This window comes from Syzygium oleosum, unplaced genomic scaffold (genome assembly GCF_021117445.2).
Source record: "Syzygium oleosum isolate NSW1041296 unplaced genomic scaffold, Sole_v2.1 Sole_v2.02, whole genome shotgun sequence".
Classification (NCBI taxonomy): Eukaryota; Viridiplantae; Streptophyta; class Magnoliopsida; order Myrtales; family Myrtaceae; genus Syzygium; species Syzygium oleosum.
In genome coordinates, this window is record NW_026607486.1 from 14,198,719 (window position 1) to 14,342,897 (window position 144,179).

Consider the following 144,179-nt stretch of genomic DNA (forward strand, 5'->3'; position numbering starts at 1 on the left):
AGGGGTGGACACACATACATGAAGGGGATAACATTGGCTCTGATACTATGATAGCTATTAGGTTGAATGAGATCACATGAATATAAATAGTATATAATGATTCATTGTCAAGTAATACAGAATAATATTTCAACAAGTTGTTCTTACTATTGTGCATATCATGGTTTTGTACATGCTGGTTGGTAAACCAATCCCGTAGTCATGCCAAGACTAATGCCATCTGTGGCATATCCTAATGAGTGATAGTAACTTGATTCTCACATGTATCACACAATTCATGGAGCTTGTGCAAGAAAACCTTTTTCAGATAGTGGACCTCATAAACTGCTCTCGAGGTCTTTCTCTATACTAATAACAAAATAGCGCACACCATGTGCGTGAAAAAAGAACAAAGCTTCAATCATGTAAAGAAGGTACTATATTTACGGATTTAAGTAAATTGAGAACATAAATTCAAATTATTATCAAATGCATGATGTTAATTAAATTCAAATTCTGGAATGTGAAGAGTATATGGATTGCAGGTAAATTACCTTGATATTTTCAATTCAAGGTTTTGTCGATAATGCAACATTCCTTATTAAAATACATATAGCAAGCACTGGTATTCATGAAATTCTTGTGCAAATATGTATTATTGAAATCCCCCGCTCATTTTGCTGCACATATATAACAGAGATAAGTCGTGTACGCACGTTTTAATTACATTAGTTAAAAGAGTAACTAAATTCCCATTGACCACGTACAAAGAGAATAGCAAGAAAATATATGCTCCGCAAGTAGCAATGGTCTCACACAAGTAGTTGCATGAAGGCGAAATTCCTCAAATATTAGAAAGATATTTGCACCTATTTTTGTTTCTGGACATTTTTGGTTTGAGGTTCAAGTTGGAGGGTCTTGAATCTTTCTTTGATCAATATCACGAAAATTTGGGATAAGATGAGGAGGTCCAACTAGAACAGATATTGGCGATGGCGATGAGTAGCCTTCATAATATGCATAGTGCATACACCAGTCGATTCAATATGACGAGTTTTACCCCCACAGATGGAGATGGCACTCTCATCGAGCAATGCCTAGAAACTTGTATGGTCCTTGTTCCGTAAGAAGAAGAGCACCCCCACAACCTTTTGTTAGGTCTTGGTCTTCATCTGCAAATACATTGATAGAGTTGGTGAAGACTGTGAAGAACTTGAAGAAGAAGAAAGGAAATTCACAATTGAAGAACTCAGAACTACACACTGAATTCCATCTGAGAGCATGATTTCTCTCTCTGTATCTTACTTCTTTATATCACGTTCAGCTCATACACTAGAGAGTACAACTATACAACTGCACTAACAGAAGAAACAAAATTATACATCTGAACTAACAGAATACTAACTACTCTGTTTTTCTCTTATCTCAAGAACAGAGTCAGTTACAGAACATTAACCAATCTTTGATACATATAGAAGACTTGTTCCTTCTTCTTCATCTTTCCACTTCTCCTTCTTTCTTATAGTCTCAACATCCCCCCGCAAATTGGGTGCAGATTTAAACCCCAAGCCCAGTTTGGTTCTGAGAGTGGAGTGATCAAGTCGTGATAAGGCTTTAGTGAAAATGTCAGCAAGCTGGCGATGACTAGGAACATACTGGACAGATAATGATCCCAAGGAAACTTTTTTCTCTGAAGAAATGAAAATCAACTTCGATATGTTTGGTTCGAGCATGTAAAATAGGATTTGCAGTAAGTGAAATGGCAGACTGATTATCGCAAAAAAGGACTGTAGGTGATGTTAAAGAAATGCCAATATCACGCAGAACAAAGCTGATCCAAGTAAGATTAGCAGTAGCAGAAGCAAGTGCACGATTCTCTGCTTCAGTGGAGGATCGAGAAACAGTGGGTTGTTTCTTGGCTGTCCAGGAAATGAGATTGGAACCAAGAAATAGGCAAAAACCAATAGTAGAGCGTCTAGTATCAAGACATCCTGCCCAGTCAGCATCTGAGAAGCCATACAAGTTTAGAGTACTGTTCGAGTGAAGAAAGATACCCAGATGAAGTGTGCCCTTTACATACCGAAGTACTCGCTTTAGTTTAAGAAAATCAGCAATGGTAGGATGCTGCATTTTCTGACATAAAAGATTAGTGGCATATGCAAGATCAGGTCTAGTAATAGTGAGATATTGAAGACCTCCTACCAGACTCCTATATTCAAGGGGATTGTCAAAAGGAATGGTGTCATTTGACGTAGGAAGAGACCTGACACATAGAGGAGTGGAGATGGGCTTGCAATCTTGCATGTGAGCTCGTGTAAGAAGGTCAAAAGCATATTTAGTCTGGCAGAGAAAAAGGTCAGCAGAACTACGTGTGGCTTCAATACCTAGAAAGTAATGAAGAGAACCCAGGTCTTTCATGTGAAAAGTAAGACTCAGAGACTTGATTAAGTCAGCAAGAAGCTGAGGGGAATTGCCAGTCAAGACAATATCATCAACATAAAGTAGCAAGAGAATTGTGTCTGTACCTCTGCAGTACACAAAGAGAGAGGGATCTGTGGTGCTGCAGAAGAAGCTCGATTCAAGTAAAAAATTGCTAAATTTCTCAAACCATGCACGCGGAGCCTGTCGAAGTCCATATAAAGACTTTTGTAGGAAACAAACATGATGAGGTAATGTAGGATCAATGAAACCAGGAGGCTGCTCCATATAAACAGATTCAGTCAATGTGCCATGTAAGAATGCATTTTTGACGTCGAGTTGGTGAATAGGCCAATGCTGCACCATAGCTACTGACAAGACAATACGTATGGTTGCTTGTTTGACAACAGGGCTAAAAGTTTCAAGATAGTCTACTCCTTCTTCTTGATGAAAACCTTTAGCCACCAGACGAGCCTTTAACCTTTCAAGACTCCCATCAGATGCTAACTTGGTCTTAAACACCCATTTACAGCCTATAACATTCATCTGAGCAGTGCGTGGAACTAATACCCAAGTTTGATTTTCATACAAGGCAGCCATTTCTTCTTGCATTGCACGAGTCCAGCCTTCATGAGCTAAGGCTGACTTAATTGATTTTGGTTCAGAAGGGATAGTAGATTAAGCTAAGCAGACATATTTGGGATTTGGTTTCACTATGCCAAACTTAAATCGAGTTTGCATAGGATGAACGGAAATATCACAATGTGGAGAAGAGGAAGACTGATGTTCAGAAGCAACAACAGAAGACTGATGTTCTTGAACAGGCATACTGGTTATTGCAGTAGGCGAAATAGAAGAAGCTGATGGTCCAGGAATAGCAACAGCTTGTGAAGAATTGTATGGTATAGAAATTTGGCCTACCTCCAGAACAGCACTGTCTTGTAGATGGCCAGTGTGAAAAGTGTTAGGTTGTCTAACTGTATTTGCCCTGGTAGAATCCAGAAAAGCAACCTCATCAACCCACTTTCGATACAGAGATGTATAGTGAGGATAATCTGCAGATAATTGCTTGGCAAATGGGAAGAAATTTTCATCAAATGTCACATGTCGACTGATATACACTCTACCATCAGTAGGTACCAGACAGCGATACCCTTTATATTTCTCACTATACCCCAGGAATACACAAGTGAGAGATCGAGGGTCAAATTTATGTTGAGCATATGGTCTGAGACAAGGATAACAAGCACAGCCAAAGACCCTGAGATGATCATACTTGGGCACTTGTTGAAAAAGTTTGCTGTAAGGTGAGTCCATCTGCAGCATAGGAGTTGGAAGCAGATTAATAATATAATTGACAGTTAAGAATGAATCAACCCAGTAGTGTAATGGTGTTCGAGCATGATATAGCATAGTGAGACCCAATTCGACCACATGACGATGTTTCCTTTCAGAAATCCCATTCTGTTCAGGAGTATAAGGACAGGAAATATATTGTTTAATACCACAAGTGTCTAGATGAGCCTGAAACCTTGTACTAGTGAATTCACCACCACCATCACATTGGAAGACTTTGATTTTGCGGTCAAACTGAGTCTGTACATATTGCTGAAACATAATGAAAATATTATAGAACTCATATTTGTATTTCATTGGATAAATCCAACTGTAGCGAGAGAAGTTGTCCACAAAAATGACATAAAATCGGAAACCCTGAATAGAGGTTACTGGTGAAGGACACCAAATGTCACAGTGTATCCTTTCTAGAGGAAGTTCAGTTACAGAATGAGACAAAGAAAATGGTAAATTTGTACTCTTGACAAGTTGACAACTGCCACATACAGAGGAAGCTTTCTTATTATTGCTAATCCACTGCTGTTGTTGAAGATACTTCAAGATCTTTGTGTTAGTATGAGCAAGTCGTTGATGCCATATGTCCTCTCCAACAGCTTTATGTCGTTGTGTAACAGAGCTTTTGTTGCCATCTGATCCACTCGATAAAGTCCCCCAATTTTCAGCCCGAGCTGCACTGTGGAGTTGGTTCGATTGTCCTTAACATAGACACCATATTTATCAAACACAAAGGAGCAGGGAAAGTCATCAGTTAGTTTTGAAACTGAAAGAAGATTTTTCTTGATTTCAGGTACTACCAATACATCATTGAGAGGTAATGCATCAATTGCAGTAAATAACAATGCATCACCAATATGAGTAATAGGAAGACATGACTGAATCTGTTTATATGGAGCAGCCTCATGGTTTCATTGATCCTACATTACCTCATCATGTTTGTTTCCTACAAAAGTCTTTATATGGACTTCGACAGGCTCCGCGTGCATGGTTTGAGAAATTCAGCAATTTTTTACTTAAATCAAGCTTCTTCTGCAACACCACAGATCCCTCTCTCTTTGTGTACCGCAGAGGTACATACACAATTCTCTTGCTACTTTATGTTGATGATATTGTCCTGACTGGCAATTCCCCTCAGCTTCTTGCTGACTTAATCAAGTCTCTGAGTCTTACTTTTCACATGAAAGACCTGGGTTCTCTTCATTACTTTCTAGGTATTGAAGTCACACGTAGTTCTGCTGACCTTTTTCTCTGCCAGACTAAATATGCTTTTGACCTTCTTACACGAGCTCACATGCAAGATTGCAAGCCCATCTCCACTCCTCTATGTGTCAGGTCTCTTCCTACGTCAAATGACACCATTCCTTTTGACAATCCCCTTGAATATAGGAGTCTGGTAGGAGGTCTTCAATATCTCACTATTACTAGACCTGATCTTGCATATGCCATTAATCTTTTATGTCAGAAAATGCAGCATCCTACCATTGCTGATTTTCTTAAACTAAAGCGAGTACTTCGGTATGTAAAGGGCACACTTCATCTGGGTATCTTTCTTCACTCGAACAGTACACTAAACTTGTATGGCTTCTCAGATGCTGACTGGGCAGGATGTCTTGATACTAGACGCTCTACTACTGGTTTTTGCCTATTTCTTGGTTCCAATCTCATTTCCTGGACAGCCAAGAAACAACCCACTGTTTCTCGATCCTCCACTGAAGCAGAGTATCGTGCACTTGCTTCTGCTACTGCTGATCTTACTTGGATCAACTTTGTTCTGCGTGATATTGGCATTTCTTTAACATCACCTACAGTCCTTTTTTGCGATAATCAGTCTGCCATTTCACTTACTGCAAATCCTATTTTACATGCTCGGACCAAACATATCGAAGTTGATTTTCATTTCGTCAGAGAAAAAAGTTTCCTTGGGATCATTATCTGTCCAGTATGTTCCTAGTCATCGCCAGCTTGCTGACATTTTCACTAAAGCCTTGTCACGACTTGATCACTCCACTCTCAGAACCAAACTGGGCTTGGGGTTTAAACCTGCACCCAGTTTGCGGGGGGATGTTGAGACTATAAGAAAGAAGGAGAAGTGGAAAGATGAAGAAGAAGGAACAAGTCTTCGATACGTATCAAAGATTGGTTAATGTTCTGTAACTGACTCTGTTCTTGAGATAAGAGAAAAACATAGTAGTTAGTGTTCTATTAGTTCAGTTGTATAATTTTGTTTCTTCTGTTAGTGCAGTTGTATAGTTGTACTCTCTAGTGTATGAGCTGAACGTGATATAAAGAAGTAAGATACAGAGAGAGAAATCATGCTCTCAGATGGAATTCAGTGTGTAGTTCTGAGTTCTTCAATTGTGAATTTCCTTTCTTCTTCTTCAAGTTCTTCACATGGTATCAGAGCTTTTCTCTGAGAGCAAAGCTGTGAATCTCGATTTTTCACTTGAAGAACACAACAATGGCAGCAAGAATACCAAGATATCCTTTTCCTATCCATGTAAACATTGCCAACTTCGTTACAATCAAACTTGCAGAAGATAATTTTCTTCTCTGGCAGACTCAGTTTCTCAGATTTCTCCGGAGTCAAGAGCTTTTTGGTTTCGTTAGTGGAGAAATTCCACCACCAGGGAAGCTACAACTCGATATTGAAGGGAATGAGACTAAAGCTGTGAATCCTGATTACAATGATTAGGTGAAAACTGATCAACTGTGTGACATCCCGAATTTCGACCCATTTTTGGGATTTATAAAACGCGTAATTTGTCAGTGTGCTTATAGTAAAATCTCGCCCAGGAACTGATCACTCCCGGTTATCATTTTAAATTAGAGATTTCGCTAGAATCGCACTCGATCAAATTTGGCCGTTATTTGGATCCCGAACTTGCGATCGATTTCCGGGAGTTTCGGGACAAAATAAATTGGACGGTGTCAATATTATGGTAGCCAACGTTGAGATTGTCGGAATGATGGAAAAATGGGAGTTTTTGACCACATGCGAATTTGGACTAGTAGACCTCCCTCGTTATGATTTGGTCTAATTAATTTGGCCTTTGTCCCTTTTTATGTGCGAGGCTTATTTTGGACCCGTAGACCACTTTCGGTTTTTAATTTGGGCCATCGGATCGCGATTAATATTTGAATGTTTAAATATTTTCTTTTATCCTCTCTCTCTCTCTCTCTCTCTCTCTCTCTCTCTCTCTCTCTCTCTCTCTCCTCTGCCGCGCATGTCCTCTCCGCGCACGTCTCCCCCTGCCCACGTCCCCTCAGCTCACCCACTCCCACCTGCTCTCTCTCTCTCTTTTCCTTCTTTCTTTTTCTTTTCTTCTTTCTTTCTCTTCTTCTTCTTCCTTCTTCCTTCCCCGAACACGCCTGGTTCTGCTTCGTTCCTGCTCTGCTCACCGGCTGCTGCTCGACCGCCCATCCAGCTCCGCCCGACGCCACCCTACCAGTCGCCGACGCCGCCGTCCTCCTCGCACCGGCGTCGCGCGCCGCGCCGCGTGGCAGCTCCGCTCGACGCCGGCTTCCTCCCTCCCGAGCGCACGAGCTCGGCTCTCGCCAGCTCCACCGCGTCGCCGCCGCCAAGCAAGCTCGGCCGCCGTCGCGCCCTCCGCCGCCCCGCCGCCCGACTGTCGCCTTCTCCTCCCTCGCTGCGCGCAGCCAGCCGAGCTCGCCGTTCTTGCCTTTTGCGCCCGACCGCGCTGTTCGCCGGCTCGCCGGCCGGCCGTCCTTGCCGCCGTCGCCGCCTCCGGTGCTGCCAGTCGCCGCCGTGTTCCACCACAAACAACCGGCAAGCCCCCTTCCCTCCCCTTTCTCTCTCTCTCTCTCGGTTTGGCCGTGAGAGGCCTTGAGCCGGAGGAGCTCCGCCGCCGCCGTCACTGTTCCGGCGCGGATCCGTCGCCTCGCCCGGCCGTCCAGCCGTTCCATTTCCCTCTCTATCTCTGACCGTGCCCCTCTCTCTCCCTCTCTAGGCCGTGGATTAGCTTAGACCGTCGCCGTCGCTCGCACCGTTCGCCGGAGCCGCCGCCGCCGTTACTGTTCCGGCGAAGGACCGCCGCTGTCCAGCCGCCATTACCACGTGTTCAGCTCGGTTTGAAGCTTAGGACATCCGGTGAGTTTGACCCTAAACCCTAATTAGGATAATTTGCATTTCTAAATGGGTTTTAGGGGTTAATTAGGGTATTTTAGGGGTTAAATGATGGAGGCTGTTAGGGGCTGTTATCGTGGCTGTTTTGGTGGTGAATCGTGATGATTTAATTGAGATTTAGAGGCCCGTATTGTGCTGTGAGTCGGCTGGGCATAGGCGCCTTAATTTGGGCGAAAATGTGAATTTGGCGGGTGCAAATTGAGGACCGAGTATAGGCCGCTAGGGGCTGATTTTTGTGGCCCGTTTGGTGACCGAGAATGATGATTTAATTGAGGTTTAGTGGACTATAGTGTGCTGTGATGTGGCGAGGCATAGGTGCCGTGATTTGGACGGGATTGTGGATTTAGCGGGTGAAATCGGGAGACCGAGTGGTGGCTGTCTTGGTGGCTATTTTACGGGCTTAGTGCGACAATTTAGTTGAGATTTAGTGACCCGCGAGGTGCCGTGAGATGGCTGGACAGATTGGTACGGAGCGGTCCAAGTTTGGAGTAAGTTCGGACTTTAAATACGGATTTTAGTGCGCGCCTCATTTGATCTTTCTGGTGGCCGATTAGAATGATGGTTTGGGGAGTTTAATGGGACATTTTGAAGATATTTATTGGCCTAGACATTGCGGTATAGTGGCTGGTCACGACAGGATTTGATTTAGGCGAGGCGTGATCAATTTGAAGTTTAATTGTGCAATTACCAGGAATGATCGCATTGATCAATTGACTGGCTAAATGAGCCTTGTTGTGATTGATTTTAGGATGCCATGTTGCTTGTTTAGCGGGACTAAGAATGGAATAGCTTGGCGGGCCTCGAATGCGAGGGCTCTTGTTATCCCGGTTGTGTGGATCGTGCATGGATTGTGTGTCAAGTTGATGTCATGGCTGATTTGAATTGATTGTCTGATTGGGCATGTTGATTTATGAAATTGAATATGCGTGGTGCAAGTGCGCATGATTGCATCGTGATTTGAGTATGTGGTGCGGTGCAAGTGAATGCCCATATGTGAACGTTATAGCCATGAGTTTGCATCACGAGCATTGGCACGGCATGTGCATTTACAAGTGTGCTCGAGTGACATGTGCATTGTGATCACCTAAAATGCCCTGATGCGTTTAACGCGGGGTTCAGATGAAAATTGGTGCTTGTGAATGTGTGATCACAATAAACCCTGATGCGTTTTACACGGGGTAGTGAACCCGTCCTGAGGCGTTTAACGCGGGACGATGCCCGGATTGCCGGAAGACGGCCAACCTGATGCGTTTACGCGGGTTCGGTCCGTATATGGAGATCGATGTTGCGCCTGATGCGTTTCTGCGGGCTAGAGACACTGGGCCTGATGCGTTTACGCGGGCTAGGAAGTGCTGGATAGTGATAGACCTGATGCGTTTTACGCGGGTCGGACCTGATGCGTTTAACGCGGGTCGGAGGAGAAATTGATAAATGGCAAGTATGCTAGAGTGCAAGCGTGCGAAAATGCATTGATGAGGCGTGAGCACGCGTATGAGCACGAGCATAAGCATGACATGCGTTGTGACCAAATGATGTGTACATGTGCTGCGACTGGATCCTATGTTTTATGCTTGAATTGTAAGTGCCTAACCTGCAGGGCAAGGTGAGTGTTGGATTTGGGCCCGAGGGCCTAAGTCAATTATGATTTGCTTGGAGTGTTGATTTAGTACTCGTCAGGAGGTGCACTTTAGCCTAATTTAGGTTTAGGGAATTACTCGCTGAGATTTATTCTCACTGTTGTTGAAAACCAATTTTTCAGACCCCCGGCCCTGAGGATGGCAGGCGTATTGAAACATTTTGGGAGGAGCCCCGGCTAGATATAGTGTTTGATCGCCGAGCCACGTACCCGCTTTTGATTTTTGAGTGTGGGCTGTATATGAATATTGTATATGTTTCCCGATGTCAAAACAAGTGTATATTTATCCGTGCTGGTTGTTGTATGGCTATCCTTGGTTAGGTGTATTTTAATGTACGGGTGGTTTTAATTACTTCCGCATGTGCTTTAAATCTCTGTGTTGGGTGTTGGGTCGGCGACGCGTCCTGGGACGTCGCACACGAATCGACCTTTGCGAGGGATGTGGCGCGGCGAGGAGTGCGGGGCGTGACAAACTGGTATCATCATGGATCAGTGGTGCAGTTTCTGAGCATATCCTAGGGTTGATCATTGGCCTGGAAACATCTTCTGAGGTATGGCAAACATTACTGAATCGTTTTACACAGAAATCAGTAGCTAGAGAGTTTGAACTGAGGGGGAAACTTCAAGCATGTCAGAAGCGAAATAGAAAGCTTTTTGATTATCTTAGAGAATATAAGCTGATTTGTGATCAGCTAGATGCAATTGGGAAGCCTATTGATGAGATAACTAAAGTCTTTGGTGTCTTGGAGGGCTTAGGCTCAGAGTATGAGAATTTTCGCACAACTATATACCGCTTGAAACCTCAACCTGATTATGATGAGGTGATATCACAACTAGAAAGATTTGAAACGAGACTGCAAAACTATTCTTCGAGCCAGTATAATCCTAACATGGCCTATTATGGAGAAAGAAGCCTAGAAATAGAATCGAATGTGATACTTGACAGATAACTGTATCCACAGAATTTTGCGTTTATAGGTCAAAAAGGGAACAATCGTGGGGGACGTATCTATGGTAGAGGTCGTCCATTTGACAATCGAGTTCGTAGTTTTGGATATCAAGGAAGAAGCCAGAATTATAGACCATTTAATCTGAGCCAAGTTCAGGAGGTTCAATCTTTTAGTCCACGGACTAATTTCTCTGGTTCAAATCATGGCTTTCGACCTTTTGCTAATTCATCACAGCGGTATCAAGACACTAAATCCTATCCATCTCCCAACTCAGTAGTTCACAAGAACTTGCAGGATGAAAAGGCCATAGATGGAGTTCGAGTAACTTGCCAAATCTGCAAACGTCCAGGGCATGATGCTCTTCGTTGCTGGTATAGATTTGATAACTCTTATCAAGGTACATCTATTCCACAAGCTCTAACAGCACTGCATCTTGAGGATTCAACAGGCAATGAATGGTATCCTGATACAGGAGCCACAGCTCACATCACAACCAATACGGGTATAATTCATAACCTCACGTCGGGTTGGTGAATAGGCCAATGCTGCACCATAGCTACTGACAAGACAATACGTATGGTTGCTTGTTTGACAACAGGGCTAAAAGTTTCAAGATAGTCTACTCCTTCTTCTTGATGAAAACCTTTAGCCACCAGACGAGCCTTTAACCTTTCAAGACTCCCATCAGATGCTAACTTGGTCTTAAACACCCATTTACAGCCTATAACATTCATCTGTGCAGTGCGTGGAACTAATACCCAAGTTTGATTTTCATACAAGGCAGCCATTTCTTCTTGCATTGCACGAGTCCAGCCTTCATGAGCTAAGGCTGACTTAATTGATTTTGGTTCAAAAGGGATAGTAGATTAAGCTAAGCAGACATATTTGGGATTTGGTTTCACTATGCCAGACTTAAATCGAGTTTGCATAGGATGAACGGAAATATCACAATGTGGAGAAGAGGAAGACTGATGTTCAAAAGCAACAACAGAAGACTGATGTTCTTGAACAGGCATACTGGTTATTGCAGTAGGCGAAACAGAAGAAGCTGATGGTCCAGGAATAGCAACAGCTTGTGAAGAATTGTATGGTATAGAAATTTGGCCTACCTCCGCAACAAAGACCTTGTCTTGTAGATGGCCGAGTGTGAAAAGTGTTAGGTTGTCTAACGTATTTGCCCTGGTAGAATCCGGAAAAGCAACCTCATCAACCCACTTTCGATACAGAGATGTATAGTGAGGATAATCTGCAGATAATTGCTTGGCAAATGGGAAGAAATTTTCATCAAATGTCACATGTCGACTGATATACACTCTACCATCAGTAGGTAATAGACAGCGATACCCTTTATATTTCTCACTATACCCCAGGAATACACAAGTGAGAGATCGAGGGTCAAATTTATGTTGAGCATATGGTCTGAGACAAGGATAACAAGCACAGCCAAAGACCCTGAGATGATCATACTTGGGCACTTGTTGAAAAAGTTTGCTGTAAGGTGAGTCCATCTGCAGCTTAGGAGTTGGAAGCAGATTAATAATATAATTGACAGTTAAGAATGAATCAACCCAGTAGTGTAATGGTGTTCGAGCATGACATAGCATAGTGAGACCCAATTCGACCACATGACGATGCTTCCTTTTAGAAATCCCATTCTGTTCAGGAGTATAAGGACAGGAAATATATTGTTTAATACCACAAGTGTCTAGATGAGCCTGAAACCTTGTACTAGTGAATTCACCACCACCATCACATTGGAAGACTTTGATTTTGCGGTCAAACTGAGTCTGTACATATTGCTGAAACATAATGAAAATATTATAGAACTCAGATTTGTATTTCATTGGATAAATCCAACTGTAGCGAGAGAAGTTGTCCACAAAAATGACATAAAATCGGAAACCCTGAATAGAGGTTACTGGTGAAGGACACCAAATGTCACAGTGTATCCTTTCTAGAGGAAGTTCAGTTACAGAATGAGACAAAGAAAATGGTAAATTTGTACTCTTGACAAGTTGACAACTGCCACATACAGAGGAAGCTTTCTTATTATTGCTAATCCACTGCTGTTGTTGAAGATACTTCAAGATCTTTGTGTTAGTATGAGCAAGTCGTTGATGCCATATGTCCTCTCCAACAGCTTTATGTCGTTGTGTAACAGAGCTTTTGTTGCCATCTGATCCACTCGATAAAGTCCCCCAATTTTCAGCCCGAGCTGCACTGTGGAGTTGGTTCGATTGTCCTTAACATAGACACCATATTTATCAAACACAAAGGAGCAGGGAAAGTCATCAGTTAGTTTTGAAACTGAAAGAAGATTTTTCATGATTTCAGGTACTACCAATACATCATTGAGCGGTAATGCATCAATTGCAGTAAATAACAATGCATCACCAGTATGAGTAATAGGAAGACATGGACCATTTCCTACCATTACAGAATCAGTTCCAGTGTACTTGGAGGGGTTCTGAATTATACCCGTATTGGCTGTGATGTGACCTGTGGCTCCTGTATCAGGATACCATTCATTGCCTGTTGAATCCTCAAGATGCATTGCTGTTAGAGCTTGTGGAATAGATGTACCTTGATAAGAGTTATCAAATCTATACCAGCAACGAAGAGCATCATGCCCTGGACGTTTGCAGATTTGGCAAGTTACTCGAACTCCATCTATGGCCTTTTCATCCTGCAAGTTCTTGTGAACTACTGAGTTGGGAGATGGATAGGATTTAGTGTCTTGATACCGCTGTGATGAATTAGCAAAAGGTCGAAAGCCATGATTTGAACCAGAGAAATTAGTCCATGGACTAAAAGATTGAACCTCCTGAACTTGGCTCAGATTAAATGGTCTATAATTCTGGCTTCTTCCTTGATATCCATAACTACGAACTCGATTGTCAAATGGACGACCTCTACCATAGATACGTCCCCCACGATTGTTCCCTTTTTGACCTATAAACGCAAAATTATGTGGATACAGTTATCTGTCAAGTATCAGATTCGGTTCTATTTCTAGGCTTCTTTCTCCATAATAGGCCATGTTAGGATTATACTGGCTCGAAGAATAGTTTTGCAGTCTCATTTCAAATCTTTCTAGTTGTGATATCACCTCATCATAATCAGGTTGAGGTTTCAAGCAGTCTATAGTTGTGCGAAAATTCTCATACTCTGAGCCTAAGCCCTCCAAGACACCAAAGACTTTAGTTATCTCATCGATAGGCTTCTCAATTGCATCTAGCTGATCACAAATCAGCTTATATTCTCTAAGATAATCAGAAAGCTTTCTATTTCGCTTCTGACATGCTTGAAGTTTCCCCCTCAGTTCAAACTCTCTAGCTACTGATTTCTGTGTAAAACGATTCAGTAATGTTTGCCATACCTCAGAAGATGTTTCCAGGCCAATGATCAACCCTAGGATATGCTCAGAAACTGCACCACTGATCCATGATGATACCAGTTGATAAGTTTTCACCCAATCATTGTAATCGGGATTCACGCTTCGGCCTCATTCCCTTCAATATCGAGTTGTAGCTTCCCGGTGGTGGAATTTCTCCACTAACGAAACCAAAAAGCTCTTGACTCGGAGAAATCGAGAAACCGAGTCGCGCGAGAAGAAAATTATCTTCCGCAAGTTTGATTGTAACGAAGTTGGCAATGTTTACATGGATAGGAAAAGGATATCTTGGTATTCTTGCTGCCATTGTTGTGTTCTTCAAGTGAAAAATCGAGATTCACAGCTTTGCTCTCAGAGAAAAGCTCTGATACCATGTGAAGAACTTGAAGAAGAAGAAAGGAAATTCACAATTGAAGAACTCAGAACTACACACTGAATTCCATCTGAGAGCATGATTTCTCTCTCTGTATCTTACTTCTTTATATCACGTTCAGCTCATACACTAGAGAGTACAACTATACAACTGCACTAACAGAAGAAACAAAATTATACAACTGAACTAATAGAATACTAACTACTATGTTTTTCTCTTATCTCAAGAACAGAGTCAGTTACAGAACATTAACCAATCTTTGATACGTATCGAAGACTTGTTCCTTCTTCTTCATCTTTCCACTTCTCCTTCTTTCTTATAGTCTCAACATCCCCCCGCAAACTGGGTGCAGGTTTAAACCCCAAGCCCAGTTTGGTTCTGAGAGTGGAGTGATCAAGTCGTGACAAGGCTTTAGTGAAAATGTCAGCAAGCTGGCGATGACTAGGAACATACTGGACAGATAATGATCCCAAGGAAACTTTTTTCTCTGACGAAATGAAAATCAACTTCGATATGTTTGGTCCAAGCATGTAAAATAGTCTTCCTCTTCTCCACATTGTGATATTTCTGTTCATCCTATGCAAACTCGATTTAAGTCTGGCATAGTGAAACCAAATTCCCAAATATGTCTGCTTAGCTTAATCTACTATCCCTTCTGAACCAAAATCAATTAAGTCAGCCTTAGCTCATGAAGGCTGGACTCGTGCAATGCAAGAAGAAATGGCTGCCTTGTATGAAAATCAAACTTGAGTATTAGTTCCACGCACTGCTCAGATGAATGTTATAGGCTGTAAATGGGTGTTTAAGACCAAGTTAGCATCTGATGGGAGTCTTGAAAGGTTAAAGGCTCGTCTGATGGCTAAAGGTTTTCATCAAGAAGAAGGAGTAGACTATCTTGAAACTTTTAGCCCTGTTGTCAAACAAGCAACCATACGTATTGTCTTGTCAGTAGCTATGGTGCAGCATTGGCCTATTCACCAACTCGACGTGGGGTTATGAATTATACCCGTATTGGTTGTGATGTGAGCGGTGGCTCCTGTATCAGGATACCATTCATTGCCTGTTGAATCCTCAAGATGCAGTGCTGTTAGAGCTTGTGGAATAGATGTACCTTGATAAGAGTTATCAAATCTATACCAGCAACGAAGAGCATCATGCCCTGGACGTTTGCAGATTTGGCAAGTTACTCGAACTCCATCTATGGCCTTTTCATCCTGCAAGTTCTTGTGAACTACTGAGTTGGGAGATGGATAGGATTTAGTGTCTTGATACCGCTGTAATGAATTAGCAAAAGGTCGAAAGCCATGATTTGAACCAGAGAAATTAGTCCGTGGACTAAAAGATTGAACCTCCTGAACTTGGCTCAGATTAAATGGTCTATAATTCTGGCTTCTTCCTTGATATCCATAACTACGAACTCGATTGTCAAATGGACGACCTCTACCATAGATACGTCCCCCACGATTGTTCCCTTTTTGACCTATAAACGCAAAATTATATGGATACAGTTATCTGTCAAGTATCACATTCGGTTCTATTTCTAGGCTTCTTTCTCCATAATAGGCCATGTTAGGATTATACTGGCTCGAAGAATAGTTTTGCAGTCTCATTTCAAATCTTTCTAGTTGTGATATCACCTCATCATAATCAGGTTGAGGTTTCAAGCAGTATATAGTTGTGCGAAAATTCTCATACTCTGAGCCTAAGCCCTCCAAGACACCAAAGACTTTAGTTATCTCATCAACAGGCTTCCCAATTGCATCTAGCTGATCACAAATCAGCTTATATTCTCTAAGATAATCAGAAAGCTTTCTATTTCGCTTCTGACATGCTTGAAGTTTCCCCCTCAGTTCAAACTCTCTAGCTACTGATTTCTGTGTAAAACGATTCAGTAATGTTTGCCATACCTCAGAAGATGTTTCCAGGCCAATGATCAACCCTAGGATATGCTCAGAAACTGCACCACTGATCCATGATGATACCAGTTGATAAGTTTTCACCCAATCATTGTAATCAGGATTCACAGCTTCAGTCTCATTCCCTTCAATATCGAGTTGTAGCTTCCCTGGTGGTGGAATTTCTCCACTAACGAAACCAAAAAGCTCTTGACTCCGGAGAAATCTGAGAAACTGAGTCTGCCAGAGAAGAAAATTATCTTCTGCAAGTTTGATTGTAACGAAGTTGGCAATGTTTACGTGGATAGGAAAAGGATATCTTGGTATTCTTGCTGCCATTGTTGTGTTCTTCAAGTGAAAAATCGAGATTCACAGCTTTGCTCTCAGAGAAAAGCTCTGATACCATGTGAAGAACTTGAAGAGGAAGAAAGGAAATTCACAATTGAAGAACTCAGAACTACACACTGAATTCCATCTGAGAGCATGATTTCTCTCTCTGTATCTTACTTCTTTATATCACGTTCAGCTCATACACTAGAGAGTACAACTATACAACTGCACTAACAGAAGAAACAAAATTATACAACTGAACTAACAGAATACTAACTACTCTGTTTTTCTCTTATCTCAAGAACAGAGTCAGTTACAGAACATTAACCAATCTTTGATACATATAGAAGACTTGTTCCTTCTTCTTCATCTTTCCACTTCTCCTTCTTTCTTATAGTCTCAACAAAGACAATGTCAACGTTCTAAAATGATGAAAGAGAAGAGCCACCAATTTTTCAATTTTTTCCACCGTGGCTCTTGATTTACTGATCCCATCAGTGTCTATGGTACCATTGGAGTCCAAGTTTAGTACTAGCCAATGAATCCTTGAAGATCAACAGGTCCGGTAGTCTATGAAAAATTCAGGAATGGCTGTGGCAGGGCGTGATTGCCAGAGGAATGCGCCCAACATGAACAAGAAGACAATGACGACGCTGTATCATCCGAATCATAGTGAAGGACACGACACTGAAGACACCAAATTTATTACACATTCTCTTTTGGTGTAAATTTTGTGTATTCATTGTTAGAGCACCATTATGTGTAATTTTCTTTTTCAAATATCATTTTTAATTATATGAAAAAATATTCTCATTTTGTTGATTTTCTTTTTCATTGAATAATTATAAATTACATTTTTGTAAAACTTGGCTTGAGCTCAGTACGTGGGCTTGTATAACTTAGTGCCCAGCCCTACTGGTGTGTGGATTTCTATCTCCCCCAATTCCCACTATTCATTAATGATTCATAAGTTGGAAGTGCAATTTTTAAACAAATATATAAAGATTAAGCAAAATTTAGAATGTCCAATCATTCATTTTGCACAAAACAAAATGACCCTAAACAAGAACGAACCTTGGCAAAGACCACGATGCCCTTGCCTAGATCTGGCAAGGGTCAACGACCTCCGCCAGACACCGCTGAGGCCGTGGATCGGTGAAAAAAAAAATAAAGAAAAGAAAAGAAAAGAAAAACAGAAAAAAAACATGTAGAAAATTTAAAAAAAATTATAAAAATTGTTCACGTAAGCACTAACCGTGATATATAGGAAGGTCAGCGTCTACATCAGTAATTTCCAGCCAAAATTGGCCGGAGGATTACATTGGCAAATCATCATAAGGTTTAGGACTGAAATAGTCAAATCGAAAGATTTGTGACTGAATTGACACTCATACAATAGGGTTGGTGTTGAGGTAGACAAGGCAGAGGAGGTCGTCGCCGCAGGATTTTGCAAAGATTGAATTTTTATGTCCGATAAACTTCGTGTGTATAGTTCCGAGGTTGGCCTAACTCTGATGATGTCTGAAGCAAATTATAGGAGAGAGTTTATTGTTGAGTTTTCTTTGCCGCTCCCAATTTTTTTTTTCATTTTTTTTAATAAATAATGGCCCGGCGCTTATCAAATATATTTAAATTGAAGATAATTATGATTTTTCAAAATAATTATCGTGACATGATGTCATTAGAAAAAACAAAAAAGAAACCTTAAGAATTGCCCTCGCGATGATTATCTATTGCACTTCGAGCTCTAAAGTTATGACTGCGACACTTATATTCGTTTGAAATTTCTCGAGTTCATCTTTACTTTAGGGAAAAGAGTATTAAGATTCTTGATTTTTCTTCTTCTTTTTTTCCTTTTTTCGGGAACGAGAAAAAAGTACTGGGATTCTTTTCTTGATTTTCTTTTTCCGTTTATGGGAAAGGGGAAAGGAGACGGAGAGGGGAAAAAAGCAATAGGGAGGGATCTGGCTTTGTATCAAACACTAGATTATGCTTTTTCCCTAATTCCCCCTTTATTTTATTTAAAATTATAGATAAAAAGGGCATTTTATTTCGTGATGTGTTATTGTTCATTCCTTTCTCTCTTTACTAGCATCCAAATTTATAACTCAAATCCCTCGTTTCATTTCTTTTGTTTTCTCTTGTAAGTAATCAAATACATTTTCTTATTATATCATACCTACCGAATTCAGCGTTAGGGAGTTTATTCAGAGGACCAAGATTAAGCCATATTACCCTTCAATCTTATCGAGATGCCTTCACATTTAAAAGCGACCGCTTGTATTGCTTATAAAATCGAATCAATGAAAAATATTTTTATTATTAATGAAAATGTTTACGGATAGATTAATTATTGATAGTGAAAATTATTTTTCATTGGCTAATTTCTAAGTGATACAATTAATTATTATAGGAAAATGTCTCCAAATTATCGATTTTCTATGATACAAATGCATTCAATTTCTTTTATCTTATCGATATGGCGCTACGCACCACGTCAACATCACATACAAAATTTTTGTCACATAACCAATACTAAAATAAGATTTTTATGATGATAGTAATAGTAGGTGACAAAACTGACTATATCGCGCGGACTAAAAGAGTCAGAAGACTTAATTATAGAAATTAAAATAGCTGTTTAACGGGATGGTACTAGACAATTGAAGCACTGAACTGCACACTTTTCACAAGAGTTATGGAAACAAGAAGGTGCTTCACTTAAGTTTTCTTTAGTCAATTATACCATCTTTTTCTCTTTATCACGCAATCAATGACGAACTTTATATTTTGACGTGTCTTAAAAAAGTACAAATCTTCATAGCATCTTTCCTTAATGAACTTCGTCTCCTCATGAAATTTGACGTTTTGCAACATTTCTCCAGAGGAGGGTGGAAATGTCTTCTCATGAAATTTGATGAAATTGCCCATTTTCCCCCTTAGAATTGGGAATAATCAAAGTTAACTTTCAATTGTGTTACGTATTTGAATTTATTTAGTTGAATAACAAGCAGCGATTAGATTAGTAGAAGATGGCTAGCAATTTATCTTGGACCTGAGAAGCAAAAAGTGATGAAGATTGGTCTATTCAACTCTTTCACCATTTCCTATTGTTTCATATTTTTCTCCAACTTATTCATTATAATTGTCAAGATGTTTGGGTTTGCCATTTGTGTGAAGTTTGAAAGTAATTCGCAATCAGATTGAGTGATTGTATGAGACAGGATATGTGATCGACTAACTTCTACTTTGAATAGCTAGGTAGGTTTTAGCATTAATTTTGAAGGATTTGATTTTACTTATAGATAGATACTATCACATCCATTGTATACTTGTATATATCGATATGTAGATTGAATGAAAAGCTTAAGCTTTCGCACTAAAATTGGGCTTATTCCAAATTTTCTAAGGCCTTGCAATTAGGTCATTGCACCACATTAATTTGCAAACTCCGTTTCGTCATCCGTCATCAATCCTCGTGGCTTCCGATGAATCAACCTCCTGACTCGGATTGCGCGTCTTGTCCAAATATAAGAAGATCAATTATCGGATATTGTGCATCGATGTGAGAAAGTATCATCTCACAGGGAGGTGAGAGATAATCAACTGTGCCGAGATCATCAACAGAAGCTGAACATAGATGATGATCCCGTGTCAAATGCATGTCGTGAAGTTCAATGGCTAACTTATTTATTCAAAGAATTGGGGATTTACAAGTTTGCCTGCGCCAAAAATGTTTCTGATAATCAGACAACGCTTAAGAGAAAACACACAACAAGGACTTGTGAAGCCAAGCTAAGCGACTACTTTTAGAAAATCCAACCTAAAAACTTAAGTGTATCGGTGAAATGTATATAAAGAGCATATGAATCCCATCCTTTGTCAAGTGATATAAGATATTTCGACACTCCCTTTCACAAGCAAGCTGGATTAGGAGTGGTACGTGGAATTTGACTGACGAAAGTGGACGCACACGCGAAAAGGGCAGAAACCTATCCTTGATACCATGTTAAAAAACCTAACTCAAAAGTTTAAGTTTATAAGTGAAATATTTATAAATAAAAAAAAAAGCATATGAAAGCCATGGTTAAGGGAGAGGACATTTCAACAGCTACAGGATTACAGTTAGCAGACATCTTCGCGAAGGAATTGGGAAAAGAGACTTCTGCAAAGTATTGCAAACAAACCGGGCATAACGGAATTCCAGACGCCTGCTTGAGTGGGAGTCTTAACTCCAAAAACTTGAATATGACTCTACTTTGGATAAAAGTCAGCGCAATTAAAGCTCACATGATTGGATTTTGTATCTCATTAAATAATAAAGTTGTCGTGAAAGGAAAAAAGAAATCCCATTATTGCTTTACTGTCAAATTCTTGCAGCCTTCAAGGAAAGGGTGTTACAATTTGATCTCCATGATACCGATCTTACCAATTTGAAAATCCTAGGAAATTGAGGTGGCAGAGTGCGGCCAATGCTGCCAACACGACATGTAGATTTACTGTCCTTCATTAATTGCTGTATGATATGACAGCCTTATGACAGCACTTATGTACATAACCAGTCAGGGCCAGCTTCGATTGGCCCAGGCCTACATGTTGGGTCCATGCATGTCACTTAAGCACATAGAAATCGAAAATATTAATGTGGGTTCTGCTTATGATCTTGGATTCTGTAAAGTTACGTGGTTAAGTTGTAAGTGCTTGATTTGAATGAGATGGATCTTATATTCAATATTTTATGGTTTTTCATTCTGAATAACATTGGAACCCAAACTCGTCACCGTGATGCATGCTTGATACAGATGAACAATAGCAAATATTTCTGACTTTGTATGTCACATGCTGAATTTTGAAGGGAGTTTGAAGAAAAGATTGCATGTTATAAATATATCAGTGGCACACTTGAGATTGAGACATAATTTTTACATTAGTACTAGTAAGAGAGCACGAGCATATTTGTGTAAGACCAAGCGACGAGAGTTGATTGACTCTCGTGAGGGCCACTCGACACACCATGCAATGGTACTCCATCGCCGGCTCTTGGTGAGGGCTCAACAGCGAAGCTGGGGCGGCCCATACCGCCCTTCTCTGAAAATTGTGCAATATGCATCCTTTTTTTTTTTTCACGTTCTGTCCTTTTTTTCCTCCTGTTTTTGCTTTTATTATTTTTTTCAAGTTTTAATGATGTGGGAAATGGTGCGTGCAGCCGCAGCAGCAAATGCGAGTCACATGCATGGCTGACTTGGGTTGTCGTATCAAATGCCAATCGGATCAATTGTTTGAAGGATTAAATTGATTTCATTAAAAGAGCACAAGGACTAATTTGGCCACAACAAAATTCAACAACCAAATTGAGCATTGAATAAGAGTATAAGAACAATTTTTGACAATGTCCTCAAATTAAACTGATGGAATTAGTTCTAGGAAAAGAGCGAACCCATGTATATATTCGTATAAGAGAAAAAAGAAAAAAAAAAGATTGTTTTAAATACGTGGGGAGGAAATAAATGCATGAACCAGTTTAGGAAATAAATTTAAAATGTAGTAAACTTCCTTGTTTACATATCAGTATCATTTGTCTCAGCATAAGGCGCGGGCTCTAATGAAAGTTTAGATAAAAGCGTGAGCCTTTTAAGGCTAAAATGTTTGCTGTTGTAACTACTAAATAATCTAATAAACGTGGGAAATGGACTCGATTAACAGTTGGTACTTTCCTAGAATAGTTATTAAATTGCACAATTAGGTAAGCTGTGCAAATAAATGTTGGTAAATTATTTGAACAATTGGAGTTTGGAAATAATTAAATGATCCGTAATTATGACTCAAACAAAAGTTGGTAATTTCCTATAAGACTAGTAAAATTAATATCTTCCTAACTTTAACAGATAAACTTTGTAAAGTATTGGAAGTTAGGTAATCGCAAGCAATCAGATAACATTTGTAAAATGATTTAAACAAGGGTTGGTAATTTCCTGGAAGAGTTAATAAATTTAATAGTTCCAATGCTCCAAAAATATATATTGGTAAATTATTAATACCGTTGTCAGTTTTGAAACAATTAACAAATTTTGGTAATTTACTCAAATAAGAGTTAGTAAAGTTAAAATTAGTTGGTAACTTAACCCGCAAAAGCTTGGTACTTCACCCAAATCAAGATGGTACTTTTGGATAATAGTTAGTAATTTGAAACTTCGATGACAAATATTAGTAAAATACTGGAGCAATCAGCAATTTTGAAACAATGTGATAAATGTTGATAAGTGGACTCAAATAAGAGCTGGTAATTTTCTATAAAAAGTTGGTAACGTTCACACATCGGTAAATTATGTAAATAATGTTAGTAAATTATTGAAATAAGCAATTTAAGACAATCTAATAACTGTTGGTACTTTTGTAAAAGTGTTAGTAACTTACTAACATTTTTTCAATTGAACAAGTTGCCGATCAAAATTTTATTGCTAACGTGTTTGGCTAGTTATCATGCTTTTCACATGTTACAGGCATGAAACATTTTTCCAATTTTTACTCTACCAGAACGGTAGACTCATCTGACTTTGGCTTACATAGTCGCGCTCATTTTACATATAACATATACATTTTCTTGGACAAAAGCAAGAGATTTTTTTTTATAACCAAATGGAAAGAAAGAGAGAAATGTTGGAGAATAATGAGCCCAACATCTTTATTACCGGAAACTTCAATAGCAATCTTCCATCGTGAAGAAAGGACCTATTAGTTTCCTAGCAGTTGCAGGGACGCATGTCTCCGGAATTGGATAAGTTCTGTTCTTCATGGAGGGTGTTACCTGCTGCTCACAATGTGAGGAGAAATGCTAGAAACAATTAGCAACATCTATCGACAAATTAAATGAGTATGAGGAAAAGAAAATATAAATCATGAGAGAGGGAGATGATTTTGCTTACTAAATAAGCTCTTATTTGCGTAGTTGGAATTGAAAAGATCTCTTGAACCAAAGAATGGTAATCATCCTCATGATTGACAATTTTTCAATAATCCTATCCACTGTCCGAAAATAGGAAATCCTACAAGATTGCTTGAAAAGTAGTATGCCACAAAATCCCAAGAATGCCACTGCAAATCCCGGTCCCAATCCTGAGTAAAACCAAAGAACAACATAATCTCCTTCATTAGACTTATCTTCACTCGAATTGTGACCATCTCGTCTGTCCTTATCATTTTGCTCATCTCCAGGACAAACTTTCAAAAGAGGAGCTCCGCAAAGCCCAGCGTTGCCGCGATAAACGGATTGATCATCCAGAGTGCTTAGATGATTGCCCGACGGAACACGACCAGATAAATTGTTGAAAGAAAGATCCAAATGACTTAGAAAGTCTAAATTTGATATACCAGGAGGGATTTCACCTGATAGCTTGTTACTGGATAAATCGAGTGATTCTAAATGTCTCCAGTTGCCAATATATGAAGGGATTTTTCCAATCAACATATTTTGAGAGAGGTTCAAATTCTGAAGTTGAGCAAGCCCAGTTAGGGCCTGTTTGGTTCAGCATTTCAAAGCTGCTTTGGAGCTCTAAAGGTCCTTGGGCAAATGCAAAGTTGTTTGGTAATTTTTTTTGCAAGCTTTGAGGAGATGCAATTGCATCTCCAAAGCTCCCCAAGGGCCTTTGGCTGAATGCACCTCCTGAGGTCCCTTGGGGAAATTGCATTTTCGGAATGCAAGTGGCACTGTTCATTTCGCTACTGTTCATCGCGCCCAAGGAGTCACACCGGAGGCCGCCTGAGGGGTCCGGCGACCGCCGCTCGGGGTCGGGCGACCTCGGGCGGTGGTCGCCGGAGGTCGGCCGACCCCAGCGGCGTGTCGGGACCCTCAGCGGCGGCGGGTCGCGCGACCCGGATCCGGGTCGCGCGACTCGAGCACCGCCCGAGGTCGGCGGATCCAGCGGCGGTCGCCGGGTCGCGACCCCCGGCGGCGGTAGCCGGAGGTCGCCCGACCCCAGGTGGCGTCGCCGAGGTCGCTCGACCCGGCGACCACCGCCTGGGTCGCCCGGCCTCAGCGGCGCTGGGTCGCGACCCAGATCTGGATCGCGCGACCCAAGCGCTGCGTGGAGTCCGGGCGACCCCGAGCGGTGGTCGCCGAGAGTCGACGAGCCCCCGGGCGGTGGTCGCCTGGAGGTCGGCCGACCTCAGGCGAGGCTGGCGGCGGCCAGATCTGGCCGCCGGAGGTTGGCCGGCGGCCGTTTTGGCCTGCCGGACAGTCGCCGGACAGTCGCCGGCGGTGCTGGTTCAGGCCAAAAAAATTTTTTAAAAAAATATTAGCAAAAGTCCTTTACAAAATTAAGATTTTACCAAACGGTATTTAGACCAAAGTTATTTTCAGATGTGATTTTAAAAGACACGTTACCAAACACTACTTGCATTTCGGAAAACCCCTTTAACTCAAAGGTATTTGCATTTTGCCAAATGCATTCCCCCAAAGCCGAACCAAACAGGCCCTTAGCCCTTCCGGTATTTGTCCGTCTAACATGTTGCTTGAGAGGTCAATGGAAAATAAGTACGGAAGTGTGTTGGTGAATTCTAGGCTTATTCCTTTTATATTAACCATTAAAGGAAACCCCGACGTGGACATGGTATTCGAAGTGGAATTGGCCCACATCCGCGAGAAGTTGTTGAAGCAACGAGGAATCCCTCCGGAGAGTTTGTTATTCGCTAGGCTTAAATACTGGAGATTAGCAAGATGGCACAGCGGCAAAGGAATGTCCCCGGTGAAGTAATTTCTCTCAAGATCGATTATCACAAATGATTGAGAGTGTCGTCCAAATGGAGGTATTCTACCAGTGAATCGATTATCACTGAGATCGATGATATAAAAATCTAGCTTTAGGAAACATTTCGAAAGCACTCCGTTCAAACCATTTCCATGTAGGCCTAGAAATCCTAATTGTTCCAAATGGCATAAAGAGTCTGGAACCTGACCATTTAACTTGTTGTCTCCCAATGAAACCCATTCCAAATATGCTTGTGACTTCCTCCAACATCGTGGAAGTCTCCCAGAGAGTTGGTTCTTAGAGAGATCAAGAATATACAATTCATCTGACATGCATAATGAACTTGGAATGCTACCGCTGAGGTTATTTGCAGAAAGTGACACTCTCTTTAATTGTGGCATCTTTTTTCCAATAATTCCGGATATGTTGCCTCTGAGCATATTGCGCGAGAGATCCAAATTTTCAATGTTAGATAAAACGTCAGGAAGCCAATGGGGAACTTCATCTGAGATGCTAGCATTTGACATTTTCAACCCCGTAATGTCCCTCTGTGATCGAAGCCAGTTCGGGAATTCCGGTCCCACTTTGCAACTTGACATGTCAACATTTTGAATTTGGAAAGGAGGAACTCAAGATGCGCTAATATTTATTACAAGCTCGTTCAAAGCAATGGACAGTAGAGTCAAGCTTGTGAGATTTGCAAAGTGAAGTTCGCTGACAATTCCATCCAATTGATTATTAGTAATGTCTATCGACTCTAGATTGGATAGTTGCCCAATACTTTTTGGAAGATTCCCGCTCAATTTGTTAGAAGAGAGGTCCAACATTCTCAAAGATGACAGTTGATCGACAGTAGCGGGAATAGAACCTGAAATCGAGTTCAATGAAAGATCGAGGGTTTCGAGATCTTTGAAATTCCCAAATTGATTGGGTAGGTGGCCACTGAAATTGTTACTTGAAGCTGCAATAATCTTCAGGTTACTTTGTCCACACATCAAAGCACCATCTTTGGTGTCGGAAATCTCCCCACTAAATTGGTTATAACTCAAGCTTAGTTCTTGCAAATTGCAGAAAATGCTCAAGTTTTTCAAAAGTTCACCTTCCAGCCCAAAATTTAAATAGACATCAAGGAACCTAAGCCGACTATTTTCAAGGATGACTGTGGGGAATATGCCCTGGAGATTATTATAACTTAAATCAAGATGTTCGAGTTTGCTGAAGTTTCGAAACCAAGGAGGAATAGATGAATTCATGAAGTTGTAACTCAGATCAAGGAATCTAAGAGAAGTGAAATTGACACATACAGAGGTTGAAGCATCTTCCAAACCACATCCACTCAATATTAAAAACTCTAGGGAGGAAAGCATGTTGATAGGACTTAACCATTCTTTGGGGTTAAGAAGGCGGACATTAGACAGATCCAAGTACTTCAAGTTAGAGAATGTCGATAGCCATAGGAGGTTCTCTGTTTGTAAAGACAATCCACTCCACTCCTTAAGATCCAAGTACCGTAAGTTGGAAAGGTTACTAAGTTGATTGGAAATATCACCATGGAAGCCCGCGGATGAGAGGTTGAGATACTCAAGTTTTTGAAGAGAAGGTAAGAACCCTGGGATTTTTTGGGTTGAAAAACTGTTGAAGCTGAGATCTAGATACTTCAAATGCTTCAGTTCATTTAGAGCGAGATGTATCTTACCTCCCAGGCTGCAATTCTCTAAGCCATCACAAGGATTACGAAGATCGAGCTTCGACACGTGACCAGTCTTCTTGCTGCATTCAACTCCTTCCCACTCGCAACAACCCTCACCGGTCCACGACCACAGACGTCTTGAAGGATCCGTGAGATGCTGCTTGATCTTCAAAAGAGCTTCCCTCTCAATGCCAATGCAGCTTCCATTTGTTAAGGCTTTGGAATGACTGAATTCCAAGGCTTGAATGACAAAGAGTGCACACGAGGCTGAGCCTCGCCAGCGGCCGGCGGGGCCGTCCTCGCCGGCCCCCGCCTCTGGCCGGTCGCCGGACCGGCGACCGGCCAGAGGTTGAAGGTGAAACAAAAAAAAAAGAAAAGGAAAGGAAAATGAAAAGAAAAGAAAAAATAAAAAAAATCGAAAAAATAAAAAATAAAATTAAAAAATTGGACGAAAAGTTAATGGGGTAGATTTGGGACAAAAGTGAAAGTTTGTGGTTTTTTATGAGACAAAAAAAAGTTTGAGATATAATTGGGATAAAGGCTAAAGTTGAGGGTTTTTTAGAGAATTAGGTCCAAGATAATTGGGGAAGTTGTCAGAAGGGACTCTGTGAAGCATGTGCAGGCATTCACGTTTTGGAAATTGTAAAAGACTAAAAGCGATAGAATCCAAGATGACTAGTGTTGGACACGCAATGCAAGGAGTTTCATGGATCAAAGTCCTTTTCTCCGATAGCTGGCCCCCCAAAGCGACTCAAAAATTCCAAGTCGTGCCATGCAAGACCCGTCAAAAGGTCAAGGCATCACACGATATGTGGAGCTTGTGCGAGAAAACCTTTTTCAGGTAGGGACCTCATAAATTGCTCTCGAGGTCTTTCTTTATACTAATGACAAAAGAGTGCACACCATGCGCGTGAAAAAAGAACAAAACTTAAATCATGTAAAGAAGGTACTATATTTACGGTTTTGAGTAACTTTAGAACATAAATTCACATTATCATCAAATGCACAACGTTAATTAAATTCAAATTTTGAATGTGGAGACTACGTAGATTGCACGTAAATTACCTTGATATTTTCAATTCAAGGTTTTCGCTGATAATGTAAAATTACTTATTACAATAGTCATCTGTGGAGGATGAAACGAGCTTCGTTTTGATGGGTCCCATGTCCCGAACGGAGATGGTTGCTACAAATGAAGCCCCTTGGAATTTGGGTGTCCTCTGCCGGTCCCGTGGTCGGGAAAAATCCAGACTGTGTATAGCGACATTTTTTAGGGTTTTGAGGTCTTAAGGTTGAAATTTGGAAAAAATCATAAACTACAAAGCTGTAGAGGACTTTCGTAGCTTCAATTTGGTGGGCGATCGTTAAATTCCGGACGTTGTTTGGTTGGTCATTTGGGTCTTGAATATACCGTTTTTCGTATGGGCCCAGTCTCAGGGCCTGAGCGAACTTTTGGGCTAGATTGCCAACTCTGTATTTTTGTGGGCCGAATTGGAAAAAGTCATAAACTACGGAGTTTTGCTAGACTTCCAGGGGCTTTCTAACCACGAGTGTTTCGTCTCGATCGGGGTTCACGAAAAATCACTAACCAAAACACCTGTGACAAACGGAGGGTAAAATCCCAAACTGGTATACCGTGTCATCCATATCAGTAATTTGACGGTAAAATTTAACAGAAACTAATGGTGAGTAAATTTGTCATTATCATCCAGTTTGGGATATTGGGTGGTCAAGAAAATTAATTTGTGGTAAATTTATCACAGTTATATCAGTTTAGGGTTCACCTCAGATTTGGACTCCATTGAAGAAGGGTGTTCTGAAATTAAACATGGACGGATCGATCGAGGAAGGTGCAACGAACGGAGCAGTAGCTTGCTTGTGCCAAGATTATACTGGAAGCGTCGTGGATGGCTGCATGGGATCTACGAAAGTAGCCGCTGCGTCTCTCAAGCTGAAGCCCCTTGCCTCTCAACGAAGCCCCCCGTATTCCTGCTCTAGAGGAGACACGAAGAAATCTTTAGTTGAAACGGACTGTACTGGTCTATTGAGGGCTTTGGTGTGCATAGATCAAGTTCCCTCGGAAGTGCATTCGCTTATCAGAGAAACCTGTGAAGCCAACAAAGCTGCTGACTGGTTTTATCTCCCACGAATGAGATTGGCTTTCTAACCCGCCAGAAGACTCGTGGGCACTTCTTTGTAACGAGGCTCCTTTTAACGGGCCCTTTTGGTATTTCGTCAGTATGTAATGTGGTTTATAAACTTTTAATTTGTTCAATATGGTTCCTGAATTTTAGTCAAATGTGCAATGCCGTGTCTGAACTTTTGATTTGTGTAATGTCGTCCCTAAACTTTTGGTACATATTCAATTTAGCCATTTAACTATACGAAAATGTTAAATGTAGTTCTTGAATTTTGAACATTTTCACGTAATTCAGGAACCACAATAAACAAATTAAAAGTTCATGGACCATAATGAATACTAGGCTAAAATTCAGGGAATGAGGAATCACATTATAAATTGGATCAAAGTTCAATGACTGTTCGTGTCATGATCCCTCCGATAAACCTTTTGATTTATTTTGACGAGTCTTCTTGCTGAGGTCACGATACCTTTGAAGTCCTAAACAACGTGGGCTCGCGCTGGTAGATGCTGTGAATCTTCTTCCAAAAGAAGAATTTCGAGTCACATTGGACAAGTAGGAAGCTTCCTTTAATTTTAAATGCCCCCGCTCTCTTACTAAAAGGAGCTTTTGGAGGGGGTAAAAAAGAAAAGGCTTTACCTAGAAAATCTTGTATTTTCATTTATTTTCAAGTCAAAAAAAAAAAAAAAAACAGAAACAAAGTCCGCATTTAAGTTTGCAACCTTTTGATATAAGTTTTTATCACTTTATTATTTTGTTTTTCTTTTTTCAAATTCCCGGAACTCCGAGTTCCGTGATTACTCTTTTCAAGCAAATCCAAACGGAAGGCCGCGTACTTTGAATTTACGATACAACTCGAAAGTTCCCCGAGATAGGTTTTCGAGGCAATTGTTCTTCGATTTACGCTCGGACATTACAAAAAATCATATAATGAGCGCCCTGTGTAGTAAATGAAGTGATTATACTGAGCAAGTGCGATCCAATTGTAAGCACGATTGCAACCCCTCGTTCAGGCAGGCGCGCGACACAGGGTTCGATTGCAAGTTCCCATTGGGAAATCACTGTTTAGGACATCGGCTCGCGCACGTGGTGTATTCCGAGGTTCACACGCGGCATTGCATGGAAAACATACGACATTGACATGAACCGTACAATGTTGTAAGAGCCGAAAGGGGCCAAAAGGCCAAAGAGTCGTCTCAAAAAAAAAAAAAACACTCTCTCTCGCGTTCACGGGTCGAGTGACGAGAAAGCGAGTGCTGCTAGCTGGGGTGGGCGCGTGCGCGGGCGTGGCGATGCCCCCGAATCGACCGGTCGGGCTGCCCGCGGCGGAGGTGGCGGCGGCGACGGCGGCTCTGTCGGAGATCGTGGTTGATTCCGATCGCAGCAACGGCCGCCGCCACCACCACCATCACCTCCTTCACTCTGGCGACCCGCTGAGTCATCATCGTCTGAACAAGGTACGGTGTGTTTGCACGGACGCTGTTCTTGAACATGGGTGTCCTTGCCCTGTCTTGTCTGCGTGGAAAAATAGAGAAAGCTCGAGTTTTTTCGGATTCTAAGTTGTGACCGCCGTGGAGAAAAGAGGAGGTCTTTGCGATTTTTCCTCGTTCATTGTCGATCGTGAATGCTTTGGTTTCCGCAAGTCTGGTTGTTTGGGTGGGACTGAGTTTCGTTTTGTTCTCATAGTTATCATAATTTCCGAAGACGTGTTCACAAAGAATAATGCATATTAGTTTTTTTTTTGGGTAAAAAATAATGCATATTAGTTGAATGGTTAAAAAAGGGGAAGTTTTTTACTGTTTATCGAGGCAACTGTTTGTTCTGAGAGAATGCATTATATACGCCAAGCATATGTGTTAGCAATTTTCCTCTTGCGAAAGCCGGGCATTGCATGTGGATGTGCACATCAAAGAGACTCCGAGCAGAACCTCATAACCTAAGAAATACAAGCAGAATAACCAGATCAGAGAATGTTGAGAAACCGAAACTCGGACTTCAAGCTCAGATATCATGTTGAAACAACTGTTTGTGCGGAAAATGTCACTTGGTCGTGTATCCATCATGACTTTGTTTGCTATGTAACAGCAAATAAGCATGTAACCATGTCTTTGGCCACGAATGTTGCTGCGATTGAACCTTGTTTACTGGTTTCCTTCCTGATTTTCATCTTTCATACATTTTGGAATTTGTTATTGTACTATTTGAATTATACCTTAACAATTTACGGATCAGTCGGATGTTCTGAGTAAAGAAAGTGTTTGAAACAGGGGAAGGGAAGGAGGGCTACTCTGATACTTGCCTACAAGACACTTGGGGTCGTGTTTGGAGGCCTAGTAACATCTCCCCTATATGTATACCCATCAATGCCACTAAAGTCTCCAACAGAAGAAGACTACTTAGGGATCTACAGTATCATGTTTTGGACGCTCACCCTCATTGGTGTTGTAAAGTACGCCGGAATAGCTCTCAAAGCTGATGATCAGGGCGAAGGTCAATACGAGACCCTAATAAAGTTTTTTATTTAGTTTGGTTTGTATTATATTCATTCCATACAGTTGCTTTGCTAATTCTACTGGTTCCCACATACTCTAGTCCACTCTGTAGCTCCTCCTACACACACCGTTGCACATTATTCTACATTTCTAAAATCAGTCTAGTAAAAAAAAGTGGTATTCAGAGTTCTGCACACAGCTGTTGCCTCAAAATTTTAAAATTGGTGATGTGAACTGCGAAGGCTCGAAAGCTCTTTTGGAGTAGTTCTCTCTCTTGAAGAGCAAGATCTGTACAGTAGTCGCTCTTTGTTTTTTGAGAGAGCCAGGTAAAGTATTTGGAGTCTTCTCTTTCATGGTTCTACTCTAGTTTTTGCTGAAAAGTACACTACCAAAGAGAGAATTACAACTCCAGCTGAATGAACGAGAAAATGGGGGCAGGAGTGACACCTAAAGGAAGGTCTTTTGAAATTGAAAATAGTAAAATAATTTAGAAATTCTATGACCTGCAAAACGGTTATGTCCATTAGAAGTGGACCTTACGGTTTCCTGGAGCATCGTGGTTTAAGTCGTTAACGATGCTGAGTAGTTCAGAGCCACTCCATGAGTCAGACATCTATTGTTTGGGAACATATTGGATCTTTCTCTTGGTGGCACATTAAACAATGGAGATCCTTTTTGATGAAGAGTGTCTATTATTGTCATTTTGAAAGTATTTTATTGCAAATTTATGAAGTTGTCCGACACTTGGGAAACACTGCTGGAATGTCATTTCAAAACTTTTTAATGTTTTAGAAGCAAGTATACTCTAGAGATTAAGTTAACCGTCAACAAGCTAGGAGGGGTCTGATGTTGTTCAGTTCTCCTTCTTCAATTTGGTCTTTTGGCCTTTCTGATGGTTTTTTGGAAATTAAAATTGACTCTCTCATAACATGAGCTGCTATATTTTTGAATGATGAAGACAACTGCTATTGCAGGTGGGACATTTGCATTGTACTCGTTGCTATGTAGGAAAGTGAATGTTGGCATCCTCCATTCCAAACGTGTAGAATCAAACTCTGGTGTTTCACGGCATGGCTTGCCTGAGGGTACTGAAAAGCAAAGTAGGCTTGCAAAATTCTTTGAACAGAGCATAGTTGCGAGGAGGGTACTACTTTTTATTGCTATGTTGGGGATGTGTATGCTAATCGGCGATGGTATTCTTACCCCTGCAATTTCAGGTTAGTCACCATGCCATTTTTCCCCCTTTGCTGGGATTTTTGTTTGGGGTTTCGAGTTTTTGACTTATCATATTTGTTGATAGTGTTATCGGCAATGGATGGAGTGAGAGCACCTTTTCCTTCTGTCACCAAATGTAAGAATCAACAACTATTCATGTTATTTTACTTTTTCAAGGTGGGAAATTGTTAAGCTCATCAGTTCCCCGTTAAGTTTGATGTGAATAAAAAAAGAATCCGGCCTTCGTAGGGTTTACACATGTTCACGTTTTTTTCAGCTTTGGTGGAAGCACTCTCTGCGATAGTTCTTATCGTTCTGTTCCTACTGCAAAAGTTTGGTACATCTAAAGTGAGTTTCCTCTTTTCTCCCATCATGGGAGCATGGACGTTGACCACTCCACTTGTAGGAATTTACAGCATCATAAAGCATTATCCGAGCATATTCAAGGCCTTGTCACCACACTACATTGTCCATTTCTTCTGGAGAAATGGCAAGGAAGGTTGGCTATTACTTGGTGGAACTGTGCTTTGTATTACAGGTGAGCTTGCTGTTATTTCACATTACACGAGCTCCAAGACTGACAGGATCGCATTCTTATGACTTGAATAGAAGTATGGATACTTTTTCATTTGAACTGTTGTACATGGTAAGTATAGGAGTCATTATGGAAATTTAGACTGATTTTTATGGGTACTTCCAGGTTGTCAGGTTTTGTGAAGGCGTTTCTGTAATTCTTATGATTTTGTCAGGTTTTGCTGCTGTATTTTAAATGTCCATTGGTCAGATGTATTACAAACAAATGTGCTTCAAGCTTCACAGAATAATTCCTGAATCATTTGCTTGTTCCTGCAATTTACTTTGAGCTATAAACTTTGATAGGCAAAAGGAGTTTTACCGATACATTGCCCTGATGGATTACTTATCAGTATCTGGAGTATCCTTAGTCTTTACCGTTTAAATTTTGCCACAGTTTTGTATTATGTACAAGGATGAATTATGTCATGACACAATCTGAAATACCTATTCCAGTTTGTGTTCCAGTAGTTAGAGTCCAAATTTGCTCTCTCTCTCTCTCTCTCTCTCTCTCCAGTTAAGCGACTGATTGGACAGGACCATAGTGGATTCAAACCTGCTCTCAGTACTCACTGATGTCTAATGATGAACTAAGCTTGTGTTGCAGATGTGCATTAAAATAAACCTGCTCTTCTGACAATGGTAAACATGGTACATTCATGTGACTCTCTTTTATAATATCAGGTTCAGAAGCTCTGTTTGCTGATCTTGGTCATTTCAATCGGACTTCTATCCAGGTGAACCTTCCTCTCCCAAGCTCTTTGTGTTGATTCCTTTCCAACATATCAGTCTAATGCCACTTTTCCTTGACAGATAGCATTTCTATGTACGATATATCCATCACTGGTACTAACATATGCCGGCCAGACTGCGTACTTAATTCGTCATCCTAATGATCATGATGATGGGTTTTACAAGTTCATTCCAGGATCTATATACTGGCCAATGTTTGTCGTTGCCACACTTGCAGCAATTGTTGCAAGCCAGTCGTTAATATCAGCTACCTTTTCTGTAATTAAGCAATCTGTAGTACTTGATTATTTTCCTCGAGTTAAGGTGGTTCATACTTCCCCCGACAAAGAAGGCGAAGTTTACTCTCCAGAAATTAATTACATCCTCATGATCCTCTGTGTTGCCGTCATTCTTATTTTTGGAGATGGAAAAGATATTGGCAATGCTTTTGGTGGGTATATGATATCCTGAATTCTATATCATAGAGCAACTATTTTAGTATGCCATTGCTGCATTAATTTCATCTTCTTTTCCCCGAAAATCTCTGCATGTGACCACCGGAATAATGAAGATAAATTGTGAGGGTCTGCTTGGAGTTTTGCTTTTCAACTTTTTGCTTTTAGCTTTTGAGATTTGAGATTTATTTCGTACTAAATACCTCAATTGTTTAAACATATATACTTATGGACATTTAAGGTCACCAAAGGTAGTATGCAATTTTTTGAGAATCTGTCAAATAAAAAATAAAAGATTTTAGTTTTGGTGGGAAATTTATATTAGTACTTTCTACTTAAGAAAAGCTCAAAAAAGGTGCCCGGATACTTCTAATCTTTCTATAAAGGTTTTGAAGGCACGACGCCGAATATAAAATATGCTTAAGTGAGTTGCAATAGCGTCCTGAATGAAATCTCTTTACACTGTTAACCGAATCAAGCATTCATGATCTCTTTATTGAAAGTAAGTGTTGGCACTCTGTGAAAAAGTTGATCATAGTTTTAATGATATTGTTTTTCTTTGGGTACATTTGATAATCATATGGAAAGACTTTACTAACAACTAAGCATCTCTTGCAGGTGTTGTTGTCAGTCTAGTCATGCTCATCACCACAATACTCTTAACCCTGGTTATGATCATGATTTGGAGAACTCCCATCGTGCTGGTTGCGCTTTATGTCTGTGTATTCTTTGTGATGGAAGGTGTCTATGTCAGCGCTGTTTTCACAAAAATTCCTGAGGGTGGATGGATTCCTTTTGCCATATCTATTATTCTCGCCTTTATAATGTTTGGTTGGTTCTATGGAAGGCAGAGAAAGATGGAGTATGAGCTGACACATAAGATAAACCTTGACAGGCTTGAGATATTACTGTCTGAGCCTGGTATACAAAGGGTTTCTGGATTATGCTTCTTTTACACCAATATTCAAGACGGGCTTACTCCCATTCTTGGTCATTACATAAAGAACATGAGATCTTTCCACAAAGTCACTGTTTTCACTACTCTTAGATACTTATTGGTTCCAAAAGTCGCTCCGCATGAGAGAATCGTTGTAAATAAACTGGGCCTCAAAGGAGTCTATGGATGTGTGATTCAGTATGGATATGCAGATTCACTTAATCATGAAGGAGACGACTTGGTCACTCAAGTTACCAATGCGCTGATTGCGCACATACGGACCTGCTCGAGTTTCTCATCGCCTGGCTCGCCAGAGGAAGCGCATCAAGAAGTTGCTTATATAGAAGAGGCGAAGCTTGCCGGTGTTGTACACATACGAGGGAAGACTAGGTTTTACATAAGCAATAGTTGTGGCTGGTTCGATAAGATTCTGCTTGGCTTCTATGAAGTCTTGCACAGTAATTGCCGGTCCGCATTTCCTGCTTTAGGGGTGCCATTGCCACAGCGTATTGAGGTTGGAATGCTTTACGAGGCGTGAGAGTTGATGCGTCATTGCTAGTAGTTATGTATCCAACTTGGTCATTGACGTAAAGTTCTGTCAGATATGGACGGCTTCTGGTTCAGGGAACTTCCAATTGGAGGGAGAAGACGTGGTACTTAACGTGGAGTTCTGTTAGATAAAGTTATGACTACTGACGTATAAGTTTTTATCTACTTACATATACAATACGTCTCAAGTCTCTGTCTCCGTGTTCTGCTCTTATGATGATCAAACAGTTTGTGTAGTCTAGTGCTGTACAGTTTGTACGTGGAGGGTCTAATGAAGTTGGAACTTCTTGTTGATGGCATTTTGGTTTTGGAATGGGAAATGGTGGTGACAATAAATGGATATGGAGGAAGTCCTGCATTAATGTACTCAAATCTACGTATTGGCCCTCATCTACATGTTATTTTTCTATGTTGCTGATCTTCTATGATCTACTGATCTCATCACTTTCGATCTTGTTAAGTTGGTGCTTCATTTAGGGGTTGAATCAGCCAAATTAATTGCATAAATTGGAAAAAACAGCTGTCACAAATGGATGTTGAAAGCTTCAATCTTTGTTTTTTCTCAAATAAAGGTTAAACCTCTTTTTCTAATTGAGATGTCACAATCTGGGGATCGTAAATCGTTTGTTCATCAGGATGCTGTTAATATGTTACGTGGTGGAGCATATTACCAATTGGTAGAGTGTACGTGAATTCTACTGGTTAACACTGGCGTTGTTATAAACATGTCGGGCAAGTCTCAAAAGTTACTTTGACTAGAGTTGATCAATAGACGGGTGTATCAGATATCGGGCGTAAAAGTCCGTTTCTAAGCTCCCCTATGACATAAAGAATATCAAATTTTCTTCGTTAAAAAAAAAACGTTTTTAAGGAGCACCAAATCAGGGCTCGGAGCGAAAGAATGAATATATCTGCTCAGACCCACGCGAAAGTGCCTCAGGTTCAACTACTATTGATGATTGAGTACATTCGCTTATAATTATATCACAAACAGAAGCTTAGTATATATGCAGATACTACAGTTGTGTTATCTTCACTCACGACACAGTATCTTGTGCGTCGCCTTGAAGCACCTACAGTTGAATCAACAATGTGATGCTATCCGGTGCCAACCAGGGTTGAGAGATCTTTTGTTGGTAGTTAGCGAAAAGAAGAGTTGTTGAGGTGCTGCTGGCATTGAGAGGTTTTACTCCATCTGCGAGAGGTATGATGAGACAATCGGCCATCTATACCTTGGTCGATCGGAGTTCTTAGGGAAAATTTGGTGCGCCGATATGGTAAAATGAGGAATTGCGATGGGTGTCTCTGTAGACGACGTATGGCCTTCTGTACTTGAATGTGGTCTGTATGTTTGAAAAGGAACAACGTGGATGGACCTCCTGATGAATAGGAGTTAGGAGTTAGGATGTTCAATGTGGAGGAATCTTTGGATGGTAAACCTGCCGGGATCATCCGAATCGGAATGTTACCCGAGATCACAAGGGTGACATCCGGATGCCCAAGTCTTTAGGTTATTCGCGAAGCATTGCCCATCTAATTTTTTCTCTTGTCGATCGTCGATTTTTTGTCTCCACATCGAGTGCGACTCTACCGTGTTTTATAGCTCTCTCTGTTGCTCTTCTCACTAAGCAAACTGCTCGATCCAACGAAAGATGAACCAGGGAAAACGAAGAAACAAGAGTACTAACAAAAGGACAGCTATAGAGACAACAATGCTTTGGCTTTGCCCCTTATTTCTCCTCGAATGTCTTATTTCTTCATTCCCTCAATTTTCTTTTCTTTTTTTATCATTTATTGTGATCTTTCTTACAATGCGAGCATTCGTAAGAGGAGTGTCGGTGCCACAAAAATTTACATGCACTAGACAATGGAAGCAATTGTTTACAAACATCGATTGCGATGTCGAAAAGGAACTTCCTTTCCTCTTTCAAGAAGCCTGGCAAAATGAAAGTCGACTGGGCGAATGGATTATCATGATGACTTCTTCGGCTCCGTATTCATCATCGCTGGAATTGTCCGCATGAGTTTCCAACGTGTCTGTATCCTGCATCTGAGGTGGGGGAGCTGGTCTATTGAACTTCCTCACCTCAAGCCTCTTCCCTGCAGTAGCAGCCCCTTCGGATTTGACTGAGATAAGCGGTCGACTGTGGTTCAAAGGAACCCTTGGATACGACTGGCTATGTGCAGTCTTCGGCTGGCTTGCTCTGAAGAAGCTTTGATTTCGGACGCGAACATCTACCTTGTGAATTCGGACAAGGTATAGTTAGTGCTGACGGCTGAGTGCAGACTCGCTGCTGAGACTTAAGTTAAACAATTCACGATTAACCCAGCATTAGAACTTAATGCAGAGGAAAAAGGGAAATCTTAGCCCCTTCCACACAGACTTCGATATACCATCATCCTAAGAAGCTTTCACTACCAAGAACTTTCCCAGTCAATAGTCTCCAGAACTATGCAACTATAAGCTAGGTGGAAAGAAATCGACCATACCTGTCACGGCCCGAACCTCGAGTGCGCTAACACACCCCACCACGGTCGTTATAAAAGCGACGTCCCAGGACGCGTCACCGACCCAATCAAATCATTGACAATTAAACGCATGCGGAAGCGAACTTAATTCACCCAACAACAATCAATAAACGGGATAGTAAGGAAAACGCACTTCAATTTAAACAACATCATCAGCAATACATCGGATTAATATATTACAAGTTCGCCACGCGGACCTTCCCGATTACAACCACAAAGGTAGGGGGTTAACCTATCTCCTCTACCTACAAGGTGACCTCAAAAGAAGTTTGACCCCTCGAACGAGTACCTAGTCACCTCCTGGTCCCGGTCAACAGGGACCCCAAAATCGCACGTGGCAATTTTTCATCACTTAGGGCATGAAAATGGTTAAACAACATCATGCACCTAAAACATGTAACTCAGCCCAACGTACACAAGCTGTCATCACACAATTGTAGGTAACCTTACCTTGCCTTGGCACACGCCCTGCACGTTATAATATCATATACAATCATAATGCAACAAACATATAATGTAATCAGAATACGCAACAACTTTTCCATGCACAATGCATCAACACGTGTCCCAATTATAAGGTGAAACCGCTTCGGCCCATCCCATACAGTGCCTCACAATTTCATTCCATAATCAAGTGCAATGCCACCACAATCTTTCACGCGTATTCCGATTACCACAGCCACACAGGGCACGGCACAACCCGCTTTATTCGCATCAGGTTGGCGATCTTCCGGCATAACCGGGCATCGTCTCGCCCCATCAGGCATGGCATCGTCTCACCCGACCACAATGACGGCATATCCCATAAATGGGTTCATTCCGAATCCGATTCGCGAATGACTACGTCTCCCCTGCTACCAGCGACGGCTTCTAATTACCAAATTGGGGACACCCGTTAGGGCCACTGCCAAACCCTAGGTTGGCGGTCATCCGGTAAAACCGGGCACGAAAGGAACCTTTAGGTGATCATGCACACATCGCAATCACTCAAGTCCCATTGTTATCTTTCTCAATTAGCCAATGCAGACAGGATCCGTGCTAATACGTCAAAATATTGCAACTTTCACACGTAAAAAGGCACTAAAATAATCACACGTGATTATACACATATCAATAAATTCTCAAACTCGGCATGCTTCTATATTTAAGTATCTACAACATATTTCTTACATAAAACTTAACAAATAAACCCGACACCTCAGGGTTTATTAATTCAATTCCCACAATTCTATAGTTAATAATAATCAGTCAATTCAATTCAACATACAAACCAATATATAAGGCAAAATTCCAACTTAGGCATCACAATTTAAGTGTAAAATAACCACAATTTAATTTCGGAATTTCCACAAAAATATTAATATTTTAAATTTCGAAAAATTAATAAAATATTAATATTTTAATTCCGAAAATTCATTTAATTAATAATTAAATATTTATTATAAAAATAATCCGATAGCTTATCGTTAAAGCCCCGATAGTTTATCACATAATTAACGATAGCTTATCAATAAAACCTCAATAGCCTATCGCGTTTTCTCGATAACTTATCAAATCAACTTATCACTTATCGCGATAGCTTATCAACTAATCCTTAATTAATTAGTACTAAATATAATTAACTTAAACTAACTCATCCTAATCAAGTTTAACATACTAATCAAGGATTAGGGCGACAACTCACCCGGAAACGATTCCGACTACACGGACGCGACGGCGGCGGTGAGGGCTACGCGTTGTATGGTTCGGAATCGACTCGGGACGACGACACACAGCTGGAACGGGGCTGAACAGCAGCCCTCAGAACCGGTTTGGCTTCGGTGAGGCGATTTGGCGACGGAAAACGGCACGAACGGGTTGCGCACGGTGGCGGGGAGTCACGGCGTCGCTGCTGATGGTTCTGGCCAGTAAATCAACAGCCAAAGGGGCTGAATGGTGACTGAATGTGGCTGAGCAAAAAGGGAGGAAGGGGATTGGCGTGAGGAAGGAAGAAGAGGGAGAGAGAGAAATGGACGTGAATGAGGGGGGAAAGGAAAGAGAGAGAGAGAGAGTGGTATGTTGGGGGAAAAGAAGAGAGGCCAAGAGATATTTCTCTCATAAATTCAAAGCCAACAAAGTCTTCTTCATGATCACACAAGACAACAAAGTCTTCTTGCATTAAATCATTTTGTTTTTTTTTTGTAAGGGCATTAAACCATTTTGTTTCTTTGTCATATATGCAAGAAGGGTAATTTGATAATTTCACAAAGTATAAAAAAATACTTATACTCGTATACGAGCTAGAATTTCGTACGGGCTCGTATAAATCAAGTTTGGGCTCAAACGGATAAGGAATGGGCTTGAAAATGCTATCGGGCTCAAACTTGGGCTTGAAAATAGAAAACGGGCTTAGTGGGCTTCATTGGGCCCACTTGGGCTTGTCTTGGGCCCAAATGGCCGAACCACATTGGGCTTGAGGCCCAATGTGCCTTTGTCCGGCCCACTTCCTCATGGGCTCCAAATTCTCGGCCCGTTAATCCTTTTCCGAGAATTCCGAGCAAATCGATAAATCAGAGAATTAACGAGGCGACGTGCAATAGTTTAGTCTTGAAATCCTCGAAAGAACGACACTCAATTTCGGACTCTAATTCATGGTCAAAATTGATCGATTGCAACTTTAGTATATCTCAAATTAACAGGCGGCTTTTAGGAGTTACGCGCATTCGACCTATGGTTGACTTAATATCAATCCACGTTTAAGTTTTCTCAAACCATGGATGATCTCGGTTGTCATGTAATTGCGAGGGGTCAATCGATAGTTTCGAAGTACACGATCATTAGGAATTGATTTAAGGTCGTTCACAATCTACACAATGATCAAGCGGAATCACCCGCTCTCCGATTGTATACTACTGGCGAAACATTCTATAACCGTTCCTTGATCGGTCTATGATGGCTTAAAATTGTCCCTCATCAATCCTTATGGTCGAATTGTCAATCCATGGTCGAGTTCTCTGATCGCGCGTACTTAATTCCTTAATAGCTTTTCCCTAATGATTAGTCTCTCATGAGTGATCAATTCAGAGCGAGATTTAACTAACAGTGCATAGATGAATTCATCACTTCATTATATCCCGAATAGGGTCGAAATTTGAGGATGTCACAATACCATACCGCCATAGACGCTCAGCTGCATTGCTCTTCCAGACATACTGTTTGCTTGGCGATTATTTTCTTCATGGCTCTGTCCATGTTGCCTAGCCTTGTAGAAATGTTTTGGCCAGCTCATAAGACCACCATGTTGCCTACTGTGGGTTCTGGGGGGGTGATCTACCGAATGAGGAACCAATGTAGATGATCTTGGGAGAGCGCTGTCGGCTTCAAATGCAGCAACATAAAAAATAATAACCCTAGCTCTAGTCTCCACGAGATACCAGGATCCTTGATGGGAGAAACTGACCGCCCTAATACCTGTTTCCCATTAGCATAAATAAAAGCTTTAGTAGCAAAACACATCATATTAGTACTTCTCTACGTGATACACTATCCATGTCTTTGGTTTGCAATGGCCTCACTAAATTGACAGTCAATAACATTGTAACACACCATTTACTGAAGCGAAATTAATATACTATTGCCTAAAATCAACGGAAACAAATTCATGACTTGGCTTCTCCTACAAAACGGCTCAGCAAGCTCGGGGGAGCATATCGTTGTTCCTAACTGATATGTGGTTGTAGAAACTAACTGAACCGTTTAATTACAGATTACCTTCTTTACTGTGTCCAGCTAAAATAGAGCATCACTTTCTTGTGAAAAGAAAGATGTTGGCTAGGCTACCACTACCCTCATAGCTAAGGTACTCTATATCTAAGAGTTACAGTACATGAATCTGCAAACAGCAGTAGAAAGTTCGCATCACTGAAGTATTGAAGAAGAAATTGCAAGAGTCAAGGGCTTCAGAGTTCTGCTCAAAAGATACTGGAAGCAAATCAAAATTGAGTATAATGATCTGGTGACACGCTTCCCAACATATAATAGATTAGGTTACCTGATGTACCTGGACTTTGGAAACTTGAATTCCCATGCGACGGCCATAGTGCCGCAGGCAATGTAATCAGTTCTTCCTCAACACCTTGTGTTTTTATAAATCCTTCTAACAAAAATCCAATGGAATGTTGAGGTAGTTCTATAGTTTCTCTTCTAATGTATATCGTCATTTCTGACCTTTCGGCAACAAGAGCTCTCAGTTCTTGCATTGCCATTTTCTCAAATACTTGAGGAAGCAAGAGCTTTGCAAGAATGATAGCACTTTCCTGCAAGTAAATATACTCAGCTATACATCCTTGATCATTTGCTGAAGATTTAAAAACCATTCCTGGATTATTACTAAATAGTAAAATAAGAAAACCATCATCCAGAAAAAAGCGATATCCTTTTGACAATGAAAAGATGTCTGTTACTCGATGACAGAGATCTTGATGCAGACATTGAGTCCCTAAAACAGATATAAGACATACGCTTCTGCAAGCTCGCTAAGGGAAATACATAGTAGTCGTACCTGCCAAAGGAATTCTTCTACTGAAGGATCTAACCGAAGAACCGAAAGTATCTTTTCAGAATCCAGAAAGAAACAAAGAACAACAGAATCTGTAATCATGTCACAGATACATGGTTTCCCACTCAACACCTCATATAGGCCCAGCGTACTCCCATATGTAAAAGTTGGATGCAATGAGTGCTTGTTTCTTATACTCTTACTACTCCACTGCCAAAGATCCGTAAAAAAGCTATTAGAACAAAAGAAATAGGTAAAAAATCTGTGCCATTCTCAAACGAAAACACTTTTTCATGTCTAATAAATGCATTCTCGAAATGAAGAGCACGGATTGCAACACAAGACATCGTTGGCAAACTGTAAGGACATTCAAAGGACATCAATTGGTTTGGCGCTTTTTATCTTACATTTACATGTGTTTCGAATCTGGTTGTCAACAGAAAAGTTCTGGTGCTGCATTCATCACTTGAGACAATCGTTGTTACTTATACAACCATCCTTTTTTTGGTTGTGTTTTTCTTCTTCTTTTTTTTGTCTGCATAGTTGATTAGGTCGGTTGATACGAAGCAACTGATTTCAGGATTTGATCGCTCCCGGCGAGTTATGTTTCTTGCTTGCGTAAGTGTCATAGGTTTGGCATCAGGACGCTGCGTGATTTCAAGGTTTGAAGTTTCCCGTTGTACCTACATTGTTCTCCTGTATGGTTGCATTCGTTTTCGGGTTGGTAATCTAAGCACATGTTGGCAGGAAACAAAACAATCAATGAAGATTTACACTCATTAAATGTACATGTATGTATCATGATATAGTCACACGTCAATACTAAAGAATGCTCGGGAAGTATGATAACCACAAGAGTTAATGTTTGTGATTCGTGAACCGACTCTAGCTGAATTGGCATTTCTTGTTCTTTAAGCGTCGGCAAGCGACCTCGTCATTCATGGGACTTATTTAACGGGTACATCTTGAACCGGACTAAAAAATCGGGTTTAATTTATTGTCCAGGCCTCTTCAGTTTTCACAGTATATATTGGTATGAACATTGACATGTTCGAGCTGGCCCGGGCTCGATTCATAGCTGGGGGCGCGGGCCGCATTATCAAAATCCGCACTTTGATCGGCTTCTCTCCGTATTGTGGACACATGATATGGCTATTATCAAAACGACTTGGGAAGTTTCACTGATCCCCGAGCCTATACAACAACATTTATCCACGAGCCTATGCAACATGAGCTTTTCGCAGGAAAAGTTGAAGTAGGAAAGGGCAATTTGCACGGAAGGTAGAATCTTATTTTGACAAAAAAAAAAAATTTGTTTCTTCTCATGGTTCGAATCGTTATGAATAAGATTAACAATTTGACTTGGCTCAATGTTGTGCATTAGGGACTTTTACAAAAGCAATGAATCTGTCCTGATCCACCGTCCTGCTGGCAGGACCCTCCCAAAGCTTCATATACTTCGATGCAGTAATTGTTGCAGTCAGATATCCCCGAGCACGGCCCTACATCATCCACATATAGAGTCCTGTATTTCTTGATCTCCCTTGCAGCTGATGTTTCTGAGATACAAGAATTCAGGAAATCCCAGTAATCAACATAGTAACATGTAACGAATCGATACCTACTGTGACTAATTAAACAATTCAATGTGGAAAACTTAGGTCAGGAAACTTGTTGAGAATTCCAATTTTGGCTATTAGTCCTCTCACATAGAAAAATTGTACAATGAAGCCATCTCGTCGTGTTTTGGTAATTTCATAGTCTATCTGAAACGGAATGAATACAATGAATGCTTACGAAACTTAAACATGGTCTTTTTATTTCGAGGAAAATTTCATGATAAAAGAAAGTGTTTCCGAGAAATTATTTTCCAGCAATATATATTCTCCTTTCCAAGTTAGGGGATTCATTTTCCAAACTTTGCGCATGCATATTTTTTACCATAAATGATTTTCCGTTGACTAATTATTTTGAGCAAACCAAATGCGTGAAAGTCCAGAAATCTAATTCACCAAAAATCCTTTCACTCAAACAAACACACCCTTACCCGTAAAGCAAAGAGAAATCAGGCAAAGAATGCTTATAAATAAATAAACCCTTTGGGAAGCCATGTTGGTGACCTTCCCTTCTCGCTCTTCTTCAAGCTATAATATGAGGGTGCGATTGGTTGTGAAAAATCACACAAGATTTCTACGTATATATGGGCAATCCGAGCACCCTTACAGCAACCATCTTATATAAAAATTGAGCTCATACCGTATAGAACACTCGCAGATCTTGTATGTATAAACAACTAGAGTCTTCTTATGGCAAAATGTATCCACATGTAATTAATTCCAAATAAAAGCATGGCTTTCTCACTGATCTTGCCCGACTTATGGGCACTTCTAATTGAATTTCAACAGGACTTCACGATTTGCTGCCTTGGAAGGAGTCTTTCAAACCGATGCTACAATTTTGATTCATCATGCAGTGAACAAATTAACTTGTATAGTTGATTTCCATTTTCCAAAGCCAGCACCTTTGGTTCTTCATTTCTGCGTGCTCTAAGAATTAGTGGTGCATCATGGTTCTAGGGTAAAACCTAGAACCTGATAACCGAATCGGTGGGAACCTGTTCGGTTTCAGGTTTTAGGGTATGCAGGGTAGGTTCTAGGTTTTAAAGATTGGATAACCTGTTTCGACAGGTAGGTTCCAGGTTCTAAGTAGGTGGAACCTGGAATCTAGGATAAGTTTTTCTGTTTTTATTGGTCTATGTCATTGCTCGATCTGGCGGTATTCCATGCCGTCCAATGATAAGTGTATAATTTGAAACCACTAATATAAGTTTCCTTTTATGACTGAGACTTTTACTTTGTTAATGATTCATATTATTTATGTGTCTAAATATAAGTTTTGATCAGTGAATTATAGCTGCAAGTGTTGATCATTAAAAGTAATGATTCATTGCAATCGTTCAACAAATAATAAAAAAAGAACATGGGTAGTCCCTGGAATCGACCCTAGAACCTGTGACAAGGTAGGTTCCAAAGTATGTAAGGTAGGTTTCATGTTCCAAAAAATAAGAAACCTGTTCTAGCAAATAGGTTCCAAGTTCTAGATGGAACCTATATGGAACCTGGAAGTGTTCACTCCTACTAAGAATAGGCTTCTTTTTGGAAGATGTGGAAAATGCGAGTGGTTTGTTTAAGAAGGTGGACGTAGGGACAGAAGAATTTTTACCAAACCTAAGAATCGAAGAGCAATTGATGTTGTTGATTTTATCTTGTTAAATTGATTCTTGAACCTAGAGGAGTTCAAACTCATCTAGCACTTTTTTACATCTATAGGAATTGGAAAGCTCTCTTGAACCAAAACATGGTAATCATCCTTGCGATTGCCAATTTTTTTATAATCCTATCCACTGCCCTAAAATAGGAGATCCTCCACGTTTGCTTGAAATATAATATGCCACAAAATCCAAAGAATGACACCATGAAATCCGATCACAATCCTGAATAAAACCAAACAACTACGGAGTCTCCTTCACTAGACTCATTGTCGCTCAAATTATGACCATCTCATATGTCCATATCATCATGCTCATCTCTAGGCCAAACTAAGGAGGACTTGTGCCAAGCCCGTCATTGCCGCGATAAATAGATTAATCATCAAGAGTGCTTAGATGATTGCTCAATTGAACAAGACTAGACAATTGTTAAAGGAAAGATCCATACAACTTAGAACGTCTAAATTGGATATGCTAGGAGGGATTTCGCTCGATAGCTTGTTATTGGATATATCTAGTGATTCAAAATGGCTCAAGTTGCCAATTGAAGGCATTCTTCAGATTAGCTTATTTTGAGAGAGGCTCAAATTCTGAAGTCGAGTAAACCTAGATAGCCCTTCCGATATTTGTCCTGCTAATGTATTGCTTGAAAGGTCAATGAAAAATAAATATGAAATCATGGCGATTCTAGGCTTGTTCTTTTTTATTTACCATAACAAAAAACTCCCACCAGAATCCCAAAAAAGAGCAAAAGTAAATTTGGTCCACATCTTGGAGAAGTTGTTAAAACAATGAGGGATGCCTCTAGGGAGGTTGTTATGTTCTAGGCCTAAAATACTAGACATAAGCAAGATGGCGTAGCTGCAAAGGAATGTCCCCACGAAGTAATTTCTCTCAAGATCGATAATCCCAAATGATCGAGCGTGTCGTCCAAACAGAGTTATTCTACTAGTGAATTGACATGTTTGGTTGGACATTCCCAAGTGCCGTCGCTTTTCAAGTAATCCATTTATACATATAAGTTACGCTTAAAATTGACGGACAATTAAATTATCTTAATGACTGAGTGAGAGATGTTCCTAATTGGATAATTCAGTTCCCATTAGGCATGCTTTGGATTGACATCGGTATGCAAACTAATTAGTTTTTTTGTTCCTTCACCTGAAATCGTTCTGGCATGCACGTCTAGAATGTTTACATGGGTTATCCGGTTCAAAAATCTGTGCCACTCTCAAACGAAAACACTTTTCATGTCTAATAAATGCATTCTCGAAATGAAGAGCACGGATTGCAACACAAGCCATCGTTGGCAAACTGTAAGGACATTCAAAGGACATCAATTGGTTTGCCGCTTTTTGTCTTACATTTACGTGTGTTTCGAATCCGGTTGTCAACGGAAAAGTTACGGTGCTGCAATCATCACATAAGACGGTCGTTGTTACTTATACAACCATCCTTATATTGGTTGTGTTTTTTTCTTCTTCTTTTTTTGTCTACAGAGTTGATTAGGTCGGTTGATGTGAAGCTACTGATTTTAGGATCCGATCGCTCCCGGCGAGTTATGTTTTCTTGCTTGCGGAAGTGTTGTAGGTTTAGCATCAGAATGCTGTGTGATTTCAAGGTTTGAACTTTCCCGTGCTGCCTACATCGTTCTCCTGTATATTTGCATTCGTTTTCAGTTCTATGGCAGGTGATCCAAGCATATGTTGGTAGGTGTCAAAAGGATATCAAATCTGGAATCCGATATTCAGCAGATCTCTAACAACCATTCCCGATATTCAGCAATCGCTCCTGATATTTAGCGAATCTCTTGCAATCACTCCTTGATTTCTTTCTGATTTATTGTTGATTTGTTTATATCCTTAACTTCTTATAAATAGAAGCTGAAAAGAGAGATAAAGATGTACAAAAAAAAAACATTCATAAAAAATTACAATATAGTTTTACGTTTTTAACATGGTATCAGAGCTTTCTTTTATTCTCAAATGGCATCCTCACCTTCTTCAACATCTGCTTCGATCTCAAGTACCATCCCTGGCTTAACAACCCAGGTACTTGGATCCACAGCCACTGGAATTCCGCAAATTCCATCTCTAGTCCAGCAATTGGAGTCAAGCTCATAGGAGACAATTTTGTTATTTGGAGGGCACACCTATTACCGTGTCTTCGAGCAAGCAAACTACTACCAATTGTGAAAGGATCTTCGGTATGTCCACCTAGCCAAATTGTGCAAACAGCAGATGGAACCACCACCACTATTCCAAACCCAGCATATGACAAGTGGGTAACACGCGATCAAATCGCACTTTGGTAAATTCTTAGCACGACATTCGACACCATCATCGGTCAGCTTTCAAATTTCAACACATCCACAAAAGCATGGGAATTCCTTAGTACATCTTATGCTGCTCATAATCTTGCTAGAGCAACTCATCTTAGAATGTAGCTGCAAGCTCTTCAGAAAGGTAACCAAACAGTTACGGAATTTCTTCAACAAGCCACTGTTCTTGTAGACCAACTCGCTTCGATTGGCGAGATTATTTCCGATCATGAGTATCAAACTCACATTTTTCGTGGATTGGGAGCCGAATATCAAAGCCTTGCAGTATCCATATCAGTGCAAAGTCAAAATCAAACAATGATTAGAGATGCCCTTCACGGTCTCATATTGTCCCATGAAGCACGCTTAGACCTCATGGAGTCTACTGTTGCTCCACCGGCTGCATTTGCTGCACATTTTGATGGGCCTACAATGGTTTCCTCACAACCTCAAAGATCACGACAACAACATGTTGTCAGATATTCTCAAGGTAATGGGCGTTCTTTCCAAAATCGGAATCAAGAAGGAAGAGACAGAAATTATCGAGGGGCTGGCCAGCAATATCACAATCGGAATCTCAACACCAATTTCAATTCGTCTTTTGGCAATAATTAGAGTCAGAGACGAAGCAATCTTCGGTGTCAGATTGTAACAAACATGGTCATAGTGCCAATGTTTGCCGTGACAGATATCTTCAGCATCCACCATCCAAATTTTCTCCTCAACTCAACTTGGCTGAAATTCCTCCTCCACCTTCCATCTTCTCCAGTGAATCCTGGTATCCTAATTCTGGTGCTACCCACCATGTGACAAATAATCCTTCCGGTCTGTCTAATGTTCAGCCTCATTTTGGATCCCAACAAGTCACCATAGGTAACGGGTCCCATCTACCCATTACTCACACAGGTAGCTATGTTTCTCCTCATTTTCGTATGTCTAATGTTCTTGTTGTTCCCACAATCAAAAAGAATTTGCTATCTGTACGCCAGTCCTATTCTCATCAAACTCCTTTTCTGTGAAGTGTCATCACACGGGGAGGACTCTACTTCAAGGGGAAACTGATCACGACCTTTATTTCATTCCAGCGTCTTCTTCGCAATTGTCATCTCCGTCCGTGTTCCAAGCCTCTGCAACCAATCTTGTTCGTCTGTGGCACAACAGACTTGGTCATGCCGCCTTCTCAGTTGTTTGTCAAGTTCTTACTAAATCACCGGTGGCACTCTCACCGTGTCCTGCATGTATATCTAGTAAGAGTCATAGTCAATTTCATGCACCCACCCATCATAGGTCTACCTTTCCGTTGCAGTTAATTCACTTTGATGTATGGGGTCCAGCTCCTGTAACCTCTACATCTAATAATCGGTATTATATTTGTTTTGTTGATGACTATTCCAAATTTACATGGCTATACTTGTTGCAATCTCGTGATCAATTCCTCTCCATTTTCTCTGTGTTCCTTAATTTTGTGGAAAATCAATTTTCCATCACAGTCAAAGCCATCCAGTGTGATTGTGCACGCGAATTTCTCTCGGCCTCTTTTCAGCATTTATTATAGGATCGTGGCATTCATCAAAGGACCTCATGTCCTCATCAACATCATCAAAATGGCACATCTGAGAGAAAGTATCGCCATATTGTTGAAATGGGCCTTTCAATGCTTAACCATGCTTCTGTGCCGCCTCGCTTCTAGGATTTTGCATTTGAGACTGCAGTACATATTATCAATTGGCTGCCGACACCAATTCTACAAAACCGAACACCATGGGAGACACTTCATAAAGCTGTTTCCGATATTCAGCACCTCAAGGTTTTCGGGTGTGCGGTTTACCCCAATCTTCGATCTTATACAAAGAACAAGCTCCAATATAGATCTCCTTTATGCATTTTTCTAGGATATCCATCGTGCTACAAGGGCTACCGTTGCTATTCTCTAAGAGATCGTCGCATCTACATCACCAACTATGCAATTTTTGATGAGCAATTATTTCCCTTTACTACCTCTAGTCCAATGAATGCTTGTCAAACCACTGTTGCGGCTCCAAAATGTCTTATGCTCGCTCCATTTTTGAACAAAAACGTGCAACAACCTCAGTCAATGGAGCGCATCTCTACTACCCCCAACTAATTTTCTTTCTCCTGTATAAGTTCAGCAAAATTCTCCAACACCTTTTTCAGAATTGGAGTCATCTTTGCTCCCAAATCCACCCACTACTGATGTTCGAAACGATAGTGACAGCACCTCCAACTCTCCTTCACCGCCAGCTGCCTCGTTTCATCCTATGGTGACAAGGCTGCGGGATGGAACTTTGGCACGGCGTCAACTTCGGGCTGATCACACTTATGCCCTGCAAACTGAAGCTTCCTCAATACCAACACCAACTTCCTTCACTCAAGCAAATAAAGCTCCAACATGGCGAGCGGCTATGAATGAAGAATGCACTGCCTTGATGCACAATCAGACCTAGACCCTTGTATCTCCACCGAAACAATGCAAACCCATTGGTTGTAAGTGGATATTTCGAGTCAAGCTGAAGGCTTACGGATCCCTTGAAAGATACAAGGCTCGGTTAGTCGCCAAAGGCTTCAATCAACAAGAAGGGGTAGATTTCCATGAAACTTTTAGTCTCGTGGTAAAACATGTAACGGTTCACACCGTTATTTCTCTTGCCTTCAGTCAGGGATGGCAGCTTCGACAATTGGACGTGAAGAATGCTTTTCTCCTCTCTTTTCAGCTTCTATTTATAAGAAGTTAAGGATATAAACAAATCAACAATAAATCAGAAAGAAATCAAGGAGTGATTGCAAGAGATTCGTTGAATATCAGGAGCGATTGCTAAATATCGGGAATGGTTGCTAGAGATTTGCTGAATATCAGATTCCATATTTGATATCCTTTGACAATAGGAAACAATCAATGAAGATGTACACTCATTAAACGTACATCTATGATCTATGTATCATGATATCGTCACACAGGAATACTAAAGGGTGCTCGGGAAGCATAATAACTACAAGATTTGATGTTTTGTGATTCGTGAGCCGGCTTTAGCTGAATCGGTGTTTCTTGTTCTTTGAGCGCTGGTGAGTGACCTCGTCATTAATAGGAGTTTAGAATGTTTTGGTTTATGTGATGACTGCAGGAGTAAGTACCCATTAGCAAAAAACAATTATTGTTATTTTAGACTTAGTTTTTGGAAGAATCATATAAATCAGAAGGACAATTTTTTTTTTGGTCAGAAATCAGAAGGACAATTTAGAAAATTGATGATGTACAATAATTTTGAAAGTTCCCTTTATTAATAGTATATATTTATGAATTTACCCACAGTAATTTCAAAATCAGCAATTGCACCTACCAAAGCAACTGTAAGAATAGTGGAAAGGAGTACAAATGGAAGAAAAAAAATCGTCGATAAAAAAGAATATACTTTAAATAGGAAACCATTATAAAGAAAATTATCAAGGTCCTTTTACATGTATAAGTTTTTAAATGTTCCATACATCTCCCAATTTAAAGTAACCACTTACTTTGTGAGATAGTGAGAGTTGCCGAGATTAGCATATAGTAAAAAGTCAATATCTAAAATTACATTAAAATGATTGGAGGTCATCGTTTAGCAGGTTCATCCCGAACGAGACTGAAATATCGAGCTTAATGTGTTGTCTAGGTCTCTCACAGTATATATCGATACGAATATTGACATGTTTGCGTTAAGACGTACGTGTGAGTTGTGTTAAAGAAATCCCACATCGAATAATTCGTATATTGTAGAGCAATTAATATATCATAGTTAGCCCATAACTCATTGGCTTAAGCTTTTAAGTGAAGGTGAGTCCAACTGAATATGTTTACAGGCTCGAACTTAGGCTCCCTCTCGGTGATATTCCCAGGCGAAAGGTATCGGGCTTCTGCTGCGCACTCCTAATAGTTGGAGCCGACCCGAGCTCGAGCCATAGTTGGGGGGCTGGGCCGCATTATTAAAATCCGCACTATGATCGGCGTCTCTCTGTGTTAGGGACACATGATGTGACTATTGCATTTAAGATTCTTCTCTCTTACGAGAGAGAGATGATCAAAATAAATTGGGAAGTTTCCCTAATCCACGAGCTCATCCAACATCATCTATCCACGAGCCTACGCAACATGAGTTTTTCCCAGGAAAAGTTGAAATAAGAAGAATTGGTATGGAAGGTAGAATTTTATTCATAACGATACGAACCATGAGAAGAAACAATTTGACTTCGGCTCGGTGTTATGCATAAGGAACTTTACACCTGCAACGAATTTGTCCTGGTCCACCATCCTGCTTGCAGGACCCTCCCAAAGCTAGAAAGAATTCGATGTAGAAATTGTTGCAGTCAGATATCTCCGAACATGGCCCTACATCGGCCTCGTTTGGTTCAGCTATGGGAATGGGCTTTTGGCCTCGAAAGCCCCTTCTCAAAATGCTGAACCGTTTAGTTCAGCTTTTCAAGTCCAAAAAGCCGAAAGCTAGCATTTGGAATGCTTTGGAATGCTGAAAGCCCAAAGCTGGTCATAAAGCCTATTTTTCCCTTCCCAAATTGCCCTCACTCAAATTTTAATATTCTGATTTTGCCCCTATTACTGTTCATCTTCTTCACCGGCGAGGGTGGCCGGCGAAAGGCCGGCGAGGTCGCCCGACCCAGGTGACGGCCGCCTGGGGTCGGGCGACTGCCGAGGCACCGTCGCCTGGGTCGCACCGCCTGGGTCGCGCGAACCCAGGTGACGGCCGCCTGGGTCGCGCCGCCTGGGTCGCGCGACCCCAGGCGACAGCCGCCTGGGCGGTCGCCTAACCCCAGGCGGTCGTCGCCTGGGTCAGGCGACCTCGCCGGCCAGATCCGCCCTCGCCAGCCCTTCGCCAGCCACCCTCACCGGCCACCCTCGCTAGTGAAGAAGATGAACAGTAATAGGGGCAAAATCGGAATATTAAAAATAAAAATTGCCAAAGCCCTTTGCAAAAAAAAATTTACCAAACACTACTTAGGCCAAAGTAGCTTCACAAATTTTTTTTTACCAAACACCACTTGCATTTTCCTAAGTGACTTTCACCTAAAGGTATTTGCATTCCCCCAAATAGCATTTGAAAAGCCGAACCAAACGGGCCCATCCTCGTACCGAGTCCTATCTTCCTCGATATCCCTTGCAACTGATATTTCTGAGAATGCAAGAGTTCAACAAATTCCAGCAATCAACATTGTTACATATAACCAATCGATACCTACTGTGACTAATTAAACATTTTGATGTGTAATGTTTAGGATGAGAAACTTGCTGAGAATTCCAGGTTTGGCTATTAGTCCTACCACATTGGAAAATTGCACAATGAAACCATTTCGCCATGTTTTGGTAATTTCGTAGCCCAGCTGAAACGAAATGAATTACTTGATGAATGCTTATGGAACTTAAATTTGGAGTGCGTTTGTTTCGCGGAAAATTAATGATTTGGAAATTGGATATGCTATGAGGGATTTCGCCCGATAGCTTGTTATTGGATATATCTAGTGATTCAAAATGTCTCAAGTTGCCAATTGAAGGCATTCTTCTTATTAGCTTATTTTGAGAGAGGCTCAAATTTTGAAGTCTGAGTAAACCTAGATTGCCCTCCCGATATTTGTCCTGCTAATGTATTGCTTGAAAGGTCAATGGAAAATAGATATGAAATCATGCTGGCGAATTCTAGGCTTGTTCCTTTTTTTATTAACCATAACAAAAAAAACTCCCTCCAGAATCCCAAATAAGGAGCAAAAGTGAATTGGTCCACATCTTGGAGAAGTTGAAACAATGAGAAATGCCTTTAGGGAGGTTGTTATGTGCTAGGCTTAAAGTACCGAACATAAGCAAGAAGTAATTTCTCCAAGAAATGTCCTCACGAAGTAATTTCTCCGAAGATCGATAATCTCAAATAACCGAGAGTGTCATCCAAACAGAGGCATTGTACCAGTAAGTAGACCTGTTAAATGGGTCTTAAAACTCATATATGACCCATTTAAGTCATAAATGGGTCATAAATGGGTCAATACAACTTTAAAGAGCCCATCTTAAATGGGTCTTAAAGTTTTAAGCCTATCATAAATGGGTCTTAATGGGTTGAGTGTGGAACCCATTTCCAACCCACTTATTAAGCCCACCCCCTTTTTATAAAAATATATTTTTAAAAAATAGAATTTTTTTATTTTTTCTTTTCTTTTCTTTCTTTTTTCTTTTTTTTGTTTTATTTTTTTTCTCTTTCTCTTTTCGGCCGGTGGCTAGCCACAGCGACGGCCAGAGACCGGCCACCAGCTACAGGGGAGGAACGACCTCGCAATAGGTCGGCGAGGCCTCAGGCTTGCCGGAATTGGGCGAGTTCAACCTCACCGGCCTGTAGCGAGGCTCTGACCTCGCCAATCTGGTGAGACTAGAGGTCGCCGGCCTCGGGCGAGCTCAAGGTCGCCAATCTGGTCGGCCTCAGGTGAGGTCAAGCTCGCCCGAGGCCGGTGAGCTCGAGTCTCGCCACAGGCTGATGAGGCCGAGCTCGCCTGATTCCAGCGAGCTCGAGGCCTCGCCGATCTAGCGAGACTCAAGCTCGCCCGTGTAACGACCTAGGTCCCACTCGTAAGATATTGTCCGCTTTGGACACTAAGTCCTCACGGTTTTATTCCTCCGAGGGCAGCCCATACTACCCCCAGAAAAGGCCTCTTGCAAGTTAAGGCTTCCCAAGCCTTTATAAGTTGTCCAGAACTCCCCCCCTCAAGCGATGTGGGACAGGAGAGACGTGCCCCCTTTGCCATCCTAGAAGCTTGCCAGGAGTCGCTCCTTGTCCAGGTCCTCGGACCCCGGCGACCACTCCCCGCCCTCATCGGACCGGGTTGTCACACTCTCCCCTCCTTCGAGCACAGCGTCCTCACTTTGGCCCCACACGCGGTCGGGAGTCGACTCTGATACTACATGTAACGACCTGAGTCCCACTCGCAAGATATTATCCGCTTTGGACACTAAGTCCTCACGGTTTTGTTCCTCCGAGGGCAGCCCATACTACCCCCAGAAAAGGCCTCTTGCAAGTTAAAGCTTCCCAAGCCTTTATGAGTTGCCCAGGACTCCCCCCCCCCTCAAGCGATGTGGGACAGAAGAGACGTGCCCCCTTCGCCATCCTAGAAGCCTGTCAGGAGTCGCTCCTTGTCCAGGTCCTCAGACCTCGGCGACCACTCTCCGTCCTCATCGGACCGGGTTGTCACAACCCGAGGCTGGCGAGGCTCGGCTTGGCTTGCCGAAATCGGGCGAGCTCGAGGCTCGCTTGAGGCCGGCGAGGCCTCGGCCTCGTCATATCAACGAGCTCGTCCTAGCCCGTGGCCGGTGGTCAGACACCGGCCGTCGTCATGGCCGACCACCAGCCAAAAATAAAGGAAAATTAAAATTAAAATTAATTAAAAATTGGATTTTAAAAAAATAATTAAAAATTGTATTGTCTGAAAATGTTTTAGTAGTATAATTTTTAAAAAAAGTCATAAGAAATAAGTTTTCCTATACTATAAAAGTGTTTTAACAATATGGGTTGAGTTGGATTTGGGTCGGGTTGGGTTTGGGTCGGGTCGGATATGGGTCGGGATATTTACATTATAAATAAATGGGTCATAAATGGGTTAATTTGGGTCGGACCATTTATGACCCAACCCAAACCCAACCTGATCCACCCATTTAACAGGTCTACCAGTAAGTTGATTGTCATTGAGATCAAGGATTTCCAAACCTAGCTTCAATAAACATTTCGGAAGCATTTCGTTCTAGCCACTTTTATTGAGCCTAGAACTTCTAATTGCTCCAAATGGCATAGAAAGTCCAGAATCTGCCCATTTAACTTGTCGTCTCACAAAGAAATCCATTTAAAAAAGGCTAGCGACTTCCACCAATGTTGCGAAAGTCTCCCAAAGACAATTGGTTCTAAGAGAGATCAAGAAAATACAATTTGTTTGACATGCATAATGAATTTGGATCGTCATCACTAAGGTTATTTCTAAAAGAACGACATTCACATGAATAGCGGCATCTTTTTTTCAATAATTCCGAATATGTTGTCTCTGGGCATATGCTGACTACTTAGTATCTGGTAGACAAAAAGAAAGTGGAAGCTCGATTAAGAAAAAAGCAATGGGCATGAAGAAACAAAAAATTAAAAAAACGAGATGACAAGGGGTTGACATGCAATGCATGTAGTAATTTGCCAAAAAGAAGTTGGAGTGCAGTTGAAGCAACCTGGTGGGCATAGGAGAACATGAAAGAGGAAGAGGCAGAGGCTTTGGAAGAAAACAAACATACGTGCACGTTCAGCACTCCACCGACAGTTCATCCATTCAATTTCCTTGTACTTTCAATTCCTTGTGAATTCCTTTCGATGTGTTTTCATTCCAATACCCTTTAATTTCCTCGTAATTTACATTTCATCGCACTTACATTTGTAGATTCATCACTCCATCCAAGCCTCACTCGCGCAGTTTGTGCCCGAGTTTGGAACCGCGGAGCGATCTCAATCGCTCTCCAATTGTCTAGAGTTCGGATCGTCTTGGAGCTCGTCAATTGTCGTAGACATCATTAATTAATGGATTGCTATGTGTTTTACATTAAACAAATATAATTAAATATGAATTGGATATATTTTTCCTATAATTTTTTCGAAAAATTTTTACAATAAAAGCCAATGAAAGAATTGGTACAAATATTTTTTGGGAAATTATCCAGAAAGTCCTAAACCTATTGCACTTTTGTCAATTCAGTCATAAATCTTTTAATTTTGTCAATTGAGTCATAAACCTTTTTACACTCTGCCAATTAAATCCATCCGACTAATTTTGGCTGAAAATTGCTGACGTGGATGCCAGCGTAGTACTTGCACAATGCAGAAACAGCTCAAGTTTTGCAAGAATTCGTCTTCTACCAAATTCCCATAGACATCAAGGAATCAAAGACAGTGATAATGTTCAACGATGACACTAGGGAATGTCACCTCGGAGACGATTGTTACCCGAATCGAGATGTTCGAGTTTGCAACTCATCCGAATATTGGACTCGGAATGAAGAAGTAACCCGCTTCAAAATTACCTAATCATATCAACCAAACTTTTCATTATGGGGAGAAGTAAACTACATGATCAAGACTACCGAGTCCTAAACTCAATTGTCCAAATCGACTTAACCAATAGAATCCTCCGTGGGTTGCTGGTTGCACACTTCTGCGAGCTTATTGTATTGATTTTAGAACGTGTCGAGTTTATCTTTCCTTTCTTGACTTCTTTCGTAAATTGCACCATTTAGATAGAAGACTTGACAGCCGAGTTCTTGGTCTATCTGTAGAAATGGATGAATAATTGATGGTCAAGCCTTCTTGATGCGGATGCCGATTCCGAAGACCTTTTGGGAGAATTGTGATCAAACAGAAATCCGAAGGCGACGCCAGCCTGGACACATGCAACCAGTGATAAAATAGACGATAACTATTGATCTGGCAGGAGTGACGGGCTGTAGTACAAATCCCGGAAGCTCATTCAGAGTGCTACACATAATTTTTCTGTTAGCATATAACCACGGCCCTGTGTAGGAGAAGTAGTATGTCCCACTTGACCAATGATCGACACCCCTCGGCCATTCAGGCAAGAAGTTGTTTATATCAGTGAACAATCCTTCCGGATATGTTGTTCTCTGCAAAGCTTAAGAACTGGAGATAGTTTAGTTGAGGTAATGCATCCAGTCAAACAGTTCTTCCCAAGATTGATAGATAGATTGTAACGATCGTGAGTGTCCGTGATCTGAGATCAGCCGATGCCAAGTTAGAAAGATTTGGCAAGACTTTGTTTGTTGTGATTGCTGCAAATGGCTCTTATTGTACAAACAGTTCTTCCCCAATTACTTGTTTTTAAGTCACCAACAAATGAGGGTTTTACCACTATCAAATTCAATTGTAGAATTATCAACTGCTCTCATTGTACAATGCTTAACTCATTAGTTGTTACTAGAGGTATTCATTAGGCAGGCCCGGTCAGGGCCTTAAAACCATCAAATATTTATACATAAATCTTCAAGTCGGGTTAGGCTGGACTTTCTCACTAAATGCCCTTGTGCACGCTTGCCCAAAAAGGTCTTCAAGCCCTTGTGGCTCAAGCGATCCTGGACGTGGGCGGACCCGTGGGCAGCCAGGCCAATGATCCGGTTTAATTGTTGGCAAGTCATTAACAAAATAATGATTTTACCATTATGAAACTTCACGGTATGGGTAGGTCGATACACAACGATCCCACACCCGTGCGGCCTTAGGATCACTCCCAAGTCAGCCTTACACATACACACTCGATTCACAAGAATGGAGAGAAAGTAGTGTAATAGTATTACTTGTAAATGAGCAGGTACAAATGAAAGGGGAGGGTCCCCTATATATACAAATTGGGGGCTAATATGAACCGTTGACGCTATCATCTCCTTTAAAAATTTTCAAGTGGTATACAACGTTTGCATAGAATTTAGTAACTTATAATTGAAATTTGGAGAATCGTAGATTAAATTACCTACATGCATGGCAGTTTCGGCCATGAAATGTAACTTGACAACTATGCAGCTGGGATGACATGGCTTCCGAGTCAGTCGGACTGGAATTTCGGCTCACGAAGATGGACCACGCAACATTTTCCACTAAACATATGCTTGATCTTGTATGACAATGGCAAGAGAAGGAAACAGTTGAAGAATAGTCAAACTGGTACGCTTGTGATAATTTAAGTTTGAAAAGAAAAAGGTTTTACCTGTTTTTTGCAGAGTTGGGTTAATACTGCGAAAAACCCCAAACTGGTACGCCTGTGATAATTTTATCCTAAACTAATTTTTTGACCATAAAAAACCCAAAACCGGTACACCTACAATAAATTTATCCTCAATTTATTTCCGTTAAATTTTACTGTCAAATTATTTTGTTAAATGACATGCGGCAATTGACAAATGTACCAATTTTATGTTTTACCCTCTGTTTGTTGTAGACGTACCAGCTTATGATTTTTTGTGGTATTAATTCAATTTAATGGAAACTAATGGAGGGGTAAATTTATCACAAATATACCAGTTCGGGATTTTTTGTGGTCAAAAAATTAATTTTGGGTAAATTTGTCACATGTGTATCAGTTTGGAGTTTTTCGTGGTCAAAAATTATTTTGAGGTAAAATTATCACAGATATACTAGTTTTGGGTTTTTTGTGGTATTAACCCTAAATATATAGAAACAAGTCCATATTTAAGTTTGTAACCTTTTCATATAAGTTTCTATCACTTTTTTTTTTTTCGAAATCCCCAGCAACAACTAATAAATCTCTCAACCCAACTCTGCCATTCTCCATTTCGCCGGCCACCATCCCTTTGCCTTGGACCGCACTTTTGCCATCTCTCTCTCTCGGGCCACAGTGGACCTCGGCGAGGGCCTCTGCCACCGCGAACTCCTTGATCGATGTCGCCCCGAGGTCACAGCAGCTATGGGCGACCTCGACCAAGGAGTCCACGGCAATGGCGATGGCGACTACGTCACCATTCGAGAGGGATAGAGTGAGGGTCAGGGCGAGGACAAGCTCTCTACCTTATATGTAATTTCCAAAAATGAAAGATTGCACATCTATCGAAATTGTATCATGTGGTACACTATATGCGAAATGCTATAATTTCTGCAACAACAACATATGACACATTTACAAACACCAAGACAGTTCATTTCTTGGCTGAGATTTTGTTCGCAAGGTCCTCGATCACTTCGGCTTCGGATTTATCCAAACTGTAAGCACCAGAAGGCATGCCCAGTCATTAGCGCTAGTCAACAGGAAGATCATCCGATCCCACACTCGAATCTCAATCGCCTCTTCGCTGATCCGGTATCGCCGCGTGTCCGGTTTCATCTTTTCTATGCCGCACACGATAATAACAGCGCAATCCCTTCATAAAGTATTTCATGAACCTAATACATATACTAAACTAGATCGGAATCCTAGTGGGGTTCACACGCATAAAGCTATACCTACAACTGCTAAACTATATCATGGAGATAGCATATTGCACTGTCTTTGTTATCACAAAAGCTATGGGAAAAGAAAATGTCGACGTGACCAAAATGCAACTACATTCACATTCTACGGTTAGTGTTGCCTTAAATATAGGGATTTAAGGGTGATGTTTAATCGTTTTTAGTAGTCAAATGTTCACATTCAGTGATTGGTAAAGCGATTGGGAGGTTGGGGATGCTAGTATCATAAGTGTGAGAGCAAAAGTCAGAGAGCATGGAGAGTTAAAGATAAGACACGAAAATATATATTTATATTTAGTACAAATTAACGCATCCATCTTCAATCTTTATAATGAGAGTAAGGGACTAATTCCAAAAAAAAACTCCAACTTTACCTTGAGTAATAATTCTGGCCCGAATTTTATTTTGTCTTAATAAAAAGCACTAACTTTTACTCTAATCCCAAATCTGGTCCCCGTGATATGAAATTTTCAAATTGTTCGGGCCAGATTTGAAATTTAAGTGAAAGTTTGTGATTTTTTATAAGATAAAAAAATATTCGGATCTGAATTGTCACTCAAGATAAAATTGACGTTATTTTTTTGGAATTAAGCTTGAGAGTAGGTGGCCATGTCATTAATGTGTCACCTTCCAATCCAGGGAGACCGACCAACCGGCATTGCATTCATTAAAAAGGTAATTAACAGTACTTAATTTAGATCTGCAAATTCTAGCGAAAGCATCTTTTTCTATTTAACAAAAGCACACAAAAGTCAAGGAAGAATATTACCCAAATGACGATGTTCAACTACTGATATCATTTGACCCAAAAAAGGAACCTGATCTAGTCATCAAAGCAAGTGTAGCGGTAACTCGCAATCTTTATCCTTTAGGCACAAATTAGATCTGAAGTTGTAGTTTCCAAATTATAAATTTCTTTACGAGTACTAATGAATGAAATTTAGCTGCCTTGTAGGTTGTCATTTTTGGGCCTGTTTTCACTTCGTGGCTTGAACTGTCCAGTGTGGAGTTATATATAAATCACCTCTCTTAATATGATCTTTAATTTACAACAAAGATTAATTATATTGACAACAATTAATTCATAAATTTTAAAGAACGATATTAGAACACTTCATAAGATTCAATTAGAGCATTTATCGAAATATAAACCTTCCTATTTGATTTAAATGATTTCGACGTTTTCAAAGTTAAAAGTATGTAGGTTAGCTTTCTTATTGAATTTATTTTAGGATTTTTAAGGTTAAATCTACATCTAAAACAGCGTGCTTCGTAATTATTGCGGGCTTCGAATTGGGAATGAAATAAGAATAACTTAATTAATAGGTCCATGAATATGAGCAATTAAATAAACTATGCGTGCACCACTGATATAAAGATGATAGGTCGTACGTTCAGGTGTCGTATGATCGATTTGCATGGAATGTTCACTAAACTATCCAACATATACACGAGGAAAAAATTTGAGTCTAGTCGAATAAGTGTACGTTTTTTAAGGTCAGTGTATAATATTCGCTTGTTTTCGATCACAAACTTATCCCCAATTCCATTCGTGAATTCTAATAGGATTTTGTTCACAATTATCTTTAGAGCGCATATTGAGTAAGTCATACACAGTGATGCGTTTTGAAGATTTGAAAAAGTGTTTTTGCATGTTCATTTTTCACGAGATGTCGGAACATCCGTTACACACTCGATTTTCGGGAATTTTGAAAATGCTATGATGCTGCAACTTGCTCATCAATGATATGAATCACTCTTTGTCTGCCTATTATTACTGATCAAATATTTCAACTTTCTCTATGAAAAGGAAATGCTACAACCAGACCAACATATATTCATGCTTCTGCAAATGTAATTAAGCAATGTCACCTGTGGTTGTCTAAACAAATGAGAAAAGGGGCATATCAAGTAACTCTCCCCACCCAAAGTATTATGCATCTTCCCCAGAACTTACTAACCATCTTCATTAATGGATAGGAATTCCAGCTCATATATTATTTATGGACGACATATATTGTTATCTGTATTCCACCCCCACCACCGGCTTTGCAACTCAACGTTCGAGGGCCGCCCTTGCAGACCTCGCCTGGGCTTTCGAGGGTCGCCTCACCCAACCCTTTCCGAGCATCGTTGCTGGCCGGTCGCTAGTCATCGGCAAACAACAAATCAGAAAAAAAAAAAAGTTAAAAATGAAAAAAATAAATTAAAATTAAAATTGAAATTGTCTTTGGACGAAAATATACTTGATGGGTCGGAATATTTAGCCCGCCAGCAACTGGTGAGATCGGGCCCTAATTTGAAACGGTCATGGCCACTTCGAGCTCTTATTCGAGATTGACATGGTCACTTCAAGTCATTATTTGATACAAGATCCATTTCGAATCCTTATTTGATAAAATAATGGCACTTCAAACCTTTATTTGGAATTTTCAACAGAGGCAGCACGGGTTCGATTGTAATGTCACACGCGCACTTGCATGGAAACGTATGGTTGATTCGGATCACGTAGACTTCTCGTGGACTATCGTTCAAAGCATATATATATATATGGAGATCATATGACATCAAACGGACGCCATTGTAAGAACCGAAGGGCGCATTTAAAGCAAAAGACAGTAAGCCTCAAAAGCTCCCTCTCACGTTCACGAATCGAGTGACGAGAAAGCTGAGTTGCTGTTAGCTGGGCGGGTGCGTGTGGGTGGCGATGCCCACGAATCAACCGATCGGACCGCCCGAGGCGGCGGTGGCTGCATCGGAGATCGAGGTTGGTTCCGGCCGCGGCGACGGCCGCCGCCACCATCACCTCCCCGACTCTCGCGACCCGCCGGGCCGTCACCGTCTGGACAAGGTACTGCATGTGTGTGTGTGTGTGTACAGACGCTTTTCTTGAACATGGGTGTCTTTGTCTTTGTCTTTGTCTTTGTCTTGTCTGTGTGGAAAAATAGAAAGCTCGAGTTTTTCGGATTCTAAGTGGGATTGCCGTGGAGAAAAGACGAGGTCTTTGCGGTTTTTTCATCGTTCACTGTCGATTGTGAATGCTTTGGTTTCTGAAAGTCTGATTAGTTGGGTCGGATTCTAAGTGGGCTTGCCGTGGAGAAAAGACGAGGTCTTTGCGGCTTTTTCATCGTTCACTGTCGATTGTGAATGCTTTGGCTTCGTTTTGTGTTTTTTTTTTTTCATTTTTATTGTGATTTCCAAGTGCGTCTTTACAATGAATAATGCATATCAGTTGAATGGCTAAAAAATTAAAAGCTTTCAAGTGTTTGTTTTAGCAACTGTTTGTTCTGAAAGAAAACATTGTATACGTCAAGCATATTTGGGAGCAATCCACCTCAGATATTGTTAAGAACTGGAAAAACTTGGACTTCAAGCTCAGATATCATGTGGAACAACCGTTTGTGCAGAAAATGTCAATTGTTTGTGCATCAATCATGACACTCTTTGCTGTTTAACGGCTAAAAAGCATGTAACCATGTCTTTGGCCATGAACAATGCTGCGATTGAACCTTGTTTACTGGTTTCCTTCCCAATTTTCGTCTTTTATACATTTTGGAATTTGTTATTGCACTATTTGAATTATACCTTGACAAGTTAAAGATCAGTCAGATGTTCTGAGTAAAGAAAGTGTTTGAAACAGGGGAAGGGAAGAGGGGCTACTCTGATACTTGCCTACCAGACACTTGGGGTCGTGTTTGGAGGCATAGTAACATCTCCCCTGTATGTGTACCCATCAATGCCACTAAAGTCTCCAACAGAAGAAGACTACTTAGGGATCTATTGTATCATGTTTTGGACGCTCACCCTCATTGGTGTTGTAAAGTACGCGGGAATAGCTCTCAAAGCTGATGATCAGGGTGAAGGTCAATACGAGACCCCAATAAATTTTTTGATTTAGTTTGGTTTGTATTATATTCATTTCTTACTGTTGCTTTGCTAATTCTTCTGGTTCCCACATACTCTAGTCCACTCTGTAGCTCCTTCTACACACACCATTGAACATTATTCTACAATTCTAAAACCAGTCTAGTCGAAAAAGTGGTATTTAGAGTTCTGCACGCAGTTGTTGCCTCAAGAATTTAAAATTGGTGACATGAACTGCAAAGGCTCGAAAGCTCTTTTGGAGTAGTTCTCTCTCTTGAAGAGTTAGATTTGTGGAGGAGTCGTTCTTTGTTTTTTGAGAGAGCCAGGTAAAGCATTTTGAGTCATCTGTTTCATGGTTTTCACTTTAGTTTTTGCTGAAAAGTACACTACTAAAGAGAAAATTACAACTCCAGCTGAATGAACGGGAAAATGGCAGCAGGAGTGACACCTGAAGGAAGGTTTTTTGAAATTAACAATTATAAAACAATTTAGAAATTCTATGACCTGCAAAATGGTTATGTCTATTAGAAGTGGACCTTACAGTTTCCTAGAGCATTGTGGTGTAAGCCATTAATGATCCTGAGTAGTTCATAGCCACTCCATGAGTCAGACATTTATTGTTTGGGAACGTATTGGATCTTTCTCTTGGTAGCACATTAAACAATGGAGATCCCATTTGATGAAGAGTGTCTATTATTGTCATGTTGAAAGTATTTTATTGCAAATTCATGAAGTTGTCCAACACTGGGGAAACATTGCTGGAATGTCATTTGAAAACTTTTTAATGTTTTAGAAGCAAGTATGCTCCAGAGATTAAGTTAACCATCAACAAGCTAGGAGGTGTCTGATGATGTTCAGTTCTCCTTCTTCAATTTGGTCTTTTGACCTTTCTGATGGTTTTTTCGAAATTAAAATTTATTTCTCTCTCATAATATGAGCTGTTATGTTTTTGAATGATGAAGACAACTGCTATTGCAGGTGGGACATTTGCATTGTATTCTTTGCTATGTAGGAAAGTGAATGTCGGCATCCTCCGTTCCAAACGTGTAGAATCAAACTCTGGTGTTTCCCGGCATGGCTTGCCTGAGGGCACTGAAAAGCAAAGTAGGCTTGGAAAATTCTTTGAACAGAGCATAGTTGCGAGGAGGGTACTACTTTTTATTGCTATGTTGGGGATGTGTATGCTAATCGGTGATGGTATTCTTACCCCTGCAATTTCAGGTTGGTCACCATACCATTTTTCCCCCTTTGCTGAGATTTCTGCTTGGGGTTTCGAATTTTTGACTTATTATAATTGTTGATAGTTTTATCGGCAATGGATGGAGTAAGAGCACCTTTTCCTTCTGTCAGCAAATGTAAGAATCAACAACTATACATGTTATTTTATTTTTTCAAGGTGGCAAATTGTTAAGACCATCAGTTCCGCGTTAAGTTTGAAGTGAATAAAAAAAGAATCCGGCATTTGTAGGTTTACACATATTCACTTTTTTTCAGCTCTGGTGGAAGCACTCTCTGCGATAGTTCTTATCGTTCTGTTCCTACTGCAAAAGTTTGGAACATCTAAAGTGAGTTTCCTCTTTTCTCCCATCATGGGAGCATGGACGTTGACCACTCCACTTGTAGGAATTTACAGCATCATAAAGCATTATCCAAGTATATTCAAGGCCTTGTCACCACACTACATTGTCCAGTTCTTCTGGAGAAATGGCAAGGAAGGTTGGCTGTCACTTGGTGGAACTGTGCTTTGTATTACGGGTGAGCTTACTGTTATTTCACATTACACGAGCTCCAAGACTGACAGGATCGCATTCTTGAGACTTGAATAGAAGTATGGATCCTTTTTCATTTGAACTGTTGTACATGGTACGTGTAGGAGTCATTATGGAAATTTAGACTATGATTTTTATGGGTACTTCCAGGTTGTCAGGTTATATGAGGGCATTTCTGTAATTCTTAAGATTTTGTCAGGTTTTGCTGCTGTATTTTAAATGTCCATTGATCAAATGTATTACAAACAAATGTGCTGCAAGCTTTACAGAATAATTCCTGAATCATTTGCTTGTTCTTGCAATTCACTTTGAGCTATAAACTTAGATAGGCAAAAGGAGTTTTACTGATACCATGCCCTGATGGATTACTTAACGGTAGCTGGAGTATCCTTAGTCTTTACCGTTTATATTTTGCCGCAGTTTTATATTACGTACAAGGATGAATTATGTCATGACACGATCTGAAATGCCTATTTCAGTTTGTGTTCCAGTAGTTAGAGTTCAAATTGCTCTCTCTCTCTCTCTCTCTCTCTCTCTCTCTCTCTCTCTCTCTCTCTAGTTAAGGGACTGATTGGACTGGGCCATAGTGCATTCAACTTGCTCTCAGTACTCACTGATGCCTAATAAAGCACTAAGCTTGTGTTGCGGATTTGCATTAAAATAAACCTGCTCTTCTGACAATGGGAAACATGGTACATTCATGTGACTCTCTTTTATAATATCAGGTTCAGAAGCTCTGTTTGCTGATCTTGGTCATTTCAATCGGACTTCTATCCAGGTGAACCTTTCTTTTCTTTCCCAAGCTCTTAGTGTTGATTTTTTTCCAAGGTACCAGTCTAATGCCACTTTTCCTCAACAGATAGCATTTCTATGTACGATATATCCATCACTGGTACTAACATATGCCGGCCAGACTGCGTACTTAATTCGTCATCCTAATGATTATGACGATGGGTTTTACAAGTTCATTCCAAGATCTATATACTGGCCAATGTTTGTTGTTGCCACACTTGCAGCAATTGTTGCAAGCCAGTCGTTAATATCAGCTACCTTCTCTGTAATTAAGCAATCTGTAGTACTTGATTATTTTCCTCGAGTAAAGGTGGTCCATACTTCCCCCAACAAAGAAGGCGAAGTTTACTCCCCAGAAATTAATTACATCCTCATGATCCTCTGTGTTGCCGTCATTCTTATTTTTGGAGATGGAAAAGATATTGGCAATGCTTTTGGTGGGTATATGATATCCTGAATTCTATATCATAGAGCAACTATATTAGTATGCCATTGCTGCATTAATGTCATCTTCTATTCCCCCAAAAGATCTGCATGTGACCACCAGAATAATGAAGATAAATTGTGAGGGTCTGCTTGGAGTTTTGCTTTTCAACATTTTGCTTTCGGCATTTGAGATTTATTTTGTACTAAACACCTCAATTGTTTAAACATATATACTTATGGACATTTAAGGTCACCCAAGGTACTATGGAATTTTTTCAGAATATGTCAAACTACAAAATAAAAGTTGAGTTTTGGCGGGAAATTTAGATTAGTAGTTTCTACTTAATAAAAACTCAAAAAAGGTTCCCTGATACTTCTAATCTTTCTATAAAGGTTTTGAAGGCAAGACGCTGAATATAAAATTTGCTTAAGTGAGGTGCAATAGCGTACTGAATAAAATCTTTTTACACTGTTAACCCAATGAAGCATTCATGGTCTCTTTATTGAAAGTGGGTGTTGGCACTCTGTGAAAAAGTTTATCATAGTATCAATGATATTTTTTTTCTTTGGGTACATTTGATAATCATATGGAAAGATTTTACTAACAACTAAGCATCTCTTGCAGGTGTTGTTGTCAGTCTAGTCATGCTCATCACCACTATACTCTTAACCCTGGTTATGATCATGATTTGGAGAACTCCCACGGGGCTGGTTGCCCTATATTTCTGTGTATTCTTTGTGATGGAAGGTGTCTATGTCAGCGCTGTCTTCACAAAAATTCCTGAGGGTGGATGGATTCCTTTTGCCATATCTATTATTCTTGCCTTTATCATGTTTGGTTGGTTCTATGGAAGGCAGAGAAAGGTGGAGTATGAGCTGACACATAAGATCAACCTCAACAGGCTTGAGACATTATTGTCTGAGCCTGGTATGCAAAGGGTTCCTGGATTATGCTTCTTTTACACCAATATTCAAGATGGGCTTACTCCCATTCTTGGTCATTACATAAAGAACATGAGATCTCTTCACAAAGTCACTGTTTTCACTACTCTTAGATACTTATTGGTTCCAAAAGTCGCTCCACGTGAGAGAATCATTGTAAATAAACTGGGCCTGAAAGGCGTTTATGGATGTGTGATTCAGTATGGATATGCAGATTCACTTAATCATGAAGGAGACGACTTAGTCACTCAAGTTACCAATGCACTGATTGCACACATACGGACCTGCTCGAGTTTCTCATCGCCTGGCTCGCCAGAGGAAGTGCATCAAGAAGTTGCTTATATAGAAGAGGCGAAGCTTGCTGGTGTCGTACACATACGAGGCAAGACTAGGTTTTACATAAGCAATAGTTGTGGCTGGTTCGATAAGATTCTGCTTGGCTTCTATGAGGTCTTGCACAGTAATTGCAGGTCCGCACTGCCTGCTTTAGGGGTACCGTTGCCACAGCGTATTGAGGTCGGAATGCTTTACGAGGCGTGAGGTGATATGGATGGCTAGTAGTTATGTGTCCAACTTGGTCAGTAACGTGGAATTCTGTCAGATATGGATGGCTTCTGGTTCAGGGATTGGAGGGAGAAGAAGTGGTACTTAACGTGGAGTTTTGTTAGATAAAGTTATGACTACTGACGTGTAAGTTCTTATCTACTTAGATATACAATACGTCTCAATACACTGTCTCCTAGTTCTGCTCTTAGGATGATCAAACAGTTTGTCCCTATGGAGTCTAGTGCTGTACAGTTTGTACGTGGACGGTCCAATGAAGTTGGAACTTCTTGTAGATGGCATTTTGGTTTTGGAATGGGAAATGGTGGGAGACAATAGATGGATATGGAGGAAGTCCTGCATTAATGTACTCAAATCTATGTATGGGTCCTCATCTATATGTTATTTTTCTCTGTTGCTGATCTTCTTTGATCTACTGATCTCATCACTTTTGATCTTGTTGAGTTGGTACTTCATTTAGGGGTTGAATTAGCCAAATTAATTGCATAAAATGGACAAAAGAGATGTCACAAATGGATGTTCAAAGCAACTTTCTTTGTGTTTTTTTCAAGTGGCAGATAAAGGTTAAACCTCTTTCCCAAGTTGAGATTGAAAGGTGTACAATGGAATTAACTGGATCGACTTCAGAGAGAAATATTGAGCATGACAACTTGAAAAATATCTCTCTTATGACAATCTGAGGATCGTAAATCGTTTGTCCATCAAGTGTGCTGTTGATGTAAAAGCTGTAACGTGGTGGACCATATTTTTACCAATTGGTAGAGTGTACGTGAATTCTACCGGTTAACACTGGCAATGTTATAATCATGTCGGACAAGTCTCAAAAGTTACTTTGACTAGATTTGATCAATAGGCGAGCGTATCAGATATAGGGCGTAAAAGTCCTTTTCTTAGCTCCCCTATGACATACAGAACATCAAATTTTTCTTCGTTAAAAAAAAATGTTTTTTAGGAGCGCCAAATCGGCGCTCGGAGCGAAAGAATGAATACATCTGCTTAGATCCACCCAAAATGTGCCTCAGGTCCAACTACTATTGATAATTGAGTACATTCACTTATAATTATTTCACAAACTCAAGCTTAGTATATATGCAGATACTACAGTTGCGTTATCTTCACTCACGATACAGTATCTTGCGTGTCGCCCGGAAGCACCTCCAGTTGAATCAACAATGTGATGCTATCCTGTGCCGACCAAGGTTGAGATCTTCTGTTGGTAATTAACGAAAGGAAGAGTTGTTAAGGTGCTGCTGGCATCGAGAGGCTTTGCTCCATCTGTGAGGTTATGATGAGACAATCGGCCATCTATACCTTGGTTGATCCGAGTTCTTAGGGAAAATTTGGTGCACCGTTATGGTAAAATGAGGAATGCAACGGGTGTCTTTGTAGATGACGTCGAACAATGGCCTTTTGTACTTGGATGTATCTCCTGATGAAAAGGAGTTAGTGTTGACACCTGATTTTTACTCAATTTTTCAAATTTTCTTAAAAATCACAAAATTAGGATTAGGAACCTTGTCCATGCTTAGGAACCTATTTCTAAACCAAAAATAATTTTTTTAGAATTTTTCTGAATTTTTTCTTATTTTCTTTTGGCCAAAATAAGTGAAAAATCAAGAAAAATACCAAATGGAGTTGAAAAAGATTCCATCAAAATAGTCATTAGCTTTATTTTAATTCCAATTTCATCACTGCAGCTTCAATTTTGAAAAAATTCGATTGGGGATATGTTTTTCCCAAAATTGGGCAAATTCACACTCAAATTGAACCAAAAATTCAATTGAGTCATTTATAGTCATTTTTAATCCATAGTGTCTTAACAAAAAATGATTCAGGGACCTTTAGGTAGCGCATGATAACCATTCTGGTTCTGTCCAGAACTGGTTTTCTGTTCCCAGAAATAGCTTTCGACCAGAAACCCGTTTGGTAACGTAATTTCATTTTTCTATTTCTGGAACAACTTTTTGTTCCAGAATCGATTCTGAACCAGAAATCAGAACAAAAAAAAAAGTAGGTTTTCTCTTTCTAGACCAAAAATTAGAATCATTCCTGAGATAACTCTTTCTTCAAAGCACATGTTCATCTGGAAGTCACGATCTTTAAGGTGGGAAAAAAAAGAAAAAAATAAAAAATTTCAAAACTTCACAGAATGGTTTAGAATCTGTGGCTACCCACTTTGAGCGAAATTTAAATATTTTTAGGTGCCGAAAAAAATCAAAAAATCAAAAAATCAAAAATTTTAAAATTTCACAAAATGGCTTAGAATACCTATGGCTACCCACTTTGAGCGAAATTTAATTTTTTTTAGATGCCAAAAAAATAAAAAATAATTTAAAAATCTAAAATTTAAAAAATTCACAGAATGTCTTAGAATATCTATGGCCACCCAATTTGAGAGAAATTTAATTTTTTTTAGGTGCCGAAAAAAAAAAATAAAAAAATAAAAAAATGTGAAAACTTCACATAATGGCTTAGAATACCTGTGGCCATCCACTTTGAGCGAAATTTAAATTTTTTTAGGTGCCGAAAAATATAAAAAAATAAAAAATTTCAAAACTTCACAGAATGGCTTAGAATACCTGTAGCCACCCACTTTGAGCGAAATTTAATTTTTTTTAGATGCCAAAAATAATAAAAATAAGCAAAAAAGCAAAAATTTCAAAACTTCACATAATGGCTAAAAATACATGTGGCCACCCACTTTGAGCGAAATTATATTTTTTTAGGTGCCTAAAAAAATAAAAAAAAAAAGCAAAAAATCAAAAATTTTAAAACTTCACAGAATGACTTAGAATACCTGTGGCCATCCACTTTGAGTAAAATTTAAATTTTTTTAGGTGCCGAAAAAAATAAAAAATAAAAAACTTCAAAACTTCATAGAATTGCTTAGAATACCTGCGGCCACTCACTTTGAGCGAAATTTAATTTTTTTTAGGTGCCGAAAAAAAATAAAAATAAGCAAAAAAGCAAAAATTTCAAAACTTCGCGGAATGGCTTAGAATACCTGTGACCACCAACTTTGAATGAAATTTTATTTTTTTTAGGTGCCGAAAAAAAGAAAAAAAGTAAAAAATCGAAAATTTCAAAATTTCACAGAATGGCTTAGAATACATGTGGCCATCCACTTTGAGAGAAATTTAATTTTCTTTAGGTGCCGAAAAAAAATTAAAAAATCAAAAAAATCAGAAGTTGAGCACCTAAAAAAAATTAAATTTTACTCAAAGTGAGTGGCTAGAGGCATTCTAAGTCATTCTGTGAAGTTTTAAAATTTTAGATTTTTTTATGTTTTTATTTTTTTTTCGGCACCTAAAAATATTTAAATTTCACTCAAAGTGGGTGGCTACATATATTCTAAGTCATTCTGTGAAGTTTTGAAATTTTTGATTTTTTGCTTTTTTTTTCACCTCAAAAAATTAAAATTTCACTCAAAGTGGGTGGCCACAGGTATTATAAGCTATTCTGTGAAGTTTTGAAATTTTTGAGTTTTTGAATTTTTTTGGGCACCTTAAAAAATTTAAATTTCACTCAAAGTGGGTGGCCACATGTGATCTAAACTATTCTGTGAAGTTTTGAAATTTTTGAGTTTTTGAATTTTTTTGGGCACCTTAAAAAATTTAAATTTCACTCAAAGTGGGTGGCCACATGTGATCTAAACTATTCTGTGAAGTTTTGAAATTTTTGATTTTTTGATTTTTTTTTTGGCAACTAAAAAAATTTAAATTTCATTAAAGGTGGGTGGCCACAGGTATTTTAAGCCATTCTATGAAGTTTTGAAATTTTTGATTTTTGATTTTTTTTTGAAAAAATTCAACAAATTTCCTATTTTCCCGAAATCTGAATTTTTTTATTTTTTGGAAATTGTGATGAATTTTTCTAGAATTTTTCAATTTTTTTTGGATTTTTTGGATTTTTTTGAGATTTTTAGGAGTTTTTTGGATTTTCTAATTATTTTTATTCCATTTCTGAAAAAAAATGGATTTTTGTTCCTGGAAATAGAATTTTGTGTTGCTTATCAAACGGGTTTTTGTTTCAGGAAATAGAAATTTTGTGCTGTTATCAAACGGGTTTCTGTTCCAGAAATAAAAAATTTTGGTCGTTATCAAACGGGTTTCTTTTCTCAGAAACTCATCATGGAACCAGAAATAGAAAAATCTATTTCTGTTTAAGGAACTCATTCTGGAACAGAATGGTTTTCATTCGCTACCTTAATTGCATATTGGCTGGCCCAATTTTACAATTTAACAAAATAATTGAAAAACTCCAAAAATCAATTGAAAATTAGGGATTTTAAGCCCAAATTGGGGATCTTGGTCAATTCGAAATTATTGAACCAAGGCATCACCATTCCTAGGGTTAATCAGTCATGGGTAATCTAATTTTGGTATCAAGTTTTCCCAATCAGATCATCTGGATACTGAATTGAACAAAATCCCTATTGTCCGAATTTAAAATTTGGGGATTTTGGGTTTAATTGTAATAAAAATTGGTACAAATCTCATATTTGAATGAAAAATGTGCTGAGAAATCCAATTTTGAGGTTAAATTTGAAAATTTGTGTCAAAATCGGGCTTAATGTGCAATTTTAGACCAACCGGGGTATTCCGGGTCGGATGGATCGACCCGACCCGACCCGGGTCGGTCATCTTCTTTACCCAGTTCAACCCCACACATGAAAAAATCTGGAAAATATCTTCCCGACCCGCTACTTCGCCGACTTACCCAGACCATTTGGGCACGTGAAAAATAGTTTTACCAGCAGGGGAATCTCCAATTAGCATTGGAGATTCGATGTAATAAACTCGGAGGTCGGTGGGAACAAATTTTTTGCCGGAAATCGAGCTAGAATAAGGAAGAAAAACATTATCCCGCGCAAAGAACATGCTCGATGGAAATTCTGAGAGAGAGAAAGAGAGATTTCTAGAGAGAAAGGGAGTCGAGGCTCCCAAGACCGAGCGATCGACGCTTTTCCGACTGGAAAAGCGCTGGCGAATCAGCCTAGACAATGGGCCTCCTCACATGAGACGATCGGTGCAAGCTTGGTCGCCAGCGCCTGAAAATCGAGCTCGGCCGACGTGTTCAGGAGCTCCCCGACGAATCTGAGGCCATCAGCTTGGATCTCAAGCGTTGAGGAAAATCTCTACTGTGGTTGATTGTCTCGGAAACATCATTTTCACCTTCAACGAAGCAGGTAAAATCAACTCACGATCATAGTTTTACAAGATTCTAGATTCTGTGTTTAAGCTTGGCCATGCTTGTTCGTGCTATTTTCTTCATGATTTTGAGTCTCTTGATGTTTAAAACTTGATTATGACCATAAGTCTCATTGTTTGATTGCAAAACTTGGACTGAAAATGCATTTGACCGAGTCGGCCATCCTTAAACCACTTCGCCGGAGCTCCTGAATCTCGCCGGAGTGCTTCCCGTAGTCCATAGTCACTCAAGTTAGTCGTTCTTGACTATGTTTGATGATTTAATGATCATTTTGATCGACATAAACGGTTAGGGTGTTAGATTAGTGATCTCAAAATTAGAAAAAACAGGATTAGAATAGTTGCAGATTAACATTTTTAGGCTCAATTTTCACCGGCCGGCAGTGGTCCGGCGGCCAGCTGACTAGGCTAGGTTGTTAGAGCTTGATAATTAGTTGGTGTAGAGCTCAAGATTGGCATCGGAAATTCACCGGAAGGTCGTTGGAGATCGGTTCAAACCGGCGGTCTCGAAAACCTTAAAACTTGGTTCACGCCCACCATATGCTCAGTGAAATGTTGAAGAGAAGAGAAGGAAGAAACGGCGGCGTTTGGCATCGTGTCCACCGGAGCGTCGGCCTACGCCGGTGCCGGCAAGTCGGACCGGTCGGAACGGGTTTAGTCCGGTTCGCTTTCTTGGCGAGAAAATTTAAAAATATATATATAAAAATATATAAAAAGATTAAAAAATCATAAAATAAATCATAAAATCTAAAAATCTAAAAAAATTCATAAAATCTAAAAAAAATTGGAAAATCAAATAAAAATTTTTAGAAAATCATAAAAAAAATTAGAAATTCGGAAAATTAGAAATTTCATAGAAAATTAATAAAAATCAGAAAATTTCCGAAATTTCATAAAAAATTCTCAAAATATCCACAAAAACGAGAAAAATCCAGAAAAATCCATAAAAATTATCAGAAAATAAAAAAAATCAGTTTCCGGGAAACAAAATTCTCAGAAAATTTTTCCCAAGAAAAAAAAATTAAAAATCTCAAAAATTCACGGAATGACCCAGAAACCTTGTGGTAAAGAATCGGAACCGGAACTGGACCCAGAACCGGAACCGGAACCGCAAGCCTAAAACAAATCAAAACCCTAACTTTCTTTTTCTTCCCAAATTTCCCCTTGGCTCCTCCATTGCGCTCTCTCTCACTCCCCACACCCACGACTCGACGAGACCCTTTTGCCTCTCCTCACTCCGTTCGGCGTCCGCCTCGGCTCTTCCTCTGCCTTCATCAACCGCGGTCCGGCTCATCCGCGGCGGAGGTGGGCTTTGTTTCAAGGCTTCAAGCGACATCCTCTGTCTTCGTCTTCGTTCGGGCTCACACGTCGCCGCACGCGCACCGTCTTGAAGATATTGGATAAAGAGATATTTGACTTTTGCAGCTCAGAGAGAAGATATTGGATAAAGAGTTGCGGAATCGGGTGTATGTGTTCCCTTTGTAGATGCTCTTTGTATGTCTTGCATTACTAATAAAGGAACATGTTCTATCTATGTCATAAATTATCTATTTATCACTTTAGTCCCTTCCCCCTTTTGTGTTCTTTTTAAGTGTGACACTTTGGGGATTTCATTTCCTAATCTGGTTTATTTGTTGCTTCTTACCCTGTCACACGAAGTCTTCTCCTCTCACTTCAATCGAATCAGAGTTATTACAATCTCGTTATTCATCCTTATAAATTGGTCCATTTTGTGAATGTGTCTGCTCACTTGTAGATCTAAAAAACCCCGAGGTAGAGCTCCCCCCATCTCTCTCTCTCTCTCTCTCATGTTTATTTGACATCTTTTATTGCAGATTTCTGTTCTTGTTGAGCTGCTACACCTTTCGGTTGTTCCGAGTGGGTTGAAGATTAAGATTGAATTGGGTGAATTAGGTTCGTTAGCATTGCCCTTTTCTTCCTTCAACTTCCTATCTTATTTTTAGTGCATAGTTGCGATTTTCATTATGTACGCCGGTCTCTTTGATGTTGCGGATGGTAATTTGTTCTCGCATTGTTTGCTTGACCTGTGTTGTTTGCTTGACTTATTAAGCTAACATGTCAATGGAGGTGGAGTGATGTGAGGAGATGACTCCGATCACAGAATTGGAATTGTCGAGCAATGAAAATGAAGGAGAGCCATCCCATACCATGAGTGCGACAAACAAGGTACTTGGTCTTCCTCTTCCTCCTTGTGATAATAAGTATACATCCGATTGTTAGAATCATTACGAGAGAATCAAAGATAAGGATGGAAAAACATATAAGGTGAAGTGCTTTCATTGTAAGTCTGTGTTAAAGTACCGTGTTGCTAACGGTACTTCCACAATGAGAAAGCACTTGACAACATGCAAGAAATTTCCTCGCAATGTAGATAAGAGGCAGAAATTCTTTGCACCATGTAATGTAGGTGTGGCTGGTAAGACAGAAACAGTGAGAGATTCGAGTACTAGTAGTGTCTTATCGACATGGTCGTTTAATCAAGAACGTTCTAGGGAAATGCTTGCTCGGTTCATCATAATTGATGAACAGCCTTTTTCCTTGGTTGAGCGTGATGGATTTCGTGAGTTTGTCACTGAGTCGCAACCTCTCTTCAAACATTTATCATGCTTTACAGTGGCTAGAGATTGCATGAAGCTGTATTTCTGTGAAATAACTTGTTTGAAGACTTACTTTAGTAAGATTAATTCTAGGATCGCACTCATGACTGATACATGGACTTCCATTCAAAATTTGAATTATTTGTGTCTCACTGCACATTTTATTGATGAAAATTGAAAGTTGCATAAAAGAATCATCAATTTCTGGCTTTAATGGCCAGAAGTGTTCTTTTATAACAATTTGCATTAATGAATTGTTTATTTATCGCCATGCATGTCTTCATGGATCTGCATGCCACTATTTAATCTTTTAGTGATGCTTTTGAGGTTCATCTGCTTTGAGTGTATAAAAGTGACATGTCGAAAACCATAGACTTGCTGGGTCCAATCTATTATTGTAAATGCACATTATTTTCTCACTAGTGCCTTCTGCGCAATTTCTGTATTTGAGTATGGCCCGATGCTTTGAGTATTATCACATGACCTCTGCTTTTTACTTTTCTCTGTGCAAGATGGTATACATACGTCTAGATAGCATTCATTCCATTCATTGTGAGTTACCTGTTCTTTTCCCCTTAAATTTATTGCGCATGTCTATATTCATGGTAGCCATTTATGTAAAAGCGAATATATGGCCGTGATTAATGAACTAAAAATGGAAAATATGAAGCAGGTGCTGGAAAGCTCTTTCTAAATTGTGTTTTCTGCAAGTATGGGTGAAAATTTTAAATAAAAATTTGATGGAGAATCTGACTAAGTTTGTCACTTAAAAGGTCTTATAGTTAGGATTAACTCTCATGTGAGGATGGAATGATAGGCCACATTGAGAATGTGAAGTGTTTTTGATGTTTTAAGATTCATGGATTTAGTTGGTACTTAAGAAAGTGGTTTTAATGTTCAACCAAAAAAACAAAAAAAGAAAGTGGTTTTAATGGATTATGCCCATAACAACAGCTTCTGTAAATGCCGTTCAATTTGGATGAAAGTGATAGGTTTTCCCTGAAGAGTAGCTAGTGTGTTGGACTAATATTGAAAGAAGTCCATGGTTTTATTGGTAACTTTGCTTTAGCCTTTAAGGATGCTTTTTTAACACTTTGTTGATAAGGGATGTGCCGTGAGCCATGTAGGTAGCTGGATTTGCTTCGCCCTTATCATGTTATTATTATTAACATTCCGCTTCCTATTTGACCCAATTATCGACGCTCAGTTTCCGTGTTTCTCCTTTTTCTACCTTGCTTTTGTTGCCAGTGGTTCTCTTGGAGGTTTGATTGCCGCTACACAACTAATTCCTTTCAGTATTGCAGGTGGTGGAGGAGCTTGGAGGAGCAACTTGTTTTGATGACCATAAACAAAAAATTTTCTACTTTGGAGGAGCTTGGAGGGGAGCATGTTTTGTACTTTTTGTTGAGAAAAATGTAGCATCTTGCCATGGAATTAAAGTCATGTGTTGCATCCCAACAATTACTATTTGTACATTCTATCCCCTTTCTATTAAGCGAAATATTGCTTTCCAATAACTAGTCATTGTTGCGTCTATTTTCATTTTGTTTAACTAAAAATGAAATTAAAAAAAGAACCTAGAACCGACCCTGGAACCTGTGACATGGTAGGTTCCAGGTTCCGCGTTTCGAAGGGTAGGTTCTAGGTTCCAAAAAATAAGGAACCTGTACCCGAGGGTAGGTTCTAAGTTCCAGGTGGAACTTGTGAGGAACCTGTAACCACCCACCCCTAGTGGCCACCCATCAAAAGTGAAATTTGAATTTTTTAAAGTATCCAAGTGACATAATTGAGAACTCCTCAGTTTAGGGGTAAAACAGGGATCTCAACCACTAAAAAACCCTAAAACAGCATAATTCATTGAACAAATAAGTCATTAGGGCTTCGTTAGGCATTGAATGTTTTGAATTGCCTTCCTTTTAGAGATAACTTATGATTGCTTTGATTGATTGACATTGATTGTCCAATTATTGATTGATTGATAGCCCACGATTAGAATGGTTAGAATTAGTGAGTAGATCTTGGAAAGTCGTGTGACACGTTAGATGCATTGTATCGTTTTAGATACCGAAAAGGCCTTAGTGATCTCAATTTGAGATTATTAACGTAACCAAGTCCCCTTACTTAGAATCTCTGGTTCGCAGAATCGTGGTATTTCTTACATACCCCGATTAGATTTCTAGTCAACCTACCAATAATGACTAATGGCGACTCCAAATTAAAACTAGACTAAATAGAAAGATAAAAAAAACCACAACCCGCTGTCACGTGAAGTATGGTCTGGGAGAGGCCTCTGTTTGTCTAGTGATGGAATGTTTGTAAGACGTTTGGGCAAAATATCCGTATCGGACTTTAGTAGCCATTCGGAAAGTTTCCCATTCGTAAAAAATGGAAGTACCTCCTTAGCATATGAGAGCACGGCACGACAGTTAGGAGTTAGGATGTTCAATGTGGAGTACTCTTCGGATGGTAAACCTGCCGGGATCATCTTGATCGGAATGTTACCCAAGATCACAAGGGTGATGTCCGAATGCCAAAGCCTTTAAGTTATTCACAACACATTGTCCATCTAATTTTTTCTCTTGTCGATCCTCAATTTTTCGTCTCCAAATCGAGTGCAACTCTACCGTGTTTATAGCTCTCTCTGTTGCTCTTCTCACTAAGCAAACTGCTCGATCAAATGAAAGATGAACAAGGGAAAACAAAGAAACAATAGTACTAACAAAAGGACAGCTATAACCACCCGCCTGGGTGACGCTGCTGGAAAGGGCACTCTTCCTCTCGCAAAAGGTTGAGTATTCGAATCCCGGGCGCCGCAGGGTGACTTAACCGGTACACGTGTGTGATGGCTAGCACGTGTCGCCCCCAAGGTTTACCTCCCGGCTGTCGGCCGTGCGGGGATTCCCTGGATTACCAAAAAAAAAAAAAAAACAAAAGGACAACTATAGAGTGAACAATGCTTCGACTTTGCCACTTATATCTCCTCGAATGTCTTATTTCTTCATTCCCTTAATTTTCTTTTTTTTTTTTTGTTATCATTTATTGTGATCTTTCTTACAATGCAAGCATCTGTAAGAGGAGTGTTGGCGCGACAAAATTTACATGCACTAGACAATGGAAGCAATTGTTTACAAACGTTGATTACGATGTCGAAAAGGAACTTCCTTTCCTCTTTCAAGAAGCTTGGCGGAATGAAAGTCGACTGGGCGAATCGATTCTCACGATGACTTCTTCGGCTCCGTATTCGTCATCGCTGGAGTCATCCGCATGAGTTTCCAACGTGTCTGTGCTCTGCATCTGAGGTTGAGGAGCTGGTCTAGTGAACTTCCTCACCTCGAGGCTCTTCCCTGCAGTAGCGGCCCCTTCAGATTTGACTGAGATAAGCGGTCGATTGTGGTTCAAAGGAATCCTTGGGTACGACTGGCTATGTGAAGTCTTTGGCTGGCTTGGTCTGACGAAGCTTCGATTTCGGACACGAACATCCACCTTGTGAATTCAGACAAGGTATAGTTAGTGCTGACTGCTGAGTGCAGACACGCAGCTGAGACTCAAGTTAAAGAATTCACGATTAACCCAGCATTAGAACTCAATGCAGAGGAAAAAAGGAAATCTAGCCCCTTCCACACAGGCTTCGATATACCATCATCCTAAAAAGCTTTCACTATCAAGAACTTTCCCAGTCAATAGTCTCCAGAACTATGCAACTATAAGCTAGGTGGAAAGAAATCGACCATACCATACTGCCATAGACGCTCAGCTGCATTGCTCTGGCAGACATACTGTTTGCTTGGTGATTATTTTCTTCATGGCTCTGCCCATGTTGCCTAGCCTTGTAGAAATGTTTTGGCCAGCTCATAAGACCGCCATGTTCTCGACTGTGGGTTCTGAGGGGGTGATCTACCGAATGAGGAACCAATGTAGATGATCTTGGAAGAGCACTGTCGGCTTCAAATGCAGCAACATCAAAAATAATAACCCTAGCTCTAGTCTCCACGAGATACGAAGATCCTTGATGGGAGAAACTGACCGTCCTAATTCCTGTTTCCCATTAGCATAAATAAAAGCTTTAGTAGCTAAACACATCAGATTAGTACTTCTCTCCATGATACACTATTTATGTCTTTGGTTTGCAATGGCCTCACCAAATTGGCAGTCAATGACATTGTAACACACCATTTACGGAAGCGAAATTAATATACTATTGCCAAAAATCCATGGAAACAAATTCATGAGTTGGCTTCTCCATCAAAACGGCTCGGTAAGCTCGGGGAAGCATATCGCTGTTCCTAACTGATATGTGGTTGTAGAAACTAACTGAACCTTTTAATTACAGATTACCTTCTTTACTGTGTCCAGCTAAAATAGAGTATCACTTTCTTGTGAAAAGAAAGAAGTTGGCTAGGCTACCACTACCCTCATAGCTAAGGTACGCTATATCTAAGAGTTGCAGTACATGAATCTGCAAACAGCAGTAGAAAGTTCGCATCACTGAAGTATTGAAGAAGAAATTGCAAGAGTCAAGGGCTTCAGAGTTCTGCTCAAAAGATACCGGAATCAATCAAAATTGAGTACAATGATCTGGTGACACACTACCCAACAGATAATAGATTAGGTTACCTGATGTATCTGGACTTCGAAAACTTGAATTCCCATGCGAAGGCCATAGCGCCGCTGGCGATGTAATCAGTTCTTCCTCAACACCTTGTGTTTTTATAAATCCTTCTAACAAAAATCCAATGGAATGTTGAGGTAGTTCTATAGTTTCTCCTCTAATGTATATTGTCATTTCTGACCTTTCGGCAACAAGAGCTCTCAGTTCTTGCATTGCCATTTTCTCAAATACTTGAGGAAGCAAGAGCTTTGCAAGAATGATAGCACTTTCCTGCAAGTAAATATACTAAGCTATATATCCTTGATCATTCGATGAAAAATTAAATACCATTCCTGGATTATTACTAAATAGTAAAATAAGCAAACCATCATCCAGAAAAAAGCGATATCTTATTCACAATGAAAAGATGTCTGTTACTCGATGACAGAGATCTTGATGCAGACATTAAGTCCCTAGAACAGATATCAGACATACGCTTCTGCAAGCTCGCTAAGGGAAATACATAGTAGTCATACCTGCCAGAGGAAATCTTCTACTGAAGGATCTGACCGAAGCACCGAAAGTATCTTTTCAGACTCCAGAAAGAAACAAAGAACAACAGAATCTGTAATCATGTCACAGATACATGGTTTCCCACTCAACACTTCATACAGGCCCAGCGTACTACCATATGTAAAAGTTGGATGCAATGAGTGCTTGTTTCTTATACTCTTACTACTCCACTGCCAAAGATCCGCAAAAAAGCTATTAGAACAAAAGAAATAGATCTTCAACTGAATAAGTCGGAAAATCCATCTTGCCCATGCTCTATAAACTTACCTTGACTACCCCATTAGATATAAGCCAAATACCATTTGGCTTGGAGCCCTCTCTGTATAGCGTCACACCACGTAGTTTTATTGTCTCCTTGGTTGAGCCTTTGAGTGGTTCACTGACTGCAGAAGGAAGGGCACCCAGCAAGGGATGCACGCTAACTAAATCACCTGTTTTGGGCATCTTAACTAAAGGAGGATTTCTCAGAAGTTTCTTCAAGTCGGTCTGTGTTAAAAGTACGTACTCTTGTGAGCTACGGAGTATCAGATGTCACAATTAATGGAAGGCTACTCAAATGTACCTGCACTGCATCATGGAGATGAAGCATCTCTTTCTCTTCCAATAACCCAACCTTCTCAAGATTTTGGACATAATCAATCAAATGATTCAGCACGGAATAAGTAACCTGTCTCGTTTTAACCACACGGAGAACCTGGTACAGTTTCCAATATGAAAATCAATCAGATACATAGACTATCACATCAGCAGTCAATGCATGCACATCCAATAAGTTTGACTAGTAACGGAAAGCTAAAAGACAGAGAAGAGCAAGAGATTCACACTTACTAACCTGAGGAAATGTTACACGGACATCTTCCAGAAAATTTTTGGCTTCTTCTCCTTCTGCCTCGCTTTCACTGATGACAGTAGAAGCCACATCACTATCACCTAATGGACAGAGACCGAAGAAATTAGAACTCTTTCCGAAGAAAAACCCCATAAACAGATCTATTATATATATCTAGGAAGCAGTACCAAACAGAAAGAGTAACACGTTCACTGCCAGGGTTTTAGTATATGTAGAGTAAAGAGAGCATCCGGTATGCTGCATTACGGTCATAAATGCTTTCTGCTGTGTTTTACCTCAACAGTTAGAATCCACTTTTTCTAAATAAATTTCCTTATATGATCAAATTGAAGTATAAGGACAAGTTGAAGAACAAATTCCATGATAAATTATAGAAACAAACCCTGTTTCTACTAGTCACGTTGGCTTTATTGATGCATTTACACCATTGTGCTTTGTTTAATACTATAACTTTTCTGCAAAATCCAATTACTAATGGCCGTTCCAAAGTGTTTGTTCAAGCATTTTTGAGTCTCCACGTACTTCTTTAGCTCGAGTGCCCTTCATGAAGTTTTATATCCTCAATCAGACTCTAAAGGGTCATTGTCACTTGACGGGCTGAGGGGTTACCAAAATACCCCATTTCTCTATCAATCCATAACCAATATACCACGTTTCTCTATCAATACCTACAGATAGAACTTTCTATTTTAATGTTACATCAGAGATTTGGAACACCAAAATGGGTATTGCCCATGTTCCGATATAAAACCATGTTACTTTCAACCGATATGTTCTTTATGATAATTCGTGTTCAAAAATAAATTTCAAAATCTTTATGTGGGCATGCATCTTAACGTCTTATTCATGATTTAAGTGTGTACATTAATTATATTATCTTCAACATAACTTTACTATCTGTTCTTATTCCAACTAGACGACCAAACGAAGCTTGGCACCATCATAACACATTCGTGACAAGGGATGTAGCGAACCATGCACTACGTAGCCTTCCAGACTACCTCAGGCAAGACATCTCATTTAGATTGCGCAAACCAACTTTCTTTGGTGCTTTTCTTTTGTGCACATATTCATTTGGAGCTCTATTTATTCTTTGAAATGCCTATATATCCATCAATTTCCATCATATTTGATACACTCATTTGTGCTCATGTTGGTGCTTACTGCTCTAAAATCTGACATTAAAATACATTTGCCTTCTTTGCACTCCAAGCGCAATTGTCTTTAAGTTTAGGTAGCATCTGGCATGACATACCGTATGAACTTCTCCATTTCATCAGTTCCACTAGTATAATGGAAATGGCATCTCTACCTTTCTCTCCATCTTCTTTATAATCCAGTTGGTATTTCCTAGCCTCGCATTCTCATTATAATCTATTAATGCATCCCACTCCATATACTGTCTTGAACCTACTAAGAGAGCTCTTGAATCCCCAGTTTTTCATACATTATTCAAGTTTACATTCAATCATGCTCATTTTCATCTACTAACACAAATCAGTAGCAAAAAGCACACATCAGCAGAGAAAAGGACCTAGACTGATTGTCCCTTTAGAGAACACAGAAGAAAGAACTTACAGCAAAAGGCTGCATAAGGCCCTTCTCAAAGTTCTTAGTTTTCGCTTTACCATTGCATGGAACATATTTTCTTCTCATAAAAGTTTGAATGTCAAGCATCTAATTGTTTATTTTTTTTATATCCATCTTACTTGAAGTTCTCCCCCCTCACCCAACACACCCCCCCCCCCCCCAACACACCCAATTAAAATAAAATAAAAAACCTTTCTCTCCCCATGTCCTCAATCCTGATATTAATCTGCATGTGCATGTGAAACAGATTGGTATTTGACAATGATGCAGGCACTGCCCTTTCTGTCATACCAATTCTGGATCTTATACCCAGTACAGTAGTCACTACTATATACAATTTTTCATATTTAGTTGAGGTTCCAATCCCCATTCAGTCTTGATAGAATCAAAGGAATACAGATATTTGCCATTTTAATGATTACAATCATTCATAGACTGTCATAGTTTATTATCATGCACAGAGTGCGACTAGTTTATCATTTTTCATTTGGTGGTTGTAGTAGTCAAGTGGTATCTTAGGCCAACTTCCATGCACTACATATAGTAAATACTTGTTTCTGATCATGACTCACTAAAGTAAGTTTTCATTGATATGGTAATCTTGGGTGAACTTATCAAATTTTGAAGACGCACTAGGATGACAACGTTTATCAAAGAATAAAAAAATTATTGCTCTCACAAATTCTCCGAGACTTTAAAGGCTTCTTTAAGAAAAAACAAAAAAGCCATCCATTTCAATATTTCATTAACTAATCAGTTTCACTTCAAAGCCTAAGGACAAATTAAAATTATTAAACTTGTAATTTAGCTAGTCAGCTGTTGAACCAGTGGATAAGAAAATGGGCTGGGCAGTCGTATACGGCCTAAATAAAAGATTACTTGCTATGATGCAGAGACTTTCTACAATATGCAGGAAATGGATGAGAGAAAGAGAAGCATTTCTCAGCTAAAAGTTGAGCATTTCCCATATAGATTATACCTATAAAGTCATGTAGTTGTCGACGCGCAATTCTATGGGCACGAAGAAAGGCCGCACAAATATAACATGCAGACTCCAACCTTTCCACAGTGAAGTATGTAACCAATTTCGGTGGACAGATGCTTTGAAGAAATCTGTAGTAATTTGGGAAATGAACATGGGACTTTAAGCCTTTCCAATCACACAGAGGCTCGTGAGAGACCATATCAATTGCTTCATCCACTGACTGCATCATTATGTTTGCAGTAGTTTGTGTGATCCTTCCTTCATCTAACATACCCCAGTAAGCAGCTTGGACACCTGAAATTAAGAATTGTTTAGCAATACTGGAAACATCAACATCTATGCTCCCAAAAACATCTGTGAAGTGTATTGCATTAGAACAATCTAGGAAATGTGGTAGTGAAAGAAGAGTATTTACTAATTGCTTTTTGTATAGGATGATGTAATCCAAAAACTAGTGCCAAAAAAAAATGGCCGAGCTTAAACAAGCAATATATACTAACCAAAAGAACAAAAGAATTTTCAACTAAGAGTTGAAGCATTCATTAAGGTAGGAGGTCTATGGTTTGAGAAAGTAAATCAAAAGAAAAGTACTCATCAGTGACTATGCTTAGGATGTCAATGGACAACAATCTTTATTATACAAAAGCGCTATTACAAAGATGATATGCCAATTCATTACAAGTTCTCACAAAATTACTTTAACAATCCTATTTTAAAAAAAAGAATACTGTCATAAAATTCGAACAATACAAAGCTTGTAGACAGTTGGATCAGTTAAACCTGCTGGGTCAATATGAGGTAATGTCACCAGGTAAATATTAGTATACATAAACTCATGCAGCCATTAACACGAATCTTGCCCAGCAAAATGGCAAGGACAAAGTCCTTCAATCCTCAAGGTAACATGTTCAGCATTCCTCCCGCATCTTTTATGTTTTATGGATGTGAAGCTTGTTAACTTAGCAATATTAAATACTGACATGTAAAAAGAAATATTGTATTTGGTGCAGTGGTTGAGGCATGTCCAAAGCTTCAAGAAATTGGGCTTCAAATTCATACCAAACAAATCCAAATTTACATTTTTGAAATGGTCAAGATGTGCTCATACTAAATTGACCAATTCATCAGTTTGACCAGCTTCGATCGGAATGCAATTATTAATTTAAGACGAAAACTGGACCACCAACCATTTTCAGGTTCAACCTATTGAACCGGCCAAGCCTGTCCAGTTCTGTTAATACTATATAAACTAAGCATAATGCATACTCCGCCCAGCAATAAAAGTTTACTGATCACTATCTAAGGCATATTAAACAGGGTGTCTATAACAGCTTCACTGGATAAGTATGTCGACCTTTGCAGCATCAAACCCATCTGTCGAAGAGGTGAAAGCTGAAGAAGTCATCAGCAGATATTTTCACAGTAAAGGGTGAACAAACAAAGTGGATCATCTTCTTTTGCTTTGCTCTTGCATTAAAATTATGGGTCAGAACTTTGTCACTGTTAGAAGTTGCGGGCAGCAGGTTCTGTGGGAAAGAACTTTGGCATAAGATGTAAGAGTTACTGAAGGAAGAGAAAGTTTCATATCCAATCCCCTCAACCATTTTTCAGCTGTTGTTGAGTTGAAAAAAGAGGAGAGCCTGTGACGATATAGTACCCAGTTGACTCTAATTTCGGAGATTTGGTGTAGCGAACATTCTGTTTGGCTCCCCTCAATCTCACCAAAGGAAATTTTATTAATGCAGCATGCACCTAGTTCAACCATTAGGATTTTCTATCAGTTTATTTAACGCCAACCAGACAAGCCTCTTCTTTGGTCACCATCCTATCCATGTTTTAATGAAAAAATGGTGTAAAACACAACAAGCTTAACAAGCAACAGTGATTGCTGATACGCATGGTGATTTTGCCTCTCTGAAGTCTAAAATTAATAATGGCATGCAATGGTGAGACTCAGGTGGCTGCAGGAAAAAGCAAATATGTTAAATGAAAAATATACCATTCAAGAGACGAATTCGTATGTCTTTCAAATTCAGAGGGTCAAGATCCGCATCACTTTCAGACGCAGTATGAGGGTGCACTTGTTCCCCTTCCAAGTTACTTAGGCTCGTAATATATCTTTTCACAGTAGGCCAGTCAGCAGGTCCTAGTTCTTCATCGTCTCCAAGATCACCAAAAGCCTCCAAGGCTTTGTTCAGCATTTCATACTTTGTGTACTCCAATATGCGTCTCTGTCATAGATACCAGAGTAAAATAAGTACACCATAACGGAACAACAGACTTTTAAGCTTTGTGGGAATGGAAAGGTCAAATTTACTTATAGAAATGAAAGTTAATAGGAATTCCATGGTCAGCTAAAGCTAAGGTCTACTGCCATCTTTTATGTATGCCGGAGACCTTTTCTTCCACCTTAAAGACAGTATCTTTGTTCGTCAAAGTACACTGAAAGGCTGTCCTTTTTGCTTTAGATGTCACCACTAGGCATTGACTCAAGTAGACTATCAGTTCTAAGAACATCATCTTCCTATTTTTCACCAAAAACCGGGGGAAATCAAAATATATTAGTTGAAAATACATTGAATGAGAAAACCATCAAGAAAAGAACAAGTAGGAGGAATCTCCACCGACCGTCGATACATTATAGTATCATATGCTCGATAAAGTAATCTCAAATTTCAAGCATTAACCATAGTCATTATTGTTTGAAATGATAAAAAAGAGGATAAGATACCATGTTCCTTTTGTTTTTGGCCTCAAGATAATAAACTGTTCAGACTAAATTAAAATTCACCTTAGCCGATGATAGCTTGTCCATGCCAAGAAGATGCAAAACAAACTGTGTTGTTGATCCATTTACAATAAGAGTTAAGAAGACAATTCCACCAGTGAAAAAGACAAACTGCAAGAAGTAAAAAATCACAGTTCATATCCATGTTTTTCAGAATTTATTATTTAATCGCATCATATATCTGATGTAACATACCAGAGTCCCTGTTTTAGTACTGAGAGATGCTGAGCTGCCACTAGAGCCCTATTAAATAATCAGAAAAGAAGAAAAGTTATGAACAGGAGAACGGCATTATAACTTATAAAATAGTCAATGTTGAAGTATTATCCCACATCGATTGACAATGGGTCCTAAATGTTCTTTATATTCATGCGGTCTCCCTCTTCCTAAGAGCTTAAGCTTTTGGATTGGACTTTCTAACATGGTATCAGAGCCAATGCTATCCCTTTCGCGAATGTGCATGGTAAAAATTCCATGTGAATGTGCGATGTCAAAATTTCACATGCTGCTCATAATCCGGCTTGCATATATCGCAAAATTTCACGTGTTGTTCGTAATCCGACTTGCATGTGAGTGGTGGGGTTGTTGAAGTATTATCCCACATCGATTGACAACAGGTCCTAAATGCTCTTTATATTCATGTGGTCTCCCTCCATCTAATAGCTTAAGCTTTTGGGTTGGACTTTCTAACAGTCAAAAATGCAAGGGTCAAGAACAAAATATAAGGAAAAATTGCATGTGGGATAATGGGGCTCTTCCTTGAATTTTACTTGAGACACTACAATTCCAGATGTTAAAGAAGAGACTTGATTGTGATCTAGGCATTGCATACTTATATCCACCATATAACAGCCTACTGTCACATATTTATCTTTTAAAAGATACAAGGCAAGCAATTCAAGCAATCAAGGACCTAATTCAACTTTACACTAAGTTGATTGCATTTTGTGGACCTCAATAAAATTTATCAAGTGGCAACTGCAGGTGCGGTGTTGAGTAATCTTTAGGCCGTTATCCAATTAATTATTTGGAAAACAATCTATGACTCCATATTTATTATTTTCTTGGCAAACTCAAGGTGGCACTTGACCATTTTCTTTTATTGGTAAGATTTATGGAGCAGCATAGGTCTGGTGCTCCTTCCAGGGATTGATCCCTGGTGGTGTCCCTGATACTCAGTTTCACCTTGAGTACAACTTTTATCCTTACCCAAGTGAACCTAGTGCATTCATCCTCATAAAGCTGCCACCCACACACACATAAACTACATTTGTCCCCCTTAATTGGATAACTACCCTGTTACTCCGCCTCCATCAATTATTTGACATCAATAGTAATGTGCATCAGCCAGCATACTACTGTCTCTGAATCAACTTTTTTTTGCCACTATCAACCGTGCTACCTCCTTTACCATCATTGCCTCTCTCATTAGTGCCAGTACTGCAGGTGTCAGTGTGGCCAGAGCAGGTGCTAATAAGGTAATGCAGGAAAAAATGTGCTGTCACCAGGGTAGGAATGGATAGAGGTGCTGTCGGCAAAGCTGAAGATCTTGGAGTTGGGATGGCTGGTATTTGGTGCTTCTGCCTGTGCTGGTGTTCACAGCAGCTGATACACCAGTGAGGCTGAGGCTAATGCAGCAACTGTAGTGCTGATCCTAATTATGATGATGGCAGTTCTGGTGGTTAAGACCCTGGCCTCATTATCCTTTCTGTGGTGGTGGCAGAGTGACAAAGAGAGGGTAGTGATGGGAAATCGATTGCAACAGTAATGCTTGCAATGCTGACCAAAACTTCTCTGGTTGATGATAGTCAGCGCAAGGATTTTAGTTCTTTCAACAGGAGTATGTAGTCATTCATTGAGCAGGATGCTCTGGTCCCTGTACGTTACTCATCTAACTGGTTAGTTAAGTTTAGTTCAGACAGGAGTATGTAGTCATTCATTCAGCAGGATGCTCTGGTCCCTGTACGTTACTCATCTAACTGGTTAGTTAAGTTTAGTTTAGACCCGGTTAAGTAGAAAAGGCCTTCTTACATGACAAAATTAGTGTTAATATTTGGTTAATGAATGATTTAGCTGGACTCTCATCCCCCAAGTCGTGACAGAGGTATTGTGTGATATCGGAAAGAGATGGACGAAGAGAAGTAAAACCAAAAATGATGACTATTTAATCTGAATCATCATGCTACAGCTGTCTGGCAAACTAATTCCACTGATGCTGAAAAGCAACTCAAGAGTTCTTTACAAAGTCAATGAGTCACTCTATGTGATGTTACTTGATTAGTACCTTTTTTACGCGTCCCTATACAATGTAGTGGAGCATGTTCATATCCCCAGTACATCACTTAGTAAACAAAGTTGAGTAAAATGTTTTGGAATACATTGCATCCTACTTCCACATAGGACTGTAGTTAGTTGAGTGTGACATAAGACCAAGATGCCCTAGGTGGTCAGGTTTCCTTTCTAATAGGAAGGGACACATAGAAGTCCTATGAGGTATTGTGCAACATGGGCTACAAATAGAAGTGCTTATACAAGAATGCAATGCTTACAGGTCCAAATAGTGTTTAAGATTTTTATCTGATATTCTTCTTGCGGGTAGTTTATCGAAACTGACATGAGAGCATAATTAGACCAGAAAATCAGATGGAATGTTTTAATTGTCACAGAAGAAGAACCTATGTTGAGAAAAACATGACTACAAACATTCATGTTTTAAGTTCTATGCCATCTATGTATTCGTTAAAGATTGAGCAATGAAGTCTTGCCTTAACTGAAAGGGAGAGAGACAAGGCAACAGCCCCACGCAATCCAGACCAAGTGAGAATAGTGGCTTCTTTCCAGTCCAAACCATAGCCAAAGTAACGCAGAAATGGAAATAAGACTGTGACAACTACAAGACGTGATGCTTGTACAAAAACATAAAGAAGAATGAGGTATGCCCATGAAGTTCCTGAAAGAAAGGAAAGGAAAAAGAATCCAATCAGATCCCTTGACATGGAAAAGGTTCAACCAGAAAAAAAGAGACATTTAATAAAATAATGAGAATATTCTATACATAGGAAAGGAGGCAAAAAGAAGGTCTAATAAAATGGCATCAACAAGATTATTCTTTATATCAAATCAACATCTCTTCCTGAAAGTATTATATTCTGAATTTTACTTAAATCCTAAATTCAAACTGGCTAAGTGATGTGGGCCCAAATAATTTTCCGTATTGGAATTTGATTTAGTTTTCTTCCCTTTTAGATTTATCAGATATCAGGTGATATTAATCGCTTTGTCCTATTAGATTATAATTTCCTACTTAGAACCTATGACTACTCGAGGGTTTTCAGCATACAAGTTCGTTCCCTTCTCTTTTAAGACAGCTTGCCTGTTTGATGTATCAGTAAATTTGAGAAAGGTCTCTATTTCTCATGCCTCCAAGCATGTCTTCAAGTATTAGTGTGATCTCGAATTGTGTTGGAGCATAAAATCGTAGGCAGTACAAGTTCTTTTAACAAGTTTTATAAATGAAGCAGCTGAACCATATATTCTTATAAATCAGTACAGAGAGGAATTTTCTTGTATTGCGTGGAGGAGTGGGTGGCTGAATGCCTGATATTCCTCAGGGCTATCATGACATTACTTGGCAGGTTAAAGGACTTTGTTGATCTAACTGTCAAGCAGAGGTGTGGAGAGTAACGTTCTTCTCAGGACTCATTACTGAATTTTCATCATCTTGAAGGGGATATCATCCATGCTCAGAAACCTTGTGGAAAGGATTCAAGCAACAGGTTCAAGACTGCATGCAGAAGGTGAGCATATGCAACAAGCTGGAGGATTGGTGGTTTCCAGAAGTAGTTTATCATTAGCATGAGGATAGGATCATATTGAGTGATCAGTAAATGGCTCAAGAAGCTTAAAGGCAAGAAAATGAAAAGGAGGGAAGCAAAATAAGTTTTCATTGAAAATGGAGTCATTGAGAATATATGTGGATAGGTTTCATCCAATCTAGGGGACAATGGATGTTTAAAAAATCAGTTCCAGCTAATCTATAGATCAGGTAAGATCTTAACTAGATAATTTAGCCACCTCATAACTTGCCATTAGGGCTAGTGAAAGAAACAGGAGTTGGATCTGAAAACAAAGTCAGTATAAGTCTTTTTAGTGGTACAATGCAGTTACATGCTAGTGAAGAGCTTCTGTGGAGCTACAACTTTTCTTTATCAGCTTCCACGTTATTGTGGGGGTTAACACGATCCATTCGCCTAAATGATAACTCCTTGTCAAGAGAAAATGAAAATGAATAACTACAAAAGTGAAGAGTGGAAGAACTCAAAAAAGTAAGAGACTAAAAGAAAGTAAAGTCGACTCCTACCATTTTATTTTCTACTGATTCAAGAAGACAGAGGATAAACTTCAAGTATAATACTAAATATAACAGGAATAGATGCAACAGTTACCATGTTCAAAAATCTCTCCACCACTGAGAACACCTTCAGCAATTACAACTCCACTGCAGAGCAAAATACAAATAAATAGTTACCAATATTGTCAGCATAATTCAAATGGAAAGCAGGTCATTTGTGCTAAAACTTTAGTGTCTTTAAGATGGCACTTTTTGCATTTTACTTTTTAGCTTATGGCTTTATCGTAGTTTTTGGAGTTCATTTTTTTAAAACTGTAGTAAAGGCCATACCGGATGGTTGACAGGTACACAGTTAACCAGCTAAATAGACTAGTTTGATATTAAGCATGTTCATCCCAGGGCTATGTGGGATGCTTTCTTCATATATTCCTTTAATTAATGCTTGTCTTACAATATACAAGGAAAACTAGCTCGTAGCATTTTTGAAGAGTTCACGACTAGTTACACCTTCAGTTGCAGATCAAAGTGGAAACATCTTATATGTTCTTCTACCATCATTCTTGCTCAGCTTAAGGATGACCTTTTGCGGGGTATGCACAAGGGACGTGCAATAAGAACGTTAATTTCATTTTGTAGTGTCAATATGCAAGAATAGACACTGGCAAGTAAAACAAGGACTCACCTTAAGATAAAAATCAATGTATTGGCAATGTAAGCAACCATCTCCCTGGATGGTAAAGGTAGCACTAATGTCAAAGAAAGCTCAACAAATAAATCACAATACACAATCTGACCATATTTCTCCCGAAAAGACTAGACCTCAGATTAATAAGGTGTTTACTAGTCATATCACTTTTTAAATGCAGCATGACTGAATCTATATAACCTAAATGCGATACCGGTGCATTTTTCCTTTGATAGAATATACACTACGAACAGCTGATAGGCAGGATGCCCTGCTTTTAGGGAAGATAATCTGTGTTCCAAATTTCGCATGGTTGAGTCTAATAGCACAAACTCTAAAAGTAAGTACAGCAGTACTCTCTGTTTTGGAAGCAAATTACTGTACTCTTGAGGCATTCAGCATGATCAGCAAGAGATTAGCCAAACAAAATCGATTATGGCAACAATCAAACTTGCTATCACCAGTTAAGGGAAACTGTAGATACCTTCTAAATACTCCATTACTTGCAATCTTCCAACCTTTTCAATTTTTGCAACTATCTCCTGTTCTTTACGTTCATTGAAAATAGAGGGTAGAAAATTTCAGTAGAAATCTATGGTCTTTGGTTAATTTTGTGCAGGATTGAATACTGAAGATTGAAGTCAATCTAGTCCCACTGCCAATTCCATCCAGTCAAGCTCTCAAATATGCAGTTTCCACAAGAAAGAATCCATGCGTGACTATGCAAGAGTGCACTTGGTATTACATCTGATGCACTCTAACCCAGCGCAATATCTTCTAAAAGAGTAGATACAGTTTCAACTACCACAAGAAAATTCAATTAAGATGAAGCGGCTCAAACAAAACAAAAGGCTCACCAAAAGTGATGTAAACTTTCTTGACCGTCACCCTTAAAGGCTGTTTTAGCAACTGCAGCATAGAACCTGCCAAAGTCGATCATCTGAAGAGATGTTTCACTAAAGTCATAAGAAAGAAACTTTGCCATGGCAATTCGACTTACATTCCTAGAGTCATCACTGTCAAAACACCAGAAACATCGATGCCCTCTTGAGCCTGATAAAAACAACAGATTTTTGTCAGTCTTCTTTGCATAGCATGAAGATCTTGGAAATTTGCTTGACTACTAATTTTCCTATTCATTCATATGGCTTATCAGGACAATGGAGATAATTTGAACTATGGAAAATTAAAAGCTTGATGCACATGAACAAACAAGGAAAACTTCCTTACTGAAAAGATGAAAAAGAAACCCCACCAGAAATTTCTAGCTTTCAGAAAATGTCAACCCCTCAGACCTGATCAGTCTTAAGCTATTACCCACAACAAGGAGCCTTCTTGCAATTGCAAGAGATATTTTTAAAATTTACTCCTACAAAGAGAGTTCTCAAGCTGAGCACCAGGCATTGGTGATTGACGTCACACCTGTGGGGCCATTCAAATAAGACCAATAATGAAAGGAGGAAGGACAGACAGAACTAGTTAACAATGGTCACAGATCCATGAATCATATGAAGGGATGACAACACGGGCTGTACAGCTAATGTAAATGATTCAGCAATCACATGGTACACGAGAAATGCTATCCTCATTGCATCTGGCGTGCAACATAACTCTCTCCCAAGTAGATGCTAGGACTCTCATTTAAACTACAATCATCTACCTGCCCACTGCCATACATCGAAATTACCTGACAAATACGCCTATAGTAAAGCAATTCTATGGAAAATAACCGAAATACATCCTCACATGGCTTTTTAAGTAGACTACAAATCCTAATATCCAGAATTTTGACTTGAAGAATGGTAATTAATTGAAGATGCGTACCAAGAAATACTCATACTGGCAAGACCTGAAGATCCAATTCTTACCAGATGACAATATATTTAGAAGTTTTATAAGACCAGGTGAAATAATTGCCTGAAGTATAGAATATATCTAAAGGGAGATGAGAGGACAACAAACAAACAAACAAACAAAGAATATAGGTCCCAACCTCATGCTAAAGTAACTTATCATCGTTGCAACAGCTTAAGATAAAAATGGATCAATTGACTGGCCAATCCTTGGCATATAGAATTATTTAATCTCCTAACGTTATGAGAACTGATCAAATGGCAGGGCAGGCCTGGCTGGGGCCCAAGGTCAGGCCTAACTTTGATCGCAGTCCAACCATTTCAACAGGTACATCTAAATAATTCTGGCCAGGATTTTCAACATAAAGCACTCTCCCAAGCCCATCCATTTGCATTTCGAGCCCTGCCGAGCACGGCCAACCACAAAGCCTATGATCAGATTTACCAGTCTCAGGCCATTGCTATGCTGATTCTTTGATACAAGACAAGCAACACATACTTATAGCTGAGTATGCAACAATTTGCAGATATCAAGTGTTTATGAAATGCAACAACAAAGCTCTCCATTCAAAAACATTAATCCCTGCTCCCTCCATTTGTGAAGGCTTGTTGACCCAGCTGAATGTAAGGATTATCTCGGTACCTATGCACACATACTCAGAGACACACACCCCAAAAAACAACCTTAAATGTATAGCAAGAGACCCAGGAAGACTGGGTTTAATGGACATAAAGCAGCAAGGAAAGAGGACACTAGTGTCTCAAGCAGTCCAGAAATAGATTAGCCACACATTAGTCGAAGTCCTGATAAAGAGAACCATACAATAGAACCAGCATATATATAGAAAGCCACCACAACTGTTTCGGCAATAGATAGTTGATAAAGTTTGAGAAAATTGTTAAGGGTGTGGTACATACCGTGAAGTAAGCGATGTAGCTCACAGCCAGCGTCAAAGTAATTTCTATCACTGTATCGTTGAAAATAAACCCGAGCCATAACACAGAAATTATTCCAAAGGCAAGACCTATGCATACACTAAATGGGAGAAAGAGTCAGATAACCAAGAAAATTAGAGTTTCAGTAGCCAATGCTAATGAGATACCTACGCGCCAAGTGAGACTTCAGTTAGAAACTTTAGTATGGATGCCCAGTTAAAACTCTTGCCAAGAACCATCTTAAAAAATAGCTGATAAACCACGATCGCTGTCCTGAACATGGATAATGAAAAGTTCAGAACAAAGTGAATTAGCAAAGATGTCATATATCAAAAGAATAAAAAGCTTAGTTCATCTAAAAACATGATTGCTATTCACTAGCACATATCGAAATATATACCCATCATTCATCAAGGACTCTCCCTCAATTATGGTACTTAGTTTTTTGCTAGCACCAAGCTCTTTCAACAGAGCAACTACAGCAACTGGATCAGTAGCACTCAGAAGTCCCCCAAGCAGCAGACAAGTTTTCCAATTCCAGTCGTATGGGAAAGTGAGCTGCATGATCACAGAAAGAGCTAACTAAGTTCTTGAAACAGAAAAGGTGATCACATCCGTTGCAAGTTCTATTTCAGATTTTCAAGAATAGCTTCAAGCAGAATACCTTCAGGGCAGACCCAAGACAGAAAGTTGATATGAGAACACCAGGACCCGCTAGCAAAATCATTTGCATTATACACCTCTGCCCATTTAAAACAAAACTAAAAGAAATGAGAACTGCCTTATTGGATGTCCAAGAAAGTGCAAGAAGGATATGTAAATCACATAAAACCTAGTTCCAACAGAAAGAGTCAGTATCATGCACAAACAAGGAAATTGTTTGAGAAGTGGTTCTTCCACACTGAGGCAATACTATGGGTCAAGGAGCCAACGTTTTAACTCATATTACCTAAATCTTAGATACATTTTTACCAAAAATTAAAAACAGATCAACAGACTATAAAGCTCGGTCTCCTATGAGGCCTATGCGGTTCAAGATTGCCATTCGATCCAAAACGGTGATAGTACTGCAAACTCCATCCCCAGTGGACCACTACTTTCACCAACTCCATCACCACAAACCTTCACTACCACCAATTGGACTCTTATACCATCACCATATCCATCAATGCATCATCGTTGCGACTAGCAGCACCGATTCCACCAACTGAACTGTTATACCACCCCCTCCATCACTCTACTACCCCACAAGTCCACATGCACCCTTCCAATCTCTCCACTACCTTCACCTCTCCATGGTGACACTCTGATACAAATTGAAAGGTGAATATTCAACTAAGATGATATCAAATTCAAGAACTCTTGGGTGAGCCCAATTATCAGCAACCATATAAGTTTATTTACAGCGGTCCTAAGTAGAAAGGACACAGGTTGCCTCATACTTTTCCAGAACTATAAGCCCTGAGAAGTTGTTGTACAGTCACCGCTGTCATAATATGAGGCTAGCCTATGGGTATCAGCCTGATATTTGAATGTGTAAAATGCCCACCTAATTATAACAACTAGATGGAAATCCTCATGCTTTTCACAAGAGTAGGGTAAAGAACAGCGCCATTAGTTTCAAAACAAAGTCCAAAACCACAATGTCATGGGAAAGGAACAAAACCACAATGTTTTTTACAATGCCAAGGTGAACTCAAATAGAACAAGAAGATGCAAAATACGAAGTAAACCTTTATTTGATGTATTTCCATTGAAAATGAACTTTCGAAAAGAAGGGCCGGCAGAAAAACAGCCAAGAGAAGGTCAGGATCAATACCTGCCCCTGCAAGTTCACATATTGACAAAATGTTACTGCTATATCTCAAACAATTTCATACAAATAAACACCAGTTTCTCGGAAGCCTATCTGTAAATGCTTGGGATTTCAATTTGATCCAAAAAATTAATAGCACTCACAAAGACGAATGCCATCCCCTATCTTCCCCAAGTGATGATGCGTACCATACTCTGCATAACAGTAGAAGATGAACATATAACAGTAGCTATATCAGCACTTCCAGCAGTATTAGAAGGATTCGATTAACTAGACAAAGTGTCCATGAAATTCTAGAGAAGATTTTCAGAGCAAAATATTTTGCTCAAAAAAGTTAAGAATAATTATCCATCCTGCATATAAATACGAAATTGGCTGTCCGAGGACTACAAATCAAGCACCGGGCAAACTAATAGTAAAAGCTATCTGAATATAGCAATCAAATCGCGAGGCACCTGCAAGAAGCCCGAGAACACTCTTTCTTACTATTTAAGAAATATTATAATTCCACGCAGAGATTTTCCTTTTAATGCGTAGAGCCTCCCAGGCGTGTGTCATTTTATAGCTAGAAAACAACCGGAGAGAAACACACTCGGCATCGGCGAGCTAATCAGAGTCGACATACAAGCCATGTGCCGGCGCGAGACTAATCCCCTCCCATGTTCATGTGCACTAAGTATGCCAACTTGTTCCTTTCATTATACCATTGATCACTTTCTTCTCGCATCGAAATTTAGTCAAACCAGAGAGAGGAGCGGACAAACATCTAAAAGCTTCATCCATAACATCCATGACAGCGATCACATGTACTGATGTACATAAGTTATTCCAATAGAACCTATTTTTTATCATCGACATTTAGCTTTTCTGGATTCATGTTTCACGAATACACGGTTCAACGAAGTGAAAAAATTCAGCTGACATTAGCAGAAGAGCGTTTACCAGAAAACAAAAGTTTTTACATTGAATAAGAAAACGAATCCCAAACTATAGTCTGCAGCTTCTAATTCTCCAATTTAGCGCTGCAGATGCCAAATCTCCATAAATAAAATAAAAAAACACTTAACAACTGACAAAAACAGTCAATCCAGAGCGGTTTAAATTCACAAAAGCTCGGGAAGGGCGACAACGCTAGGCTCAGCGTTGACTTTTTCTTTTTCTTTTTTCCGCCCTCCAAGCTGCCTAGCGTCGCGACGATCCACTAAACCAGTCCAAAAAAAAGCAGAACCCCCGGAACCAAAGAAGAAAACGAAGCGAAACTCCGATCACCCGGCGGGCGCCCCCTCGAATCGCAAAGCGGGAGGAAAAAGAGAAGAAGAAGGGCAGGGGGGGCGGGAATCGAACCGATGGATCCGAGAGCAATGCCGAGGACGAGGAGAGCGACGGTGTAAGGCACGCGCGTGCCGCGGAGGAGGTGGCGGCAGGCGATCCCGAGCACGAGGCAGACCCCGACGAAGAGGACGGCGTCCGTCGGGTTGGAGGAGGAGGAGGAGGAGCTCTCCGCCGCCTCGGCGTCGGCCAGTATCCGGAAGGGGAGCAGCAGCAGCTCCCCGTCCTCCTCCTCCTCCGGGAGAGCAGCCGCCATCCGCAGGAAGACCCCGAAAGAGAGAGAGAGAGAGAGAGAGAGAGAGAGAGAGAGAGATCCGATCGGTATCTTCTATCTTCCAGCCGGCGATGGCGAATGAGGCGAGGAGGAGGAGCTGCTCCTGCCCTTTGCTCTGGCTCACAGCTCGTGGGGGTAGGGAGAGCGAGGGAGGGGGAGAATCTCGTGGGAGAAAATATGCGCGGGGGGGAGGGGGGGGGGGGTGGTGACGCAAAACAAAAGGGAAGGAAGCGAAAGGGGAGAGAGAGAGAGAGAGAGAGAGAGAGAGACAGCGACGGGTGCTGGTTTTGGACTTTGGGGGAGGGGGAGGAGGAGAGAGAGAGGGAGCGGTGAAAATCTTCCGATGCCGATCTGAATTCTTTTCAAATTTCATCTTTTTGTACCCCCGGCAGGCAGATCCATCGATGGCCATGGCTGGCAGCCGCCTTGCGCTGGCACTTCTCGTAACCATCACTTCCGTTCATTTCGTTATTCTTAACCATTTTTGGTGTGGTCAAATAAATAATAGATATATATATATGTTCGCGCGTTTTAATTTATGCCGTAAACTAAAGCTTCTTGGAAACCCAAATGTTTGCTTACTAAGATCAGTACGCATGTGATAAATTTATCTCGAACTAATTTTTTTACGGCTGAAAACCCCAAACTCCGGTACGCCCATGACAATTTTACTCTCCGTTAGTTTCCTTCAAAATTTACCATCAAATTGCTGAGTTTGATGGCACGTGGTGGATGACGGGTTCACTAGTTTAGGTTTTTCATCCTCCGTTTGTCACGGGTATACCAGTTTATGATTTTTCATGGTATTGATCCAATTTAACGGAAGGTAAATTTGTCACAAATATATCAGTTTAGGATTTTTGGTAGTCAATAAATTTGTCACGGGTGTACCGGTTTGAAACTTTGGTGATCAAAAAATTAGTTTGAGGTAAATTTATCACAGGTGTACCAGTTTGGGGTTTTTCGCGGTATTAACCCTTAAATATTTACCCATCGGCTTCCATTTGATGTCTGTAAACACTCGCCGATCTTCAACCGGCGGCTAGGCCGAGTTCGCTCTATCTCGCTTCGCTCGGAGACGAACAGGACCGGGGAAATCTGGCTCTCCAAGTACTTGCGCCAAACAAGAATCGAGCGAAAAGGGTGAGCGCGATGTCGAGATGGAAGTTGTCGCGAGCGAATTGCCGGCGAAGATACGGGGCTCTCTTCCGGTCCCCGTCGATTCGTGGGAGGGGGAGGGGTTTCCGTTTCGGAAGAAGAGCGATTCAATTGGACCTTGCTTTCGAGCATTGTGGGTGAAGATTAGGTCTTTTGGATTTGCTACACGCGAGTGCTTTGTGATGGATAAAGAAAAACATGCTGGGGGAAGATTTGGGTGATAATTAATAGTTACTGGGATGATACGTAAGTGTAGTTCTAGTGGCATTGATGATAAGTAGGGGTATGCAACCGGATCGGCCCACCCGAAAAATAGGTCCGGGAACCGGTTCTAACAAAAACCAGTCCAGGAACTTGTTCCATTTTTTGGTTACCGGTTATAACCGGTCCGGTTTCTGGTTCCAAGTAAAAATCGACCCGGACCGGTTTTAGAACCGGTATTAAAATAATGTAAAAAAAAGTAAAAACCCTAGATCACGTTATCCTACCCGGCTACCCAGTCTGTCTCTTACGGTTTCTCTCTTCTCTCTTCTCAACTTCCTCTATCTCTCACGGTTTCTCTCTTCGCAAGCAGCTCCTCAGTCGCCGTAAGAACGCAACCCAGCTCATCGCCTGCCTGAGTGTTGAAGAGGGCTAGGGTTCGGTCATCTCGGCGTTCGTATCGTGTGTGTGTTTTTTCCGCCTTTTTGGCTCGCCGATCCGGTAAATCTTTTACTTTGAATCATTTCATTACTACCATTATGATTTTGCTGGAAAAAAATGAAACCAGAAAAAGGAACAAAAAAAAAAATAGGTTCTCGGGTAAACCCTGAAATCGGACCGAAAAAACAGGGTCGGTTCCAAAACAGGGTCCAGGGAAAACATGATAGGTTTCAGGTTCCAAAAATTGAGAACCGGTTATAACAGGGTTGGTTTCTGGTTCCAGGTCTGGACCCAACCCACTCTGGAATCGATCACCCCTAATGATAAGGTCCAAGAAAGCAGCCTCCCCCGGCCGATCGACCTCGGTACGTCAGTGGCAGCCCTTTTGATGTTGATTCCTCGCTGCATCGAGGCCGTCGATGACCGGGCCAGTCAAATTCCCTAGCAAATTGAGATCGTTTGTACACGATCACGTAACACACCCGAAGGGCACAGGGATAGACACGAACTTAATACAGCCGACGATTTCTCATCGTATCAAGGCTGTCGATGACCGGGCCGGTCAACCTCCTGCGCGGATCGACACCGTTTTATGCACGATTAGGGTAACGCATCCGAAGGGCACGAGGATCGGCACGAACCTAATATACGGCGGTTCCCAGTGACACAAGTACATAGCACGATCACGGAACGCGGACGCGCGAGTTGTCGATCTCATCTATCGTCGTGCGCGCCGAATATAGGATCTTCTCCGTGTAAGTGATTATAATTTATAATATATCTATCTTTTCCCACGAAATTTAAAAAAAAAAAATCGAAAAAAAAGGGGAAAAAGCACGAGCACTTTAATAAAAAAATCGACTTAATTTGTTTTCGAAACTTTACACTTTCACTTTTTACACGCAGTCCACGTCAGACGCCCCCCCGCCAGTTGCGTACTCCTCTTTGTAATCAACGCCCCTTCTGTTTTTTGTCGGGTTTAGTCAAACTTTATTAGTTTGACTTCAGTCCATTTCCCTCTTGCTTGTGGGCACCTAATCGTGATTATCTATATAAATACATTATTATAAACTATTTTCTAAATATAATTTAGAAGCTGGACACGTGGACTCTATATATTAAAAAATACATTTTTCCTCGGTCCGAGATTTTTTTTATGTCAATAATTTTTCAGCCGAAAGGGGAATTAATTCCGTAACTCCTGTTATCTTCTGGTTATTTCTCTCCACGACGAGTTATAATGTCTAGGAGCTTTTTAAACGTTATCGAGTGTGTGGTTTGGGAAACTAATTTTAGTTAATATGTTGCGTATTAAGTATGATTTTATTCTTCGCTTTCTTTTAATTTCTGTTTGATTCAAGTGTAAAACCACGACTTGTTTTTGACGTTTCCATCGATTCAATACCAGGACGTGCATTTACGCGCCGACTTTTATTTCAAGTGTTCCCGGCACAATTATATTCAAGAAAACACATCTCAAACATTAAGCTTTCAAATATTATAACGATGTGTAATCTTCTGTCTTATTTCTATTCCGCGAGTTGCCGTCTAGTTTTTATGAGAACCCCACCGAGCTCAACGGTTCTTCTCGAATGTTATCCTAGAGTCTCGCGATGGTTAAGGAATATCAGGGTCGAGCAAATGCATTGCGAATGTTTAGTTTAGATTGCAACTTTCGAGCGCCGCCGGTAATTCAAAAGCCGGAGATTGGCGAGCGGGTCACTAGGTACGACCTCCCCCGGCGCCAAGTCGTGTTCCTCATGAAAATGGAAGACAGATGAGCGCAAGAGGAGTAGAAAAAAGAAAGTAAAGTAAAATAATGATATCATCGGGTGGCCAAAATCAAAGTTAGGTCTATGGCTTTTTATGTTTTGTGGCCGAAAGTTAGGTCTATTGTTTAACTTATCTGTTTTGCGTAATCACCAGAAGCAAGTGTCGAACATGTGCAATGCACGGCTACTTCTTTTTCGCTAATTGAATATTTTGCTTTTTATGTAAAGATGGTTTTGTAAAGTTAGGTCTTTTCGTGAAAAAGGAAATATATATCATGTTAATTCCTATCTCGGTTCTGTATCTTGGACGCATGCACGCACGCACATTTATTATTTGCACATTTAAGTAAGGAGAAAAAAATTCATTTAGTTGAATTTAATTAGTTAAGGGGGCTTATAAAAGTATTGGGTTAATACTACGAAAAACCACAAACTGGTACACCCGGGACAAATTTACCCTCCGTTGGTTTCCGTTAAATTTTACCGTCAAATTGCTGAGTTGGATGACACATGGTAATTGACGGGTGTACCGATTTGGGGTTTTACCCCTCAATTTGTCACAAGTTTACCAATTTGTGATTTTTTTTTGTATTAATCTAATTTAACGAAGAGTAAATTTTTCACAAGTGTACCGGTTTAAGGTTTTTGGTGGTCAAAAAATCAATTTGGGGTAAATTTATAATAAGTGTACCGGTTTGGGTTTTTGATGGTCAAAAAATTAGTTCGGGATAAATTTGTCACATGTGTACCAGTTTGGGATTTTTCGTGGTATTAATCCAAAATTGTTTGGTTCCATCATTTCTAAATTATTAATGCTAAATATTTTCAACTCTAAAGTAACTAGAATTTGCTTGCCTTTTTTCCTTACATTGTCAATTTTTGTAATAGTATATTGTAAATGGTATTTATACGTTTTATCATCTCCCACCTTAATTAAATATTTTTTAGCTTTCTATAAGACCTTAAATATATAGTTTTCCTTTCATGTTTGGACTCTTTAGTGGTTTTTATTCAAGGGAATCCTTATATAAAACAAAACAAAAAAAGAAGAATAAAAAGTCAAAGCTCGCCTAACACCCATCAAATCTGTGGACCATGAGCACTTGGGAGAACGGGCACTTATGATACTGAGTGCCCATTTGGCAAGTTACAAAATAGTGAAAATTTTTATTCTTTTATTTTCAGAATCAGTTTTAAAACAAAAATCCGTTTGGTAAACTTTTTGTTCCCGGGCACAAATTTACAAAAAATTGTTCCTAGAGTCAGTTTTGAAACAAAATCAAGAAGCAAAAAAAAGTAGCTTCTTGATTATAAGAACAAAAATCAGAATTGAAAAAGAAATTTTTTTTCCTTCTTCTTCTTTCCTGTTCTTTACTATTCTTATTCTTCTTCAATTCTTCTTGCTTGGTCGGCCACCGGCGACCGACAACACAGGTGAGGGTCGGTGCGGCCCTCCCCGGCCACCTGCGAGGGTGTTGTGGCCCTCGCCGACCTTATCTAGCCCTCGCCCGAGCCGGCGAGGGCCGCCCTTGTCGGATCTGGCGAGGGCAGCGTCGAAAATCCAGCCCTTGCCAGATTTGGCGAGGGTGGCTCTCACCTAGGCCGCAAGCCTCGAGGGCGGCCCTCGTCGGCTCGAGCAAGGGCTGGAAAAGGCCAGCGAGGGCCGCCCTCGTCGGTCCTGGTCTGTGGCCCATCGCCGGCCACGATCAAGAAAGAGGAGAAGTAAAAAAGGAAAAAATAAAAAAGAAAGAAAGAAATATTAAAATATTATTAATAAAAAGAAATTTTGTGCTGTTACCAAACGCATTTTTGTTCTTTTTCTATTCAAGGAATAGAAATTTTGGGCAATTACGAAACGCCTTCAACTACTCAGAATCAGTTCTCGAGCACATAATAACAAAAAATCTTTTCTAAGTAGAATCAGTTCTCGAGCACAGAATCATTACCAAGCGCACCATTACTCTCAATATTTGGTCACTTACCAAATTCAATGTACCAGATTGAAAAACTAAGGTCATTTCATAGTCATTTCAGGGTTAATTCTCTAAAATACATCAAACTTTAGTTCCAATAGCAATTATATTCCGATTTTTTTAGTCTAAAATAAACCCTTAACTTTAGCTTTATTTTCAAATTTGCCTACTTGTCAAAAAATGGTCGATGGGGCAGTTGTTGTTCCATAGATAAGTGGGGATGTCGATGATGACACGAGTTCTGATAACGAACCTCTAATTGATCATGATGTTCTTGATCATGAAGAAACTAGTGCCAATTTTTATAAATTTTTATGTGGTTCAATCGATATGACATACGTTCACGAGGAGAGCAGTAAAGAATTTCACTATAAATCAATCGATACAATGGAGATAACAACCACACTCGAGTCGCTCAAACATTCTCAGTACTTCCCAACCTCAATTACACCCAATAACTCACACAGTGTTTAGCCCTCATAATTTCTTACAAAATAATCTCTCAATCTCACAAAGAAAATTACAGAAATCTTACTCTAAGATTTTAATTGGCTTCAACACTTGAATACTTAATGTAATTCCAAGAACAAAACTCTCCCTTGATCGCTCACGAAAGCACCAATTCTGCAAACATGAAAAAAACGCATCCACGAACCCATAAATGTGCATGTATGAGAAAGGAAACTCCATGTACGTAATCCCCATTGAATTTGGTCAATAAAGTCCACAATCTTACCTTCCTTTTTTGTCTTCTTTCTTCACTGAGCCCAACTTGTAAAAGAAAACAATTGTGTTCTTGATTGTGACTTCAATACGGATGCAATTTTCGCATTATGCAAGATCCAGTCTTAAACTTTGATCTACCAAGCTAAATCAATTTGGGTCGCGTTCGTTTAACGGGCTTAAACTCGAGACATATTTTAACAATCTTTATCTTGACTCGACGTTTGAGCCTAGTCACAATTGTTTCGCTGGAATTCAAACTTGTCACAACCCCAAAGGGCTCAACTACCATAGATATCTTCCAAGTCCAAGCCTCACTTGAACTTCGCCATAATTATGGATCTCATTCGAACACCAACTCCACATGCACCATTAATTGTTCCACTAGGATTTTCAGATATAACCTCCTCAATCACAAATAAAAAGAAACCATCGTTGTATCCATATCTATCGGGAGATCGAACACACACATTGTCAAACTCATTAGTTAGAGCAACTGTTGGTAGGCTCCACCTCGCTACAAGTATCATCTGTGTCGATTACTTTGCTAGTGCTCACTACCTCAGGAGTTTCTGGTTGTAGCTCTACCTTGAGTTGAACACCGTCCAGATTCGTATGAATACTGCCATAAACACCCTAGCCAGAAGTATTGGAGACTCGTCAAATGTAACTTCTCTGTTGATAATAGGTAAATTTAATTCCGGGCACCACAACCGATAGCGCTGCTCACATTGTGCATAACCTAGGAACATGCACTTTCCATCGCGTTTACCATCGCTCACTCAAATATAACATAGGCAACGAAATGTTCTAAGAGTAGAATAATTAACAATGTTACGTGACCACACTTTTTCAAGAGTCCAACATCCAATTGTAGTGATGGAGATCGGCAAAAGAACACTATAAGTGCCATAACTTGTGTACGACGCTCACTTTGGTGCCATAAGTTTTTTTGGATCACTTTAGTGCTAAAATTTTTGAAAAACGATCACTTAGGGTCTGCATAGCAACGTTTCTGTTCCCAGAAACAATTTTTGATCAGAAATAGTTTTCTCTATTTCTATTTCTTGGAACAGTTTCTGAGCAAAAAATAGCGTTTAGTAACTGTACAAAATTTCTATTCCTGAAATAGAAAAAGAATAGAAACGCGTTTAGGGCGAGAATGATCCATTTCTATTCCATGGACGAGTTTCTCCCTTCTGGGCTACCGGCGAAGGACGGCGGGTGGCGGTAGGGGGCGGAGGACGGTGGTCGGCGGTGGCAGAGGATGGCGGCCGGCGGTGGGAGGCAGTGGAGCACGGCGGTCAGCGGCGGAGTACAGTGGCATCGGGCGGCGGTGACGGCAACCGGGGGGGGGCGGGGGGGGCGGCGGTGGCGGGAGGTGGCTGGCTGCGAAGGGTGGCTATCGTCGGTCGATAGAGCACGGCAGCCGGTGGCGAAGGATGGCGGCCGATGGTGAGTGACCGCCGACGTTGGGTAGCCAGAGGCGGGAGGTGGCCGGCGGCCGAGGGCAGCCAGCGCCGGGTGGTGGCCGGCGTCGGGCGGTGGAGCACAATGGCCGGCGGCGGAGGATGGCGGCCGATGGTGGGTGATCGCCGACGTCGAGTGGTTGGCGGGGGGAGGCGGCCAGCGCCGGGTGGCAGCCGGCGTCGGGCGATGGAGCATGGCGGCCAGCGGTGGAGGACGGCGGCCGGTGGCGGGTGGCGACAAGTGTCAAGCGGCGGAGAACAGTGGTCGACGACAAGAGGCGGCCAGCGGGCGGGAGGCGGCCGGCGGGCAACAGCGGCGAAGGACGGCGAGAGGCGGTGGTGGGCGGGTTGTGGCCGATGGATTGTTTCTTATTTTTGGAGAATTCTAGAAAAAAAATCGTTTCTTTTTTCTTGTTCCAGAAACAAGAAGCAGATTTTTTTTGCTTCTTGTTTCTGTTCCAAATCTATTTTGAGAATACTTTTTTGTTCCGAAAACAAAAAGATAGAATTTTTTTACTAAACGGATTTCTGTTCTCTTTTTATTTCGGAAAACAAAAGAACAGAAAAATAAAGAAACAGAAACGTTACTAAACAGACCCTTAAGTGCTAAAATTTTTGAAAAACGATCACTTAAGTGCCAACTCCGGTGCCGTACACAATTTTTCGCCGGAAATCCGACGTGGCATTTTTTTTATTAATTTCTAAAGCTGACGTGGCTCGCCGGAGATTGGCACTTAAGTGATCGTTTTTCAAAAATTTTAGCACTTAAATGATCGTTTTTCAAAAATTTTAGCACTTAAGTGATCGTTTTTCAAAAATTTTAACACTGAAGTGATCCAAAAAAAACTTATGACACTTAAGTGATCGTTTTTCCTCCGACTTGACACCAAAGTGATCCGAAAAAAAGTTATGACACCAAAGTGATCTCCGTACACAAGTTATGACACTTATAGTGTCCTTTTGCCGATGGAGATCTATTCATCAGGTAACTCATTGTATTAAGAGCATTTGCTAGAGATCTTCTAGCCATATCAGTACTAGAGAGCATTTTGTGTGTCATCTCTAGTAATATTTCATTCATCAACTCTACAACCGGATCACTTGCACTAGTGCGGGAGTTTCACTATGCCTTCCTTTATACAAAATTTGTATAACAGCTCTGAGCAGATTTCAATGCTACTGTTAGTTTGTACGTGTTTGATCATCTTTACCAATCTCATTTTTTATCAAAGCTCTCAATTGTCTAAATTTAACAACAACATCAAACTTGTGTCTTAGCACAAACACCCAGGTCCTCCTCAAATAGTTATCTACAATTGTTAGCATAAATCTAACACTCTTCCTCAAAGGAAATCGCGATAACCTGCGAACATTCAAGTAAATCAATTCTGCAATTCGTGGTTTCTTTGACAGTTGAACCGAACTGCACTTTCCACCATTGATCTAGGTCATTCAATTCATTAGTAATATAACCACATGACAGATTCCTTTCACTTAGAACATTTACGCTTTGCTTGCTAATATGCCTTAAACGCATATGTCACAATTCAGACTCTTAAACAGATGCATTTGATGTCTCCGAGGCACTGTCTCACCTTAAAACTCATAAAGGCAACTGTTGACACCTAAATTTTAACTATTCATTTAGGAACAATTGTATAGAAAATTAGGGGTTAATACATTTAACCCCTAAACAAAAAATAATATAATTAGACTAAATCGCATATAGTTTAGGAGCATTTGCATTATTAATTAACTAAGCCCATATAGTTTTCATTATATTGGACCAATGGCGGATAAACTTAAGTAATTAGACTTGAATCAAGTTGATGACCGAAGTTCACATGTTATCCAGGGGATATTGCATTTCTAGGAGTCGACCGAGAGGGAAGGAAATTAATTGTATCCGGCTGTATTCTCTAGAAAAAGTAAGGAATCGTATATAGGATACATATCATCTTTGTATGTATCTTTGACTCATGGGTACACGTGGTTAATAAAGCAAAAAGAGAAAAAAAAAACATTTGGCTGAGTTGTTTTTTGTTGTTTCTTTTTTTAGTTTGTCATACTCTAACTCTCGATTCACTTTCAGACTTTTGCACTGCCTCTTTACAGAGCGTGGGAGTCGAAAATTCACAAATGAAACTAAACATCCCCACCCCTAACCCTTCCTGAGAAGGTGGGGAGTTGAACTTCCCATCTCCCCCTTTCCAAGTATGAAGGGTGGATACTGGGCTAAGTTGTCAACATGTGAAAAGATTTGAGCCATGGGAGTACTTTCCTGGAGCAAATTATCCACCGCTTGAGGAGGATATCTTCTTCGGACACAGAAGGAAAGCAAGATTTGAGACATCTTTGGACAACCCAGTCTTCTCACCTATGAAAGCCGACACACACAATTGAAAAGAGCGGGCTTCGTTCACACACAATTTGAGGACACATAGAATAAGGGAGAGAATTTCTTAGAAACCGGTATTTTTTTCTCTCTCTCTCTCCATCTCCTCCCTGGGCACGTAGCGTCCTTTACCCAAATTCCAGACCCTTTCTACAGCTTTCCCCGACGCTCCCAGCCATCGTTCGACGCAATGGACATCTCGGACACCACCAAACAGCGAGCCCAGTGACTCGCGGCCCGTGACCGAGTTCCGACGAACTCCTCCCGACGCTCCTGCTCAGCCATGTCGCTCCCTGCATCAGTCCTTAGTGAGTTCTTTTGCGAGCCTCCAACGACGAACCATCCTGCGAGCCATTGCTATTTCTCACTCGGCGGCGGTGCTACCTTCCAGTCCGCTGCCCGCTGTTACCGCATTACCTCAACCCTTCATTGCGACAAGCCCAATTGAGCGAACTTGCTGCACTGTTTTCCCTTTGAAATCCTGTGTTTTTGCAGGTTTATTGATGTAACTTCATACCACGACGTAACAGCTAGCCACCTGATTTTTGTCGCAACTTCTTGCCCGTCGTTACAGCTGCCTTGTTCTTGTGACCAACAGCCAATGGACGACACTCCTTGCCACACCGCAAGCTGCACCGAGAATAATCCCCGCTGAACAGACCACTGTCATCAGTCCTTGGCTGAACTCGCATCACCACGACACCATTCAGAATCGTGGCCATCCACTGTGATCCTTCATCGGCCACCGAGACTTCCACCTTCGCTGCTCTTGTCGACAATCACCTCAGCGGAGTTACACTACTTAGCCGAGTCCACCGCGAGCACCACCGACGGCCCCCGCAATTCGATCCGTCCCATCGAGTTCGAAATTGGAAACGCTATCCGGGTGATATCGCGAATTAGGTAATAATTTTCATTAATTTGATTTTCATATATTTTGTTGCCTAATTCGTGAAATTTCAACTTTGATTGAATCTCTGAGTGATATTATCGTATCCATGAAATTCCCGAGTAGCCTTTAAATTAATGATTATTTCCTAATTTCACGACATGCTATGGTAGTCAATCCGATCTCCTGCCCGAGATATAATTTCGCGACTGCATGGAAAAACGTCAATCCGATCTCCGGCCGAAATACGATTTCCAATTGCACGGAAAATTAGCCAATCTGGTCCTCAGGGATATAATTCATCAATCTATTGTTTATAAATTTAAATGGATATGTATAATATTTCTTGTGATTTGGTATTGTATTGATTTTATTGCTATTTTTTTCCACCTTTTGTTTGAATTGAACTAATTGTGTTTCCATAAAATATATATATATATATATAAAGTAGATAAAATTTGAGTAGATTTTAATTAAGATAATACATTGCATGTTTAGGATAAATTTTGATTATTTTAATATTAGTATATCTTAGGATAGGATAAGTGTTCTAGAAAATTAGAATAATATCACAATTTAAGTTAGGGTTTGGTTTGGTTTATTTCCTAGTTTAGATTAGGTAATATCCTAGTTTAGATAGTTTATTCTCACTATTTCTTAATTACAAATTTAATAAAAAATGTCAAAAATATCAATTTAGAATAGATTAGATTATTTCCTTAGATATATCACATGTTTAAATTAGGCTAGTTATTTATTTCGAATTTAAATTGAAAAAAATAAACATGTGCATGGCATGTAGATTAATTGCATCATGCTTGCATATCATCTTGCCATGTCATTCATAACTTGTCATGTGTCATTGCTTGTGTGTCATTTAGTGATTGTATGTTAGGTTCATGAAATTATGTGTCATATTAGAACAGTTCCATAATTATTTTTGTCCATCATAAGAATTAGGTCATGTAGTTAAATATTCACCTGTCATATTAGAATAGTCCATTCAATTGTCATTATAATTAGGACATTCAAGTAAATCATATGTCCCGTGTCATGTTAGACTAGTAGCATTAAAGTTTAGTTTTAACTAAAAACGAGAAAACTCCAAAAAAATACATTGAATGGAATTACATGTTAATTAAAAATTATATTAGAGTTGATGATGTGATTGTCTAACTAATATTGTAGTTGCTTTCGTTACTGCAAGGTAAGTGTACCCTCCCTATCTTGCAATTATTCATTACTTTGATTATTCAGCGTTACATTAATTGTTGCGTACCAGCATGATCACCCGATATGTTAGTAGATAGGTCTAAAATCAATCCAAACTAACTGCATACATTTTTTTTTCGAAATAAAAGAGAAAGGTACCGAAAGAGCGTTAGAGTAATCTAGCAAAACCAAGTCCCCGTACTTATAATCTCTAGTTCATGGGTTTCTAATCTACTCACTGTAAACTGATTAATGGTGACTCATAATTGAAAATCATTTGCATGTTAAGAACTTGAATCATAAGTCGTAAATTGGTAAGGGCTTGGGAGGACTCGAGCTAAATTTAGGCTTAGTAATCCATTAGCCAAACCCTAGGTGGTGCACTCGTTCGGGGAGGTCGCAAAAGCCACTATGCTTAATAGGGGTGCCAGAGCTGAACCGAAATTTCGTGCATTTTCGATTAGGTTTCAGTTCGGATAATGAAAAATACCTTTTTTTTAATTCTAGTTTAGATAGTTTCGGTTTGATTCGGTTAACCAATCTTATTGAAAATAGTCCCTCTTCTTAATATTACAATTTACACAATTTCTCTCCTTTTTCACTTAACCTCTTTTTAATATTACAAAAAGAAAATCGAAAAACCCAATCGAACCTAACTGAACCTAGCCGAACCGAACTAGATCTTCGATTCGGGTTATACTTGGTTAAGGTTGCGTTTCGGTTCAAAGCTAATACACACCCAAATGTTCGATTTGAACCTCGAACAACCTTCAAAATTCACTGACGCCCAGCTAAATCCAGGCACTCAAGGAAATCATATTCTTCTTCAACTCTGGAGCATGCCTCACTCTAGTCAACGTGCTCACACTATTATACATTCTAATTCTAACATCGCAATCACCTACAACGTCACAATCAGCATTGTTCTCCAGCTACACTTTATTACTTTCCATGCATTGATAAGTTATAAACCAGTTTCTATTTGGTATGGTATGAAGCGAACAATCAGAATCCATGATTCATCCGCCAAATGACAAATCATCAGTGAGAGACAAAACATAATCAGCACTATCCGAATTATTATCAACTATAGCTGCAACATCATCTGCACTCTTAACTCCAAATTCCCTTACCTTTCTCATTCTTCAGTTTAAGGCATACCCTTCTAAGATGCACCCTCTTATCACAACTCCAACAGATAATACCACCGGTCCTAAATTGACTACATTTGTTTATGTTTACTACTTCTACTAACATGAGTAAGAGCTCTTCCTTTTCTTTCACCTACTAAAGTAATAGATATAGGTTCACCAAATTCTCTCCTACGGATTTCCTCACTTAAAATCAAATCACGAACCACATAAAAAGTCAAGCTTATTGACTCGGAGGAATTACTTACAATAGTAACAGTAGTTTTCCAACTATCAAGTAATGAGGATAATATAATTAAAGCACGTATCTCATCTTCAAAGTCAATCTCAATTGAACTCAATTGACTAACAACCACGTTAAATTAATTGATATAATAAGCAACTAACGCACATTCGCCCATCTTTAAGTTAAATAGATATTGTTGATCGCAAAGGACTTCTCATACAAGTCTGATAGAGCTTTTATCAAACCTGCAGTGGTCTTCTCTTTCATGATGTTGAATGCGACGTTACGAGCTAAAGTTAGCCGAATAACACCCAATACTTATCTATCCATCAATTCCCATTTAGCTCGCTTCATTGACTCTGACTTCCCCCCAAACATGGGTAAGTGCACTTTCATTTGATATAGATAATTCTCAATCTACATTTTCCAAAAACCAAAATCATTCCATCAAATCTGCCTATTTTCATTTTTCTGTCATTATCGATTTGCTTCAGCTCAATTAAGCCTAGCTCTAATACCAATTGTTGCAAAGCAAGTTATCGAACAATAAAATAGACAAAATAAGAAAATAAGTTGGACACCAGATTTACGTGATTCGATCGATGTGACCTAAATCTACGGGGAAAGCAATAAAGAATTTCACTATTGATTAGGCAATACAATGGAGATTACTGTTGGGACTAACTATGCAACCTAAAGAGGGTGAATAGGCTACTTTGAAAGATATTACAATTTTTGCGAAAAACAACGTGTAACAAAGAGATATTGGAAAACACCAGATGTATGAGAGACAAAGTATCACTTGTATACTAGAGATGATAAATAGAAGTATAAACAGTTGCACACAAGGATATATAGTGGTTTGGCTTTATCTCCAAGCCTGCGTCCACTCTCACCACTAACAGCCACAAGTTGGGCTGGATTGCATTAGTAATTTGCCGATCAAGTTACACTTCAACAAGCACCACTCCTATCAAATTGTAGATCACACTACCAGGAGGTGGATGCTGCTATCACTTGGTACACTTGAAATTTCAACACAATTACAATGCAACAAGTGCTATCGACAAGTATGAGCTTTTTGCTCAGTATACAACAAGTAAAAGATTTTAGAATTCTTGTAAGCACACACACTCTCACTCTAACTTGTTGGCTTCAAAGACCTTCTCTTTTATAGGCATATTCAAACTAGTCGTTGCTGATGTCCCAGAGAGCCAAAGTAACTGTTAGAGTCATTAGAGCTGCTGTCCTCGGAACTTATTGCCCATACAGTCTATTCCTGAACTTCTGCAGACTTTCCCGAAATAGCTTCTACTGTGTTTACTGTAGCTGTGATATTGACTACCTGTCAGAACGACTCTTCTCCTTTTTGCCGAATCTTTTGTTGTGCCTATTTAGTCCCAACGGCTATTATAGTGACATAACGGTCATATTAAATGAACCGTTACTTAAACATCACTAATTACTAGATCTCTTCAGTTTGAACAAGATGTCGTCATTTGGCTGATGTTTGAGATTGATGGTGCTGTTTACACCAACCTTCAAGGACAGTCTTGTGATCTTCTATTTAATGAATAATATTATGATTATCACTCGGTCCTTTAAATATATCTGCACATAGACAATGTAGATATTATACCAAGGATAGTTTGGGTATCATCAAAATTATTTAGAGATGTTTCTTCAACAAATTACAACCACACTCGAGTCACTCAAACACTCTAAGTGTTTCCAACTCTCAATTACACCTAATAACTCACACAATGTTTAGCCTCATAATTTCTCAATCATATAAAAGAAATACATAAATCTTACTCTAAGATTTTTATCGACTTCAACACTTAAATACTTGACGTAATTCCATGAACAAAACTCTACCTTGGATTATGAGCTAAATTGCACACGGAAGCACCAATTACGTAGGCATGAAAAAAACGCACCGCAAGGCAATTTCATCATTTCCATTTCAAATTGACATGGAAAATAAACCCACGATGATCCTTTTCTCATGGACCGATAAAGTAAATAAATTGCAGAGTGTGAGATTGGAAGATTTACTTCACTAGAGAATGATGGCAATCAAATAGACGTGCACATGAGAAGAAAGGCTTGATTTCTGACTAAAAAGGCTTAGCAATGTGGAGTCAAAAATGATGAAATGACTAGTAACAACCTCGCATATTGAGCCAAGTCCTCATAACTCCGACACAGCCAAAAATGTTACCCAATTGCGACGTCGGCTTTGTGAGAAAAAGTAATCACTTTTAACACCAAGAAAGGAACTTTCCAGATTGAGTCAGGCAACCTCTACTGCATGGACTCAAGTTCATAATCGTATCCAACTTAATACCATTGTAAGTATCTTATGCGGCCTAGGTCCAGTGGCAAATTATGTGACATCCCAAAATTTCGCATAACTAATTAGTGGCGTTATGTGAATTAAAATTGGTGATGACCAAGGTTTGATTATATAATTGTCGAGACATTTAAGGAATTTCGGTGATATACGCTTGGCATATATTTGATTTGAAAATTTTGGAGAATTCATTGGACAATTGAGGGGCCCTATTTCAACCATATGTAAATATATATATGGTGATTATTTAATGATGATTAGGGACAATGACCATTACTGTATGTCTTAGGTGGACATTTTGTGCACTTGAATTAAACATTATAAGACACAATTTGTGCCCTTATTACCCCCACGTATAGCCGGCAATTTAGTTCTCATCTTTACATGCAAAATTAAAGAAAGTAAGGCCAAGTAATTATGAAAGGTTGCTTATGTCCAACAATGAAAGCTTGCAAGAGAAGGATTAATGATGAAAGCTTACATGAAAAGGATTAATGATGAAGCTTGCATGACACTCCTTCTTGAGGTTAATAATGAAGCTTGTTGGACACACTTTATCTCTTTCTCTCTTCTTCATTTCGACATAACCCCAAAACCCCCTCACTCTCTCATTTTCTCTCTCATTTCTCTTACCCACGCAAGACACTCCATTTCTCTCCTCTTTCTTCTCGGCCAGACCCACATCTGCTCATGTTCTTCACCATTTCACTCTCCCACACGCCTCATCTTCTTGCTTTCTTCTTGCTCATGGAGTTCCAGCCATCAACGAGCTTGGATTCACCATTTTGCTGCAAGGAAACTCTCAGCCAGATGCCATGGAAACCCATGTATTACATAGGAACCAAGGCAAGGAGATGAGACTCATTTCTAAGCCTTCCAATCTTCCTGCACCCTTGATTTTGCTAGATTTGAGTTGTAAATGTAATTTGGTGGCTTGCATGTGTGGTTCTTGTTGTTTATTGTGCATGAATGGGTATGACCAGACCTAAAAATGAAGTGCATGTGTGTTTTTGAGTTCTAAATGGGTGTTGTATATCCATTCAAGTTGTTGGGTATGAGTTTTGTTGAATCAAATTGTTGACACCTGATTTTGCCCAACTCGTTAAATTAACACTTAAATGTAAATTGGCCAAATTAGTGCAAAAGAGAGATAATATCGAAAAATTCAAAAAAAAAATTATTAAAAAATTAAAAATTAATCGAAAATTAAATTAAATTGGGCCAATTAGACCTGGCTCGCCAGCCCAAGCCTCGATCCCTTTCCTTTTTATTTTCGCTTGGGCCCAGCCCTTTACTTATTTCCCTTTCGTTTTCAGGATGGGCCTGTTCCCTTCTTGTTTTTATTTTCTTTTCGCCAGCCCATTTTCACCCCTACTTCCCCTTTCTTTTATTTCTGGCCCACTCTCCTAACTCTTGGCCCAGCCCCCTATCTTCCTCATTTCATCTTCCACGCTCAGCCAAGCAAAGAAAAAGAGAGGGGGGACCACAGGGAGGCGCAGGTACAGAGCAGAAGGAACGGCGCGCTGGTACAGGGACGAGCATTGCGCAGCAACAGTGTCCATCGCACGCGTTCTATGCAGAGATGAAGCATTAGTGGTCTCAAGAGGAGAGGATGACCAAGGATAAAAATGAGGTTTTTGGTCTCTGTTTAAAGGGGGGAGCAACGGAAAGCATCGGAGAGGGAGTTTGAGGAAGAAAAGGAGGATCGAGGGGTCTTTAGAGAGGAGAGTGTTCCGGCCGCTCCATCCGAGGTGGCCGGGTGAATCTCCTCCCCCTCTCGACCGTGCATCACCTTCGCCGATAATCCCCATGGTCAAGAGTTAGCCGTCTTAATCTTCAGTCCGTTTCACTTTAATGTGCGTAGGTATGAGTTTTTTTTTTCTTTTTGCTGAGGGGGTTGCTGTTTGAATGATTTGGTGACTATATGAAGCAATACAAAAGGGGTGAAAGCCGCTGTTGGTATGGGTCATTTGGTGGCCGCAGTTTTGGTGGTCGTCGAGGGGTGAGCCTGTGACACCTAAAAAATAGGGAGTAACTGTCGATGCCACTCCTCCACTACTTTAGTGCGTACAACCACCCCTCTACTTCTTTGGGAACGTGTGAAGGAGAGAGAGACAGAGAGGGAACAGTTAAGAGTTAACGTGCTTTGGGTTATTCCTCTGTTTTTTCTCTACGTTCTGGGTGAAATAGAACTTGGGGGTCTGGGTTATCTCTTGTAAGGGAATCTTGGGTGTGCAGTATCTCTGTGATTGTGAGAGTTGTACTGAGAAAAGATTCATGGTTGAGAGTGCGACCCACTGTTTGGTGTTTGTCGGGTTGAGGGGTGTGCATTGTAATTTCTCCCGTTATACAAGTGAGTTCCGTGTGCTTGCCCCGTGGATGTAGACAGACTTATCTGTTGAACCACGTAAATTTGTGATCTCCTCTTTATTTTGCTGCACTTGTTTTGCTTATCACTTCGTGCAACGTACGTACCGATTACGTGAGGTGAATTAGCGCAACAATTGGTATCAGAGCCGACGGTTCGAGAAGCTTGTGCTGCTCGTGATCGACATCAACGTACGTGTTTCAGCTTTGTGCGATGGCTGCATCAACTTCTACAAAGTTCGAGGTGCCAAAATTCAACGGATCCAACTATCCATTGTGGAAGCTGAAAATGCAAGCGGTGCTCGTGAAAGATGGTTGTGCAGTTGCTCTTGCCGGTAAAGATGAAAAGCCGACAGAGATGAAAGATGAGGATTTTGCACAGAAAGATCAAATGGCAATGGCGGATCTACTTCTGGCGTTAGATGATTCTGTCCTCTTTAATGTCTCTGAAGAAACCACCGCCAAAGGCTTATGGGAGAAATTGAAGAATCTCTACGAAGGAAAAACAATGTCAAACAAAATTTTTCTTCGTCGGCAATTGTACAGTTTAAAGATGAAGGAAGGCTCCTCTTTCCAAGAGCACCTGAACAGGTTCAACACCCTATTGAGCAAATTGATTTCCATCGGCGTCAAAATCGAGGACGACGAGAAGGTAACACTTCTTCTATGTTCTATGCCTGATACATGGGATTCCTTGATCATGAGTCTCAGTACTGGAGCGGATCTTGACATGGATTCAACTATAGCTACGTTGCTGACGGAAGAGTCTCGTAGAAAAACTCTCGAGAGCAGTTCTGGTAATGCTATGATGGCCAGAGGAAGATCCATAGACAAAGGTTTCAGTGGGAGAAAGAAGTCAAGGTCCATGTCAAAGAGGCGAACTTTGGGTCCTTGTTGGAAATGTGGACAAAAGGGTCACATGCGTAAAAATTGTAAATCCAAGGAGAATCAACAAAATCGCAAATCTGATTCCCAAAATGCATCAACATCAACAAATTCCCAAGGAAACATCGTTGAAAATGCAGACTTACCTGAAGATGGCGAGGTGATGACTGCAGATCCAATAAAGAGCGTGCAACATCAATGGATTTTGGATTCGGGCGCTTCTTTCCATATGACACCACATAGAGACTAGTTCCATACGTATCAGTTATGTGATGGAGGTACGGTATACATGGGCAATGATAACTCATGTCAAATCGTGGGGATTGGAGATGTTCGTGTTACCATACTTGATGGCATCACGCGTACAATATTTGGTGTACGGCATGTACCAGATATGCGGAAAAGTCTACTGTCGCTGGGAAAGTTTGATGAAAATGGCTATAAAATTATTATGGAAAAGGGACGAGCTAAGATCGTCAAAGGAGCACTTATCGTGGCGAAAGGAGAATTAATAGGCGGTTTATACAGGCTAATTGGAGAGACCATAGTTAGTGAAGCCATAGTTGCAAATGCTGTGACAGAGTCGGCAACTATCTGGCACAGGCGTTTGGGACACATGAGCATGCAAGGACTGAAGGTACTTCTTGATCGCGGTCTTCTTCCTAGTTTAAAGACTATTAATTTAGAATTTTGTGAAGATTGCCAGTTTGGAAAGTTTCATAGAACTCCCTTTCGTCGTTCCACAGCAAGAAGTCAGAATATTTTAGACTTGATACATTCTGACATTTGGGAGTCTCCTGATGAGTCTTTGGGTGGTGCCAAGTACTTTATTTCATTTATCGATGATTTTTCCAGAAAAGTTTGGGTTTACATCCTTAAAAGGAAAAATGATGCTTTTGCTTCTTTCAAGAAATTTAAAGCGTTGGTAGAAAATCAGAAAGGAACAAAAATAAGGTGTTTCAGAACCGATAATGGAGGAGAATATATGCTGCAAGAGTTCTTAGATTTTTGCAGCGAGCATGGCATTCAAAGACATTTCACGGTCCCCAGAACTCCACAACAAAATGGAGTGGCCGAGCGTATGAATCGTACGCTAATGGATCGTACTCGAAGTATGTTGAGTCAGTGTCTTTGGTATGAAGACGAGTTTTTGGGCTGAAGCCGTATGTACGGCATGTTACATAGTGAATCGTTCCCCAATAACTGCTCTTAATGGACAGATTCCAGAAGAGGTATGGTCTGGAAAAACTGTTGACTATTCTTTCCTCGATACTTTTGGTTGTGATACTTATATGTGGGTTCCTAAAGAGCAAAGGACAAAGCTTGAAGCGAGGTCCAGAAAGTGTATTTTTCTTGGCTATGCAGAAGGTGTAAAGGGGTACAGATTGTGGGATCCTACTACCCACAAAGTCGTTATTAGCCGAGATGTCGTCTTCAATGAAGATTTGTTGCAAAAAGACAAAGAAACGCCAAATGCTGACTTGTCACAAATATTTGAACTTGAATCATCAAAAGAAGTTCAAAATCAATTTGAAGAACATTTGACTCGATACCGATGAAGCTAGTGGAGATGAAGCGATAGAGAGCATACGGTATAACCGGTAGTGAAACTCGGGGTGACCAAGGACCTCATAGGAGGACTACTAGACCTCCATTGGCTAAATGATTATGTGACAACTTTCGCTTGCATAACCGAAGAGGGAGAGCCTTGTACATATCAAGAAGCTTGTGAGTCCAGTAATGCTCCTCAATGGAGGGCATCTATGGAGGAGGAAATGGAGGCTTTACACAAAAACAAAACCTGGGATCTTGTCAAGTTACCTGAAGGACGAAAGGCTATCGGTTCCAAGTGGGTCTACAAGTTGAAAAGAGACAATAACGGAAATATTGAACGATATAAATCTCGTTTAGTGGTGAAAGGTTATGCTCAGAAATCAGGTATCGATTTTAATGAAATTTTTTCTCCAGTTGTTCGTCTAACTACTATTCGTACTGTGTTGAGTGTGGCAGCTGTGCTTGACTTAGAGCTTGAGCAGTTGGATGTAAAAACAGCCTTTTTGCATGGAAATCTTGATGAAGAAATTTTTATGACTCAACCTGAAGGCTTTATTGAAGAGAACAAGAAGAGTTTGGTTTGTCGACCGAACAAATCGCTTTATGGCTTGGAAGCAGCGCCAAGATCTGGTACAAGCGATTTGATTCTTTCATTATGAGTTTGGGGTTCAAAAGATGTGAAGCAGACCATTGTGCCTATGTTCGCAATCATGGTAATGGTGGCTTTATAATCTTATTGTTGTATGTTGACGACATGATAGTTGCGGGTACTTCGAAAGAAGGTATTGCATACCTCAAAGCTCGTTTGGCTAGGGAATTCGATATGAAAGATCTGGGAGCCGTAAACCGAATTCTTGGGATGACCGTACTCAGAGATCGTGAAAATAGGAAGATCTGGATAACTCAAAAGAGCTATGTGGAAAAGGTTCTGCGGCGCTTCAATATGCAGAACGCCAAATCAGTTAACACCCCACTTCTTATTGGTTGTAAACTGTCTTCTGAACAGAGTCCTAGCACAGAAGCAGAGAAGACAGAGATGGCTCGAGTACCATATGCGTCGGCAGTAGGGAGTCTTATGTTTGCCATGGTCTGCACCAGACCAGACATTGCGCAAGCAGTGGGAGCAGTCAGCAAGTACATGGTAAACCCGGGTCGAGATCATTGGACTGTGGTGAAATGGATCCTTCGGTACTTGAAGGGTACCTCTGATATGGCTATTCATTATAGTAGCCAAAATTTACAGTTGGTTGGATTTGTGGATGCAGATTTTGCAGGAGATCGTGATAGACGAAGATCTACCACTGGGCCTGTTTCTCTTTAGCTAGTGGAGCAATTAGTTGGATGTCTAAGTTACAATGCGTGGTGGCATTATCTACTACTGTAGGCCGAATACATCGCAGCAACAGATGCTTGTAAAGAAGGCATTTGGTTGAAGAGATTGCTTGATGAGCTAAGAATCAAACAGAAAGTCATCACTATTCATTGTGATAGTCAGAGTGCATTACATTTGGCCGTTAATCCAATGTTTCACTCTCGTACGAAACACATTGATGTCAGGTACCATTTTATTCGTGATGTAGTGGAAGATGGAGTTATCTCTTTGCAGAAAATTCACACCAACGACAACGTATCAGATGTGCTGACGAAGCCTATTGCGAGAGAGAAGTTTTTATGGTGCAGAACTTCTCTTGGGCTTGTAGTTATCACTTGATTGGTGATGGTTGGGCAAATCGGAGCTGTGAAGCCTATTCGAGAATAGTCTTCAAGTGGGAGAATGTGACACCTAAAAAATAGGGAGTAACTGTCGATGCCACTCCTCCACTACTTTAGTGCGCACAACCACCCCTCTACTTCTTTGGGAACGTGCGAAGGAGAGAGAGACAGAGAGGGAACAGTTAAGAGTTAACGTGCTTTGGGTTATTCCTCTGTTTTTTCTCTACATTCTGGGTGAAATAGAACTTGGGGGTCCGGGTTATCTCTTGTAAGGGAATCTTGAGTGTGCAGTATCTCTGTGATTGTGAGAGTTGTACTGAGAAAAGATTCACGGTTGAGAGTGCGACCCACTGTTTGGTGTTTGTCGGGTTGAGGGGTGTGCGTTGTAATTTCTCCTGTTATACAAGTGAGTTCCGTGTGCTTGCCCCGTGGATGTAGACAGACTTATCTGTCGAACCACGTAAATTTGTGATCTCCTCTTTATTTTGCTGCACTTGTTTTGCTTATCACTTCGTGCAACGTACGTACCGATTACGTGAGGTGAATTAGCGCAACAGAACCGGCGATGGCTGTGGTGACCGGAGGCAGGATGAGAGCCTCGTATGGGCTGTCGGCGTCGCCGGTGCCCGTCGATGGCCGGGGAGTGAGCGGCGGTGACATCCTGGCGTGGCTCCGGTGAAGAAGTGTTGGTGAAGAACAATATGAAGGAGAAGGGGAGTTCTGGGAAAGGCATGCGAAGGAGGGGAGGAAGAAGAGTTAAAAGAAAAATTAGAAAGGAAAAAGAAACAAAAAAAAAAGAGAAAAGAAAAGGAAAAGAGAGAAAAAGAAAAGAGAAGAAAAAATCAAAATTTAAAAATCAAAATTTTGAAAGTTCGGGCGGATCGGAAACCCGGGTCGAGCAGTCGGGCGGATCGGGTCAGGGGACCCGGTCCAGAATCTTTATTTTATTAATAAAAATTTTCAAATATTTAAAAATTCAAAAAAAATTAAAAAATTAAAAAATCCAAAAAAATTCAAAAAAAATTTAAAAATTCCAAAAAATTCGAAAATGTTTAAAAGCCCAAAAAAAATTAAAAAAACTGAAAATATTAAAAAATATTAAAAAAAATTCAGAAAATTCAAAAATATTAAAAATTTTGGAAAAATTGAGAAAAATTCCAAAAAAATCAGAAATTAGGAAATGTTCAAAAATCAGTTTTGGGCTCAATTTCACTAGATTTTAGGCTAAAAACTCAAAAAAATGACGAAAAATGAGAAAAACCCTCTAAAAAAATTCTCAAAAATTGGATAAGCCATTAGGGCTTTACCTTAGGACTTTTGATTGCATTTTCTTTTTAGAGACGACGCTAGGTCGCTGGTTGTTTATTTTCTTCATGATTATCTGGTTGCGCACTTTTAATACATTGATTGTTTTTCTATTTTTAGAACGGTTAGGTGGAATATTAGCTTTTTCGATAGGCTGCCCGGTACGTTAGTTTGCGAACATTCAAGTTTAGGTACCGAAAGGGCACTAGTTAAATTGCTAGTGTAATCAAGTCCTCGAATTTTGGAATCTCTGATTTTCGCACGTATCGAGACAGCACTCCCGCGTCTCGATCAGGGTTTCTAGCCAACCCTTGATCATGGCTAGTGGCGACTCCAATCGAATGCTTAAATTAGACAATTCTCGTCGCGCAAGGTATGAGGCTTGGGAGTGCCTCGGTCATTGGATTAATGAACCATTTGGTTCACCATTCAAACGAACCAATCGTTGTTCATATCCATCGACAAATACCTCTTGGCCTAAACCCGATCTTTGGCGGGGGGTAGGTCGCGACACAAATTTGGTGGTTTTCCCATTCGGGCTCAATTCTTGTTCTGGAAAACCCAGATTTGGGTCCTCTGTACCTCTTCATTTTGTTATTTTTGTGGAGAATTTTGTGGACCGAATTTCTAGAAATTTCCTTCTTCAAAGTTGTTCCAAATATCTTGACATTTAACATATTTTAATTTCATAGTTTTTGGACTTGATATGAGTAGTACGAAAGCCTAGTTTTCAAACTGTATAAAACTGTTCAAAATGGGTATTTGTATGATGTTTACACTTTATCGATTTTCTACAAGCTTTTCTGGACTAAGTTTGAACAAACTTCCCCCTCAAAAGTTCTTGAAGACTTCTCCCTCTACAACATATAAAAATTTTAGAATTTTTCGAGATGTTTTGAGTATGATAAAGAACTGACTTTGTGGAACAACGGTTCTGTTCCAATGAAAAATTTTTAGTCTGTCTTTAAGTTAGTGAATGAGATACTTACAAAACTGTTTGTACTTTGGTTTCTTCATGAAAAATGTTTATCCAGGTGTCTTTTATAACATATTCAAATTTTAGAATTTTTGGAGTCCATCTACTATTTATTTTGAACGAATTTCCGTTACTGTGTAAAACTGCCGATATTTACCCAATTTCAAAGATGCACAACTTCTCACGTGAAACCTTGGGAATTTGGACTTGATGTCTTCTGAAGATAAAATCTATACATTATGAGCTTTCTAATGAGATATGATTTTCCTTGATGTGACGTCCAATGATGGGACAAATGTGATTATGCATGAGAAATGGAAAATGATGAGATGTATGAGGCAATTGTTATAAAATGTATGTGAATGATGCCACATGATTAAGACATTTGCCACGGCCTATTTGCCACAGAGCGAATTCCCTTACATGAGTATGTGGATGAGACTCTGGAGTTAGCTAGATGTTCTACTATATGAGACGGTTCTTTGCAAGGTTGAGATGATATGAAAGCCTATGATGACATGACTCGTGTAGTCATGGCATGACATGGCTCTTGTAGTCATGACATGACATGGCTTTGCCATGGTATGATGTTAAGAAATGACCATAGTCACGCGGATGTACAGTAGTGTATTTATCCTCACTAATAAAGATGACACCCATGATGAATGGGCCGAGGCGTGGCAAAGGGTATGAATGATTCCGTCCCCCATGAGTTGGTGGTGACGATGCCTCGTTAGTCGAGATGCCTCGTGAATCGAGATGGTCTTGGCCAGTGATGAATGTGAATTCATGTGTGTAAATTGATAAAATACGATGTGGTATTATGAGATAATATGCCATATGCTTGCATTTGAGTGAATGATCCTATTTAAAATTGCTTGACACTTATGGTCTTCAAAGATGTTATTAATCATACTTGTTTACCTAAAATGCATATCATGTAGGTGTGTCTTAGGAATCGAGAATTAGTAAGATCGGTCGGTTTATAAACTGGTCTTATCTCTTATTGAGCGTTAGCTCAATCCTGTTGATTTACATTTTTTCAGATAACTAGAATGAATGTTCTTTCATTGGAAGATGTTACGAAACCAGGATCAACCTTGCTTATTACTCACTTTTGGTATAATCATGAGGCTGGGTGATTGGAGATTGGTGGAAACTGTTGGTTTCACTTGGATGGCATAGGGGAAGTATGATACTTTTATGACCTCCTAGACTTTGTCTTTTGTTTTGGTGTTTAATGATGATGTCATCCAAATCATCCTTGTATACAAATAAAAAGTGCGAAATGAAGATGTGGTATTTTTGCACTGAATGTGTCCACTGAGCAAGAAATGTTTAATTTGATTGTGGATTGATTTTCGCTTGTGCTATAAGTGAAAAGACTAAGAACGCTTTAGTAAGTGGTAATTTTATGGAAATTCGGGGTGTTACAAATTATGTGTGCTATAGTGTAGTGCTAAAGTAATGAAAGCATCCACAACAGTTTATATCAAACACCACTTCAATTAGCCACAATAAAACATTCATTCCCAACGCCTCTCTGCAAAATAAGTATTATTAAACACCCCACCCCTGTTGACACCTATAATTAAGTAGGTTGTCGATAATAAAAATAAATGGAAATAAACTTGAAAAGGACGTCAAGGGATGACATAGCCCATAGAAGATTGCTCACGTAAGCAAATAGCTGGCAAGCACTGGAATATCTCGGTGGGAAATTTAAGAATTTAATATTGGAAAGCTTGAACCGTAGAGGAAGTAAGCACCACTTGAGCTCTCGTACCGAAAGTCGTCAATGAAAATTACCATATGGAACCCAAGTCATCGAAGTTGTCGATGAGAAAAGGAGGAAAGAGAGGTGTCAAGATGAAAAAAGCTTGATGACAGTTATTACCTTGGGGAGGACAGGTGTCAAGACGGAAGGAGCTCGATTACAGTTATTACCTCGGGGAGGACAGGTGTCAAGATGTAAAGAGCTCGATGACGGTTATTATCTCGGGGAGGTTAGGTGTCAAGATGGAAAGAACTCGACGACGGTTATTATCTCGGGAAGGACAGGTGTCAAGACGGAAAGAACTCGACGACGGTTATTACCTCGGGAAGGACAGGTGTCAAGACGAAAAAAGCTCGACGACGGTTATTGCCTCAGAAAGGACAAGTGTCAAGACGAAAAGAGCTCGACAATGGTTATTGCCTCGGGAATGACATGTGTTAGAACGAAAAGATAAGATCAATGGCAATTGATGGACATATATCATTAGATGAACGGCGAAGATGAGATCAACGGTGGTTATTGAACATGATCTCAGAAGGTGGTTATCAGGCTTACATTTTAAATAGTACCTGACAACCAGAAAAAGCCCCCCTGACGAATACACATCAAAATGTTGTCTTTCAATTATTTTTATTTTCTAGTACCGCACCTTTAGTTTCCATAGCTGAAGTTGTATATTTTCTAAGCCAGTAGCTTTGTAATGTTGCATCAATGAAATTCGGACGCCGCCAGTCAGTAACTTAACGGATTTATCTGAATTGTTTATAAATATAAATCGAATTTTGTTACTGTACGAAACTTGTGTTATTGATCAAGACAATCAAATTCTTTGTTCAAGCCTGGATATCTCATGTCCGGAATTAGTCACAAAACCCAGTCTCCTCTAATTAAAAACCAAAGAACGACTTTCGGTGAATTATATTTCGTGGCGGGAACATTTCTGGCGAAACAACCCCTTGTAACTCCCATTTGCACAAACATTTAACACTCAATATTAGGGACGTATCTTGTATCCTTGCTGCCGAACAAAAACTATTTTTGAAAAAGAGAAAGTTGGGCCTTAGTCCATTAAGAATATTAATTCAAGTCCCAGTGGAGTCACTAAGCTATCGCGTCCTTCCTGAGTGGGTGAACAACCTAGGGTTTGGCTAATGAATTACTAAGCTTACACTTAGCTCGGGCTTACAAGAAAGAGTGAATATCAATCATCACTAATTGTTGATTAATAAATTTTTAGTATTTTCTATTTATCCAACAAAAATAAAGAATAATCTATATTGCAATGCATGCTACTAATTTAATATGACATGTGGCATGTAATTTATCTAAATGTCCTACTTCTGATGACAATTAAATGAACTACTCTAATATGACATGCAATTTATAATTAAATGAATCTAACACGCAATCCTTAAATGACATGCAAGCTATGACATGGCATAGATGATGATGTGCCACGATGACATGGTATATATGATTGATGTGGCGTATGACATGGCATGGCATAACAATATGATGTGGCATTGATGGCCTATTGATGACCTGGTAGGATGACATAGCAAATAATGTTGCAGGCATAATGCAACTGAATCTATATGATCTAACGTTAAATCTTATTTTAACTTAGAATTTTATCCTAATCTTCTAGAGACTTTCTAAGGCAAAAGTACACTGTAAGTGCCATAACTTGTGTACGGCGATCACTTTGGTGCCATAACTTTTTTTCGGATCACTTTGGTGTCAAGTCGGAGGAAAATAGATCATTTTAGTGATTCCGGCCAAAATTCCGGCCAAAAAGCTGACCTGGCATTTATATTTAAAAAAATGGTCTGACTTGTACACGTGGAAATTATGTGGCTTTTTTTCGAATTTTTTAATTTTTAGAAAAATAATAATAATTAAAAAAAAAAAAGGTTGCAGCAGCGGCGAGGGAGCCCTCGCCGCTATTGCCGCCAACCCACCACCGCCTGGAAGGGCCGGTTTTGCCAGATTGCAAAGATTCATCATTTTCTAAAAGAGAACATTGGAATTTCGATTTGATACCTTCTGGAGACAAAATCTATACATTATGAGCTTTCCAATGAGATGTGGTTGATCTCGATGTGATGTCATAAGGTGGTGCAAAGTAGGTCACTTTTGTGATGACAAATTCTGAAAATTTTGGGATTTTGGATGAAATTCCTTTTTGTAACTTGTCTTTTAAGATTTGTATTGCAGACTAACCAGTTTTATACCATTTATATGATTTATAAGTGGATGAAGGTTGATTAGTTCTGAACTTGAGTTGTTTCCTTTGCATTAGCAAAGTGAATGATATTTAAATCAAATTATTGAATTGCTACACCATGAATATGACTGTTCCGTTGGTCCCCATGACAACGATGTCCCGGGAGTTAGGATGCCTGGAGGGGTAACTAGGTTCCTTCGGATACCTGTGGAGTAATTGGGATCCTCAGATGACCTTGCAATCTGGGAGGGGTGCGAGATGCCTGAGGGGGTAATTGGGTTCCCTCGGACGCCTGGGGGTGTAACACGATTCCCTAGATGTCCTCGCGATGTCATGGTGGGTGCTAGATGCCCGGGGGGTAACTGGGTTCCCGGAGGATGTTGCAACTAGAATTATTTAATCAAATGTGATCGTTCGTATTTTGATGTTGCATTTGCATTTCTGGTTTACTTGTCCCAGGATGCTTCCTATTCATACAAATATACTTTTTTGGTTTTGAAGAAGGTTCTCAGACAAGTTGATTTTAAAAGTGATTTCATGTATTTTATACTTGGAGTTTTCCTCGCATGTGTAGTAATAGGTTTTTTTTTTTTTTGGTAACCGAGGTGTCCGGGCCAGCTTGCGCGCACCTCGACTATTCCTCGGTGGAGACTAGCACAGCAACCCACCTCCATGGCCCCCCACTTAAATCACAAGTGCTCAGCTGGGAAATCGAACCTGGGACCAGTGCGCCTAACCACACAATCCCAAGTACGCCCTAACCAACTGAGCTACCAATGGGTGGGTGTGTAGTAATAGGTTTATATAGTATAGATTGGTAAACATTTTACTTGTTGAGTTATGCTCACTGGTTGTCGACTATCCTCTTTCAGATTAGTAATCATGCCGATCCTGCCTACCTCCACTTCGATTAGCTACGCTGCCCCTGTCGATTTCTCTAGTCATATTACTGAGTTTGTGGATCTTGATTTCCCGAAGGATGGTGGAGTAGCATTTTTTGAGACCAGGCAGTGATTTTTGGTCATACTGTGGGTGATGGACATGTGATGTTGCACATATGTGCTTACAAGTTGGGAGGAGACGATTGATGGAGCTTTTGGTGTAGTCAGGGGTGGCAGGACCCTTTTTGTTTCCCCCAATGTACCCCGACCTATGTCGCCTAAATACATAAATAAGAAATGAAAATGAGATCGCCATGTTTATATTTTTCGCATGTGTCCCTTTAAAGTTTACATGTCTCGGGTTGTTCTTTGATTTTATACGCTTCCGCATGCATAACAGGTGAAAGAATACATTAACTGCGCTAAAGGTGACGTACTGGGGGCGTCACAAAATAAATCAAACAAGATAAGCACCAAATCAAATAAGATAAGCATGAGATAACAAAGAATATCCATCCAATCCTAATTTGGAAGCAAATAAAATCGGCAAAAGGACACTATAAGTGCCATAACTTGTGTACGGGATCACTTTGGTGCCATAACTTTTTTTCGAATCACTTTGGTGCCAAGTCGGAGGAAAAACGATCACTTAAGTGTTATAAGTTTTTTTTAGATCATTTCAGTGCTAAAATTTTTGAAAAACGATCACTTAAGTGCTAAAATTTTTTAAAACGATCATTTAAGTGCTAAAATTTTTGAAAAACGATTACTTAAGTGCCAATCTCCGACGAGCCTCCGGCGAGCCACGTCAGCTTCAGAAATTAATAAAAAAAATGCCACGTCGGATTTTCAGCGAAAAATTGTGTACGGCACCGGAGTTGGCACTTAAGTGATCGTTTTTCAAAAATTTTAGCACTTAAGTGATCGTTTTTCAAAAATTTTAGCACTAAAGTGATCCAAAAAAAATTTATGGCACCAAAGTGAGCGCCGTACACAAGTTATGGCACTTGTAGTGTTCTTTTGCCAAATAAAATCATCAACTTGATCTTAGGGCTTTAAGATCAAAGGGTTAATACCCAAAAACCCCCCAAACTGGTTAATACCCAAAAACCCCCCAAACTGGTACACCTGCGACAAATTTACTATAAACTAATTTTGTGACCACCAAAACTCCCAACTGATACATACGTGATAAATTTACCCTCCGTTAGTTTTCATTGAATTTTACCATCAAATTACTGTGTTGGATGACACATGGCAGTTGACGGATGTACTAGTTTAAGGTTTTGCCCCTCTGTTTATCACAGATTTACCAATTTATAGTTTTCGATGTATTAATTGAATTTAACGAAGGGTAAATTTGTCACAAGTGTACTAGTTTGAGGTTTTTGGTGGTTAAAATTAGTTTGGGGTAAATTTTTCACGGATGTACCAATTTTGGGTTTTTCGTGGTATTAACCTAAGATCGAAATTATCGATTTTCCGTACAATCTATTATCCTATCTCAGGGTTTAAAGATTGAATTACCAATTATGTGCACATTGTAAATTACGAAATTTTCCTAATTGGGATATGCCTATCTCGCAGTGGTGTGCTTGTCGGACGCGGCAGTTGTGCTCGTGGCGGCTGGCGATGGTAGAGATGTGGCCGACGATGAAAGGGTTGCTCAGCTCAGTGGGGCGGCTCAGTGGGGCTCTCGGTAGGACTCGACCGCCGTAGTTCTCCACCATGGTTGTTGTTTTTCGTCTCATTGATGTAGGAAACTCTGGAAAATCTGCAAGACAGAGGACTTAAAGCTGGGCAGAGACAAGTGATTATGAGGATCACGGCTAAACAGGATAACAGATCGTCATGTAAGGCTCATCTTTATGTAGAAAAGCGAATAGGTCACTGTAGGGGATGCAAGCTCGCCGTCATTGACGTGGATATGCACAACAAAAGTGAAAATTTATAAAATAATGATCGTGCTAAAAAAATTCTATGTTAAATTATTTCTAGAATCTACTCTGAAATTTATACACAAATTTGATCGACAACGTAGAAAAGAACTCAGATCTTGCAAATTTCTCTTTTCAACAAAACTAATTTTTATGAAAGTACTAACAATGCATTTTATCTTTTAGGTAACTAATCCTACACAGAATCAGAAAAACTATAAATAAAAAGTAAAGTAAATAAATTTGGAGCCAACGCTTTAAATTACAATGGAATGATTAAGGGCAATTTTATATTTTTGGTGAAAATTGGGTGGATTTAGTCATATAAGGGGTGGAAATCGCGCAATCTTATCTTACCAAATGAAGCCTCCTTATTCCTCCTTAAATTGAATGGTCTACCGTGCATCTGTATTCATATTTCAAAAGAAAAACAAAGGTTACAAATATGAACTCGTCCATTAGACTTTTTGTGATATTCATGGTCATTCCTGCCCTCCTACAATCTTGCTCCGGAAAAGTCCATGTCCAAATCTTGAACAGCTTACCCGGAGGAGTAACACTCACCGTTCATTGCAAATCAAAGAACGACGATCTCGGCGTTCAGCAAATCCCTCCTGGAGGCATATGGGAATTTCGTTTTAGGCCCAATATTTGGGGTACAACCCTATTCTTTTGCGGCATGCAATGGCCTGGTCAATTTCACTATTTTGAAGTATATAATGACAATAGAGATGGTGAACGATGTACTAATATGTGTCCGTGGTCTATACAGCCTACTGGTCCATGTCTTTATAATATTTATTGTCAAGACTGGTCCTCCTAAAATTTACTAGGGAGATTAGTGCTTATACCAGTTTGCACCGATATGATATTTGGCTATGAATAAGATCCAATAAGCTCCTCCTTCGGATGAAATTAAAATAGTTGGTGTATTTCTTTTCATGGTGTTGATGTTTGAAGATGTCCTTTTGTACCTTCACTTGTTAACACTAGTTTAAGCATTAACAAGAAACTGAGAATGCTGCGGATAACATCTTGTTGCTACCGGATGGTAACCAAAGGGTCCATTTTAAGTCCTCCATCGCACATGAAACGGCATAAAAAAATCAAGGAGGAAATGCCGACATTCCAAGACACCTCACAAAGGAGTAAATGAGATAAATGATGCCAAACCTTCACATGGTGTAAACTATCAAGAAGTTGTTCGAGGAGTAGCACAATGACATACTGTTAATGACCGATGGTTCGCAGGTATGTTTCTAATTCATAGAGTTGGTTTAACGTTGTCAATAACCTGAGCATATTGCTTCACCCACTATGAGAATATTGCAAAGGCCAAAGTTTTTATAAACAAGGTCAAAATAATGCTAATAATCAAAACTTGGTTCACCTGAAGAATGGAAATAATCAAAATAATGTCAACTAAAATAGCCAAAATGGAATCAACAATTTGGTTAATCAAAATGGCCGAAAAAATGGACTAGTGACAAATATCGATAATATAAGGCCAATTGGTTTACCCGTGCCGCTCAACGGGGCAAATATACCTTATAGGCCTAACATGGGAGCTAATATTAATATATATCACCCCACAAAGTTAGTGTGCTACCTAGGGGGTAAGATGGCCAACTGAATATTCAATTCCATGCACAACATAGACTGCTAAAGAAATTAGACATCAACCGGGGCTAGGCAGGGGGATTACGAGCCCACCTCTTGGAAACCTTATCCTGAACGGGTCAACAACCAGCATTTTCCTAGAAGTTTTAAAATCCCTAATTTTGCCATTTTTAATGATGAGGACGACAAATCTAGTCTACCATTAAATATATTGGTCGTTTCATAGCTCAATGTGGTAAAGTAGGTGCCAGCAAGCTTTCAAGACTTTGACTTTTCCCTTTGTCTTTGGTAAAAACTACTTTCACTTGGTACCCGAAATTACCACCTAATTTGATTCATAATTGGGCAGAGATGGAAGGACTATTCCATTTTCCTTTCTATTTGATGATATCAAAGGCATTGATAGCTGATCCGGTCAAACTCTATCGATACAATGATGAGTCAATCGACCCATTTATTGCTTGATTTAAGAAGGCCAGAATGGGATGCCTCACTTCACTTGCAGAGAAAGAGTTCACCAATTTGGCTTTTAATGGGCTAAAATTTAACTTAAGAGAAATTTTGGAAGGTCAAGACTCTGCTGATTTATTTTAATTAGCAATGAGAGCATCAAAGTATGAGCAATTGTTAAAAGAAAAAGATGAAAGGTCATATAAGGATTTCAAACAAAATGTGGGTTTAGTCAAAAACTAAGAATCATCATTTGAGTCTGAATAGGATGAAAACATTGAAATAGCTGTAGCAAAAATGATGCTCGATAAACCATGGATCTTTTTTTTTTTTTGGTCAACAGCCATGTATCTGCTAAGCTTTAAGACCTGCTAAAATAAAGAAAATAAGAACAAATGCACTGGAAGTTATAAAACTTATCACAAAAGTGTAATTGAGTTTAAAACTTTTAAAAAATGCAATTAAGTCCTAAATTTGTCAAGTCGGTGCAATCAATTCCTAAAACTTGTTAAGTTGGTGTATTTAAGTCCTAAAACTTGTCATCGTTTTTCATTTGTCAAGTTAGATGAAATTAGTGAAAGGACTTAATTGCACAAACCTAGCAAGTTTTAGGATTTGATTACATTTTTTGAAAGTTTTAGGACTTAATTATACTTTCGTGATAAGTTTTAGAGCTTGATTGCATTTTTTTAAAGTTTTATGACTCAACTGCACATTCATGACACTTAGGTTGATAGGACTGGGTTGATGCCACAAGACGTCAAAATCATTTTTGACTGAACTTCCACAAGCCAATTTCAAGGATCTGGCTTTTTGTCATTTAACTGATAGAAGTGTTGAATGAATCCTAAAAATGAGTGATTGCCAACCTGGGAAGTAGTCATTTGGATGGAAGAATACAATGTATGAAGATTTGCTTAAAAGGTGCTCTTCATACCTGGCAGAATTTACTCAACAATCCCTTAGCGTTGCCGATTGTGTTATGGACATAGATGAATCACCTTTAAAAGAGGGCGATAAATTGGCAGAAGCTGAGGATCCTTTTATAAAAGTTGACCTCGACGACAAGCTACATTATTGATCAACATATATCACTACACTCCTGGAAGAAGATTTCAAGACCAAGTTGATCAGTCTGTCAAAAGAATTTACAGATTACTTTGCATGGGATATTCATGAGATGCCAAGATTGGGAAGAAATGTAGTTGAACATAAGTTGCTGATCATGAAGGGGTTTGCCCGTACTAAACCACCTCAAAGGCTTTTTATTTCAGAGGTAGTCTTTAAAGTAAAGGAAGAGATCGAGGACCTGGTTGAAGTAGGCTTCATTAGGATGGCCGGTACATGACTGTCTAATATTGTACCTATTAAAAAGAAGAATGAAAAGTTAAGGGTCTATATTGGGGAGAAGAACAGCAGAAGTGCCAAAAGTTGTGTACGGAGCTCACTTTGGTGCCAAAAGTTTCATTTGGATCATTTAAGTGCCAAAAGTTTACACCAGCGATCACTTAAGTGCCAAATCGGAGAAAAAACGATCACTTAAGTGCCAACGGCGAGAAATTCCGATCAAATTTAATACGTGGCTTTTATATTTAAATTTTAATGACACGTGGCATTTCCATGTGTATAATTCAATTTTTTAAATATTTTTTTCTGATTTTTTTTCTTTTTTCTTTTATTTTATTTTATTTTTTCTTTTCTTTCTTCTTCTTCTTCTTCTACCATGGCCGGTGGCCGGAGGCCAGCCACCGGCCATGGCCGGCCTCGCCAGGCGTCGCCTTCCTCCGGGCGAGGCCCGGCGAGGCGATCGTGGCCTCGGTGAGGGCCACGGCAGCCTCGCCGGGCCTCGCCCGAAGGAAGCGACGCCTGGCGAGGCGATCGTGGCCTCGCCGGACTTGCCTAGGCAGGGCGAGCCCCGGCGGCCTCGCCGGGCCTCGCCCGGAGGAAGGCGACGCCCGGCGAGGCCGGCCATCGGAAATAAGAAGAAAGAAAAGAAAAAAAAGAAAAGAAAGGAAAAAAGAAAGAAAAGGAAAAAAAAAAGAAAAGAAATGCCACAGTAGCCCCCGGCGAGCCACATCAGCCTCCGGCGAGCCACATCAGCTTGAGAAATTAATAAAAAAATGCCACGTTGGATTTCTGGCGAAGTGGCACTTAAGTGATCGTTTTTCTCAACTTTTGGCACTTAAGTGATCTGATTGAAACTTTTGGCACCAAAGTGAGCTCCGTGATGTAGCTAGCAAGGATCACCTAGAGGGGGGTGAATAGGTGATCTAAAACAATTTTAGAAAATTTATGCGGAAACAAAGTAAATCACAGAAGAGTCTGAATAAAATTCAGATTCAAGACAGATTATATAGACGGTGCTCTTGATGTGCAGTATGTAAAGTAAGAGTTAAGGGATAGAAAAACTACACACAAGTTTATAGTGGTTCGGCTTATAGCAAGCCTACGTCCACTCTCCCACGCTTACAGCCTACTGGCTGGATTTTACTATGTAATCAAGAGGAATTACAACTTCTGAGAGTCAATACTCTTGTGTATGATAGGACTCTCTATCTCACACAATCACTCTTACAAAGTATCCCTCAAGATCTTAATGTTTTGCTCAGAACGACAAGAGAAATGATTGGAGTATGCTCAGACTTTGGACTTGTTGATTCTTGATTCTGTTCTACCTTCTGCTGCTCGTTGATCTCCTTAAATACTCCTCTACTTCCAAACTAGCCGTTGGACAGCTTTCAGAGGATCATCTTCCAATCTTCACCTTGGACAGATTTGTATAAGGATTGAGTAGCCGTTGGTTGACAGTTTCTGAATCCCGCTGATTCTGCTCGCCCATACAATCAGAATCTTGGTTTCCATAAGTAGAGTTTTGTCCGTTGTAATGCATTCTTGTCGTGATGTTTGATTTGTCAATCAATCTGATTCAGATTGAGACAATCAGAACATTCCTTCTGTGAAATCCATGCCAGATTACTAGCTGTTGTGATATGTTCTGAATTCTGCGTCTGAAGAAATTCTGCGTCTGCGTCTGAAGAATTTCAGCGTCTGCGTCTGAATAATTTCTTCGTCTGCATTTGCATCTGAAAAACTTCTACTTCTGCATCTGCATCTGAATAACTTCTGCGTCTGAATCTCAGAACCTAGATTATGTGGGTCTTCAAAAACATACTTGACAGTTTGTAAAGTCTGAATAACTTTCTTCTGAGCTTCCAGACTATACAGACCTGGAATAAAATTATTCAGAACAAGTATCAGATTTACAAAAATATAGAAGGTTTTATCAACTTCAAAATCAATAGGAGTTTTCCTCAACAATCTCCCCATTTTTTATGGTGACAAAACTTTCTTGCAGATTGAATTATTTTGAAAATAAATAAACAGATTAAGCCCATGAAACACAGATTGAAGGAGCAAACTCTGTTGATATCTGTGTCTTTCTTCCTTTGAATATAACCTGCAAATCTGCACAAAATTTCTCCCCCTTTTTGTCATCAACAAAAAGAATAATAATAGACAGAATATTGCATTGAAATTAAGTAATCAATCAGTCTAACAAAAATTATGAGATATATTACAGACCAAAAAATTGAGAGAAAAGTTGAAAAACGGGCTATTTCTTAGGAGTACGAATCAGTTGAAAATTTTCCAATATTGAGACAGCCTCCTCAATCTTTGAACTGCATTGACTTATGGCTTTATCCATGTTGGATGAGCACATAGTAATGGCTTCCTCTAATGCTGCTTTATCTGCTGCTGCCTGAAGTTGTTGAGCCTTGGTGTTTTCCTCAACAATGTTCTGTAGATTCTGCATTTGTTGTTCTAGAGCAGCTTGCTTGTCTTTAATCTCAAGCAGAAGAGAGAGGATGTTCTGAATTTCGGATGGCTGATCTTGGACATTAGCTTCCTCAGACTGATTGTGCCCCGTAGCTGATTCTGGTGGAAACTCCCCCTGAACAGGTGATGGATCTTCAGAAGCATGTTCTGCAGGAATGGATTCTGAACCCTTGGGATCTGGTTCAGCAACATGTTCTGATCCTCCTGTTGCAAAGTGTTCAGCTTCTGCATCATCATGTTCATCTTGCAGAAGAATTTTACGCTTTTTGCTATACACTTTTATTGGGGTAGGAGAGTTAGGCTGCTTGTTGGCTGAACTTGTTCTTTTCCTTTCCTCCTTTTCTTTCTGAACTTTCTTGCCAACTGATTTTGCCTGTGACTTTTCAGCCTCCTTTCCTTTTACTCTTTCCCTCATATCTTCAAATTTTTTCATTTTGGAGAGCATTCGTTCTCCAACAAACATACGAGGAAGCATAGTTTTTTGCAACTCACCAGGAATAGATAGATTTAGAAACATGAAGATTCGAGAGATTAAAGCTCCATATGGCAAATGACCTTTATCCTTCTGTAATGCTCTGTACATATGGAATATAATGAGGTGAGGGAGAGAAAAGGATTGACCTGTCAAGATAGCCCAGATGAGCTTAATCTCTGATTTTGACAGATCAGTTTTTGAGGCATCCTTAGGCTTCAAGCAGTTTATTATGATCTTATGTAAGATCACAGATCTTCTGGATAAGTCAGAATAAGAGAGATGCCGCTTGGATCCTTGAGCAAAGTCTGAATTTTCAGAAGCTACCTGTGAAGCTTCTTCAAGATTCACTGCCAACGGAGTAAAACTGGAGTGTTTGGCTCCAATGATCTTAGCCAACTCATGCGCCTTTAAGTCAACCTTCTTATCACCAACAGTAAACTGAATCCAATTTGGTGACAGAATTGAAAGATTGGAATAAAAGTAGGCAGTCAATTCAGCATAAGTATGGGCAGATTGAAGACAGAATTCATAAATCCCTAATTGCTCAAATAGGTGCTGTACAGAAATACCGGCTTTCTCCAAGTATTCAAAATCTACAGTCCTATTGTTCATTACTCCTCTAGCAAGTAACATCTTGTAGTACATCTGATGCGCAGTGCTTCTGAATAAGCATCCTGTTTCAGGCAAACCAGATGCTATTCCAACCTTGATCTCAAAAGTCTTAAAAAATCGTGCATCATCATCAGGAATAACAAATTTTGACGCACTAGAAGACTTAGGGCTTACTGGAACCGATTTCTTTTCAGAAGGAGTTGAAGCTTCTCCAACTTTTTCTTTGCCCTTTCGTGAGGAAGTCTCTTGTGAGGTAGAACGAGTTGGAACTTGTCCAGATTTAGTGCAGTAATCAGTATAGGTTTTCACAAGGTGAGTTTCAGAGTGAAGATTGTTGTCTTTCAGACAAGCACGAAGAGCCGACTCAGAGGCATTGAACCTTTTCAACCTTTGATAGTGTTCCCACACATATTTAATGCTTTTGAACCGAAAATCAGTTGTACCAGATGATTTTGGAGGAGACGATCGCTGAGGTGTTGACGCTACAGAAGGGTCTGCAGGATGATCGGATTCTGAGTCTGAAACTTCCAAATATTCCGCCGATGCAGTAGACTTTGAGTCTTGATTTAGAATACGGGACGATCTTCTACGGGCCACCATCTTGACCGGCATTATGATCACCTTTGGAGACGAAAGTTTCGATCTTTGGAGGAAGAAGAGGAGAGTCTCGAATATCGGAAGAGTTTTGAGAGTAAAAGATCGTACTGATAGGGTTTCGAAAAGAGAAGGACGGGTTTAAAAGGGAGATGGGTAATTTTTGGAAAGAAAAGTTACTTTTAGAAAATAAAAAGATATCTCAAGTAAGTAGGAAGAAAAATTACTCTTGGAAGCTTAACAAAACAGGATGATATCATAACAATATATTAAGCACAATTTATCAGATAAATTAGAATACATACCTGATTTGCTTCCATAAATAACGATTATAAAAATATCCTGTCAAACATGCCAAAAATATACCCGCCAAAATTTGAATAATGAACGTACCTTTCATTGTGAGTCTGAAAAATGTTCAGACTGAGATTACTTGAGTCTGAAAAATTCCTGTCTATCAAACACTTCAGGAAAATGGATAAGTGATGCACAGTTTGTCTCTTATGAATTCAAATGAAGATTTATCAAGAGGTTTTGTAAATATATCAGCTAATTGATTCTTAGAATCAATGAATTGAATATTTACATCACCATTTTGAACATGATCTCGAATAAAGTGATGCTTGATTTCAATATGCTTAGCTCGAGAATGAAGAATCGGGTTCTTTGTCAAATTGATTGCACTTGTGTTGTCACATTTGATTGGAACATTTGATTCTTCAATATCAAAGTCTTGTAATTGCCGCTTCATCCACAGAATCGTGCACAACAACTTCCCAATGCTACATATTCGCCGCTCGTAGAAAGTGCAGCGTATTCGCTTCTTTGAGTACCAGGATACCAACATATTCCCAAGCAGTTGACATGTACACGAAGTACTTTTCCGTCCACTTTACATCCAGCTAAATCAGCATCGAATATCCAAGAAGAGTAAAATCTGAATCTTTGGAATACCAAAGACCTAACATTGGATATGTTCCAACGTATTTGATTATTCTTTTTACTGCAGAAAAATGAGATTCCCTTGGGTCTGATTGAAATCTCGCACACATACAGACACTAAAAAGAATGTCAGGTCGAGATGCAGTTAGATATAATAAAGAACCTATCATACTTCTATATACCTTCTGATCAACCTTTTTACCATTTTCATCTTTGTCCAGTTTGGATGAATGAGACATGGGGATGTCTGTTTTCTTGCAATTCTGTAATCCAAACTTCTTGATAATCTCCTTTGCATACTTCTCTTGGCAAATGAATGTACCATCTTTGGTTTGTTTCACTTGAAGGCCAAGAAAGAATGATAATTCTCCCATCATACTCATCTCGAACTCATTCTGCATATTCTTTGAAAATTCTTTGCATAGCAGTTCGTTAGAGGATCCAAAAATTATATCATCAACATAAATTTGAACAAGTAGGAAATCCTTACCCTTTTTCTTAACGAATAAAGTTGTATCAACCTTACCTTTGGTAAAACCATTTTGCAGAAGGAAATTACTTAACCTTTCGTACCAAGCTCTGGGTGCTTGTTTCAGACCGTAAAGAGCCTTCTTGAGTCTGTAGACATAATCAGTCTTTCTAGGTTCTTCGAAACCTGGTGGTTGTTCCACATATACTTCTTCTTTGATATATCCATTCAGAAAAGCACTTTTCACGTCCATCTGAAACAATTTAAAGTTATGGAAACAAGCATAAGCTAATAGTAGCCGAATGGCTTCTAATCTTGCAACTGGTGCATAAGTTTCATCATAATCTATGCCTTCTTCTTGAGAATAGCCTTTTGCAACCAGTCTTGCTTTGTTTCTTGTAACTTTCCCTTTGTCATCTAGTTTGTTTCTGAATACCCATTTTGTTCCAATGACTGGATAATTTTTGGGTCTTGGCACAAGCTCCCAAACTTTATTGATTCTGAACTGCTGAAGTTCCTCCTGCATAGCATCGATCCAGCTTTCATCTGATAAGGCTTCACCAACTTCTTTTGGTTCTATTTCTGATATTAATGCCAAGTTGCTGATGTTCTCTTTGTGTTTGGATCTTGTCTTGATGCCATCTTCTATTTCTCCAATGATGAGGTTCTTCGGATGACTGGATTTATGTTTCCAGTTTTTGTCAAATCTTTCCTTCTGAAAATCTGCAGACTCTGAACTTTCTGGTTGAGTCTGTATTATATCTTCTTGTCCTTCTGAGACTGATTGTTGATGATCTTCTGATAGATCTTGAATGTTGGGAGATGGTTCAGATTCATCTCTGTGAGTCTGAATGTTTTCTTCAAACTTTACATTCATTGATTCTTCAACAGTCTGAGAATTTTTGTTGAAGACTCTGTATGCTTTACTTGAAGTAGAATATCCAAGGAAAAATCCTTCATCTGCTTTCTCATCAAACTTACCAGTGCGGTCATTTGGATTTTTCAGAATATAGCATTTACAACCAAACACTCGAAAATATGAAATGTTGGGCTTTCTACCTTTGAAAAGCTCATAGGGGGTTTTCTCAAGAATAGGTCCGAGAAAAGCTACATTAATGATATAACATCTTTGTAAAAGCGCATCGCAGAAATGAAAAGGAATTTTGCTTTCAATCAACGAGTTCTTGCCATTTCTTGCAAAGAACGATTTTTCCTCTCCACAACACCATTTTGTTCTGGTGTATAAGGAGTAGAAAAATTGTGTTGAAAGCCATTTTCCTCACAAAAGTTTGAAAAACTTTGATTTTCAAATTCTCCCCCATGATCAGTTTTAATGCTGGAAATGGAATAGCCCTTTTCATTCTGAACTCTTTTTGCAAATTTTGAAAAATATGAAAGTGCTTCATTTTTATGAGCAAGGAAGAACACCCAAGTAAATCTTGTGAAGTCATCAACAATGACTAAACAATATTTCTTACCACCAATACTCTGTGTTCTGGTTGATCCAAAAAGATCCATATGAAGAAGCTGCAAAGCACGATTAGTGGAAACATGATGTATAGACTTGAAAGAACTTCTTACTTGTTTTCCTAGAGTACAGGCATTGCATAACTCTGTTTTCTTGTATTTCAAATCTGGTAGACCTCGAACCAGTTTCTTGTTTGAGATCTTTGAGATTTGCTTCATACTGATATGCCCCAATCTTCTATGCCATAAATCTTCATCCTCTTTGATTGAGATCAAGCAATGAGTGGAGATTGGATTGACATCTAGAAGATAGATATTGCCATGTCTTCTTCCTGTAAATGTTTGAGAAGAATCTTTGCTTGTCCCTGAGCATGTATCTTCTTGAAAGTTGATTCTGAAACCTGTATCACATAGTTGGCTTATGCTTATCAAGTTGTAGTTGAGTCCTTTCACCAAAGAGACATCATTGATTGTAAGTCCTCCAATTTCTACTGTTCCTTTGCCAACAATTTTTCCTTTGGTATTTCCTCCAAAAGAAACTTTTCCACCATTCAGACTGTGTAGATCAGCAAATATGCTTGGATCTCCTGTCATATGTCTAGAACATCCACTGTCTAGGTACCACTTCCTTTTTCTCTTTGTGGTAACCTGCAAAAATCACAACATCTCAAGCTTTCTTTGGTACCCAAATTTGTTTGGGTCCTTGAGTATTAGTATACGCTGTCTTAACAAAATCTCTTCTAACAGGTCTCCAGACCTTAGGACATTCATTCTCAAAATGTTGTGGATCTCCACATTTTGAGCACCTGAGTGCACTTCGGCCAACAGGTTTTAGAAAATTCCTTTTGAAATGATTTTTATAAGCTTGTCGAGGAGGTCTTTGTTTTAATCTCTCCTTGACCTTTGGAAAATCAATCAAGCTATCACTTTCCTTCACAAATCCGAGACCAGATTTGTTGTAGTAAGGAATTTGAATAGAAAGGATATGCTTCAAGGTTTCTGAACCCTTTGAAAACTTGGAAGTAATTTCTGAAACTTACTTTTTCAAAACCGCATTTTCTTTGGAAAGAAAATCTCGACTTTCCTTGACTTGATGAAATTCTTTTTGAAGGAAATCGATTTTCTCTTTTTGTGAAACATCATGTTGCCTCAGTGATGAATTTTCCTTTTTCAAAGAAGAGATGCATTTAAGAGCAGTCTTGAATTCAAAGCATAATTCATCAATGTAATTTGATACTTCAATAGGCATGTCAGAATGTTTTACCTCAATTTCCACTTTGGGATCAGAATCTGAATCTGAGTCTAGGTCTGAATCTGACTTAGCCATTAGACAGAAATTTGAGATATCTTCATCACTGTCTTCACACTCTGTGTCACTCCAAGTTTCTGCTTTTAAGGCCTTCTTTGCTTTCTCAAACTTGGTCTTCTTTTTCAGAAGTGGACAATTTGGCTTAATATGTCCACGTTTCTTACAGTGAAAGCATATGACATCCTTAGATCTCTCTGTTTCATCGAGGGACTTCTTCATCTCAAAAGGCTTCTTACCTCTGAGGTTTCTTCCTTTGATCTTCATTTTCTTATACTTCTTTATAAAGAGAGCTAACTCTTCATCATCAACATCTTCATTTTCAGAATCTGCATCAGAATCAATATTAGTCTTTAAGGCAATTGACTTATTACCTCTGGATTCAATCTCCTCATTTCGCTTCTCAGTCTCATATGATTGAAGAGTTCCAATTAACTCATTCACTGATAGAGGCTTGATCCTTTGTGTTTCTCGAAGAGATGTTTTGATTGTATCCCACTGATTTGTCAGTCCTCTCAGGAGTTTGTTGACTTTCATTGCATCCGGAACTGGTTGTCCTTGATAAGCAAGACCGTTTACTATATCAGTAAACCTGTCATACAAATCAGCAATTGATTCTCCAGGCTTCATTTTGAATGATTCATATTGACCAAGCAAAAGATTGATTTGAGTTTCCTTGGCTCGATCTGTTCCTTCATAAGTGACAAGGAGAGTATCCCAGATTTCCTTAGCTGATTCACAAGCAGCAATTTTTTTTATATTCAATAGGAGATAAAGCACAATAGAGAGAATAAATTGCTTTGGAATCTAAAGTTTCTCTTTTGGATATCTCAGTTTGAGATAATGGAGGATCTGTTGTTATGCTTGCTTCCGCCTTTTCTTTTGAACCAGAAGATCTTGGATTGACTCCTCTGATGATGACATCCCATTGCATGTGATCAATTGACTTTATGAATGCCTTCATCTTATTCTTCCAGACACTATATTCCTTGCCATCGAAATATGGTGGTCTGTTGTTGCTCTGTCCTTCAATGAGCCCTGGAGCACCAAAGCTAGCCATATAGATCGTTAGCTCAGAAGTAAAACACTTCAATAAATGAGCAACCTTGCTCTGATACCAATTGATGTAGCTAGCAAGGATCACCTAGAGGGGGGTGAATAGGTGATCTAAAGCAATTTTAGAAAATTTATGCGGAAACAAAGTAAATCACAGAAGAGTCTGAATAAAATTCAGATTCAAGACAGATTATATAGACGGTGCTCTTGATGTGCAAGTATGTAAAGTAAGAGTTAAGGGATAGAAAAAGCGCACACAAGTTTATAG

The 144,179-nt window shown here is 39.8% G+C and overlaps 4 protein-coding genes, 1 long non-coding RNA gene and 2 pseudogenes across 8 annotated transcripts; 3 read left to right on the forward strand and 4 right to left on the reverse strand.

The window, feature by feature from the left end:
* Positions 1-23,406: 23,406 nt before the first annotated feature.
* Positions 23,407-28,072, reverse strand: LOC115686878 (receptor-like protein EIX1; annotated as a pseudogene).
* A 2,165-nt stretch (positions 28,073-30,237) lies between these two features.
* On the forward strand, positions 30,238-36,423 carry LOC115686910 (probable potassium transporter 17). The gene is made up of 8 exons (XM_030612332.2): positions 30,238-30,504; positions 31,315-31,537; positions 32,514-32,756; positions 32,840-32,890; positions 33,032-33,292; positions 34,012-34,064; positions 34,141-34,510; positions 35,133-36,423. The coding sequence occupies exons 1-8, from the start codon at positions 30,340-30,342 to the stop codon at positions 35,987-35,989; spliced, it is 2,223 nt and encodes a 740-aa protein (XP_030468192.1). The 5' UTR covers positions 30,238-30,339; the 3' UTR covers positions 35,990-36,423.
* Positions 36,424-37,669: 1,246 nt separating this feature from the next.
* LOC130137458 (sodium/hydrogen exchanger 7-like) lies at positions 37,670-42,992 on the reverse strand. Its single transcript, XM_056308777.1, has 3 exons — positions 42,560-42,992; positions 41,678-41,979; positions 37,670-38,239 (listed from the first exon to the last, which is right to left on the reverse strand). The coding sequence occupies exons 1-3, from the start codon at positions 42,882-42,884 to the stop codon at positions 37,928-37,930; spliced, it is 939 nt and encodes a 312-aa protein (XP_056164752.1). The 5' UTR covers positions 42,885-42,992; the 3' UTR covers positions 37,670-37,927.
* Positions 42,993-46,389: 3,397 nt separating this feature from the next.
* On the reverse strand, positions 46,390-47,014 carry LOC130137313 (receptor-like protein 1; annotated as a pseudogene).
* A 16,263-nt stretch (positions 47,015-63,277) lies between these two features.
* LOC115686911 (probable potassium transporter 17) lies at positions 63,278-69,452 on the forward strand. Its single transcript, XM_030612334.2, has 8 exons — positions 63,278-63,543; positions 64,333-64,555; positions 65,535-65,777; positions 65,861-65,911; positions 66,051-66,311; positions 67,051-67,103; positions 67,185-67,554; positions 68,169-69,452. Exons 1-8 carry the CDS (start codon positions 63,400-63,402, stop codon positions 69,023-69,025), a joined length of 2,202 nt encoding a protein of 733 aa, XP_030468194.1. The 5' UTR covers positions 63,278-63,399; the 3' UTR covers positions 69,026-69,452.
* Positions 69,453-73,738: 4,286 nt separating this feature from the next.
* Positions 73,739-92,434, forward strand: LOC130137459 (uncharacterized). Of its 3 annotated transcripts, XR_008815893.1 has the most exons (3): positions 73,739-74,237; positions 89,698-90,129; positions 91,799-92,434. It is a non-coding gene; the product is annotated as an uncharacterized LOC130137459 (long non-coding RNA). The 3 variants fall into 3 exon arrangements; XR_008815892.1 differs by lacking the exon at positions 91,799-92,434 and having other exon boundaries at positions 89,698-90,329; XR_008815891.1 differs by lacking the exons at positions 89,698-90,129; positions 91,799-92,434 and adding an exon at positions 83,805-84,211.
* On the reverse strand, positions 79,958-99,523 carry LOC115686908 (sodium/hydrogen exchanger 7-like). Of its 2 annotated transcripts, XM_030612329.2 has the most exons (23): positions 99,237-99,518; positions 98,036-98,086; positions 97,810-97,901; positions 96,741-96,818; positions 96,477-96,634; positions 96,248-96,349; positions 96,059-96,176; positions 94,288-94,340; positions 94,145-94,210; positions 93,285-93,329; positions 92,697-92,749; positions 91,017-91,201; positions 88,447-88,494; positions 88,255-88,362; positions 87,463-87,694; positions 85,458-85,757; positions 82,871-82,968; positions 82,601-82,732; positions 82,306-82,524; positions 82,002-82,208; positions 81,492-81,756; positions 80,611-80,912; positions 79,958-80,360 (listed from the first exon to the last, which is right to left on the reverse strand). In XM_030612329.2, exons 1-23 carry the CDS (start codon positions 99,475-99,477, stop codon positions 80,049-80,051), a joined length of 3,465 nt encoding a protein of 1,154 aa, XP_030468189.1. In that variant the 5' UTR covers positions 99,478-99,518; the 3' UTR covers positions 79,958-80,048. The 2 variants fall into 2 exon arrangements, with proteins under 2 accessions (XP_030468189.1, XP_056164751.1); XM_056308776.1 differs by lacking the exons at positions 79,958-80,360; positions 80,611-80,912 and adding an exon at positions 81,050-81,408 and having other exon boundaries at positions 99,237-99,523.
* Between the last annotated feature and the right edge of the window lie 44,656 nt (positions 99,524-144,179).

Excerpts from the sequence above, each read along its gene's own strand:
- LOC130137458 (XM_056308777.1), bottom strand. The coding sequence starts at position 42,884 with ATGGTTTTTAAATCTTCAGCAAATGATCAAGGATGTATAGCTGAGTAT. Across the intron at positions 41,980-42,559 it reads CCAAAGTCCAGGTACATCAG|GTATTAGGGCGGTCAGTTTC; the intron begins GTAACCTAATCT and ends AATGGGAAACAG. Across the intron at positions 38,240-41,677 it reads TGAGCGTCTATGGCGGTATG|GTAGATGTTCGCGTCCGAAA; the intron begins GTATTGTGACAT and ends CGAATTCACAAG.
- LOC115686908 (XM_030612329.2), bottom strand. The coding sequence starts at position 99,477 with ATGGCGGCTGCTCTCCCGGAGGAGGAGGAGGACGGGGAGCTGCTGCTG. Across the intron at positions 92,750-93,284 it reads ACATTGATTTTTATCTTAAG|TGGAGTTGTAATTGCTGAAG; the intron begins GTGAGTCCTTGT and ends TTTGCTCTGCAG. Across the intron at positions 88,495-91,016 it reads CTCTCTCCCTTTCAGTTAAG|GGCTCTAGTGGCAGCTCAGC; the intron begins GCAAGACTTCAT and ends ATTATTTAATAG.
- LOC115686911 (XM_030612334.2), top strand. The coding sequence starts at position 63,400 with ATGCCCACGAATCAACCGATCGGACCGCCCGAGGCGGCGGTGGCTGCA. Across the intron at positions 65,912-66,050 it reads TTTTCCTTCTGTCAGCAAAT|CTCTGGTGGAAGCACTCTCT; the intron begins GTAAGAATCAAC and ends ACTTTTTTTCAG. Across the intron at positions 67,104-67,184 it reads TCAATCGGACTTCTATCCAG|ATAGCATTTCTATGTACGAT; the intron begins GTGAACCTTTCT and ends TTTCCTCAACAG.
- LOC115686910 (XM_030612332.2), top strand. The coding sequence starts at position 30,340 with ATGCCCCCGAATCGACCGGTCGGGCTGCCCGCGGCGGAGGTGGCGGCG. Across the intron at positions 30,505-31,314 it reads GTCATCATCGTCTGAACAAG|GGGAAGGGAAGGAGGGCTAC; the intron begins GTACGGTGTGTT and ends TGTTTGAAACAG. Across the intron at positions 33,293-34,011 it reads AACTGTGCTTTGTATTACAG|GTTCAGAAGCTCTGTTTGCT; the intron begins GTGAGCTTGCTG and ends TTATAATATCAG.